The following is a 136,071-nucleotide window of genomic DNA, read 5'->3' on the forward strand; positions in this document are numbered from 1 at the left end:
TTGAACACGAACATAGCAATATTTTTAGAATATAAGTATAGTAGTAAGAGCTCATTTAACTTAAATTACATTCGGGTGGCGAATTGACTACATGTACTCTTGTCACGAATGTAGGGATTCTAAGAGCTGTTTTCAAGGTATAAATGTGTAATAATAAATGTTCATCACTGTAAATTACATTCGGTTGGCGAATTGACTATATGTACTCTTGCTACGAATGTAGGAATATTTAACACCCATTTTTGGTACACAAGTGTTCACCACAACAGAATGCTCATTAACGTAAATTACATTCGGGTGGCGATATGACTTTATGTACATTTGCTACGGATGTAGGAATCTTGAGAGCACATGGTAGTAGTCACAATTATAAAAGAGTGTAAGGTATACGAAATTCTACAAACTATATAAACCAAGATACATATATTGTCATCGTGATATCGACTGTCGAACACGACCCCGAAGAATTGCTAACTACTCGGGATAACCACCTGCAGCAATCTACGCGCAAGGTAAGTGCTTGAATATTTGTATAATAAGCGTAGATAATTTAAATATCACTAGGCAGATAGGTATAACACAGTAGTAGGACGATCTTATGTGGAGACTCTTAAACAATATAATTTTACACGACTCCCAGACACGTGCATATACACACACATATTATACACGTCGGTCTGTCACACCGTATTTAATATAATAATATACACGTCTCACCTAATATATCCACCTTTCCACTTTTCGATTTTATTTATTTTTTCCTACTACAAATTGATTCCAAGAGAAAAAAAATGCAGGAAAATAATCGTCTTTGTTTCCAAGATCACAAAATTATTTTACAATGTTTACAATAGATCATATTAATATAATTAAAAAAGTATTTAATTATAAATATAAAATACGTAACTATTAAAAAAATATTTTAGATACTTTATTGTCTTTGAAAGCTCCGCAGAATGGAATTTGTACTGCTAATTTTATTTAGCTGAAACCAAGACACCAAGTCTACTTATAATAATCCTTATAATCAATACACAAATAGTATACTTGAGCTTAATTTGTTTTTCTTATTATAAAATCACAAAATTACCTAGTAGGTTTAAAAAATACTTTTATCTAAACTTGTTTCAAATTTATTTGAAATAGTTGCAAAAAGGAAAAAATTTAGTATCATTTGACCATTATCTACTATAAATAATAAAATGACTTCATAATATAACGAATGTTTATTTTATTTTTAAAAACACTGAGAAGTAAAATTTCTTATAATCTTAAAATGTACTTATATTTTAGTATAACACACAATAGCGTTAAATAATGTTTATATTTAAGTGTGAAAGTACGGTAGGTAATAAATTCGTTTCGATAAAACAAAGTTTTATCAAGTAAGTTAAATTGTAGTTGCACCTTTGACTTTATCCATTTTTCCTACTCACTAAATAGGATAAATTCTCTCCAAATAAAATACAACCACATAAATTCAAATATGATGCGAAAACCTAAAACGTGACTATTTACGTTACAATAAAGTACAATTGTTCGAAGGGTACCACGTAAGTATATTTATGTCAAGAAAAAAAAATATTTTTAAATTACGTAGTCTCACTTTGCACTTTGACGTTTCCGGATGCTTTGTTAATCTTTTCGAGCTAAAATAATGGTATACAACTTTGAACCAATAATTAAAAAAAAGTTTTTCTGCAGTTTCAAAAAATTTGCATATTAAAAAAAAAAAAAAATACGTAGTACTTCAGTAATAACTTAATTAGTTAAAAGACTTAATACTAATTATTTATGCACAGTTTTCGTGAATTATTCATCGATGGGATCAGTAAATTTTAATGTTTTTATTTTTTATTTTTATAATGAAAATTTATGATTTAAAAAGCAAACGAGAACGGCTGGGTAAAATGATGATTTTAATTATTATTTGAAATGCAAATTTTTAGATTTTGCAATGTTTTGTTTTTACAAAGCCCTCTCCAATTAGTTCTTTAAACTTTTTACCCCCGGTATTTTGTTACTGAAAAAAAAAACATAATTAGCAATACTCACATCCATGCCACTGCGGTAAACAAAGTCAATGTATGTGTACATAAATGTTAACGTTATTAATATTATTATTCGAGTGCGTTCAAGAGAAAACATACATCATAATATTATTATACAAACCTATACTTACATTTGTACTTGTTGGTGAACATGACTACCTAATTATGCGATGGAATTACTTTGATAGTTTGAGCAGTGTACCTATGTACCTACATACATAATATGATTGAAAGACAAATACAATGCGAATACCTAGGTATATCAAATTAAAACAATAATATAATCATTACCATACCAAGTATTGTTAATACAAAAAGGACTTTTTAAAAAAAAAAAATATTTAATAAACTGGTAACTGAAAAGGTGTTTGCGTATAATAAAAACGTTTATCTTGCAGTGCTATTTCCGTCAGAAAAAACAGGTTAGTTTTTAATATTACTTCATATTATCCTCTTTTGTATTCATAGATACCTTTGTCCGACAAAATAGTTGAAAATAATAGCATTTCAAGACAACAATACACAATGATTATGTTTAAGTATAGGAGGGGAAAGAATTATTTGTAGGTACGCATCAAATACTATGCTGAAAATCTCAAATTTATAATGAACTCCCTGAGCACCTAATGATTATCGACTTAATTAGAAAATGTTTTACATTGGACAAAGTAACTGTTGTAAAAATCAATAATTGTATTAACATAATAATAATAATAATAATAATAATAATAATAATAACATGATAAATTATTACAATTATTAGTATAGCAGATTTTTCAAAAAGCACGCCGAATTTTAAAAGGCCACTATTTTTGGCAATCTTGCGACTTAACACGTTGTGATTTTTTTATGGGGATACTATACGGAACTATATATCCTATTTAAGAATAAGAGCGGTACCGGGCAGCGACCGGTTTTCGCCGGGAGGCAGTCAGATGCTTTTCTAACCAAGTTAACGACCAGGTTGGACATTCGGAACGAAGCCACGCCGATGCACACAAGCTGCATGCACAAATAAATTATAATAATAAGAGTTATTGGTTTGTATTTCTAGAAGTAAAATAAAGATAGTTATTTTGGTACCTACCTAATAATAATTTATAATACTCTTTTTTTGTTAAAATCGTTAAATTGTCACTTTACTATAAATTGTTATGTTCATTTTTACGTTTGAATCTTTCTTCAGTACCTATTGAAGGTTGTTGAACATTATTTTCAATAGGTATTAAAATTGTCATATTTCAAATCTATAAAACCTTTGAGTTATATTTTAATTAGTTCTGTTTAAATCACAATTTCAATTCGAAAGATTTATTGAGTTCCATATTTTCCCATATTTTCCCATTATTTAAATATATTACTCAAAAATATATATTAACACCATAATTTAATTAGTTACCAATTATATTTATCCATGGAAAATAAACATGTATTTTTTTCTTGAATGAATATATTCAATGCAGATGAACTTAATATTTTATTGAATTTACATGGTTTATTCATTCAGGTATCAGGTAGTTTTGACCAGAATATGAATAATCTAAACAAATAAAACATTATCATGCGATTTTTATAATGATTTTACGATTGTATTATGGTAGTCTTATGTTTTTATTTTTAAGATTAACATAGCAGCTATTTTTATGGATGTACTAACATTTCACTTACATTTTTTGTAAAATTTCTTAAATACCATTCTTAAAAAGCAATGTTTTGATAACGTACATATATGTTGGTAGGTACCTATCCAGAATTGAATGCGTTTATAAATGTAGGTACGTCAATAGTTTATATTAGTACAATAATAGTACTAGATTTAATGAATTTTAAGAATTTTAAGAATTTATCTGCATACTTAAGTAGTTAAGTGTTATATTTATTTTGGTGGAAAATAGGTGAAAAGCATGTACAGTTTTTGAAAATCGCAAGTGATCACCAATCTAGGATGTGCTACAGAATGACGCATGTTTTAAAACCTCAAAATAAACTCAACAGTTTGTACGCAATAATATTGCTTATCCACCTTGTAATTAGAAAAAATACTTTAATTATATGGAAACAAAACATCAAAACTTAATTTAAAATATCTTAAAACTTATTATATTTTGTGAAACTTACTGGACCATGTACTTATTTAAGTACCCATCGATTTATGTTCTTGCGTATTCAGCTGGATTATATCCAGAGTGTAAACGGTTTAATAAATTTTCACTAACAAACGTTAGGTAATTAATGATTTATTTTAATATACAAAGAGAAGAGGGTTATCTTCAAAGAGCTTGGGTATATAATATAATATAATTATATTTGGTATATATTTTATTAAAGATTGTCGAAATATGTCAAAGGTCGCGTGGTCATGTAGTGTCGACCTAAAGTGATACTAAATATTATCAATTATACTTACCTTCATTATGCAGACTTAACGTGAGTTACGAGTTTCTAAACAGTATATTATAGGTACATAAGGCATACTTATATATTACATTTTACTGCATTGGAGCATATAATATTATCAGCAAGAAACCTAATAAGGTGTCAGTAGATCGCATCTTCAAATTTTCTATTTACAAATAGTTATTTTGATTTAAATTAACACTAAAACAATATCTTTTACGGGAAAATGATACAACAGACGTGATTTTCACTCGCTGTCAGCTACTGCAGATGTTTGATCGGTTGACGTAATGATACCCACAGTTTAAAATCCATACCATATGGTGGAGAATACGATGAGTTTATAAACATTAATTTGTTTTTATAATCAGCAGTAATTCTATTTTGTACTTTTGTAGTGGTTGTTTAATTTTATACAAAACAAACACTGATTTTTAAAATAAATATGTATATTCACACAAGTAATGCACATAGGTATGTATATTATGTAATACCTAATGAATTTATTTAGTAAATATTTCAATATAATTAGGAACATCAGGTATAGTATACAACAGATGTCTTAGTGTAATTTATGTAAAATAAGTGAATTTATAATCGGAACACGTTCAATGTGTGATAGTGTGAGACATGTCATTTGTAAATATTGTTGAGCCACGGAATGTACGCTTTTGGTTTGCATCTTGTAACCAGCCGTGGTCTTGGGAGCTTAAAATTATTTGTACAACTCGCGTTGTAACAAAACTCGATCACCAATTTATTATTGGTAAGCTATTATATAAGTCATAGGTAATATTTAAACGGAAGATAAATCAATTCAAAATTCAACTGACACGAGAATATCGCAGTTATATAATATAATATATGTTTACTAATTTGCTATACCACATAAACAAATACAATTAGGTTGGTACATTATTAAAAAAATACATTTATTTTAATATTCACCACACTAAATCTAACATAATGCGTTTGTCCCACCCATTCAGACACTCTGTTGAAAATCTTTTTTATCATTTTACATAATATGAAAACACAAAATGTAAATACGTGTATATTACTATGTTTTGTATTTATTCAATATATTTTATATTAATTACTAGACAGTAATTATCTTTTTGACAAATTTAGTCATAGTAAAATTAGTGGTTTTTTGTCAGTTGAAAAAATGAACTTGCCACAAGTTCCAACTATTAGTTCATTTTCAGACATTTGCCTTATAAAAGTATAAATTATAAATAATAGCAAATATAGATATATACAATTCGTCTATACGTATGTACTTATTAGAACTCCTCCTAAACGATTAGATTAAATTTAGTTGATGACACATTTATGTGTCAATAAATAAATAAACAACTTAACTTAAGTTAATAAGTTGATTGCAAGTTTCCATATAACTTTTAACTTAACCAAGTTAAACAAAAATTAGGATAACTATTAACTACAAACTTTTTTAAATATTTTCCACCACCTTAACTTAAATCAATTAAAAATCATCATTTACTTGCCCTGGCTTGCGTCTAACAGTTCAAACTTAAAAGTGAATGATACAACAATGATATACTTAAATGTAAAAACATTATAATATGCGTTTACTCGTTGGCTCTTTACAATATTTTAAGTGAATTACGAGCGTTTTTAAATTAATATTTTACAATATACTAGTCTTTGTTAGTTGTTAAAAAGTAAAAACGATATAAAATTAAATGATTTGCATACTAATAATATTATAATGTAATGTATTATTAATTTTTTTGTTGTCACTTGTCAAATATATTTAGTGCATCATAGTATCATACTATGATGGTATTTAGTTGAAACAAACCCTCAGCCGTTTTAATGGCACATTATATGGCATATTAGTTTATTAAAGTGACCGCTTTTACTGGCATATATAATATTTTAATACATTTAGAGTAGGGAAACAAACTGACCAAGGCTGTTGAGTAACTGAACGGCTGTTTTAATAATATTAAAAAGGTTATTTTTCTAAAAATGTTTATGCCGGAATGAGTCTGATACGAGATTAAAAATCGACTGGTATCAGAGAAACAATTCTACTATACAAATATGTTAGATGTATATTTTCATAAGTGCCTGTTAAGGTAATGCTCTTAACTTTTCGAGGGTCTACTACATACACCAGGTTACTGCAGTTGTATAATTTCAACCATACCAATTATATCATAATATTATATTACGAGATCGGGTGGTGATATAGTGTTGATCATCCGATTGTGATATAATTACCCAGTGGTGATATAGTGAGGATCACCCTATGTTGATATAATAACCCGATGGTCATATGATTACACGTAGGTAATATGGTGATGATCACACGATGGTGATATAATTACCCGATAGTGTTATGTGGTGGGTCCATATACCCGGTGATATATGATTAATTCACCTATATTTTGCTAATTTTTAATCATGCCTACGTACAAATATTTTGCTAAATTTTAATTATTTTTTTTCGATATTTGTTGATTAAGTTAATGCTTTGATTAAACATTGACCAAAAACTCAAAAGTTAATACAAGGTTCCTAATAACTTGATCTTACTAAAATAAATCAAGTAAAGTAGAAAGGTGGAGAATAAATCTACAATCATTTTTTCTGAGTACTTGAAGTTAGAATTTTAACAAAAATCATCAAAATTGTTAACAATTGATTTTTTTTAATTTTAATATGTAGGCTTGAAAATATGTAGAAATATCTTCCATAATTTCTCATAAGTATTCCTAAGGTACTAAAATTAAAAAAAGTTAGCATAAAGATTTATCGATTTTTTGAGAGCGTTGGAAATTCAAAGTTCAAATTATGACGACGTTGGATATTCAAACGTAAAATAACGATTTGTTTTCAAACAAATTTTTCAAAGGTAATTATTACCAAGGTATTTATTCATAAAATACTTATCTTAGAAATTTAAAACAGTTAACTATTACTTGAATTATTATTTTATACGCATAATGAAGTTTTCAAATTTTTTAAACTTTTTAATGGTATTTATAAAGCCAATACCAATTGTGGAATAACATAAGTCGCACCTATAATGAAGATGATTTTAGTGGTCGGAGTCGGTTTGGTAAGAATATAATGGTAATGCTATTACTGGCTCTGATAAGTTGTTACGGAAAATTTATTACACGTACATAATTAAAACGGTCCTTCCAGGACCAACAAATAACATGGACAAATAACGACCAATCACAGGCCGTTATTAAGAAAACACTAAAAAACAATAACCAAAATACAACTTACAATGATGGGGGTGATATCAAGGGATAAGGAAGGAAAATACCTATCCAGAGGTATTACCAAATTCACCGAAAAAGGAAAACACTGCCTCCAACATAAGACAGAAGATCTTCCAGAAAACCAGATCGTCACGTCCGAAATCGTAAGCTAAGCCACCATGGCGAAGAAACGAAAGGCAAACCAAAATACTACCCGTGTTATAAAACCCAAAATCTCGAAGAAAGCCTCACCCGATACCATCTCCGGAACTGTTGACCATGATACTGTCGTTTCCGACACCCGTTCTCGTTCAAATTCCGAAGACCAAACTGATTCTTTCGACTCAAACTCGCTAACTACGTCCTCCGAAAGCTTATTAAACTCCAAGCTTTCATCTCGAAACCCGAGCACAGAACGCAAAATAAATATTCGACCCATTATTCTAAACTCCAATGGCTGGTGAAAGTCTGCAAAATCCATTCTCGAAGAAACCGAAATTAACATCAACGATTTCACTGCAAAAATTGATTCTAAAGGCTCTGTTCGACTCCAACTACAATCATCTACGAATTTCAGGAAAATACAATCTGCTTTGAGGAACTATAAAATTGCTTTCACTTCCTTTACTCTCCCTGAGGACCACACCCTAAAGGTGGTTATCAGAGGAATACCCACCAACATAACTGAAGAAGAAGTAACCACAGAACTTGAACTTCGAGGGTTCAATGTGAAAACAGTCAAACGCTTGTCAAATTCATGTCCACTGCCTATGTGTCTTGTCATACTGTCGAAAACACCGCAAGCCACGACCATCTTCAAAATTACAGCTATGTTTTACATTTCAGTAAGAGTAGAAACTTTTAAAAAGTCAGGTTCATCGCAATGCTATCTCTGCCAACGATTCGGCCACGGCTCTAAAAACTGCGGTCACCCACCACGCTGTCTTAAATGCAGGGGTGAACACTTAGCTAAAGATTGCATCAAACCGAAAGAAGAAGCACCGTTATGTTGCAACTGCCGGGGTAACCACACAGCAAACTTCCGCGGCTGCCCATACTATTCACACATAGTAGAATCATCGAAACCTATTAAACAAACCTCCTCCACCCACGCACCAAAACCCACTTTCTCAACACGCAAACACAAGTATTAAATATGCAGACACTGTCAAATCGAAGACAAAATCAAACAGCCCAAATAAAATCAACGTCTCAGAAATCATTATTCTCCTCACTGAATTACTCACTGCCTTTACTTCGGACGGCGATCCGAAGTCTATTATGCTTACGACGATCAAATCATTCCTTGCCCTACTTTCAAATCGAAATGAATAATGATCTAAAAATTATTCATTGGAACTGTAATGGAATATCAAATAAAATTCTAGAACTACAATATCTTATAAACAAAATCAGGGCCGATATTATACTACTCGTAGAAACCAAACTCAACTCAAATAACACTATTAAATTAAAAAATCTTCATATCTACAGATCAGACAACCAAACTTCCAAATTTATCAATATCATCTACATCTTTAAATGAACTTTCTTCCGACCACAATCCTGTACTCCTGCAAATAAATAATTCTCCAATAACGTCATCGCCGCCCACCCCTCCTAAGAGAATAAACTGGAACAAATACACAAATACTCTAGACACGCTATCAAAGGGAAAACTACCACCAATCAACACCCGCGACGACATCAACCATGCAATAGCCTCCCTCACGTCTAAAGCAAAAGAAGCCTTAGAAAGCAGCAAATACGAAGTAAACAACAAACTGTTCTACCGCGATCGGTTGCCACCTGAGATAATAAATGAAATCAAAGTTAAAAACCGTAAACGACGCGAGTGGCAAAGATACAGAGACCCGGCTACTAAAAAGCTACTCAACCTCAAAACAGCTTTCATAAAATCAATGCTTACCACCCATAAACAAGACGAATGGGACAAATTTCTTTTCTCGATAGATACAACTGACGGTTCAATTTATAAGCTAAACAAAAAACTACTCAAAAAATCACCAGAAACTCACCCACTCATGGGGCCGAACGGCTTAACACTGTTCGCGAACACTTATCAGCAACAATTCACGCCGAATAAAGGCCCATTTCTCGTTGAAGTAACTAACAGCATAAACACTATTAAAAATTCACTCGTCAGATCCAACGAACTCACCACTCCAGGCTGCATTGAAAATATTATTAACCACCTACCAAAACGGAAAGCCCCTGGACCAGATACAATAACAAACAACGCACTAAAATTCACCAAAAAACTTTATTCTAAAGCTGACTCACATTTTTAATGGTTGCCTTCGCTTATGTTACTTCCCGGATGTATGGAAAAGAGGTCAAATCATCACCATACCAAAGCCGGGAAAAAATCACGCTGACCCCGTTAGCTACCGTCCTATTATCCTGCTATCCTCTATTGCCAAAGTTTTCGAGATAATCATTCTTGCTAAACTAAAATCCAAAACTGAACACCTGATCCGTGAAGAACAATTCGCTTTCCGCAAGCAACATTCTACCACTTTGCAATTATTAAAACTTACAGATGAACTGTGCAAAAACAGAAACGACAAGAAGATAACTCCAGCGATTTTCCTCGATGTAGAAAAAGCCTTCGACAAGGTCTGGCACGAAGGTCTTCTCAACAAGCTACTCAAAATAGGTACTCCTATTCACCTCGTAAAACTAATTGAATCGTTCTTATCCAGCAGATGTTTCAACTTCAGAGTCGAAAACTCCGTCTCAACTAACCATCCAATCAGCGCCGGCGTCCCTCAAGGCTCTTGGCTTTCACCGTACCTCTACCTCGTTTATACCAATGATATTCCAGTAAACGACAACTGTCGTCTTGCCTTGTTTGCCGACGATACTATGTTTTATACCACAAATCGTAACCCTAGGTACGCTATCTTGGCCCTACAGAAACAAGTCGACATAGCTTTATCCTAGTTCATAAACTGGAGACTTGGCATAAACACAAACAAAACGGTTTTACTACTATACCTTTATTACTATACCTAGAGGGCGTTACGCGCTTGCTGTTTATAGTATTAGATTAGACACTTTTTAAAATGTCGGTAACAACCAAATATTGCATTAATATTGATAACTTAACATATTTATAGGTATTCCATTTATTTTTAACAATTAAGTGACTAAAGTCGATAGTAATATCATCATATTTCAATGATTTAATGATCAATATAGGGTTACTTACCTTAACTAGCTGTTGTTAACTATAATAAACCACTGCAGTGGTACCGTAGAATGACGGGAAATAGGTTTGTGAATCGTGGACTATAAATACCTTAAAATAATCTAAATATTTTTAAATTTGCATTGTGTATCAAAACAACACCTAATATTATATAATACGTAATAAAAAATATTTTATTTTCCCTTCGATTACTGATTTTTAATCACAACGGCAATTGCTAAGGGTAAAAAACCTCGTCTGTTTTCGTTTAAATATATGACATAGGTATCATGTTTCATCGTAATTTGAACTTATCATACATCTATGAAAAAAAAAATTTTATACATGTATTTTCGGTACCTATTGTTAAATTTTTGTTCAAAAAACTTACGAAGAACCACGTATTGCACTTTCAGCATTTTTAAGTTTTTAACAGAGAACAAATTGTATCGACTTTTAAAAAAAGAAAATAAATCAAATATTTAATATTATCTATAACTACTGCTCAATAGAAATGAAAATATGTTATCATACCTATTTATATTATCATGTTTAAAAAATTCTTATAAAAATATTTTGTCAACATTTTAATACGGTTGTTTATTTTTGTATTACAATACTATTACGAAATAAGATCTTGTCGAACCCGGTATTGAGTAAGTAATCTCGTACATTTAAAAAAATTCTCCTGACTTTGTACCTCAATAATTAGTAATAATTAAATTACATTTTCTGACAGAAGCTACCCTAAAAATTAAAAATTGAAAAATGTTTACTGCACTAAATAATTGATGACAGACACACATAAATAAAACAATATTATTAAACAAAAACACATAATTGTAAAAGAAATACATTCATCACTCCGTTTAGAGTTTAAAATGTTAAAACGATACGATAAGTACACCCTGGTAGTTAAAACTGTAACTACTCAAGTCAGCTAAAACCAGAACAATATTATTTTCTATTGAAAACATACAATAATAATATAATTGCAATATAATCTAACTCAAATTGATATCGCTGCTCTTTTTTTCATCTTCAAAGTGAAAATTGAATTATTTATAACATACGCTAAACAAAAATAATAAATATTTTGTTTTGTTGTTAATGTAGTGCAAAATGTTCTATATAGCATCGAGTGTTTTTGAAAAATGTGGAAGTGTAATAGTTTGGTTCCAATATAACAGGTGGAACGCAATATTATATAATTATATTATAAGACTCAAACATCAATTTATCTACAAATTATAAACAAGGAATAAATTGTACACAGAGTATGTTGATTTTGAGCATCCATTAAAAATAGAATGACAAAATTACGAATAATAATTTATTACATATTATAGTAAAATGTACAAAAAAACCGGCAAAAATGACACGAATCAGGAACAGGCGAACATACGGTTTTGTCAGTAAAGTATCTCACAGAGCAATTGTCAGTGGGTACACTGGAAAAGTATATCTATTGTATACTCTTCCTGTTATAATTTATAACTATTATGAGCGTAGCAACAGAATTATTTTTTCATCGTCTCACATTTACATTTTTTTATTATGGTACAATCATGGAGATTATAAATTGCAAAAAAAGTTTTTTTACTGTACAAAAAGTATCTGTGTTTGACGCACACGTGCAATTGCTTTGAAATATACTTTTAACGCAAAACCATATTTATTTATAACATACATATTACACAAACTTAGAGTAAAAAAAAAAAGAACATTATTATTATTATTAAAATATAATAACCTACGTAATTTATATCGTCATTCCTTGTACTAAAACACAGCCTTTTTAGTTAATTTGCTATAGAGTATTGTCTTGGCTCGAGCTGTTATTTTTGTATTCATTTGTATTATATAACTTGTCTTTAAACCGATCGACTAAAGCTCGTCAAACTGAATATTATGTTGGCTTAAGACACCAATATGTTATAAATATGATCTACTTACTTACAAATGTTTAGGCTATATAGAATACTTTCCCACGCTATTTAATGGGAAAATAAAGTAAAAAAAAATTTAATTTAAAAGACAATAATATTCTTATAATATATTATTATTAATTTAATATTATAAAAACATAAGTTAAGACTCGGCGTTTTTGTTCATCGATATTTAAAAGATTAAAATGATGTAGGTAATGAATTTTCATAAAAATGCGTCATAACAGGATAATATAATATATATTATACATAATATTTTAATTATTTACGCATGTGTGGTTGGGAACAACTATTATTCAATAGTAATCATAACAATAATATAAGTTACATCGTTAAGAGTTACATCTTACAGGATATTATCACGTGTCACGTTATCATTGGTTACTATATATTTTGTTCGAGATGGCTATGTCTCAGAATCTTACTTGGTATGACTATAAAACTTATGTACGAAATTATCTAAAGTCTACTAAACGTAAAAAATATAGTGACATTTTAACTATGTGGGGACGTTGGTTTAGAATCCGGTGGCGTAGTCCTTTCACTAGCAGTAGTCGTTGGCGAATTTTCTGGCCTCAGCGAATCATCCATTCTGTTTTCGTCATCTTCGTCCTCGGTATCTGCTCTGTAAACGCTGGTCTCAGCTGCTGAAGGAATAGTGGCCAAAAATCGAACACTTAATCTGTTAGGAGAACCACCCACCACCAGCTCGGGGTCGTCTAAAACGGCTGGTTGGCGCGTCAGCCGAGGCTTTGGTTTATGGTCGCTGCAACCTACACTGGACCTGGAAGCCCTCGTGCTTATACTAGTGCTGGCTGTGTTGGCGGAACCCGAACTGTCGTTTCTCGAGCTCGACAGATTTGAGTCTTGCGAAGTCTTCCTCGTCACAATCCATGAACTGGCACGCCTCTGTTTTGGGTCCAGAAGTCTCAAGGGTACGCCACAATGGTGGTGATGATGGTGATGGTGATGCTGTCTCCACGAATCTGATCTTGATGAACTATAATTTTCACTAGACGACATCGATGACGCGCGCTTATGCTGTTTTTGCTGTATTTCGGCGATTTGGTAAGCGTACCGGTCACTCCTCATATACTGTCTGCCCGAATCAGACTCTCGCTGTAAACACGACATTATTCTTCTAAATTTAATGTTCAGCCAATCGTAGAATGTCTCCTCTGTTTTCACGGACTTATCGTCCAACAGTTTAACATTGCAGCTGCACGGAGGATGTGGATAGTTGTCTCGCGATGACCTATCCACCAGACTGTTGGTGTTAGCCGGAGTCTGCCTGTTGCTGAAGTTAGAGCTGTGTCTACACCTGCCGATGCCTCTGGTCACTCTGGACTCTTCTATGGCTTTGCATATCATCACGCAGTCTTTCTTAAACTGTTTTGTCAGTATGGCATAGAGAAATGGATTGCAACATGAGTTCAACGGCAACACGAACACCGTGAACACTTTGGCCTGTTCTAGCGAGACGAGGTGAAACCCACAGATGGCCGTCAAAGAGACGAATGCTATGGGGGCCCAGCACAGCAGATCGGTGAACACGAGCAGTGCCATGCGTTTGGCGATTCGCGAGTCGTTAGAATTCCAGGCCTGAGAGCCTCTGATGGCGCAATACATTTTCAAGTAGCATCCCATGAGTATGAAAAATGCAACACCGTTTATGAACATCAGGAAAACTACATAAACCAAACTCCACGTGCCAGTGGTGGTTTCGAACGGCAAGCACGTGGCGTACTTACGGTAGTCAGATACGCCAAACAGTGGCAACGCGGCCATGCCACCGGCAAAAATCCAACCACAAAGCATTATGTACGACGCGTGTTTAAGTGATAGACGCTTGTTTAGATGCATGGCGTGCGTGATCGCGTAATTCCGTTCCAGTGTTATAACGGCCAATGTGTAAACTGAAAGTTCGGAGCTGAGCACTGCCAATACGCCAGCCAGCTGACAACCAGCAGACATTTGCCAAGGTATCGCGTACACTTTGAACTCTCCCAGCGTGCCAGCGTCAACGACAGCCAATATACCTGTAAAACCATCAAAGTATGAATATCTTGGCTAAAACTGATACAGCGGACAGCAGTACTACACTAGTACTGTAATGTTTTGGTATGTTTATTGTAAGACGATACCTAAATAGAGGCCCATGAAGAAATCGGCTGCGGCCAAATTGCACACAAGAAACCTTGGCACGTCTATTTTACTTCTGGCAAATATCAGCACGAATACCACGGTTCCATTGCCCAACATTGCCAGTAAGAATACCACCCATACTCCACATCTCAATGTCCACCAATCGAAGAGATCTTGGCACGGCAGGAACGGACCTATATAAAAAATGTTAGTTGGACTCTCTTGTCGACGACTTATTATATTACACATGGATTAAAGAAAATACTTACCGGGAAGTGGCAAGCATTTGATTTTTGACGACATTACATCCTGTGATTTTCCTTCCAACTGTTGTTCTTCAAAATATTCTTCCATGTATGATGGCAAATTTCCTGGGTACGTGAAGTCTGAACCAAATGAATCCCACAAATCATTGACTTGCGTTCCAAATTTTTTACTTAAATTTTCTGTGAAAGAAAGACAGTTTTAAACTAAAAAATTTATATTTATTTTAAAATAAATACATGAATAGTTTCACATAGCTGATATGTCATTCGTGGTCCACTGGATATTAACAAAAATAACAACGAACGAATAGAACAATTATTTAAAAAGGGGTGGATAACTTTTTTACCATAACGCAAAATGTCATCTGCAGATGGTGTGCGTTTGTTAAACAATAAGTACCTACACAAAAATTATAAATATAAAAGATGAAATCACTTGAAAAGTTTTATTTTACAATACTTTAAAAAAACCCAAGTAGATGATATTGTATTATTTTAATTATGTATTTGTTTAATGTTTGATTTGCTTATTTATTATTGCAAAAATTAAAATACTTCAGAGGACTACATATGAAAGTTTGATCACTCACAGTGCATACTATTAGTACTTACAAAAATTATGACTATGTTAATACTTAAAAAAAATATTGAATACGTTGGGGAAATTATGACGCTTAATTTATATCAAAGAAGGTGTTACAAGAACATATTTTGTAAGGTACCTAACTTTAAACTACCCAAAAAAAAAAAACGTAGAAAAAATATGGAAAATTAAATAATAAGACTTATTATATTACAAGACAATATATTTAAACAATACTATTTTACTAAGTGGACTATAGCTCCTTTGAAGATTGATCAGGTAATTTGTTCAAAATTTCAGGTTATCGATAACCAACTTACATTACATAGAACCTTTTTGTTAAATAAATCAACCAGTGGTTTTTTTTTATTTTAAAATTAATTTTTCCATTATAATGAACTATGACGAGCCTACAATGAATCAAAAAATAAGGAATGTTATCTTATCTAAAACAATATATTATTATTGATCATCGACAACTTGATTTCAAATCTGCTATACAATTGAATTCATGAGGAACTAAGTGCATAGACAATATTCTTAATCAATAAGCTTCTATACAAAAATATTACATATATTTATATGCTTAGCACAGAGAAATTATTTTTTTTGTTATAGATACCTACCTAAAATATGCAATATTTTCTAAAGATAATTTCAGCAAAGCTTTTAACCCAAATTCAATGTCTTAATGACTAAATTTAGAACAAAATCACGTAGTTACAAGTTACCATCCACATCATGGTAACATTAAAAAAAAGTTCTCACTATATTTGCATATTTATAAACCAACAAAATAATTATATGACCTAAAAAAATGTTGTGTGGTCCAACTGAACTCTATTCAAACATAAGTCATTATTCAACAGATGATTTCCAATTTTTATGAATTGTATATTTTAATACAGAAAATATTTATAGTTAGTAAATTTTTAGTGACAATCATAAAAATTATAATACCTACATAGTGTTATATAACCTACATTTTATGATTATGATGTGATCTGCGAACAGGTTTTATGGAAAACTCTAAAACATAAATAATATAATAAAAACTACCTATTATTTTTTTTCAAACTTTTAATGTACGTGTTTGTATATTAATATATATTGAAAGTAGATACGCACAATACAAAATTACTATATGAAACAAAACGTATAAACTGTGTCATAATATTCCCTGCATTTTTAGTATCAATATTAATAAGTTATTTTGACGTTCTGAAATATGATAACGACAATGGTATTCCGGTTGTACTTTAACCATGTATTAGATTTCATATGAATGTCAGTTATAGTTTGTAACCCAATACATCTCGATGAAATATATTATTTTTATTTGTATTATAAGAATATGAGCAAATAGATATCATAAAAAAAATTGTAACCACACTGTGGTTCCTCACTCGTTGTAGTACGTACATATCGGCCACCTAAAAATATTTGTCTCTATACTCGCCTCCTACTAATTAATATTCTACAATATAAAAATAATAAATTATTATAGTTTATTTATTGTAATAAAAAATATAAGCTACTGACTGAAATATGACTAAACAAAAATAATTTTTACTGTCACTGTTGATTGATTACTAAAACATCTTTTTATGGTGATATTGAATAACTCTAATGTTAAAGTTTTCATTATATTAAGGAATAATAATAATAATACATAGTAAGTTTCAAGTGTTAATATACAAATTACTTTACATTACGTAGATATTTACTGTTCAGTCGCATTAAAATAATACTACAAACTATCTATTCATAAAATAGATATATTCAAAAAAGAAAAACACTAATGTGTACATACCGAATATACTTGTGTTTTTCAAATTATCTCCGGTTATTTTGACTATGTGTACGATCATAAAACTAATACACGCCGACGAGTGTAACAATTATAACAGTTAATCTTTTAAGAAAAACATATACTTTAATTTATGGAAAGTTTTTTTGATAAATGATAATATGATGCGCACAGCCGACGAGCAATAAAAGTCTAAAAATACGAAAAGGACGCTGGGCAAAAGATTTCGAAATCGATCAACGACCATTTTTTTTTTCAATTCAACCGGTTCGGTATTAACTGTACGACAAAACATATTTTGGAATTATCTACATCGTTCTTATGATCAGTGGTGTGCTGAACAGCTATTTTTTGAGGCAATTGCCTTAGGAAAAATACGGGTCGGTGGGTGGGTGGGTTACTAGGTGTGCAACTGGACACTAGTTTGATCATAACTTTTAAATGTCATATAAATGTATACAATTTGTTGAAATATCAATTGAGTACGAAAAACCTGATGGTGTTAGAGTGGAAGGTCAAATTGTATAGCTTGCCTCAAAAATATTTTGTCATACAAAATCCGATTCCGTAGTAATCTAGATAAGAGTATCCGGGGAAAAAATATGCACAGTAATAAAAATCCCAGGGGAACAATATTCAGGAGAAAAAATGGCCATAGCGTGGCATAGTGCCATAGTAGGTATAATAATGTCTGTATAATGTATTGACCGTTCAGCCAGCAAAAAAAAAAAAAACAGTGTGAAACCTAATAAATTTGTATCTTTATAATATTATTTCCGAACAGATAATAATGACAGGTAAGCGAGAGTGAGTATATTGCGTTGAAATACTTCTGCAATGGATACTCAATAATATTATGTGCTGATTAATTTTAACAACTACCTATAGTTATTTAAAAAACATTCATTTCTTTGTATTTTATGTATACGGAATTATAGACACGTTCCTATTATTATAATATATTATTTAATTTTTAATAATATTTAATGTAAAAAAAGTCTTATTTTTTGTGCGTTGTGTATGATAAAATATTGAATGTTAAAAATTATATTTCAGCTGTGAATATTGCATGGTTATTTTATTTTTCAATCACATTTTCCCTCGGATTCTATAATTCTGTGGATATTTTTTTCGCCGGGTACTTCGAATGAATAATGGTATGTCTATACTAACGCAATTGAGGCCATATGTCGGACATGCTGGAATTCCAGAGAGTCATGTCGAAATCGTTTTCGTTGGCTGGAAATATGACGGACTCGTGGAGACTCGTCTGTGAAGATGGCGGCGAATCGTCTTCAGACTGGAGGGGCAAAAACGAACAGCAGTGGTATGCATACGATAACACCAAAGACTGAATCCTGGGAAAGTGTTCGGGTGTCGGGAATTGCCTCAGGTTCGGGTTGTTAAACGTCTTTAGGTGCAGCAATCTCTCCAGGCCTTTGGTGGGTAGTTGTTCGAATACGTTTTTGCCCACGTTTCTGTAAATGGATTATAATAATTCTCAATTTTCGACACTTCAAACATCATAACCGTATTTGATAACAATACAATTTTAATACACAATTATTATTATAATATTATTATATCAACGGGTACGTACAAATCTTCCAGTTGGGTAAATGACAAAAACGTTTCGTCGTCAATGCGGTCTATTTTGTTCGATTCTAAATCCCTGTAAAAACGAAAACATAATATTATTTTTATTATTACTATTTTTAGGTATTGTTATTATTATTATTATTATTATAGCGCCATCTGTGAATGGCATTATATCCGTGGCTGAGATGCCTGGCAACGATAATAATATTGTTTCTGTTGAGATAGCGGTATCTAGTGATGGTAATGTAATCGTCGCACTTACAATACTTTGAGCTGAACCAATCCATGAAAGGCGTCTCTAGGTACCGAAGTTATGTAATTGTGACCGAGTAACAAGTCGTGGAGATGAGATAGGTTCCGGAACAACGATCCATCCAATGACGCGATATGGTTATTAGCCAAATCTCTGCAAAATCAAATGCGAATAAATCTCATGCCGTTATGATTTGTGTGCAATGATATGCAATCTATTATAATATGAAATTAATAATCAAATTAAATCAAACAATGTATATGATTTCACATTAAAATACGTTTCGATAACATACAATTATGCACTGTTTTTTTATCATAATTAATTTTTATATTCGTAAATAATAGGAAAATATTATGATGTTACTGTTATTTATTTAAAAAAATAATTAACATGTGTTTGTATTTTCAAACCACGTTGTCGGAATGGATGAGATAATATTATATAAATCAAACATAATAATATTATTATTGCATACAAATTACAAATATTTTGTATGAAAATATTGAATTAAAAATATTATCACGTGATAAATACGTGAAAACATAAATCTATACTCACAACACTCTAAGTTCTTTACACTTATTGAGATTTGGTATCCTGGATAATCTGTTCGACTTGATGTCACTATAGAGTAACACACAAAAACACGATTGATTATAACGTAACATTCGTGTGCAAAGTAGGTATATATTATAGTATAACATACAGGCTTTTTAATTTAGGACACGTCGTACACAACGTATCGGGTATCGAATAAATGCTCGCCCTGTCGATTCGGAGCACTTCGAGTGCCGACGTCCCGTTAAGATTCGGAAACTCGGTGAGTTCTCTGGCTTCCGACAATACCCTGGAACAACAACGATGATAGTAATTATTATTATTGTTACTGTTGCCGACACGAGAACGTGTCTAGACGATTATAATAACAATGTGGTAACCGACTGCAACGTAAAAATCTGACAGATCTATACTATGATCAGTCGCACTCACAGTTTTCTTAATTTCGGTAGGGAAGCGAACGCATACGGGTGTACGCCAATCAACGGGTTGCCTTTGAGCTCGAGCAGTGCTAGACCTTGTGATCGCTGCAACACGCCTTCGGGCACGAACTTAATATTATTGCCAGACAACGACCTGAAACACACCCCAAAAAAAATTGTATTTTTTTTATTATTATTATTATTACTATTAACTAACCCGTTGCAACATATAAGCCTTTGGGTGAAGGCTATTTTTAAGTTGATTTTTTTTTACTGGGGGAGGTACGGTTAGTATGAATGTGTGTGGCGAGGATGCGCCACTAAAACCCATGCGGTCTCCCATCAGGGAACTAGTGTCACCGGCCAGCGCTGGCGCTCAGAACACGTTTTGAAACTGAGGACAACCACCGCACAAAGTGTTGTTTTAATAATACCTCGTATAATATTATACAATAACACTCCTATTATACCTAATGCGTGTAATATACATAGGTATACGTCGTGTAACCCATGGTACTCTACGGTTGACGTACCTAAGTAACAACAAAGTACGCTTTATTACAAAACCTCTAAATAACATGTCGTGTGCTGAAAAGATTTTTATGATACGAATTTCGGCCTGTATACTAACAATGTCGTATTATTTTAGTCATAAATTACCAGAGGATCTGAAATAATGTTTTGATAAGTCTTCCGAGGGACGACCGCAACCGCGGGGATGGGACCTTTTTGTTTCGAGTTGATAATATTACACGTCTTTTTTGTTTTATACGCAACACTTCTATCCAATATCATAACTTAACCTACGCCGTATATCATCTATTATACGTTATACATTATTATGAAGTAAAGCATTTATTTTAAGATAACTGCACGGTACACTAAAACCGTGTCATTCATTCATGTCTCGACTTTATGTTACCCATAACATACCTATAACAAATCCTAACACTATTCTGTTTCAAATTTTCATAAAACCGTGTTATTTATATACGTCATAATATAACTTACTATACGAGGACCTTATTTTCTGCAGCGTTTTTTTCTTTTCTCATTTTTTTTTTTTTTTTTTACTCACCATAATCGTATTCTACATATCATAATATCTCTTTACGACTCTAGTGCACTACCCCACTTTACTTTTAATACACATTACTTTTCGTTCCAATGTATGTATAATAATATCTATATAATATTATATAGTATATTATATTATTATGTATAATGATATGTGCATTGTGCATAATATATAATGGTATACTATATGTATATGTGTAATGTTTATGATATTATAAAATAGTCTATTATTTATATGTGAATATAATGTACAGTACATATTATACGTATCCGATACATATCTAATATTCGTATTTATACCTTTTGTATTTATTTGTTCCCAAATGCATATTTACATTTAATGTAAACTTACCCTAGGAAAATTGGACATTGACATATCAAACTATGTTATGTGAACCTATAGAAGTAATTCATAACAACTGTATTCGAGTATAGAGTTATAAAAGATGCACGTGTTAAATATTTAAATGCAATTATTTAATTCAAATAGCGTTTTCCTAAATAAAAAACACAAATTATGAATATCGGTAAGTAGTATACCAATATATATACTCTATTCACACATCCATTTGATCCATGTTATATTTTCTTAATTTTAATTTTGATACATAATCGTATAATTAAAATCTAAATTAATTAAAACCAGTACCTACAGTACCTATACATTGCTGGCTAAATTATTTCATTTTATTCAAAAGACGTAACGCATATTGTTATACCTATAGTTTTTATTTAAAACAAATTATTATACTTACCATTATTGTTATTATTTAATAATGCCGGGTCATTAAAAATATTCACGCTGTACACATTATAGTTTTATTGTACCAAGCTTATAAAGCACATCGTAAGCCATTTCATATTAGTTTATTTATTATTTTTTGGAACGTATTCAAAGTTTATCCCAAAGATTAACAATAATTATTTGTTAATGTTGGCCATAACCAAAACTATTGGATGTATTCCAAATAGCGAATTTATAAACATTCATAGATGTGTTATTAATTTTGGTACAATATTTTGGTACATATTAACAATCAAATTAAAAAAAAATGTCTACCTAAATATGACGTTAAATCTGCTTAGGTACGCAGTATCATTAATATTGTAGATACCTACTCAAATTTATTTTCAAGATAACGACTGAAGTTGAGAAGCAAATAATTTGTTTTGGTGTTAATATTTTGGCAACATAAAAGACATTAAAAAAATATATCATCTTTTACATTAAATGGTGTTTTTAATATATCACGTTATATAATAAATAAGAAAAATAATACTTCGGACCTTGAAGGTGTTGAAAAAGATAAAGAAATGGTGTTCCAAACGGTTTTGCTCTCTTTTTTAAAGTAAAAAAACCGAGAAAAATTTATAATTCCATCGTTTGAAATAGCAAGAAAATCGTTAAAACTCTGTACGAAAGCTATTAAAAACTAAAAAAAATGTAGTAAGTATTAAATTATATTCGTTTATTTCTTTTTTTACGTCTCTAAATAAATTTATAACTTCCAAGCATACCTATATACATTTAAATTTAATTTATCGTACATACAACTTATGGCTATCAAAACGAAAATTAAATTCTTAGGTTAATATTATTACATTTTAATTTATACGCATTACAATATTTAAATTATTTCGAGAAACAATGATAACGATTTCACAGCTAAATAATCCACAGCGACAGAAAAAACTTTTTCTTGTTCATTTCATTTTTTTTTTTTTGCTTTTATTATTATTTCCATAGACCTCATAATATCTAGGATAATTTTTTTTAATGTGGCGTAATTCTCTAACTATGCATAAATAGTTACAAGATAACAATTTCCATTATAAAAATAATAAATTTCATCCGTATAACGATTCTGTTGGTTTTTAATTAAATCGAAATTTCTATTCAAATTGCGTTATTTATTCATTTTTACCCGAAATATATACGAATAATATGTACAAACATTTGAAATATGTTTTCCAGTACACGGCGTGAATGCGAATCGCACGACACAACGCAACTACTTTTATTTTTATAAAATATGTTTTCCTGCGAATGAAAAAGTTTCCGAATAATATTATGTCGTTGAAACTGAAAAAATTACAGACGATCCTGAATTAAAAACACATTACTAGGGTGTGTTGTGGGAATGTTGGTGGTGGAGGGGGGAATTGAGAGAGAGGAGTTCGTATAAACGAGATGCGAGAACCGAAACCCAAGTGGACGAGTACCATATTATAATTGTGACTTATCTGCCAAAAACCGTCCAACAGACTTCAATGAGTTAAAGGCGCGAGTACGGTGCACGTCTGTACACGGCGTATAATATTATATGAATGTGGTACATGCATATTATTATTATTTATTAAAAAAATATTCGCAATAATAATAATAATAATAATAATAATAATGTTAATAATAATAATAATAATCTTACAGCTCCTGTAGAGACGTCAACTTGGCAAGAGCGACCGGGATCGTATCCAACTGATTGTCGTCGAGTTCCCTGGAAAACACACACGAGATTTAATACGCGTCACATACGCACCGCATTTTATAATACTTAATAATAATATGTATTATTATATTATTATTATACAAACGGACACAGAAAAATGAGAAAAATGGCGGAAATAACGTATAGTAATATACGTAATAATCCCTCGTCTCGTAAAATCCGATTTTATTGTTATAATATTACGACGACCGAGATAAAATATCTCGCAACAATCATAAACGCCCTCCGATTTATTATGTGCAGCTTGAGACGTCGGCGGAGGTGGCGTTGGTGGTGACGTTTTCCCTGAGAGGTCTTTGACCCACAGCGAAAATAAATAATAATAAAATGAATGAAAAAAAAAAGGATACCGAAAGACAGACGACCGACGACGATTGCAACCCATTGACCCGGTCGGTTCGGTTAAATACACTGTGAAATAAGCTCGCCGGCGAAACTATATATAATATAATATTATTATATGTTGTGCGTATTTTATAGGATGGATAAGAGACGCGTGTGATTTTACACGGATTTAACGGCAGCTGATAAAAAGTTTTTTTTTCGCCTGGTGAGTATGATCCGCCGACATCGATGAAGTACCGTTATTATGATTATACGCTGCTGTACGATAAATTATTGCTTTCCATTTCACCGTCGTATATGCATGTGAGTAATTTATTTGGCTTACAGTATCCCCGACATTTTAGATTCTGAGCGGTATTGATTTTACAATGAAGTGAGTTTTTTTTTTCTTGTCACTTTAATCACGGTTTGGAGCAGTAAAAATGCTGAGATTTTCAACTTCAACAAATATCTTTTCTGCAGAAACCATAGTAGGAAAGTGAATCTAGTTGGTACTTTCTGAGTGATTTAAAATAGGAAAAAGGTGGGCAAGTGTGTGTCGCTCTGATGTACAGTAGGTTACAAGTGGGTCACCGCAATGGATTGTGTTAAATTTGAATTCGATGTAATACCATTGTATAAGAAAAACGATCCCGAGCGAAAACGGTCAGTCAGCCTATGATATTTTTAAGTATATTTAACGATATTATTGTGAATAAAGTAGTTTATATATAACCTATTTACGTGGAACCTTTATTTAAATTTTTAATCCTTAGCTATAAAAGTTGAGCATTTTATATATTTTTAACTAAAAATAATTATTAAATTTTAAATTTAAGCAAAATCAAAGCATTTTTACTGTCCTAAAAAGTGATGACAGACATAAAAAAAAACACACATCATTGTAAAATCAATACATTCATTGTTCCACTCAGAATTTAAAATTTCCCAGTACTTTTCTTAATAATATTATTGAGAAAAACAAACAAGTGATTTTTGGAAAACCGGGTGTTGTTACGCAACACCTGTTTTTAACTAGGTAATCCGATTTCCTGATATAAAAAATATTAGGTTTAAACTATTATAGTAATTAAATATAATGAATGCATTTTATTCGTGAAAAATGATTTAAACCTAACGCATTACTAATAGTAAAATAAATTACAACAATTACAATATAAATAAATAATTAAATATAGATAGGTACATGGTAATAAACGGTGGTCTTTGTTCAAAATCAAATTGAAAAATTCAAATCAAATACATTATACTATGACTTACTCTATGACGGGGTACACTCGTCACTCGACACTTATTGTACAACTAAGAGGTTACCCCTCCCCACCATTTTTTTTCCGGTTAAGGTATTGAAGTTATCAAGCGTTATGGTATTTTAATTAAATTTACTTCTACAAATAATGAGTATTATAATATTATACTAACATATTTTATAAGTATATAAAACTTCTATTATGTGATCAAAGTTCCGTTGTATAATAAAATAATCCATTCTAATCACCAGACTTCAAAATAATGTACCTATTAATTATATTTTAATTTAAACAATTATTTACGAGTGTTAATTTTTAATAAATTGGAATATTATTGTAATCTAATATTATGTGTTTAAAAAAAACTGCCACTACGGTTCAAATTCGTTGTTGATTTTCTGAATTTCTTATATTATTTATATTTTTATTACCATACGACTAACTGAAATAAAGACGGCGCGTGAGGCGTGTGAGTCTTAGGTTTTCATTGAAATTGCGACTCTAACAATGGTTGCAATGTTTTAAATCTCTCGTGCCTCGCGCCTACAAATAATAATAATACATAACGCAGGTCCATTGTAAGTGTTGTGTGTTTGTTTTATTTTTTATGTCTCACTATCCACCGTGTGAAAACGAATGAAATAAAAGGTGGAGTGCTCGGTTTTATTATCACTCCAGTCGACGATTTGAAACGATTAATCCCCTGAGGGTGGTATCTAGCAATTTTTTTTTTTGTTCTACTTCCGAGAACTCCAGCGTTGTGCGTTATTTGGCTTTCCGGGAAAATGAACCGGAAAGCAGTCAGCGGAAAATCAAAATTATTTTGGCCCACTTAACAACGACTACACAAAAAGTAATACCCAGCCAACTGACCACCACCACCACCGCCTCCACCTTCGCCGCCAACACCATCGCCACTGACAACGACGCCACCGCGCCGCCGCCGTCGCCAGACTCGCTGCTCGATATCGCTATCAAACAGCACAATAAAAACAATAATAATTCCAAAGTGCCACTGGCTTTTTGTTATAGATAAGTTAAAAATAAAATAAACAATTTGTACAAAACGATCTTGATAAAAACAAATCGATTATAATTTATAGCATAATATAGTAGGTACCTATGGAACATATTTTATGATACCCTCTATACATTAAATGATTAATTGTTGTATATTATATTATTATTTACCATCATAATTTAATTGCATGAATTTAGTTCATTGGATTTTCAGTGGAATATAGGTACGGCACAATAGGAACGTTGGCATAAATTAAAATCAAAATATTATCAGCATTTCATAATATGTTATAGTGAACAAAAACCAAAAATAAGTGCAATTTTATGTTTGCGAAATTAAAGGTCAGAATAATTATTAAATTTAAATCCACAAGTAATTAAAACTTATTACCTCTATAAAGAAATTACTATAAAAATTGTATAAAGGTTTTAATATATTATTTTTTTTTTTTGTAATAATAATATGTCTTTGCTTTTTGTCAAACATTAAATATAAAACCAGTTTATAATAAAAATCTGAGAGCGACCTTTAAATTACGCGAAAAATAAATAAATTGTAATAATTAGTCTTAACGACAATTCCTTTGGGAAGGAACAGCTGCAACCGGTGCTTCATATAAAATATGTCTAGTCTTTACCATTAAAGATTTCAAAAGTCACTTAAAAGATATCTCAAAACTACGCCAGCTGTTATTCAGCACAATTAAAGATTTTCCAAACTATAAATTGGTGTAAACTATAAGCTATAAGTGTAAATGGGTAATTATCTCACTAGAAATATTTCATGTGTGTTTTTAGACATCATATTTATGAAAAGTTTGTACTGTATTTAAAATAATATGAAGTTAAATAATTATAAGTTTTACAAAACAAAAATAATTTATGTAAAAACTTAATCAAAACAATTTGTAACTGCAATACGATGCTAAAATGTGAAAAATGTATTTATCAAAATATAATCTTATTTTACCAAGAATAAATTATATTTTCTTATTGATTAAGTTATTAACTTATTCAAACGATAATTTATACCTAACTACTATTTTATGTTATAATTGAGTAGTTACTTATATTATTTTAAACGTATGTACGATACGTAGTATAGTAAGTACCTACAGGTCCTTATTTATGATGTGATTTGTCTTAATTTTTAAATTGTTTTTATGCATCGGACACATCACGCAATAAAACCATTCTCAAAATTAAGAGTTTAAACAATTTTTAAATTAAAAAAAAATGGTGAGAAAAAATAAACAGATGACTGGAGTTTATAAGTAGGTACATAATTTAAAGAATTTATATTTTATATTGCATAATTGTTTTGAAACTGTAAATGTAATACAAATTCATTGGTATAATAGTATGCTACTTACATAATCCAATTCATTATACAATCATTATTAATTTAACAAAACATGTACGTAAAACGTTTTGTGGTTTCGTAGTCATGTTTTTTAATTTAAATACAGTTTAAACTATTTTTCAGACGAAACATTTAAAATTTGTATGTGTCATCTGAATTATAATTAGGACTTTATAGTATGTCAGGTACCAAAGTAATAGGTAGTGTGTCACCCATTACGGTAGTTTTATTCAATGTAAGGAAAAATAAATTACAGAATAGCAAGACACATTGATATAAGTATTTTAAAGAACCGTAAAAATATTTTAATTTTAATATTGTACACCTTCTATCTACATGGTATATTTATTGGTGTGTATACTTAGGTATTTGTTATATAGATCACCTGATCCAAATAATTATTTAATTACCTATTACTTAAAAAAAAAAAAATAATAATCAAACGTTTTTATAAACCCTCTGAAGTAATATTAAGATAGTTTGCTTTCAAAGAGTTAGTTAGCATTCTAAAGTTATAAAAATAGTATATCAAAAACAAACCATTTCTAACGGCATTGTTATAAGCTATATTTAACAGAATTCGCAATATTATGATTAAAAACAATAAAAACCATAATACATTTCAAGGATCAAAAAAAGCTTAGAATTTTTGGTTTTATTGTTAATGCATTTAAATACTAGGTAGTTACGAATATTTATTTTAACGTTGTTTTACTTACAAAATGAATCAAAATTAACTACCACTATAAGTAAAATAAATATTATAGATACGTGACCCCATATCAATAAAAATGAAATATTGATAGTAGATACAAAGCCATAGTAAATTAACTAAAATAATTGCAATAATATTAATCTGGACATCTTTTACAACACTATAAAATTAAAAATATTGATAGTTAATACTCACAATATTTTCAAAGAAGTAAGGCTCTCAAACGCAGTTTCATCCACGAATCCGATTTGATTTCTCTTAAGTAGCCTATAAACATAACATTTAATAAGAACTTATGAAAACTGTCAACAAAATGTATTTATAAGCTAGCGCGTTTTATTTTTCACACATAAAAGGATTAAGCAAGTTAAAATAAATAACTAATAATAAATTTAAAGTATTTATTTGATTAAAAATTAAAAATTAAAAATCGTATATTATTATTTATTTAAAATATTTTTAAAAAACTTGCCAACATGTTATAAGTAATTGGCGTATTTATAATAAAATAAATATTTATTTTTATTACATTTTCTAAGAACAATATATTTCATAGAATTTTATAACCTTTTAATCAAACAAAACGTGTTTATAATAGAAAAATTATAATAAATTATTTTTATAATACATAAAAGTAGATGCTATTAAATATTAATACATTATTTGAAAAACATATAACGTGTAGGTATCATAACTTATCGCCCTGAATCATGATATAGGCAAACTTATAATAGTATGTGTTAAAAATGGTCAAAAATATACTTCAAAATAATATACCGTAAAAATTGTTATTTATAGCTTTTAAAAGTATGTCACAAACAAAAGGCACTTTTAAGTAGGGTTATAAAACTAAATATGTGTATTTTATGTGTTTAAATTAATAATCCAACACGAGCAAAACAAACAATAAAGAAAAAACCATTTATAAATCAATACAAACAAAAATTGTTTCGATTAATTAAACATTGATACTAAGAATATAATTGCAAGTGTTTTATTTATTTATTATAAAACGTACAATGTTTATGACAATTTTAACATTAAAACTAAATAATAAAAAACAATGTATATGTTTTGATAATATTTGTATAAAGTACTTAGATATATCGATAGATAATTTTAAAAATAAAAAAAAATGGTAAATAATAAATTTATTTTATGTAACAAACTTTTTAACAATATTTACTAAATAAAAATCAGTATTTTAAACGAAAAAAAGCTAATCGAAACTTCTTAGGATATTATATTTGTATTTAGTTCCTTATATAAGTTTTATATTACTGCTGCCACATTTAATATAGAACTATAGTTGATTTCCGTCATTACGTCACTTTTTTTTCATCGAAAACAGATATACGAGCTAATATTTAATAAATATAATAAGTATAAGTATCATTTTATGTATCAAGATTTATTGCTTGAATGAAATATTTTATAATTAGTTGGATAAATTTGATGCACTAATATTAAAATGAATATGCAAACAATTGTAAGCCTATAAATAAAAATTAAAATACATAAAATGTATGTATACTTACAATATGACCAGATTGGGTAACGAGGAAAACGAGTCATTTGAAATATCTACAATTGAATTACTTCCCAAGTTTCTGTAATTAAATATTAAGATTAATTCATAATCATATATAAAATATAATACGATCAATTAAATACACAAATACAAACCATGCAATTAGCTTATCAAAACTGTTATTATAATAATATTATAAAACCACCTGACGAAGGGGGTTGTATAGGGATCCTATAGATACGGCCATGCGTAGAGGAATAACAAAATATAAATTAACCTATTTATTTTTTAAACGTATTCAATTATTCAATTAGGATAATCATTAAAGTAACAACACATAAAAAACAATTAAAAACGTTTATTTATCCAGAAAAGAGTTTAGTATGGTCTGTTTTTGTTGCTATTTTTTTTTTAATGAAAAGTCATAATATAACGTTAACAAAACTGTACTCGTACATTTATTTTCAATTTAAAGCACACTTTAAACATAATTTATAAGTAAGTATTTATTTATTTTAATAGTTATTTATTTTTTTATACTGTCCAAACATAATTAATCGAAAAACGTTATACCTACACCATAAAATGATTTGAGTGAAATATAATTGATTAGGTAATGACGTAACGAATAAGATAATAATATGTATAGGACCTACATTATACTTAAAACCTAACTGTTAAAAGTAAATTTAAAAAAAGTTAAATTTAAAGACCATTTAACAAAAAAAAGTCAGTCGATCAAAGTAGATATATCTATATTGAGGCCAAGTATACTCTTTCTTTGGTCCATCACCTCACTTTGCTTATTTTTTAGTTGGTATAGGAAGTTTTTTATTATTATTACACACGTTTAAAACTCTCCTAAAGCGGCACTAGTTTTAAGAAAATTTAAATTTTCAGATTTTGTATTTTACTTTTACTAGGTACCTATATGACAAACCTTTGTGCCAAATTGCACCTTTCTACCTATACGGAATGTACCTTATAATTTTGATGACGAGTCAGTGAATCAGTGAGTCAGTAAGTCAGTGAGTTAGTGATGCAGTGAGTCAGTTACAAAAATGTAAGCTTTGAGAGTCTTAATAAGCAGCTTAATATTATAGGCCCATTTACATTGTTCTAAGGCATTTTTAGGCTCAATAAATGTTTCAAATGTCTAAAGCCATAGAATCCATGAAGCAGAAGTATGAGAGAGAGAACAAATGGGTGAATAGTTCATACACACAGCCATATTCTTGAACTTGGCTTGGTGCACTACCGTGCACTCGGATGTGTGGTCTTACTGTCTATTATCTATGGTACAAACCATACAATTATTACATGCAAGTTTAATACAATTGCTAAACTAGAGAGTGTCAGACCACAATCTGGTAACAATACCGAGGATAAAAAAAAAAGTTATTTGATTGATACCGGCGGAATAATAGAAATTCTTAACATAGGTAATGTCAGTTATAGGTATATTTGATTAACCACAGTAAACTGGATTGGGCTTCTCAAATACGACTATAATAAGAGGTTGTATTGATAACTAACCCAACATCATTGTTATAGAGGACTTTCAATACAATTCCTTTCGTACTAAATTGCCGATGTCTATTGGTAAGAAAATAATAGAGACCATGTTAAACTCACTATAGTTTCTTGACAACTGAAATCAGATACGTCAGAAAGCTGAAGTTATTTTACTGAATATTAAAGATAATAATGTGAATTTTTATTAACGTTTACGATTCGAGAAACCGCATTTTATTTGAAATTTAACTCCGACCATGTCAATCGAAGTAATTACTTATTTGTATTGTATAATAAAATCTCTGTGAACAGTAAGAACTTAATACATAAGACATTGTGTGGTGAGGAATTTATAAAATCGTATAAAATCGAATACCTTTTCTTAAAATAAAAATAAACAATAAATACATTATTTTATTGTTTTTATCATAAAATCATGTGTACAAATATGAATGAAATGGTTTAAACTTTTATAAATCACCCGTTTAGCGGATTTCGAGTTAATAACCTATGTATTAAAGCTATAAATTAATGTAAAACTGTATATTTCGCTTAGCTGAAAAGTAAAATTATAGAATAAAAATTATTAAATTAATCAAACATATTTATATATTATACATAACAAGCAGTGAATAAATAGATAACATCCTTTCACATTTATGACTGTTTACGAACGATGTATCAATAAATTTAAATTACTGTTTTCGATATTTTTTTTCTAATATTTTTTACGTATACAGTTTCAATAGGATATCGTATACAATAAAAATCATTAACTGAATTTAATTTATTGAATTATAGTATTGAAGCTTTGAGTTAATTACAACAGAAATTCTATTTCACGTACTTTTTTTTATCATCACTGTATCGGCCTTTATAGAAAAAAATAAAAAGATAGAAATAGAAATGCAACTGAATAAAATAATAACAAAAAATCCTAAATAATAAAGTTTTCTCGTCACGCAACGCAGCCACTTGGCCCCTAAGGGGATTTTTATCGAGTCGCAAAACTGGCGACATGTGTACTAACAATAAAACCTGATCTTGTTCCTTTTTTAGCATCTTCGAATCATATGCATGTCTGAAGAGACACGAGATGTCGAATTCATATAAACCTAATTTCCAACATGCAATTTTATTTTTACATAATATTTAAAAATACAAAGACCTCGCACGATAAATCAATAAGTTACCTAGAATTTTTTTACATAAGTATTATTAATATGTTTCGACGGATGTCCATATTGTTAAAGATAATATTTTCGTTTATTGATTTAACACTTTAACAGTATTGTCAAAACGGAACATTTATTGTAACTATGTATGAATCACAATAATGAGAAAAAAACGTAATACTGTTAAATTTTAAATAAACCCAAAAACCATTTAAAAATATAACTATAATGAGTATTAATAAAATTATAATGCTGTTAATCTATTCATAGTATTCACGATGTAATTAGAACCTTGATGAAACATTAAAAACAATTCATAACTAAAATAGCATTTGTTGGCTCAAGTTTTAAAAAGTGAATGTACCTATCTCGTAAATTAATAATTTATAAGGATTAACTGCATATTTTACAACCTAACATTAAGTATGGAACTAAATATTATGTCGTTGCGCGTACAAAAAATTTAACGAAACGTTTATTTTTTCTGTTAAGGTGTAACCTAAGATTTTCAACTATTTATTCTTGTCGATTGTATTTCATATCACTACGTTTACTATATGATATTTTATTATATTATATTACAACAGTATAATAGTTATCTCTATTGATTTATAATACCTACGCATGAATGCATCATTATTGCATAAACATAACGCCTTACTGTTCCAATTTTAAATTTAACAAAATATATTTCGGCATCACTTGTATTCTGTGACGTATTTCAAGGTACTAATATGCAACGTATGTATAGGGATATAGATGATGGATCCCCTTGACCTTTGTATTTTTTTTTTAGATTCTAAGAAATTATGACATATTTATGGATTGGTGTTTTTATAAAAACAAAAAAAACCGAGCCTGTAGTAGTCGGCGATTCTTTTACGACGAATGTTAAGTGACGATAATATAATAACTAATGCTCAACTACTAATCATTGTTGGTTTTGAGAAAATAAACATGGAATATTCTAAATGTACACACACTAAATACACTATATTGTTATTATAAGCTAAATATACAATATTTTGGAACTGATTTTCTCTAATTTTTTAAGGGCTTCGGTTGGTGGTTAGGTACTAATGGGTTATTAACCAGTACTTTAGTACCTATTAACTACGACAGGTCGGTAGTTAAAAATATGACGGTTAATGCCTTTGCCCTGACTTTTATTATCAGCAAAAAAAACAATTCAAGATTTATTTAAATATTTTATGAGTCCACTTCCAAAGTTAATTACAATCCAGTTTTATTTTATTGTATTAACAACTCATAAATTAATCATCAATAGGTACTTGTTAATAACCAATAATAAATATGAATAGATACTCACAATGCTTCTAAGGTAGGGACTAGGCTTAACGCTTGTTTAGGAACTTTGGTGAGTTTGTTATTTTCCAGTCGGAGATTCCTCAATTGAGATAGTTGGTCGAAGCACTGATCGTCGATCTCAGTCAAATGGTTTTGATCTAGCTGTCTAAAAACGAAAATAAAATAGTTTTTAAAAACAAACTAAATAAATAAAAAATAAAACTGGTATTGTTTATCTTGCAACGGTAATAATATATATATAATAATATTTACTCTGTTACCTAGACGTGTGAATTGTATGTATAAAAAAAATACTACCATAAAGGATAGTCCTTGTTTTTCATAGTCCTAAACATCGTTAGGTTTTTACTCTTTCTTTACTTTCTCCACAACCATAGGCTGTAGAAACCAACCACCGTTTAGGATAAACACCGCAGAAATGGTGCACCAAAAAGCTTTAATACGACAACGATAAGGTTTATGCTAATGCTTTTAGGATAAAGAACATGGCAAACGGAAAAACTATGTGAATTTTATTCTTACAAGGACGACAGTTGTCTGAAACTCTGGAATGTTTCACATGGCGCCCGGACAAGCTGACATTTCTGGAACGACCTATAAGAAAAAAAAATAGTGGTAATACGTTACTTTCTATACTTATGTAAACTTTTTTTTTATACACCGTCTAAGTCCATCTTTGCGTAATGGATTTCAATTCATATTATATATATTTTTTTAACCAAGCATTTCGATTTTTTTATGAATTCTATTATTTCCAGAGAAAAGGAAATCGTCACAACCGTAAATTCCCGTTTCAATGGCTCTGGGAAAAAAGTAAAGTTTTGGACTGCATCCAGTCTTTTGATAATAATTGCCTTTGAATTTCTGCGGAGAGGTGTTTGTTAATCGAATGAGAGAATAAAAGGCATAGATAAATTTATTATGGAAGCAAAACGAGTTGACAAAAATAAAAAAATTACCAATGAACGATTTAGAAGTTTAATGGACTGTATTTTAAGAATTTATTATAGATTTGGGACAAAATTTGTCATGCTTAGAATGAATGTTTGGCATCCCTCCACGATTTGAATATGCTTAGGGAGTATGAAAATAATAATAATATTATATTTTTATCATAATATTTCTTTAAAATTACAATTATTGATCTAGATAATATTTTATATGTGTGAATTATCTGTATCATATTAATATTAATCACTATAAAACTACTTACAGTCGTTTTAATCGTATATTGTTTAGAAATGCTCCGGGGTGTATCTCTTTAATAGGATTATCAGCTAATACCCTGAAACAATGAAAATAAATATCAGCCCTAAAGTAACATTTTAACAAAATTTTATAAATTTTCTATGTGATAAAAATATTGATCAAACAATATATTATACAATATACAGTATACACACTATACTCTATACAGTATACAAATATTATTTGTACTCGTAAAAAAAATATTCTCATATTATTTATGTCAACATTTTAACAAAATCCAATATGGAAGTTGAAAACCTATCATATGAGTAGGTATACCCACAGTTGGAATAAAATGATAAAATATAAGGTTATTGAAGTCATAAATCATTCCAAACGGTCACCTCTTTTTTAAAGATTCTATATTTTGTAAAAATCTCTAAATTATTATTTATCTATTGAAAATTTTTTTTTAATAATATGGATCTTAAACATTTATAGTCAATATGTATTATTACAGTTAACCAATATAAAATATATTTATAAATATTAAATAATGATTGTAAATTTTATTATTTATCAAATAATTCTAAATGGAGATTAAAACATAATTTAAAAATAGCTTAATTAATTGTATGAAAAAAAACGTGTTTTAGTTTTACATAATATATCATAAAAACGAAAACAAAATTGAGTGTTTTGAAGTTTTAATAAATGTTTCTTTATTTTTACGGTTTTAACAGTTTTATAACAGCTCACAATAATTCTAAATTACACTATTATATGCTTTTATTGCTATATTTTAGGTTGATTTTATATGGTCAAATAATCCAGTACGATATAAACATTTTAGTACGACAAATATCATAAATACATAAATGCATAAATTGTGAGTAAAAATATGAAATATATATTTTAAGATAGCAAGTTTGTGATACATTTTTAATATTATTTTTTTTTTGTATAATTTTATCCTATACACTTATTATAAATGATAAATGTTCAAATAATTATTTAGTTAAAATTAAATATTTAATACTATACATTATAGATATATGCAATTTAATGTCTACCTAATATATAGGTATATTTTACACGAATATGATTTTTTTTCATATAGTGTTGTGATTTATACAAAACACAAAATTATAATATTACTATGTGATTCTTGTCAACAATTCATTGGACATTTCAAGATACCTATTACGATTTGCAGTTGAATTAAAATATAATGAAGACATAAGTTTTTTTTTTTAAATGTAATAAACAATTTCCAGAATTAATGATTTATGATTTATAACTACAAATATAACTATATTATTATACCTCTTATTTTATAGACAAGTTATAATATTGATACTGTAATATACTTAAATAATTATAAATCACAATTTATCAAACAGAACTAAGTATAATTTGTTTTATTTTTCTGATAAATTATATTATTATATTAAATTAATGGAAATAAAATATAATATTCAATAATTTAAATAAACATAAACATAAATTAATGTTTTTTTACTATAATTGCATATCGTTAAGGTACAAATTTAATTATTATAATATTATCATTATATACTAGATAAATATTACTTCAATAGTTTTTAAGTATATTATATTTATTGTCAATTTGACATTTTTAATTAAAAATATTTTATGAGATTTATTACTTATTAGCATAACTTTGGAAAACCCAAAAAATTAATGTTTATTTTTAATGATATTCACGAAGGTTTCAAATATTTGTTTAAATGTATATTATACATTATATTTTTGTTTGTGATGGCATAAATTAGGTATGAAAAAAAATAGGAAAAATAACCTAATAAAGGTCATAATATGATAAAAGTTACAGTGAAATAGGGTTTTGATGTTTAAAAGTTAAAATATATATATCATATATATCCGAGCAAACGATGAAATTTCGGCAAATACTTTAGTGGCAGTGTTACATAGTATATACAACTAAATTATAAGATAGAAGAAAACTTCTCAAATAAAAAAAATATCTATAGGTACATTAGAAGGTTTAAAATTATGATTTCGAGGACATTAATAAACTGTGTAACTATATACAATTCGATGATCGTATCATACATTTTCGGTGTAATACAATATCGTAGGTATAATACACAAAATTGTTTGAAACTTTGAAAAAAAAACTATTATTTATTAAAACATCGAAACTTTTTTTCCCGTCTCTACACATTTGATGCATTACAATATTGAATATAATATTATACGTATGATGTATGATGCGAATATATTATTGTGTACATGCAGTGGAAGTTTGGTAACACTATAAATTTGCATTGTTTTTCCCTTTGTTGTGATTTTTTTCTAATGTGGAAAATTTAGCAGATTATGAATGCGTTATAATATGTGCTATGGACAACACATCACTAAAAATATACATATTGACTTATTAATAACTATCACAATATTATGATTTATAAATATCTTCACGATAAGATCAAAATGTATTAATTCCTTTGAAATAATTACAAAAACACATTTTTATTTTGCTGATACTTTTAAAATAAAAACCAATCATTATTATATATTGATCAATGTACTTTGTTACTCAAATAATGACAAAAAAAGGTTGTAGCATAGTTCAAATTGTTTGAAGTAGACATACTTGCGACAGTACATATTTTATAAGAAAAAAATATTTAAAAATTTATAGGCATAATGTTTATTTTTCCGGTTTTTCATTTTTTTTTTTTTTTTTTTATAAAGATAGGCCATATTATTAATTTAATTATATGAAACACAATGCTTTTCATTAAACTTTGATGTATAAGCAAGCAGTATTGAGAGTATAAAAGTAAATAGTTTTTATTAGTCAGTTTTTAAATACTCCTTTCCCCTCTCTGTCAATATAAAGTTTAAATCGTTATTTTCAAATATTTAAATTTCTTACTCTTAAAATATGTGACGTTATACATATTTTAAATTATGTGCAAACATTTAAAAAAAAAAACATACAAGTCGTTCAAAGAAATGAGTGTTTATGTCAAAAAATCACTGTGTGGAAATGTAATTATTTTTTTTTTTTTTCAATAAAACTTTAGTTGACACTTCTGAGGAGTTTTATAAATGTAATAGAAGCTTAGTGCTTCTACGTTGTATTGCTAGATGCGAATGATGAATGATCGAACATTTAGCATTTTTATTAATATTAGAGTGAAGGAAAAATATAACTTATTGTTAGACTATAGCACTATATAACAAACTTATAACAGTGTTATGATACCTAAATGTTATGTAATACGAACAAAAGAATGTAACACCCGTACTACAATCTTTTATTTGAAGTTTTATAGTAATAATAATAATATAATGTACCAACATAAGGTACCGACCAATTTTATTAAAAGCTGTATTATTTGATTTTACATAATGAAATTAATATTTTTAACTCTATCGTCATAATAGTTTTTAATTCATCGCCAAATAAAAGTGTTCAGTATTTTTCTACAATTAAAAAATAAAAAAAAAATGTAAGGATTCGTAATATATTATATTATAATAAATTGTTCTCTTTCCCAATCTAAATATTCAGTATTTAGAAACAATAAATTCAAGACAAATTGTATTTCTAACTTAAACTTAACTAAACTTAAATTTATTTATATTTTCAGCCATGTTTATCTGGGTAATACCTAGTATACATTTCATGGGAAAAACATCGACCAACCTATTGATTTAAATAATAAGTATTATTTATTTTTTAACTAATCTTTATTTTGCTTCAACGACTTGGCCATTAGCTCTACATACCTACATTTAAATTAAAATATGTTTTATCTATTGTTTTATCATACCATTCAGTATCACTTTTACAACTTGAAATTCTTAATGAATGTAAACATCAATAAATGTACATGCACAAATAATGGATGATTATCAATTATCATATGTATTATATTATTATTCTGGTATTTTATTCGTAATAATATTTATGTCATTAACTACCTACTGAATATTGTTGACTTTACTATTATGTAGATATATATATTTTTTTATTAGGTATGTCGTAGATATTTAAAAACGATTCTAACATAATAATATTATGATTGTGTTTTAAATTATTATTTAGTACTATAGAATATTTTAAATGTATTATAATTATTTTATTGCTTAAAGATTATATATGACTGGAATGACGGCCATCAAAACGTTAATAATTACCTGATCCTTTTCAATTTCTAGTCTTATTTTTTTTATACAATTAAAATCAATTAAAAACACGTACAGTTATAATATTACAGCAGAAACATAACATAAATCACCTACTTATAAATTTTGAATTTTAGTAATAGGTAATAAAATTTTAAATTTCACTAAAAAATACGTAAGTCCATGTACTGATATTATATCCACGAACAACAGAATTATTTTATGATTTTTTAGTAAGTTAACAAATAATTCTAATTACATTTTAAATTATCTAGGTATAATATGAAATAACGAAGTCATTAGTTTTAACATAAAACCATTGTATGGTTTTACATACCCACCAAGTTAGTTATCATAACTAAAAATCACAATATAATTTATATTTATCTATTTGTTTTAGTTAAATACTTAAATAATACATTGCAAATTCATCCATATTTGACAGTAAACAACGGTTACTTATCAATTATTGCCGAGAAACGTTTAAAAACCACTTATAGTTTGTTACGTATAGATATTATGACGTGTATATTAAAGTGTAATTTATAATAATTATGTATACAAATTGTTGAGCAATATAATAATATTACATTGTAATAAAACTGAATGACGTGATGAATTATGAAAAGTGTTTGACGATTTTGCTCAAAACGTCTCCGAGTTCAATCAATCAACTTTGTTCTGAATACAATTTGATAACTTAATGTTCTTCATAATATTATCGTAATATATTATTTCGTAAAATAAAACTTTTCCGTTTACCACGACGGTCCTTCAAGTATCACTAACACTGGTTCTTGTACGTTTTATTGTACTTAGTATAAATGTATTTCTGTACGAGACTCTAGAGCCACATATATACACAAAAAGGATTAGGGTATGTATTTGGATTGGGGGTGGAGACGTTTGGTCGTTTTGATTAGGTTATGGGCGTGCATTTCTATAATATATATACGTGTGTGTGTTATATATACGATTGCCACTCTCGTCTATGTTTTCGTTCACTGTTCGGTCATTTTCTCGTGGGACATATTATAAAACGTTTTAAAATGCTGCAGCGTGTATAATGTACAATATAATGTTAATGAACATTTATATGAATAAGTTGAATGTGAAATGTTAAATGGACTCCCTAGACGGTCTTGGTGGTTTTTAAAACTCATAAGTATATCTCGTTAAAATTTAATGCAAATGTTATTACCTATATAATAACGATATGTGAGTTGCTATTCATCATGTCGTCCAGTTTTATTCACAACGCTATATCGTGAAATAATAATTTTTTTGTATGAACTGCTCAACATGATATATGCTTTTTTATTGACTGGACAAAACTTAGTAATTTTATTAGGAATATAATAATTTCACAAAGGGTTACTGTTTAAAGAAACATGTTAAGTGAATGAAAATTAATTGAATTCGATATTCCTATAAATTATAACTGTTTATTAAAATTATTTTTAAATTATATAATAATGTTAAAATGTCTAAAATTATAATTTAATATACATTTCATAATATATTAAATTACTTTGCATCACAATGTTGATATCAAGCACATGATTAATGACTCATAGTAAAGAGCAGTAGTGTAGAACCATTAAAATGGTGAGTAAGGTAAAATGTTCTAAAAAGGACCCACCTGAACTTGACAAAAATATAGGTACTTAGAGAAGATAACATAGGTATGACAACAGGTTTGCTAATCTATCGTGTTAAATAACTTGAAATTCCCACTTGAAATTTATAAATCATCTATGTTTTAAATACTAAAATACCCGGCTTCATTAAAAGTAAAAATAATATTATACTATTCATATGATATAGAATAAACACATTTTTTTTAGAATGGTATGTTTAAAATCACACTTGTGTTAAATTCATATTTTTTCTAACGTCATTGTTTTTTTTTTCATACATTCACCATTTGCCTTTTGAGTAAACTAAAAAATTACATTTTAAAAATATCTCTAAGAAAGGATTTTAAATCAATATATTAAAATTCATCTTGACATTTTTAGAGCACTATTCCTGACCGAAAAAATGTTTACAAAAAAATATCGAAACTGAATTTTAAAATATCCTTGAAAACAAACAAATTCCAAGCTCAGTCAGTATCTGAAAGACACTCTATAAGCACATAACATACAATTTTTTCGAAACATAAAATTATTTATATTTTACCATTGTCTTACAGAAAAACAAAAATATTTACCAAATCCTTGATCTTATGTAAATTTTAAAAATTTGATTATGGAATATTATATAATATTATTTTCCACATACATTCAAAGTATAATATGGAAAACATAGACACTAAATATACTATTGTATATTATATAATAATTTTCTTTAACAATATCAGATATCTACGTATATTTCAATAAATGTTAAAAAATAATTTAATTTTACAGTTTAATGTCCATAATATGCATAGTCAATTTATTTGTCGCATAAGGCATAGTTAAGAATGTCTTATGCGACACGTACTTGACTATGCATAAACATCTAATGAAAAAAAAATCAATGTTATTAATACAACTAATAATGATGTAAAAATATTTGATAAAAGCGTTATTTTAAAGAAATGCAATGGAAAATATAAATATATAATATAGAAAAAAAAATGTAATAAGTGTCCCAAATACACAAAAATTAATTATTTCACATTTCCGTGTTTATAAAATGCAATAAGATTACTTTATTGGAATTTTTTTGAGCAAATTACACTTAAAATCTGCGTAGTAAAAAGGAAATTATAGGAAAATTAACAATAAAATATAAAATATCTCTCTAGTAAAATATACTACAAAAATATAATGGACATTTTTTGTAAGTATGTAATACACTAATATATATTCCACCCAATTTAAATTAACCAATCAATCAATCAGTTTTTTGATTCTTAAGATTTTTTTTTTTTAATACACACAAAGTCTATAATGAATATCACATAATTATTTTGGATTAAGATCACTGTTGCAGAAACAGCTAATTAGGCTTGACACTTGATTTGTGATATAATGTTTGAAAAAGTAAACCATCACATTTTAAAAACAAATCTTGGTGCGAAGTTCTGTTAAAATTACAGTTGCTTAAATTTCTTAATTTCTTCAAAACTTCTATGTAATTTTCTCTATTTGTAAAGAAACTAAGTAACGACTGAGAAATTGAAAAATCAAAGTATCAATTAGACTTTATTTTCAATCGATAGTTAGGACTACTTGTAAGTTTTGGTGGCCCACTGCTTCTAACCAACAAAGTGTTCACGAACATTTTTTTTTTATATATATATTATATATATAACATAGTAAAACCAATACTTTTTTTTTGTTCAAACTAAAGTATGAAATTTATTTTATACAAATTTGTAATTAAAACAAAAGTTTTGAGACATGTATTGTTATAGTTTTTTCCATTAGTATACTTATGATATTAATTTTTGTTTAAGAACTAATTTTAACACAATCATTTATTTCCTCAGAAAAATCTATGTTAAAAGTTATCAACAATTGGTTTTAATCATTATCAACAAATTCTTCCTGTGTAATTTGAAACCATCCTTTGGAATGAACCATTTTATGGACGGTTAGCGATTCTTCAACCATTCAAAAGGCTTCGTACAAAACCGAATTCCCTAAATAGTCATTTAATCAACTTATACCTTTTATCAACTGTATTAGAGCAAATTCCTTTTAAGGTGAACCAAGAAGATAAAACGTCCAACCTGATAAATTTCACGGACACGATGTGACCAAAAAAACGTCAGCATGTTCATGAAAGTGACTAATATTCTATCTATTATTATAGAACATTTGTATCAGATACGACCACTTCAAAATTAATTATATATAAATATATATAATCTAATATAGGTATTATATTTTAATAATGGACATTTTTGTGAAATTCCTTAAAAGAATATTTTCCTTTAAAATGTAAATGAGTAAATACACGAAATTTGAAACAAATTATTTATGTATACATATTTAATATATGTAATTAGTTAAAATATAATTTTTATTATTGACATTATTGTTGTTTTTTTTTGTACCTATTCAGTTAAAAAAGCTTCAAAAACTGTGGTTATTATAGCTTGGCAATTTTACATTATTATTATTACTAACATTTTTTTTAACGTAGTTTCTGCATTACACTATAATATTATAGTTCAACAATGATGTTCAAATATCTGATTATAATATAAATTCCCCACACAGGCCACAGCTAGACAGGAAAAATAACATATTATAGCAAGTGTGCAAGGCGCTTAATCAAACTTTAAATTCCTATTAAAAATTATTAAAATATTGGCATAGAGAATTTGAGATTCTGTAAATTATTATGGTAAAAATAATAAATCGTAATTCTTCGTGGAAAATTCATTTTAAGAATTTATAAAAAAAAAATTTGAACTTTTGAAATTCATTTTATTCCTAGTCAGAGAGAATACTTGTCTATAATTTTCAGGTTATCGAAAAAAAAATTGCAGATTATATAGTATTTGAATTAAAATAAAATAAAATAATAGAATGGTTTCAAAAAGGTTATTACTTATTAGTCTAGAGCTCGGATTTATATTATGCATTTGCATATTTATACTAAGTGTATGCACGTCTAGCACGTCTAACCTAACCTAAATACTAAATTTTATATTGCATATTTTGCATATATTTTAGAGGATTATTGCACATTGGTTCATAAATTCATATACCTAACATGCATATTTAATGGGTTTTTAATAAATTACCGATTTTATTTAAGATACATATATTTTAGTAATTTTAAAAGAGAAAAAAAATCATTGACAGGGTCTCTTATAAGAATATTCTTAAAATATTGTCATTTTTGCAACATTTCATGAGATCGGAGCACGTATAGATAATATTATATTAATAACAATAATTCTCATACACCCGCATTTCGGTATACTATGTTGTTTCTTCGAAGTGCGCCACGAATAAAGCAGTAACTCAATTTTACAATTTTTTTTTTATAACGAATAATATTTATAGATGATTTTATTTTTTGTTTATTTTGATAATTTTTTTAAGTTTTCTGAAAGTTTTGGACATTGTATTTTAAACAATCTAAAATATAAAATAATGAAGATTATAAAATATTGCATTTTAGTTTTTAAAGTATTAATTGTTTAACTATTTAAATATTCTTTTGTTTCTGATAGAATATCTAGTAGGTACTATACTTTCCTTGGTATAAAAAAACAATCACATTTTATAATGTATAATTTGCATATAATTGCATATTAAGCCACTTTTTCCATGCATATTTGCATCATATTTGACATTTTTTAAATACATATAAATCCGTGCTCTACTTATTACTTTTTAAGCACACATTAAGTAATTATCACAGTAATACTTAAATACATAGTTAGTGTAGTATAAGGTCTTTATTAGTTTTTAAATACGTCGATACAACTAAAATAGTTTTTGTTAACAATAACGAGTTTGTCATACATGTTGGTAGTTCTTTATATGCTTATAATTTATTGTTTAAGGAAACTAATGACTACCTATAATAATAATGATATTTCCAAAAATGACCTGTTTAAAGTATTGACTAAATAAACATTTTCAACTGAAGTTGTATGAATCTTTTGGAGTACTCCTACAACTTTCGCTATACTTAAAATATAATGAAAACAGACAAAACTAACTATAAGAAAACACATATTATATTGGTGTGTACATTATACACACTTCACACGTAACTTAATGTAATAATGAGCGTACATTCGTATCATGTGTTAAATATTTATCTCATGTTCGAAAACTCAAGCTGGTTCAAGTTTTTTAAATGTACTATCAAATTATAAAAATAATAAATTTAATAATAAAAACTAAAAAGGTATATTTTATTAAATCACTTACAGATCTTCCAATAGGGTCAGTCGGTTAAATACATGTTCATCTATCTCCGTAATGTTGTTACTGGCCACATCTCTAAAAACAAAATAATTCATATTTAAATAAGCTTCAAAATGTTCAATATAAGTAGAACAAACTAAAGTTTTGTTCCCTTAAATAATTATTAACTATTTAATTGAATTTATTGATTCGGAATGGAAATTCAATTAATATCCTTAGTCAGTCCCCCAAAACTTAATGTTGAAACAAAATGCATTTTAAAATAACATTTACAGAATGAACGATAATATCATCGAACTTTTTCGCATTTAAAGGCATTAATCTTCGGGTGCACGCTCACCCATTGAGCTTTCCAATTATTAACGGAATTTAATGAGTAATTTTGGGTCAATAATACAAAACTCACCCATAACAGAAAAATATAAATAATAATATATTTATGTTTTTACGAAAAAGTAGTATTTCGCTATGTTGTTCCAATTAAATTTCTAAACGCATGGATTTTCTTATAAATTCTGTTAGAATGTGGAAATTTTGTATTTATTATCACTCAAATATCATTATTTTTTATCGTCCAAAGCGATTACGTATAATATAATGATTGCTTTTTAAATGTTTAAGTTTTACTATTGTTATGCAATGTAAACCAAATGATACGATATTAAGTATTGTTTATATGCATTGAGAAACAAAAATACCATTACGTAGACGTTTAAAAACACTAAAGTGGATTTTCTTACGAGAATATTTGATTTTATTTGTGTCGGCTTTGTCCATGTGAATTGTAGTATTGTGTTATAATATGTGTGTGCTCTAGATGTACAAAACAATCCAAGAATAATAGAGTTCAAATAAATTCGTCATCGGGTGTGTTTTAACGCGCCCGAAAAAACTTATTGAAAAGTTACCAAACACACACACACACACACACACACACACAAACATAATATAGTCTGTCAAAGCATTTCCCCCGGGTATATGTCACGCCGAGGGGCTGGTCGGAAAGCAACGATGGGGTCGGTTTGCTGAATAAAATTTGTTGCTAGTGACACAATCCAAATATCTGGTCGAAAAAATTGAATACATTTTTCAACACATAGTTCAATAACCCTCAAAGAGACTCGACGTCAAAACTAAGTCGCCGCAGAGATGAATTATTGTGAGCTTACATTATAAAAAAATATAAAAAGAAACGCGGCTATTAATCATCGGCGGATAATCCTCGAGCTCCAGTACTATAAAAACAACGCGTTATTATTTTCTTTCTTTCCCTTCAAAACAATAAACGATAATCGACCAATTTTTATATATACGCCTGGAGCACCCGAATTCGATGATAAATTCGAATCCACTAAAACCAGTCTGCCGCTGCACTGATGGCCAAGAGAAAAGGGTGCAAAATATAAAAGAAAAAATAATAATACCAAGAAATAAATAAATTATTGTTTGACGGTTGGGTGGTGTGAGTGGAGAGAATTGCAATTTTTCAGCTAAGTACAAAACCTGGTTTGGGGTGAGAGTTTTGGCTTACACAAGGTTTAATGTCTCTGTTTCATTCGGTCTATGTCATTAACAACAAAAACAACAGGGCCAGCCCATTATTTGTAGCTATCAGTGTGTGAATGATTAACTGTTTCATTGTAGTGACCTACCGTCTGAAGACAATATAATATAAACTGTTATTTAAATATTAGGCTGAAACTAGTGAAACACTCGGAAACTGTAATGACATTATATAAGCATTCATAAAATATTTTTTACTCTTATTTTTATGCTTCCTATGCACATTTGACATGTACAATATTAGTCATTTTTCTAATAGAAAAATATTCCCAATATACTTTCTTCGGTGAAACCAAAATTATTTTGTTAAATAACTCGTGTGTTAGATAACTAGACTACCTATTCAAACAAAAATGTACACACGAAATTAATTTAATTGAAATGTAAAATATACCTAATATCTTTGAACTACCTTCCTTCCGATATAATCATATCAAAATAATACGGAAGAGTAGACGCATCTCTTAGTCCATTTTGTTTACATGTATAAATTTACTTTAGGTTTATATCTCTTCTAATATGCGGAAGGACGATAAAAACTTTCGAAATATGGATCACGGCATAATACTAAACATTAAGTTCCCAAAACCCACCGTGTGCTACTTTAATCTTTTTTCGTTTGAAGAGGGAGGCATTTCTACACTTGTTTATCGGCAGTTGAACATCAATCGTGCTGACGAATCGTTTTAGGCTTAAGGGTCAAACAAGTGATTAGACCAATATATATCCGGAAAGTCATCACTCGTCAGGATTTCTTATGTAATAGCTATTTGTTCATCCTCAGATATTTTTTAGTCCTTACGGCTGACTTCAGTCCTTGTGACCACTCAACGCTGAATGATGATACGGTTACACAAAATAATTACGTCACCACAATAGCAAATATTTCTTGTAATCTATAATATAGTATTTTAGTGTTTATATTTATGTGTTTATTAATTTAATCTTCCTTTTTATAAATTTGTTATTAGGTATAGCATGTTATTAATAATACCTATTATAGTATGTAAGTAATCATATTTATACTAGCTATACCTATATTATAAGACATAAATCTATATTGATACTATTACATTGAGTACCAACGTCTTAAATTATTATTTAATTTTTAACTATCATACAATATACATTGACTGATTTTAAAAATCTACATAATTTTTCATAATACCGATACATATTTTTTTTAGCTTTTAGTTCAATATTGTATTTTAATATGTATAATAAGTATGATCGTCAAAATAATATTAATGTATCGACCAGTCATAAAAATAATTCAACGTATGTTGATGTCCCACCAACAAATAATTTTTAAATAATTATTCTTAATTATATTGAGTAACATTATACATTTAAGTATAATATTTCAAATAATTTGATCCAGATATTTATTTTAATTTTAATTTTGGCTCTTTAACAATGAACCTGACTGATGAAAATGTTGATAAAGTATACGCCCATTTAATTGTTGAATGTCATTTAAATAATCTGAGTCATTTGTATGGCTATAATATGGTTTTAGGGCCAACTTACTGCTTAAATCTAAACATTTCTTTGGAGGGGGGGGGGAGGCGTGGATAGAATAACATTCTAAGTTTTTACACCATAGATAATAATTGTAAGTACGAACTACGAAAGCAACTGTATAAGGGAAAACGAGATTTGGCCTAGAACTGTGTTTGAAAAAAATCTGTTTTTTTCGTTTGACCTCATTGCAATATTCAAATATTCTCTTATTCATAAAATGAATAATTAAAATAGATTCATGAAAAGGTAAAATGTGATTCTACATTTGACTATTTAATTTCTATTATTTATTTAAGATGAGTGAATATATAATATGAATGTTTTGCCAAGTATAGATGGCAAAGATCATAATATTATATTTTAATAACATAAAATATTCCATAGTACCTATTATCAAAGTACATATTTATATAATATACATTACACATAAATGTTTACAAATCGTGTGTATTTTATAGTTATAACATAAAAAAACAAAATTATCACTTTAAAACGTAGTGTATTTAACTGTTATTTTCAATGCGTCTATATATAAATAAAAAAAACCTAAAAAATGTTTGACAATAAAATAGATAGATAAAGAATGAGTTCTTCTTTAAGAATACCTATGTATGATCCAACAAATCGATCGGACACATTTATCGTTCATTTTTAGCAGATGATTAATAAGAAAAAAGCATAAAAGATCACCATAATCTATGCAGAAAACCGGCCACAACAAACCGTACAACGAAATATTTTTTTTTATTTTACGCTATTAGGCGTAACCCGTTATCAGACGCCTCGTGAAATGGGTTGTTTTTATTTTACACAATAGCTACTTTTAGGAGCATAATCAGAGGTATACCCATGGTAAAAATAAAAATATAGAAAAAATTGATTTATACATTTGATAAAAATAAATAACAAAATCGGTGACACGAAATACGGATTGGATTCGGTATATATTAGGCTTTTCGACCACGTACGATAATGTAGTCGGCTAATTTCCGGGGCGAATTTCCCTTTCGGAATGTTCTCGTAAAGTCTGGCGGTGGCGTCGGATGCAGCAGGTATTTAGGGCCCGTGGTTGTAGTGGTACCGGAAGCGTTCCGGCGCGGAGGAGGTGCAGGTGGTTGGCGTGTCCGGAGTGGCCGCGAGGGAAACACTCGGCGGAAACCGATGACGACGACGACGACGGCGACCTGCAAGTCGGACGCAGACAGTGTCGAGAGTGGTAGGAAAATGAATTACGACCGCAGATAACGGCGGACTCGGGTAATAATTATTTCGTAATGAGGACCGGCGGCGGAGACCATAATATTGCACACGAACGAACGAGTCGACTTACCGCGTTCTAATTGATATTTACGACGATCGGACGCGTGTATTGGCGTAGTAAATCGTTTCGCGTTTTCGGGAGAGACCGCTAATCACCGCGCGGTTACTGTCGTCAACATGACTGTCGTAGGTGGGCGGGGGTGGGGGGTGTGGAGAATATGTGCAGTGGCCGCAGAAATCTTTAACCAAAAGTTAGTTTAACTGATAGGTAAACGGGGTGGATGTGGGGTGAGGCGGACGGGGGTGGAGGTGGTAGCTTGTGGTGTTTGTGTGTTTGTGTGCAGGAGGGGTAGGGGTCGTCCGACCACCCACACCCGGTCCGTAAGCCTTTGGAGGACAACACGACCATAAATCTGTCTCACGCAAAAGCGTTAAATCCAATTAAGGGCGTTTTCCATTAAGATTATTCGAAGAGCCAACGACCTCGCCGCAAAACCGCTGCACAAAAATATACGTATACATAGACTTTATGTAACGATAAGTGTCCGCAAACGGAGAGAAACGGTCGTCGTCGTCATCGTCGTCGTCATCGTCGTCGTGGAATACGCGGAGAAAAGAAGAAAACCAAAAAAATAAAACAAATAAATAAATAAACAAAAAAAAAATAACCGAAAAGAATTGTATTTGTTTAATTCTACATTGTGACGCAAACGGCAGAGGCAACGTATCTCTCCAATATCTTTCTCCTTTTTCTTTTCCGTCCCTTTTTCCGTCGCTATCTCTTTCGCTCCACGCGTCAACTCCCTTTAGTTTTCGTAGTAAATCATCCGGGCGAGTTACACTATTTTTAATTTCCGGCCAGAGGGACGACATGACACGGACACACACACACTCAACTATGCGCATGTGCGTACGATCACTGCACAATAATATATTAATATTATAGACATGATAAAATGGAGATAACTTCAGAGTGGTTAAATGGGCCGGAACGGTAGGGCAGTGCGGTATTGTGCCGGAGTTCGTGTAACACGATATTATGCAATTATTATTATTATTTCATTGACAATACATCAATCAATGAATCAACCCACAATTACCTACCTAGGTACTAAAGGAATTCAAACGCGCGGGAAACGAGTAATTTTTATTTTTTATTATTTTTATTTTTTTTATTATAATATAATATTATTATACACAAACTATGTTTACATAGTAGGTGCGTGCGCGCGCACGTGCGCTCGTGTGTGTTTAGGTCGTCTGTGCTTAGGGCAGACAAAAAAGAGAAAAAAAAGAGAAACTTCATACTATTGTCTTTTTGGTGAATTTCCGGCCCGTTGAAATATTTAAAAGGTTTATTTTTTCGTATTACCCCCACGACCCATAAACCAGCCGCTTTGGTTAAATTGCCCGGGATGTAATCTTATTCTGAGCTGGTGGGCCAGACATTTTTTCTTTTACTTTTTTTCTCTACTTTCCGCATATATTCTACCACTAAAGCATATTTATTTTTTTCTACGTTAAACAAACAAATTTTTTTTATTATGCTTGGCAACCACCAAAATTGTACGTGCATCCTGAACAATATCGTTATTCGGTACCTCTACCTATCGTTTTTTTGTTACAGTTTTTGACACGCCCAGACCTCCACCCTTTTGCACAGTAAAAAAAAAAGTTAAATATTATTATATCATAGCTTATAATATTTTTAATATATTTTTTTAATTAAAAACTTACCAATCTATTGCATTAAAACTAAATACACTAATTACAATTTTAAATAACAGATGAACTACCCACAGCAAGTAGTTACAATAATCTGTTTGAAATATATAGTCGTCTTGCAAATAATAATATTATTGTTATATAGAATATTAAGCTATGACGGATTTCCGCGCTCCGTCAATATTTCTCGGTAGCATAATAAATTATTTCTCCAGACGACAGCATGATTTTAAACAGTTTTAAATTTATTTGAAATAGCGACTTGTCATTTTAAAATAATACTGCAATTTATAAATCTATAGTTGTTGTATACTATGTTACATATCAAATATTTTAAGTTTCTGAAAACATCTGTAACAACAATAAATTTCACAGCAGACGGAGTATTATATACATTCAAACTTCTTAATACCGAAGTAAACAGAGTGGAATTCGAAAAACCATTGGTAGTCATATAACATGGCATTTGATTGTATTGTATAGAATTTGTACGAAATATTTCACTTTTAAACATTCTTTGAATTAACATGATTTTATTGACCCGCAAAAGTATCGATTTTACGCTGTTGTGCGATAAATGTAATCAAAATATAATCTCTTATGTAGAAATTAAATATAATAATAATAGTTGCATACTGCTAGCATTATACAACCGATTAAATAAACACATATGTTAAATATAATATTTTAGTATGAAAAAAACCTTTTATGGGATCATTTTATGAATACCACTGAAAATGAAAATCCATTAAGTATTAAAATACAATTAACCTAAATCAACTGTAATTTATTTTAAGTTATAGTGAATCGATAAACACCAAACACTCTAAAGCACACAACATTTCTATTTCCATACATTATCGCAATTACGTCCGTACATCAAAAGAAACTATTTATTATCACCAAATAGTATATCATCTATATAATAAAAAAATACAAGCGACCCATCGACTTATTCAATACAATTTTGTGTTTTTTTTTACGAGCGATTCTGTAAATAACTCCATAAGAGAAATAAGCACATAAGTCCCACATGATTATATTCTATAATCTGCTCGGCAATCAGATGGATTATCATATTATGTACACATTTTTCCACATATTATAATACAATACACACGGAACTTGATATTTTGGAACAACTTTGTTATAAATTACGTTTTTAGGTCAACGGAGTTATATTGTTGAGATTGAACGGTAGTTATACAACAATAGTTTTTTGTTGGTTGTCTAGAAAAAATAAAATAAATACGAGAGAGTGAATAAAAATAATACATACACACTCAATTCGTTTTGTACGATCTGTGACGTTACGTTTTACAATCGTTGATATATTGTGTGGACTTAAATTTGCCACCATTTATGAGTATAATATCATTCGTGTAGGAATTACATATTTTTGTTCTTATAATAAGTCTGGTTAGTCAAATAAGGCACGGGATAATATGCGTTTTTATGAATCCAAAATAATATTATATTATTATATATTAATCGTAGCCTATTTTACGGTGAAGAAGATATTGTTATAGGTCAGGTAACGTAACTTAAGTAGATTATAATAATATTTTATTCCGTTTGTACTGTTAATATATATTGTTAAATACATTTAGTATTGTCTATACTAATATCGACGAATAAATGAACAATACACAAGCAATTACAGGTGATACGTATTTTAAATATAAATTTGTATTTATTTTTCATCTAATTTAACGTAATGTATTATAATATATATTATGGATTTCATATTGTTATTTTATTGTACCGAATAATTTAATATATAATACCGAATTAATAGGACGTATCGTTGTAGAGGTAGAACGAAAGTGCTGTATACAAAAAACTATACATTTATTTAAAACGTAATTTAATGTAGGTATAAACTCATTGAAAACACCTTTAATGCACAATTTTTATTCGAAATGTGAGCAAATATTTTTTTTTTTAGTTTTCATTATTACCGGAAAGTTAATCACACGGTTTTAATCGATACGAGAAATTAATTATTTTAAAAACCAATGCAGTTAAATTAGTAAGGGTACACGTGTATTATAATTACCTGCTCTACAAAAGCCAGTTTTTAATAATTGCAATGCATTTCCTGTCCAGAAAAAAAGATTAAAATATATTATAGATAATTTTGTATGTTTAAATAAAATAATATGGATTATCCCGATTAGACGTCTCATACACTAATTGATAATAATATATAATTATCTGTTAGATTATTATTATTTAAATTAGTGGGTAATTGACAAACCAGATAGAAAATATTTTTTTTTTATCAATGGTATTATTTTTGCAAACTTAACTGTGAATTAAACTTTCTCACTTACTATGGCTGTACGCTTGTAAGTCTTCATACTTTAATAAATCTTACACAATTTCCGCATACTTAGATTTTATAATAATAATATATTTTATAGATATTGTAGGTATAGGATGCTGTCTTATGAAACTTCAACTAATACGAGTTATAATATAAAAATCCATAATATCATCACATTTTTTTTTATCGTTTTTCGTAACCATCTTGCGCACACTTTAAATGTGCACCTATTATAATGTAATATACAATATAATATAAAATTTATTATACATTTACGTATACTACCTATACGTATCGCCTTGAAACCCCAGTAAGTATCTAATTTAATGTGGTTGAATTATGTAAGTTTATTAGTTTATATCCACGTCTTATGCAATTGCAATGCATTTTTAACTAACCAATTATAATATTAATAACAGTGATATAAAATATGCATTTACATGTCATGAATTAACTTAATTTATTCGCATCGATGATAAAATAAATTAAAGGCAATTGGAGTATTATTGTTTAACAAATGGGTAAATTACAATCATGATGATTACAGTAATACAATTATACGCCTATCACTATTATGATACAATAAATGTCAAACTTTACTGACAACTGTGTACCTATTTAAAGTATTTATAAAATAATTATCCACTTATACTATTATATTAATATACTTCCACCTATATTTATAATTTAATCGCATAACAGTTGTAGTTTTAAAGTTGTACAATATCAGTTTAGTTAATTTGTATACAATATTATTATGATGCAAACTATTTTTTTAATTTTTTATTTTGAATAATGCATCGTTTAGAGCTCTACACGATCTGGTCTTTTTCGGTCTTTGTGTATTGTAATTTAATGTAGTTCGGTCCGGTTCGGTCCCTTTGTCCACAAAAAAAAAATGGTCCGGTCCGGTCCGTTTTCAAATTCATATTAGGTCATATGGTCCGGTCTAAAGATCTGCATTTTGAACGTCGATAATATAATTTTCATTTAATTTATATTACGTAGTAAAATAAATAACATCATATTATGTCATATTTACATAGATTATAATGTTTTGGGACACAAAAATAGCTCTCACGTTCTATATGGTCTTGTTGTAATAGAGTGTAGACTAGACATAATATTCACCCATTATCGATCAATTATCAGAATTCGAGGTAGGTAATGAAATTACAAGAATTGTATTTTCTGTATTATTTCCAAATTTATACATTTTAGTTAGGTAATTTAAAAAATATGGTTTTCTATATTCTATAAGGCTCTGGGCTCATCAGGCTAACTGGCTAAGATATATGGCTACATCATTTTTTATTTATTATGTGGAAGATATGAGTATCCAAATTTTGTTTATATAATAGATAGATAATTAATACTTTAGGTATCTAAATATTACAATATGATTTGGTTTGTTTTGATTTCAATTTTAAATCTTGGTACAGCCCTATCATTCGTAATATTATTACTATATTTATTGTTTTATTATATGTCATATAATTGAAATATTCAAATATGTAACAGTTTGTGCTTTCAGATTTGTGGGCATCATTATTTGGTCTGGTATAGTTTTACCCAATAAATCGTAATTCTTATACTTATTTAAAATAGTCTGATCTAGTTTATAGTAGTACTTTGGTCTGATAAATAAAATCAAAATATATTATATTCAAGTAAGGTTAGTGATTATTTTTATATTTGGTCTGGTTTTGATCTTATTCCTATGCCTACATTTTTAAAAGTCTGTTCGGTCTCGGTCTTTTCTAATTCGTTGTAAATAAAACGGTCCGTTCGTTCTGGCTTCATTTTTATTTTATCGGTCTGGTCCGGTCCGGTCTTGGTCTTTGTTTAAATGTACCAGTCCGGTCCGGTCCGGTCCGGTCCGGTCTTGTCTTAGTTAAAATGTATCAGTCCGGTCCGGTCCGGTCCTGGTCTTTGTTAAAATGTATCAGTCCGGTCCGGTCTAGCTTCATTTTTATTTTATCGGTCCGGTCCAGTCCTGGTCTTTGTTAAAATGTATCAGCCCGGTCCGATCTATAAAAAAAACGGACCGCGCAGAGCTCTAGTGGCCCATCGTTGTACGAAATACAAAATAAATTGAAAAATGTTTAAAGAATAATACATATCATTCTACATCACTATATATTTTTAAAACAAATATAATTATAAGAAAACTTTTTATAACAGTAACGCGTTAATTACCTTGTCGCCCTCGCCCACTATACGCTTGTTTAATGCATACCACAACTATGATGTAAAATTAAAATTAAGGTGAATTTCACTTGGCAACTGTAACATGAAATGCTTATTTAACCAAAAACAAATGTTCCAGTCTTAAAATAATATCATCAGTTGTAAATAATTGTAATATCTAACTGAAAATTGTTTTTAAATAGTTCATAATATTATATTATTTAATTTAAACATCTCGATATTTTTATTGCTCGATATATTCTTAAATATTACTGTACTATTTTATTTATAAAACACTAATGTATAGTAATGTTAGCTACGTTTTTCATTGGCAAGTGTTACAAAATGAATAAAAGTTATAATAATTTTTAAAATTTTAAATATAATTTAGTAATTAGTAATAGTCGTTTTTGTTCAGCCTCTGCCGTAACATGAGTTATATATTATACAAAAACACATAACTGGTGACATCATGCGAAATTTTGCTATGATAAAAAAGTTTTTAACAATACACTACCGAGCTATACTGCACAGCATCACTAATCTCTTTTTGCATACAATTGTTTTAATTAAACACATTGCCATAACTTAAAATCGGGCAACCAATTTTCTTGGCACTAAAATTATCATCAGAGAGGTGGTTCCGGACAAATAGGTTTGGACGAATAATTATTTAACGAAAAATAAATATTACGAAGTCAATAAAATGAAAAAAACATAGAGCAATGCGCATCGTAGTCGGTGTTGGAAATTATATTCACGTTTGGACTTGTATTTTAAATAATTCACGCACTGGGTATTATATATTGCCCTGTATTATTTTACAACATTCGAGTAAAATGGTATAAAAAAAAAAAAAATCAAAACGACTAACAATTTAACGATGGTTTGTTCGCTTCTGCCGCGGCAGTTGTAGGTACATACAACGCGTGCACGACAAAAATCGAATAATACGGAACCACGTTAATCATTATTATTCGGTTCGGTGGTATAGACAGGTCGATCGATCACACACACGAAATATGTGTGCATATAAAATAATATACATAATGCATGAGCGCATGCGCAAACATATTAAAATGGTATGCGCGTACATATTATAAACTGTATAAGTACAAAACATAGTAATAATAACAATATTATATTATTATAATATACGCGCGGGCGGTCGGCAGCGTCCCGAATAACGTACTGGGCGAGAATCGTAAACTGACTATTTATGCGAGTAAAACACACATGGTGTACACACAATAACAATAATGCATGTAAGATAAACAACAAAAAAAACTCATAGAGTCTGCGACTCGGGCGGTCCAGTCGGCAAAATAAATTTGACTGCCAAATTGTTTTGCGCCTATCTATGTGTATACCTTGGTATGCTTTCGCTGCGCTCACCGCAATGACTTCATTATAGGTACCTATCGACACGGCACGTCTAAACCTCCGTTCACACTACACCGTGTCGTGTGAACCTCCCTTAATAGTGGTACAGTATTAAATAGTGGCGTGACTACGATTTTATGGGGCTCGTGGCATAAAATCACCTGGGGCCAATAACATTTTTAAAATAAACAAAAGATAACTACGATATCATATTGGTCATTGCGGTTCGTAATTCGTGGAATTTATTTCAAGTACCAAATAATAATATTGTTGTCATATTTGTTATTTTATTGTGAAATTTGTAATCTAATATGCAACATAGAGTATTGTTGTTAAGGTTATGGCACTCGTCAGTTGTGGGCCCGTGGCGTTTGCCCACACTGTATTTACTCCACTGAATTATTAATGTAAGTTAAATTATCTATAGCTGGTGCATAAATATTTAATATATTATTATAATAACGATACGTCCACATATTATCACATATTATTATAATATTATGTAATAAGGAGCGTCAGATCTTATAGAAACCAGTGCTTGAAGAGACGGAGTCCACTTTTTTTAAAAATAAATCTCTATGACGTGCCCTTATAATTATTATATCCTTATCAATAATAGACGTTTAAATATTCAGGTACGCGAATAATTTTTTACTCTTTTGCTTTCCCCTTCAGATAATAATTGCATAGTTGCATAATTATTTCAGGATGTTGTACACCATAGCAAGAGTAGGTACACGGTAAACAAATCATTTTGTATTGAAATACATTGAATTGAAATACAAAATTGCATTTTGTATGTTTGGAGGATTTTAAGTAGATTCCATTGTTCGCAATACCTAAATTAAACCATTGTTTTTATTATGTATGCAACAACTACAGCTGAAAAGTTATATAGAAGGATAAAATGTATTTTATTCATTTATTTATTAACCATCGAATATTTTACGGGAGTTGAGACCACTTTTCAAAAACATAGGTAGTATTAAGTCTCCTAAAGCCCCCCAGCCTCCTTAATTTTTACCCAGTTAGTCTTTAGATGATATTTTACGGATTCATAGCATCACAACCGTAAATAGGTACCTACCGCGTTAAGGCGTCATAATCGTGTGTTTTGTTTTCACCCAATCAAGGCGGCAACAATATATAATAATAATAATATACGCATGACTGCTAATGTTATATATATATATATATATTAAGGAGAGTTGGTTGAGGAAAAAAGTTATTTTTTTATAGTTTGCAGTTTACTTTTTTCGTCGAGGGGGAGCTGATTTCTACCGTCACACATGCGATGTGAACTAAACGTCACCTTTTCGGGGGGTGAGAATTGAAGAGGGAGAGAACGTGGCATAGCGTGGCCAAGTCAAACGACCTATTCGCATTTAGGAGACAGCATATAGGGGTGGGCAAAAGGCAAAAGCGACAAAACGGTCTTCAGCATACCGTAGTGACGACGGGATGCAACCAAAACACATTCGGGTTATTGCAGATCGATACAGACCCGCAGCGGTGGTGGTAGCCATTGTGGCACATCTGTGACGACGGCGGCGGTGATAGTAGTAGTAGTAGCATTTGTATTGGTAGTAGTAGAAGTAGTAGTAGTCATAGTAGTAGTAGTAGTAGTAGTAGTGGTAGTGGTGGTGGTGGTGGTGGTAATAGTAGTAGTATAGTAGTAGTAGTATAGCACGTTATGCCGGAAGACCCTTTAAACGAGAGATAGATACATGGGTTGAGGTAGAGAGACCCGGTCGCGAGAAAGGGATGAAGGGGATGAAGCGAGTGAGTGTGTGTGAGACAGGAGAAGAGCGTGCGCGAAATTCGATACACACACACACTATCGGCCCAAGTCTGCACTAGCTGCAGCAGTTACTCTATATGGAATTCCAAATCGATTTCGATTTGTTTCTCCTTGTTGTTGTTATTATTATTATTATTTTTATTATTAGAGTCTAGTTTGCGCGATTTTCGTCTTTATTATATCAACGGTATATTTTTTTTCCTATCCAGAACACACCCTGCGCACACACCGAGTTTATTATTATGACGATATCCTATGCGGTCCCTTCGAACAGCCACGTTGGAGGTGGTGTAGTACAGGTCGGATACGATAAGTCGTCGCAGCAGCAGCAGCAGCAGCAGTCGTACAAATCAGTTCCGATACATTTGGCCCGGTCGGGAAACGGAGCAAATTTACTGCTAATGCTCCTTTCAACGTACCTACCCCGTTCGTGAACACAGTGGATGATATGTATGTTCTGTACGTGTACATTTCGTTTGGTTTTACCCCTTTGGCGATTTTATGATCCCTCCGCCGCCGCTGCAGCTCTGCCACCGGCAACCACTGCCGCCGCCGCCGCCGCCGAATCCGAAATTCTCCCCGAAAGGTTATTGCACCCGAACACGCTCGCGCGTGCGCGCACGCACTCTGACTGCCTGATCGGAATAGACCAGAAGGGTCCCGCCAGTACGGTAATAACTTCAACCGTATAAATTATACCAGTCGATCTGAACGCACGTAGTTAATTTGATCGCAGTGTGTAGGGATTTCGCGGACTTTGGGGATCTCTCCAAATCGGCTGTATCATACGCAGGATAAAAAAAAAAATAAGTAAAAAAGTGTACTGCGTTTTTTCACAGGTCTCGCCGTTTCCATACACTATCAATACTATTCAATTTCAGACGCTGCCCACCGATATTGGTGAACCGTCGTCGTTGATAATAATTATTATTTTTTAACACTTTATTATAATATAGCCATAAAGGTGTATATGTACACCATACATATATTATATTATACACACATAAAATTACAATAATATCCGATGACTACGTTTTATTTACGTATAAAATGTCACGGTACAAGAAACTTAAATGCGAATGAACGCGTTCAAACATCTAAATAATATCCAAACGTATTCACTTGTGTTATTATTATATTATTATCTATGTGTATATCAAACACGCGTCTTTATTTCATTTATTATTGCTCATCGATTATTCAATAAACGACCATCATATCAACCACTTAAAATCGGAAAAATGGTTGATTTATAAAATAATTTCATCATCATATTATTATAACACACCAATATTGAAAAACATTTTGGTATCGTAGTTGAATGCCTAAGACTCGAAACACATTTTTTAATTTTCTAGGATACAAAATAATTATAATTATAGACTCATGATTTTTTAAGTAATGCAAATTCAATTTAAAAATGAAGTTGTGACTAATAAAATATATATCATCGATAATATTGTTCATGTTTAATGTTTAAATACTAACTAGTAGTAATATTACGTGTTTTATTTCTTTCGTAATAAATATGGTAAATTATCAATAAATTACACGTATGATATTGTTATTAATTTTCATAAGCTTTAACGTACTAAACAAAAAACATCACAATAATTACATCAGAATTCAACCAAAGCTTGAAAATCAAATGGGAACATCAATATTTTTGCGAGCCACACAAGAATTACACTAACAATAAATGTATAACCATAATGATACACATAAAGTTCACATTAAAACTCGAATAATTGCACTTCATAAAATACTCAATCGTAAGACATATATATCCTAATCGTTGTTAAATAAACGAAAAGTGCATTAACTTAATTATACATGCATAATACACATTATTATAATACAAATTTTGTTCTTGTAGAATATAATTGAGACATAAATATATTTTTATCGATTCGCATAAAAGAACATTATTTTTATTGTTTCATGTAAATATATTATTATTTATTTGTGCAATATGCACTCAAATACTCAAAACTTGGGGGATATTATTCCCAAAGTCCCTATAGTAATAACATATACAACGTATATACAGGGTGAACCAATATAAGTTTGACTTTCTTTTTGCTTAAACGTTTTTATGGAAATAAATAACACCATGTAACCAACCCTATACTGGAGAAATTATTAACAACGTTTCTATAAAACCATAGAGTACTTTATAAAATAGCAGTACTTATAGTTATGGCGTAATCTCCACGAAAATGTATTAAAAGTCATTGTAAACAGAATACGCTGGCGATATTAAATTTTCATTGTGTCAAATTTTTAATCTAAATATTTAAATAAACATAGTTTTAGTAATTATTAATCAATTCTATTTAAATGCAGGTACTTAACCTAAATAAGTAAATCGGTAATTTTATAATAATATTGAAGTATTAGAATAATTTACAATGATGGTATTGTTTATAAGTTATACAAAACACAAATATGAACAAAAAAATGTCTGGAACTAGAATATAATATATTATAAATTATACATAAGTACCAAACTATACAAATTTAACTTAAATATAATTTATTTCTTATAACTCTTCCCCCGGAAAATAACATGAGTTATAATACAAGTATATTTCGTAAAATTATGAAAAATATCTGTAAACATCTATCCATTTAAAACTTTCATTTCTCTATACTTATTTGCTTTATTACTTCCTTGGTGAAAACTTTTATAACTTTATATTTCAACGAACAAATTTTTAAAGTGAAACTGTTATTATTATTTAAATATACATTTTTTCGTGAACATCAAATTTTCTTTATGCTTATTTACTGTAATATAAATGCAATTGTGAGTATGTTATGTGTAGTAGTATCAGCTAAATGTGCGGAAACGTAAAATTTTAGGTGTAGCCGGAGACAAGTGTTATAAATGTGTTTGCATTTTTGTAGTGAAAGTGAATAATATTATTAAACAAAGTTTTTTTTGGCACTGAAAATTGGATAAAATGGTGAAACTTCCTGCAAAGTGTTTACCCTTTACATCAGGTAAATCACGAACTACATTGAAACTAATGGGTTGTTTATTTCTCATAGGCAGGTAGATAATATGTTTAAATGTTTAATAAATATCGTCCCGCAAAAAACATTTCAACTATTTAATAGGTAAGTGATGTGTAGTTAAAATGTATCTATTTATTTAACAGTTTGTATTTATTATATTTTAGGTATAGATTTAAGTCATTAGTGAATACTAATACATGTATTAAGTTTAAAAAGAACCTATAATCGAAATACATTTAAAAATTGGGTAAGTATATTTAGTAGTAGGTATATAAAATATACCGTATACGAACATAGCCCTTTTCTATCAAATAACCGGTTCCCATATTTACGAAAAATATAAAAATTGATGGGTGTGAACGTCAGTAAAAAAAAGTGTTGTATTCATTATATGATTGAAATTTTCAATAATAGTAGATCATAATTAACAAAAATATATTTAATCGATAAATAATAATTTAATTTAAAAAAAATATATACTACCTATAGTTGTATTATATTACCTACTCACATCGCCATTATTGGTGGTTATTGCTGTACATTATCTTACAGGCCAGAACTTCGCGATTATTTACAAATTACAATATACATAATAGGTACCTAAATTTCCTAAAAACAAAAGTCATATTCAAACTTATTTTTTTGGTGGAAACGGAAATCAAACCTTTTTAATTTTTGGCTAAAATGGTCAATATTATTTTGGTTGGTATAGATATCACCCTTCACACTATATCTCTTACAGTCATATAGATAATTTTAAAAACAATAAAAGTATTCTTTATAGATGAACTCAATTCAATACATATACGATTTAAATTTTTTTTTCTGGTTAAAGGCCTTTCAAGACCATCCCATCTCACACCCGTTCCTCCATTCTTCTTTATCCATTGATCTTTCTTTACAATTCGTTCCTCCTCCTACCGATTGCATATTCTTTTTAACTAAGTCTTCCCATCTTGTTTTGGGTCTTCCCAGCGGTCTTTTTCCTCGCGGGTTTTGTTCAAACACTGCTCTAATTAACTCATTTTGGTTCCTCCAAGTGTGGCCTGCACAGGAGTCTTCGCTTTTTTATCACTTCTGCTATGGTTGCGTTTTGTAATAATATTTCTAGCTCGTATTCTTTCTCCTTCTCCATTCACCGCTGATGTTTTCCTTAACTGGTCCATAGATTTTCCTCAATATCTTTTTTTCCATTATTAAAAATTTATTTTTGTTAGATTTTCTTAGCGGCCACGTTTGCGCTCTATATAGGATTACTGGACGGATTTTTTTATAAAATATTTTACTAAATTATACTTAGTTTATTTTAAACTACCATAAATCTATTAAACTAATTAAAAAAATGTATTGAATAATAATAGAATTATTAGAATATTCTTGTTACATCACAATAATATTATAACATATTGTTATTACCTAAGTTTTTTTTATCAGAGTAAATGAAAAATGTAAAGTTACTTTATATTATAATATTAGTATATTATTATTAATGATAACAACAAAGTTGTCGAAGAAGACTTTTTACGTGAGAAAATAAATTGTGCACCGACGTTGTTTGGTTATATCTAAGTATTTTACTCAAATCACGATAAAACAATTTCTTAAAGTTTCAAACATCAAACATGTACGATGACGGAAAAAAGATTATTGACATGATTGTGTGTACGAGTCTTTTTTCATTTAAAATTCCATTGGAGACTCGAATGTTTTTGACAACGCGTATCTTGACGTGGAAATAATACGATGATGAAAAATATCTCGAGTACATTATGTATGTTATTCAATCTAAGTTTCTTGGCTAAGACACTATCACGCTATACGTTTAAAACAAATTTATTGTTGGTAAATTTTACGATATAAATTCTGTACGCATGTATATATAATACGTATATTCTCGTACAACCAACCATTAATGAATACGTTTATATTTTATTGAACTTGAGAAAAATAATTTAATGAAAGAATATAATATCATACACTATATTATACATACTGCTAACTTACAGTGCAGTTTTTATGGCCAAAATAGAAAATCGAAAAATAAGAAGACTCAAGAAGACTCAAAATTGATGTTGAAAAAATCTCGCAGATCTTTGGACGACAATAATATTATACCAATCAATAAAAATTTCAGATCAATTTTTGTTTCTACACCACTCGTGAAAACCATTAACTGTTTAGAAAAGACATATATAGGTACGCGTCTGGGACGACCAATTAAGCCTTTAGCTAGTGTACCGAACCATTTATTTCCACCATGATATAATGTACCGAGTCATAACTTGGAACCATGACACTGCTAAATGCTACATGCTATACAATATCGTATTATGTATTATACACGTAGATGGAGAACAATTTTCCTTGTCCGGTCCATTAGTCTTGAAACTACGTAACCAGACGCATAGTAATAATATAGAAATAGCTACGCGAGACCAGCTGATCTAAAATGCACAAAGTTTTAAAACCTGGTGACATTTATACGGCCCGGTGGTTGGTCTGTCGTTTATCGGTCGTTCCGCGTGAAATACTTTCAGTGTACCCACCAGTGGACCTTTCTTGCTACTGCCACTACCACAGGTCATCTACTAATACTATTACTCTTATTACTATACATAGCTACTTCTATTACTGCTACCATCATTACTATACTCGGCAGCGTAGTTGTGCGAGGGCAGCTGGTGGGGTACGGAAGAACTTTTTTCCTTCACCCGAGTAAACAAATATTGCGAACGAGTAGAAAAGGTCACGTCAACAATTAAATAAAAAATAATAAAAAGAAGAAAAAATAGCGTACACCTAATGAAAAAGGGAAAAGAAATAGCCGTAAAGGTCCGTATATCGGTTTGTAATTTTGTCGAGGAAACTAATTCACGACAATACACTGTGAGTTATCTTGCAGTAACAAGGATAAATAAATTCACAGAATTGTGCTTTTGTTTGCCCGATAAAAGCACTAAAAGCTCGAAGACAGAGGAGACACGGTATGAATGAAAAACAGCTCGTGTTCGTGAATAATTCAAATATGAATCGTTAATCGAAAGAAAATAACATAAAAAAAAATAGAAGATAGGTACGCAGTAATAATTACTATGATGTAAATGTTTTGCCTTGTTGGTGATTCAATTTCCACTCGACTTTCAATGTTTCAATATTATAACATAATGTTATACGGGGTATCACCCCAATTTTTAATTTTGAATGAATTTATTAAAATTCTGGTTTTGTGATTTTAAAGTATACCTACCTACTTAAGGACTAAATTTAAAATTCGTAGATTTTTTTGCATAATTTATGGAAGGTCCTGTGGCGATACAAACTTATCTTTTATTAAATCAACAATTTTTACTTTAAAATAAAAAGCTGTTGATTATTTTTTTTTTTTAAATGTTACTGTGTCTATTATTCAAAGAGGTGTTCCTGAGTTATTAAAAGGATTATACTAAAGATTATAGCCCTTAAAAATGGTTTTAAAAACTATGAAATAGGTACATTATACATAGGTACGTGTAATATTTAATCCAGTGCCTACTTATTATACTTCGAAAATTTTTACAAAATATAAAAGATTAATATTATAATTAGGTACTGTAATTTTCAAATCATCCCCCACGCCTTCCAAACATATTATTTCTAAGGACCTATTAGTACAAAAAATTAAAAAAACTCAATAAATTTAGTTACCTATATCAAAATTTTAAAAAAAATTCACTTATAATTTACAGGATAAAAAGTGACTCTTATTTGAAAAAAATAAAGTTTGATATCAACTACAGTCTACAGGACATTCTTTAAATGGTGTACAAAATCTAAGTAAGTACATATCAATAAAGTCTTTAAGGAATACTTGACTTACACAAATTCGTGAATATAATTAAAATATTAATAGGGATCTAAGAAATCAATGTGAAAGTTTAGATGTGAGAGAAAATGTTAAATAATATTTATAATAAGTAACTCAGTAATCAGTAATAAATTATACGGAATAATAATGCATTAAGAGCAAATTATAGATGTATTCACAACTGTAGTTCTTAAAACTTGATTTGATTATTAAATATTTTATTACAAAATATTTTATACAATAACCAAGCTAAAACGTATACAGGATGATCGATTTAACGTAAGACACTCTTTCTATTTTAGAAAACACTAACATTGAAAATAATTGTTTTACTTAATTTTAAGTCATTATTTACAAAACAACATTTTTGGAAAAACTATATTCTTTAATATCCTTATAAATTTCTAAGTTTTTTTATACTTTTGAACGACACCATATATTTTTTATTTAATATTACTCGGAATATTTTTATCAATGAAATCAAATTTCGTATAAGTAATTATTTATTTATAAGTATTTAAAGTTTAAACGAGTGGAGTAGTGTACCAACATTTTGAGGGAAACTCCTATACCAAATCAATCCACTCATCTAAACTTTAAATACTTATAAGTTCTAACTTATAAACTACTCGTCCAAAATACTATTTTTTTTATATCAAAGTACTCCAAAAAATATTCTAATTTAGAATATAATAAATGTATGACGATTAAAATAGTATAAATATATTTTATTTTACTGTTGGTTTAGCAACTTAAAATTATGTAAAAAAAAATTGTAATAGTTTTTTAAATAATGGCGGTCTTACGTTAAATAAGTCACATATTATATAACTTATTAGGTCGTAATTTTTTTAGTATACTTAAATGAAAATAAAACTAAGACTTATACATAAGTTAATGTAAGGTGTATCATATTATATTTTACTGTTACAATTTAATATATTTCAGATTTCTTTATTATTATAAAATATTATTGAGATTGAATTAAATGTATGCTTGATTTCACTAATATACATAGTAATATTATGAATACTTTGTAAAACTGAAATGAAGTATAATATATTTTATGAATTTTAAATGCATATTTTAAATCAATTATGGATAATATTATAAGAAATGCATCCATTATTTTATGACTGGAATAATTAGTACTAACTTACATTATAATGAATACGAAAGCGTGTGCTAATAAAACGATGTCACAATGATAATTAAATCAAAAGTACTTGTATTTAATTTACATTTTACATTATATTATTTACTATTGTACATTTGATCATATTATTCTGTTGGGACTGATAGACCAATAAATAATTCGATAGTTAAAAATCTATACTCTGTGTACATCTAAATCGTACATAAATAATCTTGACTATAGTAACACCTCGGATAAACAACGTTAAAAGCTATTAACGAGATTAAAATAATCCTTTTAGTTCTTTAAATGTAGTTACATTTTATGTTGGTCAGAATAGTTTGTGCCAAAAACATTTCATTAAACTCGGAGTCATTATTCACCTATACAAGACCGATTCTGCTGTATTGCCGGAGTACGTTTTCGCGTAAAAGTCATAAAGTTATTTTAGAGACTCAATTTAATAGAGTTTCAAATAAGATATCTAAAAACAGGAAATCGCTTTCGGTATATTATCTTGACATAGACGATTTCGTAGGCATTCGTATTTTGTCTTGTTTATATATATTATTTATTTATTGCAATACGGCTTAGTACCTACTTGTTATCGACTTTTTGTTCAAATGCTTAGAACATGTACCCTATATTATATAGTGCTTAACGTTGATGAATTTTAGAAAGCCTAATTCAATTAGGTATTTATACAGGGATAAATAATGAAATACTAAAACAAAACGTTCACGTTGGAATAAATTAATTGTTGAAAACTTTCAAATGGTATTTTATATCCCTGCCAAATTTCAAGGCAATAACAAAGGTTATAAATGTATTTTTTTATCAGACTTTATTGTACGCACCATAATATCGCGCAAACATACAAATATCGATTTTCTAGTGTTTTTGTTTATCATACTAATACAGTCATAATTTTTTGCACTCGAATTACTAAAATCAATACAATATTAACGTATATTATTATTTTATTAATATTAAACATTTAGCTAACACTGATAGAAAGCTTTCATAGGACAGTATCGTACTATTGACTTAAATATTACTATTGACATTGAACCCTATCAAGCTCAATTTTACAAACAAATTTTCTGGACATAGTTGACCAATGTGGTGACAGTTATTAAGATACGTATATTATGTTACATTTAAAGGCGAATAAATAGGTAAAGAACGAGCTCAATTTTTGTTTTTAATTTATTAGGACCAATTATTTTTTTTAGACTCATTAATAAAATTCCATGATGCTTATCTTATAGATATTTTAATATTAATATAGGTACCTACCAGAAATTGTTTGGAAAAAATACAAGAAGGTAATTCAATTAATTGAACACAATATTTTTGTCTGCGATAGTATTAATAAATATAATTATTACGGTTAACTCATCAGACATTTGAATAACTCTCAACAACCGGAAACTCTGTTTTTCAAATTAACATTTTAGCAAGGCGGGAAAAAAAGGTCAAATAATGAATTGCTTTTTTGCGTGTCCATTTTTTAAAACTAAGGGATTTTCTGGATATGTACGTCCATTATATATGTTTTATAATTTCAAACTAATTTTTCATTCGTATACAGACAAACGGCCGTCCTGGGGTCAAAAAACTGAAATTTCATGGAACTTAGTAGTTGAAATATTTGAAAATACTAATACAAAGTATGAATTATTTTAGCAACAAATGTACGTTGTATTTACGTTATAATAATAAAACATTTTTTTTTTTTTTTATATTTTAATATTATTTTAGGAGATAAATTAATATTTCTCACCATAAAATAGAACCATTTTTCCAAGTCCCTTATGTCAAGTTTCCTTTTCAATAATTTTAATCAATTCATATCTGAATTATAATATATATTAACTTTAGTATAATATACGTAGGTATTCGTTTTGAATAAAACAAAATTACAAACTATGGATTTAGACTTTTGAGTGACTTTACCTCTGAGAAAAAAATGACATGACGTCTTACACTGCGTATAACATAATATCTTTTTCTTCTTTCAAATAATGTATTTAAATATAATGTTTTATCGATAATCATTCGATTAACCAATAATAATAATGAGGACGTGCGACAGTAAGACGTTAAATATTATGAGGACCATGTTATAATATTATCTGCAGTGTGTACAATATGTGAGTTTTAATTTTTCAAAAAATGATTACCCCGTTTGATGACGCGTATATTACAGAAGTATGCGCGTTGGTCGCGTAAGTCGTTATTAATAATAATAATATAACAACCGTCGACATTTTAGAAGATTTGCTCGACACGTACATGACGGAGGCGCGAGGATTTAATATTACACACGTTTGGCAATGGAGCTTTTGATATAATATTATCATATTTTCAAGCAACGGCGGTGGTGGCCAATGCCTAATAAAATATTTTGTTGAACGAAAACGCCACATAGCTACCACGGGTCGCCTGCGGTGCGCGTGCATATCGCTTGTATATTAAACACATTAGCGGCGGATCCCTACGCTATACTATAAAACACACGTCATACGCGCATAATATAATTATATTTATATTATTTTTATCGTACACCGTTTGCGTTCCAGTTTTATTTCTAACCATCAACGCCGCCGCCACCGCAGCAGCTATACACACGGCCGCGTATGCTTCGTCCTCCCATATTATAATATAGTCCTACTACGACTAACCCGCAATCGTGACGTCATTAGAACCGACACGATTGATGATCGCTCTCTGCCCCTTCTTTCACTATCAATCGCGACCGTTCTCTCTCGACGACCGTCCACATTATAATATTTGCATGCCTCCCCCCTTGTACGCGACGTGTGACTGTTGTATATGTAATGCATTTCGACGAACCGACGATGGCTAAGCGGAAGTGCTCTCGTATATATATATTATCTATTTATTTATTTATTTATTATTATTATTATTATTTTTTTGAGTGAAAGGAAAACGCTAGCCGTGATGAGTGTGTACGACTATACACATCACTATGTTGCGCGGTGTTCACTTGAAATTCCTTAAGGTTATAAAAAAAAAGAGAGAAAAAAGAAAAACGTGAGGCTTTAGAAGACACATATTTAAAGTATAGTTAGTGTTGTCTTTCGAAATGGAGATTTTAATTCCAATTATTTGACGGGTTGTGTAAGAATTTACCTCTTTCGGCCTATAGCAGGTTTGGTAACCTCTGCTAAGTAGTTCTCTTCTCATAAAATACTTTTAAAAAACAAGAAATTACCAACGGTATCGAAACATTTTTAAATCCTAATTCAAATAATTTATGATCTAAACATTTTATTTGATTTATGAATGTTAAAGTAACATACAGTACACGACATTTTACGTGAAACAAAAAGAATAAGGTATTACTCATGAGTAATGATGAACAAAAGAACATGATTAACACGAGGAAGTAACTTTTTAAAAATTGTATCTCCGAAAGAAGAATATTTTTAAATTTGAATAAGAAAAAACCAAACTGAAAACAAACGAAATTCATATTAAATATTACTCGTCAATGTAACATATTAATATATATTATTTATACATTGCAATATAACTCTGTCCCCCTACAGAGTTGTCTCTGCACAATTATCTCCTTCATAAATAGTCTAGCTTCTTTATTTAATAACAAATCAGTTTACTTTTGTGCAAACTATATGATTATATTCATACGTGCTCGGAATCATATTTTATTTTAATTGTCTGGACATAATTAAAAAAAATAATAAAGGCAATGAAATAAAATAATGTGTGAAACTAGTTTGAAAAATATATATTGAAGCATAACACACTTAGTTAGTTTATTACTAACTTAGCATTTTATAATTAAGAAATTAATACTAATATGTTATGAAAATCTTAAAAAAAATTTTAAGAACAGAATGTTCAACCTTAAGTATCTACACAAATTAATTAAAAATAATGTTACATGTTATTATAATGTGTAATAAAAAAAAAAATAATGAACTATTGAGTGGTTACAGATATAAAAAACAGACACTATCATTACCTATACACATAAAAAAATGATTATTATTATTGTTTAACAATAAAAAACAAAGTATTATGGAGGTATTTGAAAATATAAAACATAACACATGAGTCTTAACATACTCTACATGCACATCATACCTATAATATTATGATACGGAAAATATTTTTATGCATTTATTTATATTCTTTTAAACCGTGTTTTCGATATTCTAATGCCAACCCAATAAGTATAAATTTGACCATTTATCGTTTCTGTTCGCCTCCGTAAACCGTACCCACCCCATAACTTACCATTGCCACATATTATTATAACGTTATGGGTCACAAAATGAGGTTCCTAAAGTATTTTTCCCGAACGACCATTATCGTAAATATTGTATACAACGCAAAGAATTTCTTTTTGCGGAAAACCAGAGTAACTCCAAAAATGGAAATCACAAGACTATACAGTAGAAAAAATAAACACAATGGCAAATTGATATCCCATTGGGGAACGATGGACAACTTTAACGGTACCATGGCCGTTGTCTACGACTGAAACGGTTGAAAAGATGTGCGCGAAGAAAATAAAATAAAACTGACAACAAACGCAAAGTTTAAACGGCTGTAGAAATCGTTCACTGCAGGCAATGTTAACCTTTGTCTGTAAAGAGTATCATTATTTTATTGCTCCAGAGAGATGGATAAACTCCTCCCCTACTAATACGATATTTCACAGTTTTTGTATTTACACTATGAGAAAGTTCGTTATTTGCTTGACCTCATAAACATTACACGGTATAATTTCAAGTAGGTATACCTATAGGTACCTATAGGTACAAATAATATTACATTAACCTCACGTGTAAACTCAACCCGTCCAATGCAAATAACATTTTGAAAACATTTGACATGCGGGTCATACAAATAAAACCGTTGAATAAGATATTATTCTGAAACTATAAGTACCGCAGATAATGAACATTTTCAGAAATTTAAAATACATTTAAAAAAAACTAACAAAAACATATAATTTAATTATTACGCCTTACAAATTTTTTTTAAATTATTAAATCTTATTATTTAAGTTTTAATAATTTAAAACATTTTTTTGAAGAATAAAATAAAACGTACCTACATCAAAAAGTGTTTGTGAAATGGTTTAATTTAGTTGTGGGTAGTACCTATAGTAATAAAACAGTTACAGTTTTGTAAACTCAGACATAGCCACCTAAGGTAACAGAAGATTAATTTTTGTAGTTTTTCGAGCATTTGTTCCTTTACAATATTATTCAACACAATCAGTGGGAGATATTTAACTAAAATACAATTTTATAATGTTTAGTTCATTAAGTGGTGTATTGTTGTTCTATGGAATATAATTTGTTACTGTATTTACTGACACAGTGATTAATTTTTTTTTTTCACTTCCAACAACTTAATTCAAAATGATATTAAACATAATGCAATTATGTTTAGTATAGTATAATTTAATAAAATATAATATTTATTAAATATCACTATAATAATAAACAAATAGTTCATGATAATCGGCCGAAACTCAATATTTTTATAGTTAATATATTTTATTCATCGGTAATACTACCATATTAACATTATACCATATTTTAATATTACTGTGTTTTGTAAGAATATTCATAATAAACATTAAAAAAAAAAAAACTCATAACAACTAAAGTAGGAAGTTTTTGCAGCAACGGGATTATTAATGTATCCTTTTCATAACTTCTGAAGGAGACTTTTGTTGATATTATCTGTTTTGTATCTTTAATTATTAAAAACACTGAAAAAATGTTTCCATATACATACTAACATATTCACGCCTCTTACCTAATATACCTAATATACATATACCTACTATTTTTACCTACGGAAAACAAAAATTTTGAGTACCTACATTTTAATTTTGCGAAAACGGATCGAGATTAAAGGATGAAACTAATAGTAATGTGTTCACGACTAACTTGATCGGTTTTACTTACTTACTTGTCGAAACTTACGTGTGTTCAATCCAATATATAAGTATATAACAACAACAACAATAATAATAATAATAATATATAATAATGTATGTAGGTACCGCCAAAAGATGCACGTGGTCAGAATTTTAAGATAATATTAGATTAAAATCTAGATTTGTTCCTGTGGGATTTCAACATAACAATATACTTTTATCACACTCGCGCTGCACATTCTGCACCGGAAACGTTCATTACGTTCACCAGAGTTTCAGTCTGCTGATGAAATGTAATTTTAAAAACTTTGTGAAGCTCGAGCAAAAAAATATAGTATAATAGAATTCGAGAGCAACGTTAAATATGTTATCGAAAGTCAAAAGAATTTTATAAAAGTGTATGATTAAACAAAGGATTTGTAAGTCATAACGTCTAATTATATTTTTTTCTATCAGTGTTCATATTATTATCATACCTCGCCTGCACCTGCTAATGACGTGCAAAGTAAAGTGTCGGGCAAGAATTCTGATGGTAAACACATTATAACTTATGGTGTCTCGACTTTTGGCGTCTGGCACAACTCAATTGTTTGAGTTTGACTAACAGTCACACCGATGACTAACACACAGCAAAGATGTATACACAAAACAATATGATATGCCAAACTTTTTTAAAATATCAAACCTAATTACGTATTATTACACTGGTGGACAAATTATATTTTAATATGATAAAGGAACATGTCTGAAAATAGGCATCGTCAAATATATTTTGTTGTCTGGCATGCGTCCAAAATAAATTATTTATAGTCTTAGGTGTCACTAATTTAATGATGACGGTTCAATATACGAGAGAAAAAATCATGCAATAATTGGAAAAAGCTGAATAACTGACGCGCTCGACTTATTTTAATGGTGAACTCCGTAAACGCATGCGAGAAAGGAATGAAAAAAAAATTTCTTGTTTCAAAATTAGACTGTATCTTTATTTTGGGAATATGGACAATATGGTACTATAATAATAATTAGTGTATTTATTTATTTGATCAACATTTTGTTGTAGAAACAATATACGATAGTGTTGATGTGCATTTTGTCAAAATGACGATGAATAAGAAGTAGGTAGTTGGTAACTCGGAGGATCGAAATTTTATTTTAAATATTTTATCAGGACGTGGTTTAAAAATAATTGCCGAAAAAGTTTTGCTCCATAACACGTGTGTTTACGTTAGTCGCAACGCATACAATTTTACAATAGTTATATATTTACGAGCAAAACGATATTTTTTTTTATATAGTAAGTTTTCTAGTTGCTGGATCTCACAACAGTAAAAAAAATAATTTGTATATATAATGTACCTAATCAAAATTTACACATTTGGATACGCTAAATCGGCTCATTTGATTAATTGTAGTAAGCACGCACGAGTGAATGGTGTTAATAAAAAATAAGGGACTTTCGGGTCATTATTTTGTATTCAGGTGTTGAATCCCCCTCTACCAAAAAAAAAAGTCTCAAAAAGACAGAACAGATAGAAATCAAATATTCATAAAATAAATAGAGAAAAATATGTACTAACCACGATCAAGTTTTTAATTTTGTTCTGGTTGTAACAAATAGTCCAAGATATTATATTATATATTATACCTAGTGTATTTCCAAATATAATTATATTTTATAAATGTTATAGAAAATGTTTAATTACAGTTATTGACTGTATTGTTACAGTATTATTGTTTTACTCATTTGGATGTCGATGAGTTTATTTCAATATTTTTCGAAGGCTAAATTGAATTAACCATGAGAAGATGGAGTTAATTTTGAAGGTTGGCTTTCAATGTGTTCACCATAATATTATACATTAATACATACATCGAAATACTCAACCTAAGTTCTTTTCTCTTAAACATTTCACTCACAATATGTTATAATAATACCTTTTACAATTTTCTGTGCCTCACAAAATCACATTCTGAATGCTTCTTTTAGATGAACTGTTGGTTTATTGTTCTTATTGTTGTAGACTAAGGTCAAAGCTTGTTTAACTTTCTAATCATGCTGTAGGTATACACCTTTTTAGCTGCCATTAAACACATTAAAAATATATTTACTTTACTCTTGTTACTAACTATAGAATAAACAATTCGTAATCTATTACAAAAATGTTAATTTAGTTGAAAATATATATGACAATTTGAATTTATTAACATTTTGTATTTTAATTAATTTTCACTCTCCAAATATGTTTTTGATTTTTGTATTTAATTTCTTACTCTTAATGTTTCTACCAATCGAACAGTTTTTGTTTTTAATTTAAGCTATTTCATAGTTTGAAATTGTAATAATAACTATTTTGAATCACTTAGGTACTATGATAATATTTTCTGCAATACCTATATTATTTTTTGTGGTTACACTCGTGTATTATAATAATTTAGTTTAATATAGGCAACAATAAAAATATAATTATATTAAAATAATAATACAACAATATGAATAAAATTATTTTTTGATATTTGTATCTTTGAATTTTATAACATTATTTTCCCAATTTTATTTTAATGTACATCGTATTTTACTATTGTTCTTATTCTAGACATGCATTTTCATTTCCATAGTATTTTAAGCTCTTTTATGATTAATGGATGAAGAAAATTCATTACATTATTTTATATAATATAATGAAAGGTAATTAACACAATTTAAACAAAACTCTGTGGATTTATAACCATATTATTCAACACGCTTAGCTTTTTGGCTCTAAACAATTTATCAAGATAAATTTATAATACCTCAAGAAAAAGAATTTTAGTTGTCTTCAAAAATAAATAGTTAACATTTTTAATTTTAAAATAACCGTGCATTATTTCATAGTAAGTTATACCGCTTATCCTAGTCTAATATTTTAAAAAAATGAATTAAAATATTAAAAACAAAAGTTTACCTACATTTACGCGATGATGCAGTGCTATTAGTGCTAGTCAAATTCAAAATGTGAAAATAGTTACTAAATCAGCAAAAATAGTTAATTCAGTTAAAAAACGATAAGGTATATATTTGTTTTGTCACGTATATGTTTCATTGGGTAGAACCTAATATTTATGAAGATTAACACTATTTAATTTTAATTATTAATGAATTTTATGCACTTATAATTTACAGAAAATAAATTATATATTATTTAGTATTAGGTATATGATTGAATTCAGATAATATGTCAAAAAAACTTATATTTTGGGAAATATATTATTATTGAATGTTTTTACTGAAATCAGTTATTGGGTGAATAACGTTTTCAAATAATGAAATAAGAATTACTAAATAATCTAAAACTTTTTCTGTAAGCTATTTCCAAAATAACCATATAAAGTTTAACGGTATAATATTATGCTATAAAGTATAGGCATTTTTACAATCGTTTCAATCTTCTTCCATCCAAATGTAAAATAAATTTGGTTTGATTATAGTATTATACCAATAATTTTATGAAAACTACGAAAGAAGATAAAACTGCGCCCATCAGATTTTATGGAATATCTCATGTAATGCTATAGGTCATAATAATATGATATATAGTATAGAAGATTATACATATAATATTATACATATAAATAGAAAAAAATATCTTTTATTTATTTAACACTAATTTATAAATCAATATGATTATTTTATAATAATTAATGAAAAATAATATAAATAAAATTATTGCTAGAGATGAAAAAATTATTTAGTAATGAATACATCAAAAGTGTATTTGATACATTATTAATAAAATATACAAGATTATTCGATTATAATTATGAAAATATCCACTACCTATATTAAATTAATACCAAACTTATTTAAATTAAAGAAATATCAAAATACAAAAAAAAAATTAGAAGTTCAATCTAAATGGAATTTTCTATCTATATATATGGGTGCTATATTGTAACTTTTTTTTCTATCTAAAATATGATTATTTAAAAAATTAAAATCTAAATAAAACATTATACCACCAGTACATTCATTGTTTTAAATAATTAATATCTAGTTATATTATCTTTAGACCTAAACAATTACGTTCAAAATGTAATTATTGCTTTATATGTTAAATAAATACATTATTAATTATCAATTTATGATGTGCCACAGAAGGGCGTCTATTAAAATTATGTACATCAAATAATATCACATTATAAATGCACATAATATGCTTATTGTCAGTTCTAAATTTACAGATTGAGTATAATATATAAAAAAAATCGTTATAATATATAACTTTAAACCTCGGTTAGGTATTATGTTTTTGATCTTAAAATACGAATAAGGTCCTAAATTAAATTGATAATATTTTCATTATTATTATAATAAACTTTTAAATCACAGACTAAAAATATTCCAAAAAAGACCTTGTTTGAAAAAGTACCATTTCAGTTTGCATATCACAAACTAAACATTACAGAAAACCGGAAATTATCCTAACAACTTTTGAGAACACTGTACTATTATAACTAGTATAAAGTAATGTAATGTACGAGGACTGAGGAGTAAAATCTAGTTTGACATTTCGAGTTACCACAGATTATTTCTGTAAAGTTTACAGAAAATAGTGAGTTTAAATTAAAGTTGTGTAATTATATACGTTTCCCAGCCGTCGGTTTATGTAATCGTGGTTTGTAAAATCCAAATGAACAAATGTCGGGATATGTATTAGAAAAGTATGTTACTATAGTGTCCAATATTTATATAAATTATAATAATTAATTACAATAGGTTCTATCATAAAATAAAATAATATGTAAAATGCAAACGGTACCCAAAAATCATCATGTTATTTTAAAGCTTTAAGAAACGCTTAAAACAAAATAATTATGAAATCTCTCAGCGAATGTATATCGTTGTTTGCTAACAAATGATAAATTTCAAAATCGCCGGTGCGTTAGTTGAACCATTATAGGTTTTCTAGTATCGTGAAGCCGGAAAGGCAATAAAAACCGATGACCCCTCCACCACCACCAGAAATGTCATGAACGCATAAAAGCTAAAACTATCCTCCGACCTTTTATTTTGGTGACAACTTTAACGTCTCAGCAAGGAGCCAAATTTATGTGAAATATCCTCTTTTTTTCTTTTTTTTTTATTAGACACGAAGGAAAACCATGGCTGTAATAGAACGTCATTGATCAAAATATAAGGATACAGAGCTTATATACAGATATTGGAGACAGTTTTTTATTTCAACAGATTGAAGTTTTAATTATACAGCTTTAAGTGCGAATCATTAATAGAATATAATGAACCAACTATTGAACATGGCGCAATATCATCAGTCGTGAGGAGGTATAGGGAGATTCTTAAGGAGTCAGTACCCTTTAATAGAGAACGAGACGATCAACTATGGAGTCCTTATAAGGCGAAACAGATGTAAACTGGTATAGTTGCGACCAATAACTTGAATTCTTTTCACACCCGATAACTGTGAATCTGGTCTTCAAAACCAAATAAATATCTTAGCGCATTATGCTAAATATAATAACATATATTATAATGGATGTGCGTGTATTACGTTCATTGTGTTAATTGAATAGCATAATTCGACATAGGTAAAGGGTTTTTTTTCAATTAAAAATTTATCAATTAAAATTATTTTTACTCTTCATATTTTTAAATTATAATTAGCACTATTGCTATTGAATACTATTTTTATCTTACGTATTAAGAAGTATATCTCTCCAAATCGTAACAAATATTAAAACACGCGGATCTTCGCATAATATTATGTTATCTACCCTATTTTTAATTAAAATAAATACAGACCGTATTTACGTAGAACTGGTCAGAAAAGAATCGACTATTATTGTATCTATATATTCAACTAAACCATCGCTGGTTCATCCAGTGTATTTTAGTACCAAGTTTTAAAATCCATAAACTTGTTTGACATCAATTTCGATCTTTAATTAAACGGCAACGTGTGGTTAGTAAATCCTCGGTAGCGCCTATAATGTATCAAAACCTGTCATACCGTTGTTCTAACTAAGCGACTCGTGTAACGAAATGCGACGTCATATGATATCAGCGTACCTAACGTCATAAAATAACGCATTTTTACAGAATAAAAATTTTAAATTTATATCATGCAAGACAACAAAATACGAGTTGTATTTTTTACATCTGTATTCAAAACAACATTCATTGAGTCAAGGTTTATATTCAAAATGTTTATAATGTTTATTTAATTTTAACGATGGTAAAAAATATTATATTACTTGACTTATATACCATTATGACGTACATTGTGTTGATTATGTTTGCTTTATAATATTTAACACCAGGTCATGATATTATGGAATCATTTTTTGTGTGATACAAAAAAAAATATTCTTAAGACTTTCTAATTCGGTATTCGTGTAATTGAATAAAGAAATTGGTATCTTTCTATTTATTTGAAATTTTAAAACGAACTAGGTATATTATCTTAAAATATAATAGTTATTGTTTCATTCTTATGTCCTTACTCCCATCTCATTAAAAATAATATTAGATGTTTTTTATAATGTACAATGTTTTTTACATATTTATCTCTTCTAAATCTTATGATTTTTTTAAGAAACTAATTACAAAAACAAACGCCATAGGTAAATTTCAAATATAAATATTATCAAATAATTTAATTATTATTTATGTTGGATTCCGTTTGTTTTAGTTAATCTCTAAATCTAAAAATATAATATAATCATTAGTAGTTTTGAAGTTAAATTTAAAATGTTTCAATAACTTTTCGACAAGTAGGTACTTGTTTTAACCTATGTAATTAAAAATATTTCGTTTATTTTAATTAAAAATTAAACAATCAACGCATCTTTACTTATTTTTCATTTAAATATTTATATGATATTCTTTACTCAGCTGTTCCTGTTATATTTCTCATATATTATGATTATTATGGCATAGCTGCTGATGCTACGCACATTTGAGTACTTAAAACAAAATATCTAGGTACGATGGGTAAATGCCTATAACCAATAACGAAATCATAATATATAGGTAATAACGACGGAGTGTACTACAAAAGCACCGCGTAGTACACAATAATAATAATATTATTATTTTATACACAAAAACAATTTGACGACGACGATTTACGGGGAGGGTCGTACTACTACTACTACACTGCCACTTTACACGATATTCGGTATTATACAATATAACAGTGGTTTTTGGGCATGTCAGTCGCGTTGTGCGGTCGCCGTCGTCGCAGTGGGGTCGCTCTCGTCTAAATGCGCGCAAATGCAATTAAAACGACTTAACTGGAGCATAGAAGATGGCTAAATGTTTTCCGACTCGGTGGTTTCGTCCACGCCCGCGATCACTCCACTCCGCCTGGGCACGACGTAAAATGCAATTTCGCAATTTTAATTTCATCGCGCGATCCACACACGACGCGACCGTTCCCGAAAATCGCCATAATACTACACGATATTATTATTATTATTATTATAGTCGTGAAACAAACGCAATAATATCCCACGCCACGACAAAGTACGTCGTGTTTAAGAATGATAAAATTATTATTATAATATACACCAAAAACATATAATAATATACACGAGTGTCGCGACGGCGACGACGTGCGCCTGCAGAGGACCGTCTCGGCGATACGATAATCTGTATACGCATACGATAATAATAATATTATGCAATATGCATATCTGAGTTAAAGTCACTGGTGGGTGATATATTATATTCGGCGTCGTCTCGTATCCGTGTCATAGGCGCGGTGGCTTGCGCGAGCTGCTTGATAATATTGTTATATTATTTTTAAAGCAATAACTTCGTTGAAGATCTCTGCACTCGTGGGGGAAGGCGATGGCGTCACATAAACACGATAGGTACCTATATAATAAGCACACGTGACGAGCGAGCGCGCTTCACACGTCTCTCGCACAGAGATATTATAATAATATGACTTATATTATTATTATTATTATTATTATATTATGTGTATTGTGTATGTATTATACGTTATAAACAGTGCCTAGGTATATATGTATATTATTATAATATATACGGTCGTGTCGTTGGAACGAAGAGGGCAACACTATGTATATACATATATACCGCGCTGTGCATGGCACGGCGATTGGCGACAACGCGAGCGGCAAACAAGTATTTAATATTCCAGACCACGAGCCAACCGGAATTACTCGCAGCCGTTTTTGATCCCATTATAAAATCCTTCTCCTCCAACAACCCCTGCCCCCCACCCCCGACCCCGTACCCTCTATACACGGACAGACGATACTGTTGAGTGTACGTACGTGAATCTGCGGGGGGGTGAGTGCACCCACTGCCAGAGGGTGCGCTCCGTGAATTCGAGACTCGTACACACGTAAAGTGCACGACAATATATACGCGTGTACTGTTTTGGTATTAGCGGCGTTCCTCCACCACCTAACCCTGCCGAGCACTCGCTCGCTTGCCCGCTCATCGGTGTGACGATAGCTCTCTAATTGTTCCAGCGTTTAACCTCCCTCTGTATAATATACACCCTACCCTCTGACTTTCCGCCGTCCACCATCCACCCCGGCATTCGAACATATTGCAGCACTTATAAAAGCCGAAAACGTGCTAGCGCCACAGCCGTTGACTGCTTTCACGTGCGTTCGAAAAACGTACGTCGCACGGTACGACTATGATGGCTACAGTTCAATTTTCAGCGAATGTGCGACGACGAGAAGGGTGACAGTAGGGTAGTAAATGAGTTCATTTTTAAATTATTTCGGTGCCTAATAGGAATGCAAATGGTGTATTATGTTTTATGTGCTACAGAAAAAGGAATAATAATGCCACGGACATTAAAATGTATATATATATTTTTTTTTTTTTAATTTTTATCAATCGTGAATTTTTTTGGTAAATCAAAAAAAAAAACGGAATACAAAAAAATTCCACGGACGCCGTTTTCAGAAAAAAAATATCACCCTTTATTCGCGCAGTGTTCTCTACACAAGAAACTATTTTAATTTAAACATACCGGTCAAAAGGTCTTTCACTCGTGACTCTGCGTGGTATTAATCCTAATTAAAATATTATGCTACAATAATATTATAATAACAGCAATAAATTATCCCTAAATGTAATTCCTTATTTATTAACACTATAAGTTTGTTATAATATATGATGATCCTATTCATTTAACATCGTTCTATAATTATATCACGATCACCTTATGATATATATATTGACCTTATATTTTACATTTATTACACGACACGTATATTATTTTACTTATATATTCATATTTATACACATACGATATTGTATGTTATCGTGAAATAATTTGTACAATTTGGGAACGTGAACAAACGTTGGTTATCGCCGATTATCAGAAAAAAAATTATATTTTCAAATCACGCTTTTTTTCAAGTTAAATGTTTGAAGTTACGCGTCTTTGGCACACATTAATTAATTAATTATATTATACTATATTAACTAAACGTACTTTGTTGCAGTATAACATAGTTAATTCTAAGACAATTATTATGAATATAATTATTTACCAATGAGCTGCAATAACTTATAATACCTATCCTTTTTTTTGTGTCAAATCATTTCTATAAAATAACTAAAACTTTATTATAAAATGATTATAAAACATATTTTATGGATATATTATACTGACCTGCAATAATGTTCGTTACATTTAGTTTTAAATTTCCATACAATATTTAAGAATACATTTTTACATACATAATTGTTCCAATTACACAATTTAATATTATACTTTTTAAAGAAAAATTACTTGTACTATTTTAGGGCTTGATTAAAATTATATCATGTTTACAAATTTATTATAAACATGCTCATTTATCATATTAATTGTACAATAGCGTTTTAATAGCTCTATTATATGTTAATATTTTTTAATCGAATATTACAATTAAGAAATTATAAAAATTAAGTACTAAAGTTAATTATCAAATCCAAAACGATACACATTTTTTTTCTATTAATTTATTAAAGAATATCGTTGAATAAATAATATTATTATAACTCATTGCTTTCAAATAATAATATATTGTGGTATTTAAGTTATTTATAATAGGTACCTATATTTGCGTGTTTTATGTTCATTAAAATTTAACTACGATATATAATGACAAAAAACTCTGTAAGTATTAAGGTACTAACTACTAACAGTTTTAACTCCAAACTTCTTAGGTTAGAGCTACACAATAATATAAGTACTATTTTACTCAATTACTCCTTGAACAATATTATATAGGTAGGTACCTACCTTGTTAATAATTTAAACTTATTTTAACTATAAGCAGTTTTATTTTCTAAAAATTCTCTAGTAAAAATAAAATAATACTATCATTATTCAACAAGGTACTTACTGTTAAAAAAATATAATTTAATATTTAAATTTTTATTTTATGTATGAAATTAACTCAAATTGTTCAACACATGAGTTGTACCTATAATTCAGTATTACTACTTGGCTAACAGTTTTATCAATACCAAAACCTTTGTTATATTATTTTCAATACTTTAAACCATCGTTGCGATGTAAGACATTTTGTTCGATTCTTTGGTTATGGCTAGGAGTCTCAATGACTTACCATAATTTGATTGTAATTGGATAAACTTTGTTCATCTAACAAATATCCGTTATTTATATAAATAAATAAAATAAAACTATGAGTATAACTATTAACAACTAAGAGTTGTATAATTTTTTTCTTGGAAAATAACACTTGTGTCATAAATAGGAAAACTTTTGATTTGTAAATAATAATTATAATAATAAATATAACTTCTAAAACAAGGACAATATTACATCAGTATATGCCTAATACACATAATACAATTATATAGTCTAAACATTTAGCCATTTATGTATTGACGTATTTAATACACATTTTCAACTTGTTTTTTTTTAGATTTAATAATAAATTACCATATAACGGTTTCCGAAATATTATTTTATTCCTGTCAAAATAAACGAAAAAAATTATTTCATAGTATCTTTTTTGCCCATAGAAAAGAATTCGCAAACATTTAAATATATGCGCGAATTCAAATACGGCAAGAAAGAAATCTTAAAAGTCATAATAGGATGACTTACGATTATTGAGATAAATCCTACACGTATAACATTTCCTTCAATAAAATTATATTACCAAATGCCCATTTCAGTACGTCTCGGGTCAATGGTTTTTAGGGTTTCCGTTGTTTATGATAACGAGTCCCCTTCTCTTCGTAACACCAACGTCAGGATAATATACAAGGGAACGACCACAGTGGCGACCGAGAGAGTAATAATTAAAAATGCCGCAACATCCTCTGGTGCCGAAATTTAATCTGCAAGCGGATTTTGCTGAGAGTAAAAACTTTTCTCGTCCCGATTAATTTATTGTCATTATTACGTTATACGAAAAACCCCTTCTCATAGTTGCATTATATGGAGCTGAACAAAAAAAAAAAAAAATTCTGAGTCATTAAACATTAATTAGGGAATAAATCGAATTTATTTTACGCCACACTTCTTGGAAGAAAAATAGTGGTAGACTGGAACATTTTTAAAAACTTTTTTTTGATTCCACTACAACGGATAATTTTTTAAACCAATAAAATAATATGCCTATTCTTAAAACTTTTAAGTTATTTTGATTCTATGAAAATGTATTTTGAAAAAAAAGGAGTTGTAAATTATAATATTATGTAATATAAAGTTGAAACCTAAAAAAATGTTGTGTCTATTACCTTATTTAAAAACTATTACACAGTTTTCTTTAATAAAATGATTATAATATTAAACTGTTCTAAAAGTTACAAGTTCAGCTTATAAAAACATTGGAGGCATTAATCAATAATTATCATCCTTGATCATGAACAATATTAAAGTTACTAAACGTTCAAGCATCGTACACACATTACACATTTTATTCCAAATATAGTTAAACAGTATATAATATTATCAAGACACGCATCTATAGATAAAAAATATGTTTTTCTAGAGTAATTTAACTACTTATACTACTGTACACCTTCAAATGAAATCGTTCTTTAATCAAAGTAAAAAATATTTTACGTTTCTTGAAAAAAGTTATTTTTTTAATTTATCCGTAAAGTAGTTGAAAAAGTAACTTTTCCTTATAAAATGTAGGTAATTTCTTCCGTTTCTCGTAAAAAGACATAATATAATAATATTATATCCTTTGAAAAAGTAAAATAAATATAATTGTAAATTTATACATAATTTATTTACATTTGTATAATGACATTTTACAATTGATAACTTTATAAAATGTTATTAAATATTTTTAAAAAATAATTTCCTACCATATACGGCTATTTAAACAAGAAAATAACATAATACGTATTAAAATCAACGGAGCATGCAAATAATAGCACATATTATCACAGGGTACACTGCAGATAATCTAACAATATTTAATTTAAATGCAGCTATTACACAATATGGCTTAAGGGGAATCATAAAAAATTAATATTAATTTAATATGAAAAAAAAAGAAAATATGTATGTATATGTATAATCGTTGCGTAGAAGAATGATTACACTAAAAAAGAAACGATTTGTAAGGAAAAACTTAAACAAAATTAAAGAGTTTACGTTTTTTTTACACATAGGACATAATAATATAAAAAAAGGAAAACAATTAAAGCTAAACATAAAACTGGTTGTATCGTTAAATTAAATTTATTCTAAACAAGTGATAATTTGTTATCACTAACTATAGCAGTGAGCACTATAAGCTACAGAGAAAAACCAATTTATTATTTAATACAAAGTATATACTGCTATCATAAAACACTTAATTTTAAATTCTTAACCGAGAAAATATAAAGTTGTTGGTTTTGCAATGATTTATTTTAAAGGGTGTGGTTAAAAAAAATTGTTCAACAATGTGATCAAGGCATCAAGCTCACCCATTTGTAACAAACAATAATACTCAATTTCATTCTTTAGATCAATGATTTATAGAGTATTGGGAAAAATCCAAAACTAGAAGTTTTCAATCGTTCAAATTGCACATATTTAAAATATAGGTACCCACGCACTTGGGTAATCGACAATTTGAATAATTCGGATATTATTAATAACGCCTTGATATATTGTATACATTTCCGAATAATTTTAGGCAATGCATATACACATACAATACATTGAATAGCACATACGTACCATTTCTTCATTTCATCATACATTGTATACTTGTATCAAAATATAAGTAATCACTATAAATGTAATCACTGATCAGTGATGTGAAAAACTAAACATTTTGTAGAACGTCTAAATATATTTCGGTAATTAATCATCATAATTCATAATAACATAGAGAGTAATGTTTATGTTTATATTATTATACTATATTATTTATATAAATAATGACTTTATGTACTTTGAAGTAACTAGGTATATTGAAATTTATTTTTGTTGAATAGCGAAATAGAAATCTCACGTGCCTTTATGATTTTTATTTGCGTATTTAAAATTCACTCAGGTCGTACCTACTATTGTATCAAATTTGAATATTTGTTATCAGTGACTGGTTAGTAGCGCTGTATTTTTTCTATTTGTTCATCGCTTAATGTATTTAAGACGTAGAAAATCACCTATTTAATCATACCTAGTACAATTTTGATTAAATACATCAACACTAATTTAGTACCTAAGCGTTTATATTATAATTTCCGTTAACATGGCTTGAAATCCACGAATACTCGCTTTATTCCTAATAAATTGAGTAATTTGACTTACACCAGTAAAAATACAAATATCTATGGATCTACAACTGTCATATTATTAACCATGTCATATTAATATTATAAACTTACCACCTACTTAATGGCTAATAATTGTATTATCATTGCTGCATATTATACAGACCAGACGTAAATAAATATAAAGGTAAATAAAATGCTAATAAAGGTGGCAATGCCATTTTAACACATTATAAAATTAATAAACAGTGTATGCAGATGATTTAGTTTTTGACGATAACAATAAATATTTATCATTACCAAAATATTTTAAAGTTGCTCTAAACAACGATATATAGTTTTATTGACTCCTTGAAATTGTATATTGTGTTTGTTTATAGCTGTTGATTTTTTTATATTATTAGGCACTTAGCTAGACTATTCGTCATGGATAAAGCATAATATTTTTATACTGACGAAATCGTAATTTTTACTTAAGCGTAGTTTCATTTTAGAAAATATATCGAGTCGGATAGTAGTAGTACCTATGACTGTAATAATATAGGTTGACATTATGTGTGTCGGACCGAACAATTTTGGTAGAGAAAACCTTGGCTTTGTAATAATTAATGGCCCGCATTGTGTGAGCTCCGTGGTTTCAACCTCGATTTTCACCTTGCTTGAAAAATATGTAATACAACGTATTATAGACATAAGTGTTAAACATTATCAATGTTATACGTAGCGTACCTTCTCAATAGATGAAAAATACTACCTACTCTGGCACCGTATGGTATTGGAATGACAACATTTTTAACCAATAAGAGGAGGGTCATATTTTTTCAAAATATCGTATTTCTGATGCCGGACGTCTGTCATAAGCAACGGTGCAGAAAAAAATAGTAAACAGCCCGAAAGTACATAACGGAAAAGGAATCTCTGAGAGCAAGATAAATAGTAGCCAAAAACAGAGCTCACACAAGTTTTTCGTGAAATGATTTATTATTGCTCGTTATTCCCCATAACAGTTTTTTTCTTTATCATCGCTCCTGTATGGTATCATTTCGATTTATATTATTCTGAGAGAATTTACGCTCTTTGACAGTCTTTATAGTTCAGACCTATACTTCAAAACATAATTTATTGTTCGTTTCATTTATTTATTATTATTATTATTTTTATTTTTTTATCAAAAAGATAAGCTGAGTTATTTTTCAAAGTTTACGAAATACGTGATTCGCATGATAACAATCGAATGAATTTAAAATTCAACGCACTAAAATAATCTAAGTATATTTATAAATTATTCAAAAAAGTAAACAATAACGAGAAAATTATTTAATAATTAAAATGAAATTAACGATTTTCAAAACAATTCAACATAATTTATATTGTTATAGACGTTCTTAAGTTATTATTTTATTTTTTTCATTTTAAAAAATTAACAGGCAAAATTATCCCTCGGGTGCTGCATATTTAAATATGGAACTTTCTTGGTTAATCAAATAAATAACCGAACTTAAATTATTAATTGTAAAAAAAAAAAATGTTTTTAGAAACAATGTAAATACCTATATTATTATGTTTTAAAAACATTAATATATAGCTTCTGGTCAAAAAAATAAACTAATATATTCAATCCAAATAATAATATTATACCTATATACATAGTTTAATATATTATATGTATCAAGGTATACAAATTAAAAACTTTGATTATACTCCCATAATGAATTATAAAAATTAAATAAGTACATATTAAATACAAATTAAATTGTACCTATAATAATATAAGTTACCTACCTATAATATTATATATAAGTAAATTTCTGAATCATTACGTTTCAATTAGCTACTTATAATTATTCAAAACATGAAATAGTTGAGTCACATCTCTAACTGAACGCTGAAAGGTAGACAGTGTTGTGTTCAACAAAACTAATTGGATCAACGTTATTACATACCATAAAACTATCTAACCTTCCTTAATTTTCAGCCGTTTCCTTTATAAAGTCTTAAATTGTAAAAACATAATTAAATAAATAATAATTACGCAAATTTTTAATAAATATTCGAAAACTAACTGGTAGAACCATAAAAGCACAATATATTGTAGCGATAACAGCCTAGTTGCCAGAGCTGCTTTATGATCAATAACAAAAAATATGAACATGTCTACTTACTGGTTATTATACCTACTTATTTAAAGAAAAATTATTGTACATTTTGAAGTATTCGTAGCCTTCGTGCGGTTTAAATAAATATTATCCGAATCTTTAAAACGAGTGCTGACGAACTACTACATCATAAATAACATGGGACAATTATTTTACTTTTTGCTTTATGGTTAGTAACTGTATACATTTAACGGCGTCGTTAAAAAGGTCCACCCAAATCCGATTTCGATGTACACCACTCTCAAGTCGATGACTGTCGTTTACGATCACGATTAAACACTGAAATATAGGTGGTTAGGGAAAACCCAAAGGATATTGTTATTTACGATCGAAGTGAAAACTTTTCCCGAAGGAAATATGAATTTTGCTTTCATCATCAAGTGCCTTTCACGCAATTCTTCATATGAGTGCCAAAAAAAAAAAAAAAAAAACAAGGAAATTTATAGTCAAGCCAAAAGTTTGTGCTGATAAAAAATATATATATTATATACATTTGAATGCGTTGTTTTCTTATCTGAAGTACATATTTAAAGAATAAACTCATTTAATGTTGATTCTACAGTGAAATGTCGCAAAATATTCTCTTTACATAAAAAATTCAATTTTTTCATTTCGATTCTTAGAGTCTCGTCTGAGCTCCTTGAGGCGTTACAATTGCATTTTAGTGCCAAATAAAACACAACGATAGGTTTTTTATGATTTTCTTGGCACAAATTTTATGTTGTTCGTTCATGAAAAACTAATACATCCGGTGATCCTGTCGTCCAAATACCTAAATGGAGTTTTCTCAAAACACATTGAAGGAACTCATGCCGAACTCATCGAAAATTCGAAAAGTTTCCAACCCATTGTATATACTTATTTTTACTGGATTCGATTTCCTTATATCACGTACGAAGTGTTACAATGCATCAACTTCAGAATACATTATAAAGAAATCAAAAAAAAAACAAATCTGCAGAATAGGAATGACTTAAAATTTACTCGGTTTTTATTTTTTTATAATATTTATTGTGTTTATTGAATACCTTCAAGTTATTTAGATTGTAAGAAAAAAATGTAGCTTGGCATTAAGATAAAAAATATTTGTATAATTATATGTATAAAATACAGAACAGTAAACTGCATAATATCGTAGCAGATTTTCTGATATCTCGTTTATTCTCTGGTTTATTCAAAAGTACCTACTCTTCCGGTTCCCAAGGATTGTTCCACATTATTATTATTATTTTATAAATATTAAGTACATTCTCAGTTAACTTTATATCTAATATCAGCTGACATTATATAATTAATACCTTAAAATTATAATTACCCACAACATATTATAATCAATTATGGAAAGTTAATCCCTTATATTAATCCCTATAAAGTATACTACGCGTTTAATTAATTCAATTAGGGCTAATCATCTTTTATGATATAGAATCAAATTTGAAACTCAATACCTACTACATATTCTATAGAACCTATTTTAGATATTGATTTTATAACTACGAGATACCAAAATACTGTAGGTACTATGGCCTTGAAGATTTAATTCATTAAATGAATAAATAACGCAGTCGATTTAATACGAAACAAAAAGTATTAAAAAGGTATACGTATCCATAAATCAAAATTTAAACAATTACTAAACACGCACAAATATGCGAAGATATTATAAAATTTAAAAAATATAATATATTACAATGCTCTTCTAATTAAGTATAGTTTTAATTTTTTTCAATTAGATTCCATTTAATTATATAAAAATCAACAAGTATCAATATTCAACTTATCACTTATGTTAATAGTTTAATAATTATATTTTAATATCACTGCTTTCTTTTTATAATTATAAACGTCTCTGAAAAACATTTTTGTACCTAAATCATAATTATTAAGGTATGGAACTTCAAGTATACTTATTATGAAAAAGAGCTATACCTATCATTGTTTATGACGAAAAAATATATTATGTATACTTAAAGTTATAATTTGTATAAGCATCATAAAAACCAAAACTGCAGATTACAAACAGAACATAAAATATTTTAAAACTAAATGCATTTTAAAAACTAACAAACATCAAATAGGTAGTTTTATCGTTAAAAACTTTTCATTAATATCAATACATCACACAATTATTGATAGGTTTTTGTGAATCTCTTAATAATTTTTAATATTTTTCAATGAAACAAAATAATTATGATTCTCAAACGGTACAATAGTATTTTATAACTTAAATGTATAAAAAAAATTCTATGTTAGAAGCTCTTTAATGATAGAACTAACATAGATAAAATAAATAGATTTATTTAAAAACTAAATAAGTACTAACCCGTAATATATTAAATTTGCATAAAAATAAATACCTACCTATACAGTTTAAATTGTAATTAAATTTAAAAAAAAAATAAAGTATTTTATAACATTTTACTCTAATAATAAACTCTATTGTTTTAAAAAAGAAAAATCAAAATATTATTTTAATTAAAATGTCCAAATATTTAAATAAATAAATTAAAGCCATATTAATCAATCTGATTAACAAATTAAAGTTAGCTCTAAATAACCTAAATTCAAAGTTATGTAACGACTAGTCCCTGTCGTCCCATTTCGACATTATAATAACTAAATCTATTTAAATACCTATTCAACAATTTATTAGTATGAAACCGCGAATTCGAGACAAACCAGAAATAATTCACTAAAGGAAATAAAGTTCTACATGTCGCCTTGAGATCATGAAATTATTCTCCACAGACGCCAGCAAACAGGACAGAAAAAAATTAAACGGTCAAGAACAAAATTCCTATGATTCATGCGCCAATTCAGTCACGGTAAACATATAATCAGTGATAGCATCATAAGTTATGATATATATACATAATCATATATATATATATATGATTCATAACTCACTATTCAAAAACGAAATCCATCAAAGACAATTTTCCACAACCTATATGAAATCTACTAGCCCATTTTAGTAGCTTATGCAAACTAATTTAATTTTAGCCTTATTATTATATAAATTTAATAACACATAAATATTACTATTTGTACACAGTCTAAAAAACCTATCATATTGTCAGCCAATAACCCTGCCATTGACGAGTGTTATTCATAAATACGAACTATTTCATATTATTTTGTCTTAATTTTAACAGTTAATGTACCTAGCCTGATTTTTTTTTTTTATTAAACACACCTTTATAATAATTCAAAAAAAATCATATAAACACCATGGTTACATACTTTTTATTACATTCCATGAACTAATAAAGGATGATTTATAGTAGGAAACGGGTTGGTAGGTAGGTACCTATACACAGTATACAGTTTATTAATATAATTACTGAATTTAAAAATACAAAACTAGACGTGTTTCAAAAAGTAATTAGATATCTATATTTATTTATTGTTAGTAAATGAAATGACACACCGTTATTACTAACCATGGGCACAAATTATTATTAGGTAGGTACCTACATTTTCCATTCATATTTTAGATTAAACGTAAAAACAGAAAGTGTGGGAATTATGGTTAAATTTTATTTAACACTTTTGCTAGGATATGACGTCTTCCAAAAGCTTCAAGTAGCCTTTAATCGGATTAGTCGTTAAACCTAATTTGTTCTTTAATGTCATTCTTCGTTTTTTTTTAGTCGTATCTTAATAAGTAAAGAAAACAAAGGAAGATATCAAAGACATTTGTTTTAAAGTATAAGCTCCACTCAGAATTGTTTTTTTTTTAAATTAAACGATGTAGTATTGGTTTAAGACTTAATATCACAAAACGAATGTAATACACGCCACACTAGCTATAATTTAACCCGAATGGATTCTAAATAAAATGATCAAATATTAAGTATGCAACTTTTATAGTGTTAAAATATATTATGTAACGCGTTCAAAGCAATGGTTGTTTGGATAGTTAATTTTGTTTTCCGAGTACATAAATATGATTATAAATGTATAATATTATATTGATATAGGTGTTATGTTTACCTATTTTCAAACATCCAATTCTAAGATTAATGTAGATTTTGAGTTATGAGCGAAATGGAAAATGTTTTAGTTCGTATCATAATATTATTATATGTATTTAAAATATTTTTTTTTATCATCTATCTTACCGTCATATCTATTGAGGTTCCAAAGAGTATACCTTCTATACACTTTTATATGACTCTAATATAGTTATAATTAAAAATGTTAACTAGTTATCCCTCTAGAGGGGTAATTTTTCGATTTTCTCAATAGTTTTAAACACTTTAAACTAATAAACTGTAAGGAAAACCTCACCAGCGATAACTCCGGAAGTATGTTAAAGAAACTTCAGCAAGTGATGTTAATATAATAATATATGTAACCAAGCCATGCTTTGAATAATTTTTCAAATATTAATATAATTTCTAATTTGCTAACAAACTATAGTAACGATCACATCACACCAGCGACCAGCAGCGTTCTTCGCATAAGACTTGAGCGGTGCTATGCGAGTGCCAAAACATCAATAGTTACCTAGCAAATACCATGTCTGGTTTTCAGATGACTACCTATCGAGCGGAGAAAATAATAATCTCCGACCACTGACCACAGACTCCTGTATCGGCTCGTTATACAGTTTATTATCTGAAGTATTTCATAATGATTTATAGGTTTACTATTGAAAAATGTAATACTGATAATGACAAATAATAATAATGATGAATTTAAGCCAAGTTTGCGGAATTTATTCGAAGAGTTACGGTTAAATGTACAAGTCTGTGGCAATGGTGTGGTATATAATGGTCATAATATGCTGACAACTGCTACTGCGTTGGTCCTTTCCACAACATTCCAAAACCCTTGAACGTGTGATATTTATTGTTTCGGGGGTTCCAGAATAATTTTAAGGGTTCCCTACAGGCAGACGCGTTTATTGCTAATTAAATCGAAAGGTCGCTCGATCGATTTTTTTTCTGCCCAAAAACCTCTATGCACGTAATAAACGCGAGCACACGATAACAACAGTTTACTAACTATATAGGTCTATTGTGGGAGGGGCATGCGCTCTTAAATTGCATTATTAACAAAGTCGAAACAAAAACAAGTGTAGGATACAATAATAATAGTGCACCGCAAGTGAAAAAATAAAAACTCAACCAAACACAATGTAGGTACTGATAAATGGTGTACAAATATTTGGCTATTCTCTAGTACGCAAAATATATTTACTCCTTATAATATTATTGTCATCGGAGACTCCAACTCGCCCCCTCACCCCCCAACCCACGTAAGCGGTCTCGATACGAATTGTATAAATACATTTAATCAACGGACATAGGTATTGTTATTATTGTTGTTTTAAACTAATTCGATTTTAATCTTAAAAACATATTGAAGTGATTTCGATTCTTTTTTTAAATGTTCAATAAAAAATCATTAAATCTGATTAAACTAAAATCAACATTTGGTTTTGTGATAGTATTTTTATACTTAATATTTTTTTCAAACATGCTTATAAATATTTGAACATTTATGACCCTATACAAACAATGTAAGCGGTCTGCAGTATGACCTAAACTACTATTAAAATTACATTATATTTTTACTTTTTATTCAAATTCTATTATACACCTACTATTTTCAATAAAATATTAAAAATAAGAAATAATATGGAAATATTTCAATTACTATACATAACCTCTCATTCATATTGACATGTAATTATAAAAGCTATGAATAGTAAATGACTAGGTAGTAGGTACACAAATAAATGTTTGAGACTCTCAATAGTGATTTTATATTCTTGTAAAATGTAGGATAACAATCACTATTATATGCTAATTTTTTAGCGGTAAAAAATAGAATGTTTCGCCCTGCTAACGGTCCATTGTATAAATTAAATCAATGTTCTATCACGTTATTAAAAAATATTAGACATTATGCAATAAATCAATCATATTTTCTCAGCTCGTACAGGGATTGTAAGCATTAAACATATTAAATATTTAATTATTAATAATTCATCCATTATAAATTTGCTTTTACATTATAAGCTATTATATTATAAACTTAGAATATTGTATTATTATTATTATTATTATTATTATTACAGACTTAATTTTACAATCAGTTTTTAGATGGTCTTTGATAATATGATAGTATCTACTGCCTCTGATATATTTTCATTGAAAATAAACTACTAAGAACCGTTCGTGATCCTCTGGACGCTTTAAATGATGAACAACATTGTAAATACAGTTTACCGATGTTGCATTATTACTTGACATGATTTTGATAAACGAGCGACTAAGAGTTGAAAAAATAAACGATCTGAAAAAACTGATTGAGGGTGAATAGACGTGATGTGAGCGCCGTCGTTTTGTTACTAAAGAAATTGTGAATTTTAATATACTATACTGCGACAGTATTTCAGTTAAATTTGCACTAGTTGCACATAAAAATCGTAAAATATTATGTTTAAAATAAACAAAATAACAATATTTATAAATTTTAATTAATGAGTTAGGTACTGTTATTTTTTTATTAGAAAAAACCTATCAAAACATATTTATGAGCAATACAAATAATTTTATCCTATAAACGTGTAAATATAATTAACAAACTAAACTACTTAAAAAAGGATTTTTTTTTTCTAATACATTTTAATACCTATAGTAAGTTAACTAAATTCTCTCTACTTGTATAATACAAAAATTATTTTGCCAAAAATGTTCACTTTCTAGTCTCCATTCAGTTTTAACTTGTATTTATGCCAAAACCACTACTCTTTGACACACACGTTATTATTAAGCCTATGGTTTGTGTTATTGTTTCTACCGTTAATCAATTATGATCGCGTAAATAGTCATATAATGATATTTGATATGTTTGGACATTCAATAAAAATAAATCATGAAAGCGTAGCATGGAAGATGAATCATTGACTTTTGAAGCATAATATGTATATATTATGATATACCTTCAGTCAAAAAATATTAAAATATTTCAATTTACTAAAAATAATATTTTAATAGTAAATACGGATCAAAATGGAAATTTAAAATTTAAAAATTAGAAAATGTTTACATTTCATGTTCTGGTTATCACGATCTAAATAAAGAGATGTTTGTAAATATTATTTTAAGTCTCAATATATTGAAGACAAAATTAAAATAACGTTAACTTTTTATAACTATTATTTTAAAACACTATTTTGTAGTGTAACATATAGACGAAAATTGGGGGGGGGGGGGGGGGCTTGAGGAGTTAATCCCCCTAACTTAGCCGTATCCCCTCCAAAAAAAAACCTAGGACATACAATTTTAAAATGCTATATTGCAATGGTTTGACTTGCCTTTAATATATTCAGCCCCCCCAAGTCAAAAGTTAAAATTGCGCCTATGGTGTAACATTATACCAACATACTATCTCACACTTGTGTAGGATGACTAAACAGTTTTAATTAGGTGAAATTTTTAAATATACCTACATTGATTTTAATTATAGCTAGATTAGATCCGAGGTACAAGTCAGCATACATTTTACTTGTATATATTTTAAGAGACAATGTAAATTTACGAATGGATTATAATAAAATTTATAATATTAGAAGTAATCCATTATTATACAATAATTAATAAATCAACATAATCTAAATATATATCGGTCTGGATAAAATTTGCAGTTAATTCATATAAAAAACATAAATGGTGCATTGTTTTACAAATAAATATAATTTTGAAATGACGCCCTCAATATTACTTCACATTTCAATATTTCATTATAAAATAACAAATTAGTTATTTACAAGAAATTGCATTCGGAAAGTTTTTATAGGTCATCATTTCTGTGGACGAAGGTCGTCACTGACCATTTCCTAGTTTTATCTCTGAATCACGTATCGTTACGCGCATACATAACCTTATAATTAAAGTAATGAAAAATGTACGTGAAAATAAACAAATGTTTGTAATATATTACTATATGGTATTTATTTGATTTCTAATTGTATCACACTATCATGTAATAATCATTGCTGTTATATTATTAAAATAATACATCATATGTTAAAATGTTATCTATGTGTTTTGTTTGCTCAACACGTGTTCGTTCCGATTCGTCTTAAGAAATAACAGTAATACTAATTATCGATTAGATTTATATTTTACTTACAGCTTAGTGATATTGACGGGTATGTCGTCGGGTATTCTGGTGAATCCCAAATTTCTACAGGACACTTCTGTCGCTTCGTGGCCATCGCATCGACACTGCGCAGGAGACTCGCAAGATTGCATAAAGTTTACGTCCGCTGATGCAAGCGACAATATCATTAAAGACAAAGCCGTTAGCAGCGCGGATATCATTGTTTAATAGATTATAAACAGTATATTAATCTGAGTAAATAAATCTCAGGTCAACGTCGATGATGCCACTTCAGCTAACTTCTTCAATCTTAGTCGACACTTCCAAATCTCTGAATATGGATTCATTTTTATGAAACTTGTCATTTTGTTAACACATAAATCGAATCTGAAAAATTAATAACCGTTACAAATAATCAGAATAATAACGCAAGTTTTGTAAGTTTATAAATATTGTATTATTTTGTTGTATATTATGACGTATAGTTTGTTCATCATATTAATACATTCTAATAATCAATGTAATTTTAAATATATTAAAATAGTTTTAAACTCGTCAACTTTAGCAAAGAATAAGTTTATTTGAGTTATACGTTTTTTCACTTCAAGTTTTAATAAAAAAAAATACTTCAAGTAAAGTGTTTAAATTAAAAGTACACAGATAGATTAATTAAACAAATTCCATACAATTTTTACTTGATCAATTTTCGTTCCGGTTCATACATACATTTATGGTTGTAAAGTAGACCAAACGTATATACCGTCTCTGCATACATACAATTTTAACCTCAATAATGTAAAAGTAGTTTTGAAAGGAAGAGTGAATATACTTAAGTGTCCGAACAAAATAGTATGGACATTTTTATTTAAATTTTACTCTCTAACAATACATTGCAATTTAATATTAAATTTACAGGGTCAATATTTTAGAGCAGACGCAACAACGTATATCAAATACGTGCGTTTATCGTCTATGTTACGTCATTATCGCCATTGAAAAAAAAACGATATAGGTGAAAGTTGATTTGCAAACAACAGCAGTGAGCTCCTGCAATCGTTATAGCTCAGTCTAGGATCATAATTTGATTCGACTATCAATATAATAATATGTATTCGTTTATATTGGTATGTACACTGCAGTGCACGTACGTTATTGAAAAGTAATTCGACAAGTAAAGTGGGTATTGTATATTTTTTATGAATCCTTAATAAATGTTAAAAATCACATTTTTTTTTTTGCCCAACATGTCGACATAGAATTTATTGATTTATGATTTAGAATATTAAGAATTAATTTTACAATATTGATCATCACTCGTTCCCCGGACAAAATGAGTAACAATACCATATACGTTCGAAAAATGGTGGGCGGATATTTGATTATAATCACCATCAGTGGGTCAATACAGCAATCTGACTATTGTTTGGCACTCTGGCCTTCGAAAATATAATATTAAAGAAATTAACCATTTAATTAATATCACGTTTTTGAGGTTATTGTTTAAAATTATTAGGTGTTTTCATAAATAAGTTACGTAAAAACATATAATAAATAATTGTATGTCCTTCAATCAAATTCAAAATGTTTATCATACCCACACTGATCATCCTAACAATGAACTATATAATACCTAATATAATTAAATTACATATTTTTATTAATTACAATATTTTTTTTAGATAAAGTTTATGTTTAATTACTAAATTCAAGAGCATCTACTTATCTACTTGTTTATTTAAACATAAGGATTAGACTTTTAAGTTTTAACTATAATCCATCACATAATAACACTCGAGTCAAAAATTAAAAAAATAAACAATACTAATTAATTACACCTAATTGTAGTATTCAATTACTAATGTGTCGATATTTACTATACACGTCTATGACCCGTGTTTGTATACAATAATTTATTAGTAAATTGCACAAATATAATATATATATATAAGTATATAGGTAAAAATAAAAAATAAATATTTTTGATTCAATCTTTGGATTGAAAATGATTGTTATGTGCTTTCAACTGCAGATCAATGAACAATGTAATACTTTTTTCACATTTCAATTTAATACAAAATATGTCACAAAGCTTAACACACGAATTAATAACTTCATAACAATCATAACTTACTGAGTCAATGAAAACGTTTATATTGCGATCTATTGTACGACCTTTATGATATGACCAAAAATAATGAATTATTATTATAACTAAAAGATTATAAGCTCAATTCATAATTCCCACGGTGCTCACAATATCTCGATCATTCTGTATACATGCGTATAATAATATATGCATGTATATACCTAATTTATATTATCTATTTATCTATAATTCATAGTATTTTTATGCATCCATTCAAAACAACTTATGTGTTCAATAATTGTAATAAACCTCGGTATAAAATCTGATGAAATTAGGTGATTGATAGATAAGCAAATTTAAGTAATTTAAACATTTTACTTTTTTAATTTTACTCGGTAGTAATATATATTTATATATCGTTTGTCAATAGTTCTTCAGTAAGTATACCCAGTTATTATTTTAAATTCATATGAATTAGTAAATATTATATAAACATAACTAAACTCGTATTTTAAATCACTTTATTTAAAAAGGAAAATAACATAGTAGTTCATTTAAAACCAATTTAGAATGTATCAAACTATAATTAAATGATTGTAATTATTATTATTAAAAAAAGTAACTATCGCCTAATACATTAATTGTACCTATTTATTTTTTTAATTATTTTTACTTGAAAACCACTACAATTTGAGTGATCAACGTTTTGAAACTCCATAAATGTTTTATACTTTAATTTAAAAATAATATAACTCAAAAATCGATTTACATGTTTCATCGCAGTAGGAGGAAATTAAGGGATTAAAACTGTATATTATCTAAAACTTTTCTTTCAAAATAAGATACTTTATTTTATTGAGTATAATGGATCGCAAGTCCTTGTACTCATATACGTTTCACAAGTTTTCACAAGTCTGGATATTGTTGTAGGAGTAACTCAAACACGAGATAAATAATATCTATTAATGATCTCAGTTTATCATAGATATGTCGAGATATTTATAAAAGAAATCTACAGTTGGAAATATTAAGCGCAAAAAGACAAATAATATCTAACCATTAGTTATGCGAATCATTGAATAACACATAATATAACTCGAAAACTTGAACCAACTATAATAATACTTTCTTTACTTCAATCAATTTAAATTTTATTTGTTCGGTCGTTAAAGCTGCACAATATTATAGGAATTGTTTTGAAATCATTCAACCTAATATGAACAATATATTACATAATATTACAGATCGTATTTATTTATTTTAAATATTGTACAACGTTTTATGTAGATTAAATAATAATATTTTTGTTTATAATAATGTCGATCAGTCTACTATATTACAGGTTTATTCAAATAATGAAAAGGTTAACATTGAACAGTAGTTATTTATGGACCCTCCGGGAATATTCAATTTATTAGTCTTAAAACTTAAATTATTCAATAATAAACATACATGGTTATATACATTTCGCACATGTAATATTATAATACATGGTGACTTGACATTTTAAGTCTTAAACGTAATTCACATCAGGTAAATTCCAAGATTAATATTTTTAGCTAAAAAACTTTTATTTTCTGAATATATTTTTCGTACGATAGAATATATTATAGAAACTATAAAGTTAGTTATACGTTATATTATATTTAATACGTTCGCGTATAATACACAATATTAATAGTACAAATATGTAAACTAAAGAATGTAAGTGTAGTTATAACTTATAACTTACTAATATAGATTATAGTTATACTGAGGAGTGAGTGCATTTGTCTAGCATAATATTTTAAATCAAATAAAATAATATCATTGTAATCGACTCACTATTATTCCAAAGTGTAATTCTGGCTACTCCACGCAATAAATATGTATTCACAATAAAAATATACACCGTTATAAATCACTTCAAAAATGTCAATTAAAACAACACTAAAAAAAACTATTTCCAATACTTTTTTTTTAAATTACGTCAAGAATAAAATAATCTAAAATGCGTTTTTTAAATTTAAATCACAATATTAAAACATTAAACAAACACAATAAAAAATATGAAACAAAAAAATCAGATCCTATCAAAAATTGAGTTTCGAAAAACTTTCACCGCGATATGGACACCAGGCTCAGAAAGACCATAGCGAAGGGCATGCGGCGTACCATTCACTGAGGAACGGATTTTACGGTTATCCCGTTACTGAAGCCAATTGCCGCCGGAAACGGTCGTGAATGGTCGGCTATGGTCGGCGACAACTTTCAAGGAACCCGCCAACGGTGATTTTTTCGTTTTTTTTTTATTTTTCTTTTTGCGACCAACCAATAGCGGACTTTACGATACACAACAATAACTTTCTAGTCTTTCTAATCAAAGTTCAAATAAAAACTGATATGGGGGTATTTGATGAAACCGTTCACAAATGTTATTCCAGTCGTTTTTTTATGGCTGGAGATTGCATATTATACAAATTCGTGCGACGTTGACATTTTATACATGCACATTGCATTTATAGGTACTTGAATATAAATATGATCTTATCAATTGTGGAAACGAACATAAAACAAAATATAATCCGAGTCAATGCATAATAATATGAAAACAAAATAGACAAAGCCAATTCATCCTCCGAAGGTTATTTATACAATAATATTATAATCATTATTAAATTAGCAGCTACAACCAAAGAAAATACACATTGTAGGCATTGGTATAACTTCAAATCATAGTAAATAATATTATACAAAAAATTGTGAATCTCTTCGTAAGGTACGAAAATTACATTTTTTTTTTCTTTGTATAGTATGATTGTAATATAAAAATTCTTTCAAGATATTATGTACTACATAATATATGTATACCTATATATGTATATTATAATGAAAATAGTTTCATACAAATAATAAACATCTTAACTCACACAATATGTATGACTACATAGAAATAGAAATTGCATAGTAAATTATAAATCTTATTATAGGCATCATAATAATTTGAACGTTTAAAATAACATAAAATACTAAACAAAAATTATACCTAAGCTGTTAAAAAGAACTTATAAAAAAACATTATAACATTATAGTTATATTTTTTATAAACGTATATATATACAACATACAGTGAATAGTATTTTGGATTCTAATCAGAGTGATAATGTGTGTGTGTGCGCGCTCGCCCTTTAGAGCGGTAAAAACTATAAATGCTTCGTTGTTCAACTTTGAATGTGAATAGGTGATTTTTCGGCAAATAGGATTTTCATATGGGCGGGAAGGGACTATAATATTATGCTGTTCTTATACCAATTAAATAGTATAGAAAATATAATATTATAGTTACAGTTGTTTTTTTTATAGGTAAATTGCGTTTTCAGTTTAAATGTTGACAAAAGTGGATATTTATTTGTAGTTTTTCATAGTTGAAATATATATAACCTAACCTACATTCGATATCGTCATAGCTAAAAATTCCAATATGGGGTTCTGAGTTCATTTTTACAGCGAGATCCCCTTGCAGTACATTCGATCTCCCCATACATTTCTAGAAAAAAATTTATACGTCTAACTAAAACGTTTTTTGTTAACATTTTCTGAAATGAATAAAAATATTTTTTTCTTATTACCATTTTGTTTATTTATTTTTTAATCAGTTAATAGTATTTTACATCAAATATTAATTATAGATAAGCAATTTTGATTTATTATTTACACTAGTTTTCTTACTTCTCTAGTAAAAGGTACAATATATTCAACAATCCGACCATGAATTAATAAACAATAAGCAGTTACAGCTGAAAGCGTATCTGATGATTCAATTTCCAACTGAACATCTACTGCTGAGGCTGTGGCTGAATCGTTCTGTTTTGATGTATCAATAATAATAATTTGATATACCTATAATAAATTATATGTTTTTAATCTTGACCAAAATGTGTTATGATCTTAATGTGCTGGATACGAATTATTTCTTACTAAATAAACCAATGAGGGAAAATCGTTAGGAAACGTCTGTAAATTCGTGGTTTTTAATATAAATTAAAATAATTGGTTAAAAAAATCGAATCAATTAGATAATTGACTGATAATTGATCGAAAGTACTGCAAGGGAGACATTCCTGCTTTAACTTTTTTCATCTCCCTGTAAAAATGAACTCAGAACCCCCAAATTCATACTGCTCTCGACACTTATATAATTATGCACCGGAGTGGCATCCCCTTTTTAATAATATGAAAAATTACCTATAATTTAGTTGATAGTTATTATAAATATGGAAATTAATGTATGTATATTATTTAACCAACACAAATATGGATCTATCGTTCTGTTATTTTAGTGGGTTCTAAGCATTACAGTATATTTGTATATACCTAGAAGAAATAAGTAAACAAATATTTCCAATGTCGAAGAAAAAACAATTCAAATATATTATTATTACGAAATTCTCAGAAACCTTTACCCTAGTGGCTATAATAGTAGTTTTAGAATCCAGATAAGATTGTAAATTCCACCTCGAATACGACGGTCAAAATAGTCAATTCCACACAAGTTTTTATTTTATTTCCCTTAAAAGTGTATACAATCACAGGGGATTTCGTACGTCCCGAGGAAGTGGAAAGGCGGTAATTTAAGTCTCGATATAAAATAGTATAAAAGTCTAATGATCCAGACAATCCAGTATTATTATTGATAATATATTTTCATATACGCGTATCGAGCATCACAATAATGTTTGTAGTTATAAATATTATATTTTCGCCACTCGTTTGTTGTTCGAAATGACATGTAATAAAATACGAATTAATTATATAAAACCATAATAGCTTTCATAAATAAAAATATAATAACGTCACAAAAACATGTACTCAAATCACAACCCTCTAAATTATTTATTGTTTAAAACTATATACATAGTAGCTAATACATAAATACCTATATAATATAAGTATATATATCATAAGCTTAAATGACGCAGTTTAAATTATTTTTAAATTAAAAATTATCATATACCTGTATAAGCAGTTACAATGGATATGTACCTATATGGGTAATAATGTTTGAATATTATAAAATACTATACTTTTAGAATAACAATATACAACTTGCAAATTGTATTATTTTTTTTTTTTTCAACAAATAAATATGATTTACCATTAGTGTTGTAATATCATGTTAATTAATTAAATATAACAGTTTTTTTAAACGGAAAATTGAAAATTACATTTGCATTATTAAAATATAAGTTTAACGGTTTGATTTTAAAAACGAGATATGCAAACATAATAATAGAATATATACATTTTAGTTTTCGTATTACAAATACATAATTTTATCAAATAACTGTGTTATAAAAATGCACACAATGAAATGTATACAATATCTGTGTTTTGTATATGGTATGCATAATTCATAATAAAAACCATTTCCTATAAAATAATGGTCTAATTTTATATCACGTATTATGTAGAGAAGTATAATACAACAGTGCGTGTTAGAATTTATATTTGTTTTTTTTTACCACATTATATCATTTATATTATCATTGCTGTATCTTGTAAACCAAAGTTGTGTTCTCCATAAAGATATGAAATATAATTGTTATGCACAGTGATTGTATTTATAATCGGACACATGTTTTTTTAACGAAAATATATAAAGATAAACCTTATTTTTTTGTAATAAATGCCTGAAAAATCCATATTATATTCCCTTGTATGTATTTACGTTTTATTTTTGCATACACTTTACGCCTGATTATATTGAAATGTTGACAAATCGTTTCATGGGTAACCAGAGCGTTGTGACGTGATAAAAAATGTTTGATGGATTACCGAACGTTATATTAACAAAATATTTTTATTTTTTTCCCGATCACTAACAGTTTGGTTTGGTAATTTGCGTCGAACCTACAAGGGATTATTTATGTTAACGAGATACACGCCGTACATGCACATTAGCTATTGATTGGCTTTTTTAATGAAATCCGTCACTAAAAAAAATATTTAATTATATAAAATTGTAATAATATTATGTGGTAGGTATTAGAAACAGTTTTTACCTACTTTTAAAATGAAACTTTTTTTTAAATAAAACTTTTCATTCATTTAAACTTTCTAGAGTAACTTGTATTATTATTCACTGAATGATGTATAATGTTTAAAAAATAAGTTCAAAATATTTTTTAAGCTTAAATTAAGTTTTACCAGAAATAATTTTGAACCAAATAAAATAACTACAGAACGAACCAATACTATTTTTATCAATTTCCGTAATGATTTAAATGAACACACTATCATTGAAAGCCGGAATAGATTTTCTATTATGCATAAGCATCATTTAGGGGGACTTTGAGGGGTTTTTCCCCTTCAATATTAAAACTGTTCTCACCAAGAATTTGTATTTTAATTGAAGTATAAATCCTTTATTTTAGTTATCTAATCTATATAATTCAGTAAACGTTGTTTTAAGAAATTATTTTCTAAAGTTTAAACAATGATTCATTATTTGTGTGTTTTCCATGGTAGATATTGGATCCACCCACAGAACATAATCTATGTTTAATAATAGTATTACAAATTAGTCGTAATAATACATTACTTATAACATTTAGAATATAGTTGATACTCAAAAGTAGTGGTTTTTTGATAAATTTTCAATTTTGAAACGATGGTTACAATATTACATTATATACATAAGCACCTACCTAAATTATGTAATTTGTTTTAATAAAAATGTTTTTCATTTTAGTAAAAGGTAGTAGGTATATGTATTATAATATATTATAAGTAGGAAAGTGGGCGAGAAAAAAATATATATTGTTATATTATATTACATAAAGTAACATAATATTTTAAACGTATTTGATCAGGGCAGATCACAACCCCATTTGTTTATTTAACTCAAATACATAAAGCGCCCCACGAGTCAAAAACTGAAATCGCGCCTATGATATCGTGGTTCATTAATAAAGAAGAAAAGTAATGAAAAATTAGCCAGATGGTTAATACCATTACAAAGCATCCTTATTTTTACGTAGCATAATTAAATTATCTAAATGTAAAATGTAAAAAAAATTATATAAATTAATAATATGTTTGACGAATTTTCTTTAATGCAATTAAAATTAAGGCAAACAACGCTCAAATTGACCACTAAAGATTTTTTCAAACGTATTTCTCGTGGGAGGTACAAGCTATAATATGCTTAATACAAATAGATTAAGTTTAAAGAAATATAATACTCAAAGAAATATAAAAAAATTAGTTTTCCATTTTTTAAAACCTTTTTACTGGAATAATATAAGTTATCAAACAATATAATTTAATTTTAGCAAATAAATGTTTATTTTGTGTCTTAACGGATAATACCCACTCATTTTTTGTTATTATTCTAGTGGTAAATGTGTTTAATAATTCACAGTATCTAATATAATTTGAATCCATTATGTATTCAATCTCAAATGTACCTATAACAAAAAGGTAAAATATTTTTTTAGATATAATAGGATTGAATGGGGGACGAGGTGGCCGAGCGATCTTAGGCGTCGGTTGCGGCGCTGCCGTCGCTGGTTCGATTCTCAGCCATAGGGCGGCATTTTTCTTCGGGCAAGTCACGGTGTCCGGAGAACAAGTGCCACCATCCCCCACCCGGGCATGACAGATACCTACGGGTGCCCAAATTGAATTCATATTTTGATTCTTACACAGTTGCACGGTAAAACGAACAAAATATTTAATTATTTATATATTATAATGTATATTACGTATGATGCAGCGAATAGGTTTTAAATTTTAAAATTAATAATTTTGTTTTAATTTATCTTCTCTTCGTATTTTTAAGTGACCCGAGCAGCCTAGCTATTGATTAAAAATGCACATTGGTACCTACTTTTAAATTGTCTATATCATCATAAGCTTAACTAAACGCGAACAATTTTTACAAACCACTGTCAAAATATTTTAAAAGAAATATCAGTAGGCGTGGTTTAAGTGAGTTCCACTCGGAACCGTTTTTCGAACACGATGATTTATTATTTCTCTCTTGTTTATAAAATATAATGATTATAATGGGAACGTAATATTCAGATTCAAACAATTTTCTGTTTATAAATAAATAATGGATGGGATTGCATTTTTTAAACTTAAGTAATAATTAATTATATCTTAAAACGATTATCATTACAGTTTTATAGTTTAAAAAAAAAATCGTTGATGATAATATATGTACAAATATTTTTTTTTTTATATTATTTAATAGTGAATTGATATTACTATGTAGTGCAATAAATAATAATTATACTACTTATATAATATATTATTACAAATTATAGTTAATTTATTAAACATTTTTTTTAATTATAATAATTCTCGGCATCTGGATTATTGACTGACAATTGTTTACATAGGTACATCTTATTATTACCTATATAATAATATACTTTTGTAATAAATTATATCTGATAATCTACGAATGCATATCTACATAATACCAATTTTAAAAAGGCTGTATCGAATTATAGATATTGTTTCCCATCACTAGAGTCTACTAACAATTTTACATTTTGAATATTTAGCTTATGCTTAAATTAATTTTCAAGATGATCTGTGAAAAATAAAACGATTGTTATTTCACAGCTATTTTTTGGGAAGAAAAAATTCAATCAGTTGCTTCATCTTGGTATTTATTTTACGATGGAAAATAATGTCTATTTAAAATTAGACGTTACACAGCCACACCACACAGTAATCTATAAAACTATCTTGAAAATGTTTAAAGCTCTAAAATATTATAATAATATAATGCTTTAATTGTTATATGTTACGAGATGTTAGTGGCAGATTACATATACAAAATATTTATTATTAGAAATAAAAGATCTTTATCAAGTTTCTTTGTTTGAACAACATAACTAACTCCAACATAAATAACTAACAAATTATTTGAAACGTTTGATGATTTACCCAAAAATCTACCTTTATTATCTGTAGTTTAAATACATTTAAAGGTATGCCTCGGAAAGTTCATAGAAAATAATTTCTGAATAATAACTATTCTCGACAGCTATACATTACTTTGACACTATAGTATGGCATTTATGTAAAGATTTGGGAAGCCAATATTTGCAGTAAATTTAAACATTAAACAGTAATTAAACATTAATTAAACAGTAAATAATAAAGCATATTTTATCCTGAAAATAATTTTATATAAAGGACTAAAGGAGGTAGGATTTAAACGAAACTGTCTTAAGTAAGACTGACATATAAAATGATATAGCAAAAATAGTTGGGAGTTTATTCAATAACTTATATTAAAACGTGCCTAACTATGTATATAGTTAAGTAAAGGTAACATAAATACTATAACTATACTATATTACTACATTATGTTTATGAATTTAAATTCAATAGGTTTATATACTATTAAATGTCTTAACAAAACATGTATATCTATCAGATTAATGAATGACAAAATCTATATATAGGTGGTTTTATTTAAGACTTGACTGTATGTCATACCTATTATAAATAGATTTATATTTTAAATGATGTCACAATTGTACTAGTAATTTAAAATACAATAGACACAGTTGTCGAAGATAATTTAAATAAATAATTTTTAAATTTCATAAAATTGTTTACAATTAAAAAGCAAGTAATAAGTTTATTTTTAAATGTCTTACAATAATCAGCAGAATTTCCTGATTGCTATTATTAAAATATGTTTAAAAATATTTCATGTGTGTGTCTGTTGTGTTTTTAGCTTTAATTTAACGGAAAATACTATTTTTTATTGCAATTTACCGTAAAGAATTCTGGCGTTCGTTAGAAAAAATAAAAGTATACATTTAATGTCCTGTAAAAATCAACAAACTTCAATCGTTTTAAAGATCCGTAAATAGACGAAATCACTTAGTACTTGTCATACCACGTTTTGAAGGAAAATTAATAGTTTGTGGATTTTTATTTATTGATCTAATGATAACGATAAATACACTTTTTTTTATCAAAATATAAAAAATATGTACAGTTACTTAGCATATTATTATTATTATGTAATCACTATGCAATATAAATAAGCTGGATTGAGGAAGTCACTCATTAGTACATCACCGAACTGTAATCTGTAATTCACTTTGATTTACGATGATTAATGACGATTCCAGTTACGTTTAAGCCTATAGGCTTGTCGTCAGGCTTAAAATTTGAAGCTTTGTTTTTAATGAAGGAATTTCTATTTGAAGTATTATTAGTTATCGCTGATATAATATTATATTTGAGGACCCTACAATTTCGAAAATATATCCGAACGATTGTAAGATATAATTCGTAATTAATGATAAATCAAAAATTTTGAGCAGAGCTCATCAAAAACCCTGCGTTTTTTCAAAACCATGTTTGTTTTCAGTTCTTCAAGAAAGACGATTATTACAATCAACTCCATTAATTTAACTTACAACGTTGTTCAGATATTTTTCAATATTATAATATTATTTTTTTTTCATTTGTTCAATAAACCGGGAATATACATTACATATTATAAGAATCCAACAAAGAAGGCTATATATAGACACTATATCTCCCTTTAATATTATATTTTTGGTTTTATATTATGATTGCAGACTTCGTGTTATGTATCATATTTCATTTTAGAAACAAAACTCAATTAAATAATACAATATAAATTTAAAATACGATTGAAGTCTACTTATACTATTATATCAACAAACAAAGAAACTGTATCCATACATAACCGTTCAGTTTCAATAATGATAAAATGTACACCGTAAATGTTGAAAAAAAATTCACATTAACAACAAATCATTGAATCGAGTTAAAGGTGGTAACAACTCACAATACGTTCAAACGAATGATGATAGATGTTCGAGATACCCAGAAAAACACCATTGATATACTATTATAAGTTATAACACTTCATAATAACAACCATCAGTATTCCATTCACACACCAACTAGAGCTTATTTTCTAACCAGTATTTCAAGCACGGACACAACAAAATGGAAAATACAAAAAGGGTTTCCTTACCCTCGATCCGAAAACAAATTGTATGTTCACAAACATTTCCACCAATTCTAAGTTTATATGGAGGTTAGTCATGACGATTTGAAGTTTTTAGTGGTTTTTTATTTGAACCTCATAATAAAATATAAGGCTGCATTAACTTAAAAAAAATAACTGTATTAAAATTCATCAAGTACACATAAAATACATTTCTGACTTTATTAAACCAGCTATATTATATATTTTGAGTATGCAGGGAGAAAAAAATGTGTACGTTAGGTTCAGTTAGGTATTTTATTATAAAGGTGATTTGTACCCATACGGCCATACATTTATTTACCAATAGTGTAAATACCACTGTACACTAGTTCCACAATATATAATAAATACATTAAAAGTGCCTATACATAGTTCGTCAAAAATAGCAACAATATTGTGATATTTTCATACTAAAATATTAAATAAATTATACAAATATTCTACAGTTTCTGTCCCCGATTGACCCCCCCCCCCTCAAAAAAAAAAAAAAATGTCTATGTGGCCTGGTAATGATCTGAATGGCCTGCAAACATTTTGGCACCAACAAAAAAAAGTTGAAACGACGCCCATGGGTATTATCTGATTTCAGTAGACTTTTTTAATAAGAAGTCGGTTTCACCCACATTTGTTGTATTTCTCACACAATAATATAACAAACGAACTATTATAAAACTATTTTTTTAATTTTTGTGTGTATCATAATTTTGATACTTCCCTTTTGAGGTGCTTCAATGTTTAAATTTTTAACATTGAGGGTAGTTTCTAGTTGCAAATTGGGTACTTTGAGCTTGTCGATTAAAAAAATTATACTTAACCGATAAGTTATCATGAAAAATAGAATACAATTTTACTGTCAACATTTTATATAATTATGTATGCAGAGGAAACATACGGACATATTAAGTCAAATAACGCAAGAAACGGCTATATAAAATATTGTATTATTTATTATTTTAATATTCTGTCGAAATTGTATGTAAAGAACCTATACCTGTTAACTAGGTAGTTTTGTGATATGTGATTTTGTGATTTTGTGATCTTAAAAATCGTGATAATTTTACCTCTGATTTTACGTATATTTCAACACAATGAATTAAGACATACAACGTTGACAATCATAAGATATTAAGTTTTCTAAAGAAAAATATTGAGTATTTTTTGTTTTGTGACTAATAATTTAAAAGCCTTTGGATGTAATTTTGAGGCAATATAACAAGAAAAAAATCACTTAGGTACAATAGAAAAAATAAAAGTGTAATTAATATGTAAAATAAAACTATGAAAATTATTTTATTATTATGTTTTCATCAATTAATTATTGTGAGTGAATACAAAATGTAAGTGAATTTATATATTATTTTAACAAATGGTAGGTATTCAAAAAACCGTAGATAATTTGAGCTTAGAATATTCTATAAAGTGACCTTTCAACGTTTACCGAAGTTATCGGTTTGATAATGACACGTGTGGTATTTTATATACCCACTTTCTGAGTAAGTATATTATTTTTTACATAACAGCATCAAGCATCGACTTAAATCGATTAAAATTTCATACAATTTATAAAACACAAGCGGGTGAAAGTTTGAATTTTTTTCACTAGCATTTTAAGAAAGAAATATCATTAATAAGTCACACACATTTTTTGTGAGCGTTTGTAATTCAAATTTTGATGACATTGGATATTTAAACGTATAAATTGGTATAATGACCATTTTTGTTATTTTTTTTTGCCATTTAAAAATATAAATCATAATTTTCCATACATATTAATTATTATCATATTATTACCTGTACAATGACATTTTCAAAATATTAAACATTTTAAAAAAATTTTAAATTATTCATACCATGACACTATTCACACAGTTGTTGAGCAGTACCGACTCTAAATTAGTTATTACAAGAATAACATAATAATATTATATAATATTATTGTAATAATTAATAATATAATATAATATGACATGTTTTTGGCCAAAAGTTGTATAAAGTTATATTTCAATAGGTTAAATAGTTTTTAATATGAAATGCGGTTTCTCGTTAAATTTAAATTTAACACATCCATTACGTAATACCTACTAAAGTTTAGTAAATACTAATTTTTAGTAATTAAGCGATGAGGTACTCTCAAAACGTAGGTACTATTATACAGAAGAGCAATTTCGACGGTTTTTTAAGCTTTTATTGTGGTTGAAGTTCAAGTGTTGATACCTATATATTATTATGATAGTAATTCTGTCAAAAACCGTAAGGCTTGCAAATATTGCATATTATAGGAATGTATCTTAAATGTTTCAAAATCATTTTTTTCTAATTTATATTTTTCATGAATAGACAAATACATATTGTAGTATTAGTTAAATTATTATTTTAAAAACATTGTTTATACAATATAGGGATTATAAGTAGGTAGTAGGTACATACCCGCCGCTATAAAGTGTCAACTCGTCCAAGCTTACCACAACTAAATTTAATCAATTTCGGAATAAAATACCACGAAACCACAATAAATACCTAATAGTATACTATTGAAATCATAAACTACATTCTAAAAAAAATTATGAAATTTAAACGGTGATGTATTCGTTCTTTTTTGTTTAACACTATCATTATATTTATACAAAATGTACAACGGTCTACGGTAAAGTAAAATAAACAAATTTTACATTAAGAACAATATTATATAGTATACTTACGTATTAGTTATTATTCCACTATATGTGTTTAAACATATTATATAGGTATACTAAATGTAATGGATGTACTAAATGTAATAGGTATACTAAATGTAATAGGTATACTTTAAAACTAAAACTAAAAAATGCATTGCTTTTTGCTTATATTATTGTTACAACAGCTGTCACTCCTCGTTAAAATCTAATCGAACAACTTATTTATAAACATACAAAAAAAAATGGTATGTTAGTTAGGTGAACTTAACTATGCACAATATACATTATATATTATATGAAAAACATCGATTTTTTAAATGCTGTCAAATGACGTACCAACTATTTGCTAGTAAACTGTCAACTGCTTCAATTTCGTGTTTTATAATATTTCATTTATTTATATATCATAAATCATAATAGAAATCACTTTGAAGTTAGTTATTGTTTGTACGTAAATAATTACAACCACTTAGGTACTTTTTCACCTGACAAAAATAAAATAGACTAAAATATTTTCCTTTAAAATTAATAGGTAACGGAAATCCGCTAGCATATAAAGTAATTACTTTAACTGACTAGGTACCTACGTCATATACAAAAACATTGCCAACAATAAAGTCATTAATTTTAGCATAATAATTTTAAAAGACGTTTTAATAGAACTAGTAACTACATTGATTGTTGTCGTGATCTCTTATTTGGACGATTAATAAAGCTGAATTATTTGTAAAATATAATCCCCCAAATAGATCAATTATTTGGCTGAAATGTCTATCATTGTTAATACATATTACTTACTTTAATCACCATTGAATTTTACATATTGTCTATGTGTACGATAAGATCTCAAGTGTCTATTATATAAGTGTGACGATATTAATTATAAATAGAGTTAGTGAGATGACCAGAGGGCTAGAGGGGGTTCATTGTTTCTTTTTATGCATGCCTTTTATGGTAGCCGATTAGGAATGAAAAATTGAAAAAAAAATTGTAAGGTAATTTTGGAGCAATGTCGTAGATTTAGGTCTCACTTTGATTACCATATTTTTAGCGATGATGATAAATACGTTCTGAATAATTGTATTATATAATAAATATACGTTGGTTTACATTGTTTATATGGTTAAACCCTATAAAATAAAATAAAAACATAATCGGTAAGAACGTATACCTATTAATATATACGTCACTGCTCTTTTAGGCACACATTTTGAAAACGTTTATATATACGTCAATGCTCGTTAAAGGGGTTAATATGTTACCCACTAATTTTTCCTTCTGATTTAACTTCTTCAAATAGTAGATAACTTTCCGTGACTACAGCGACCAGTAATAGGTCTTTTTAAATAATATTATTATCAATGGCCAATGGGTGTATAATTTTAGTGTCTAATGAATTCTCTAAAGACTCTATTAGGACTATTAGGACTTTAGGTACTAATAAAATACATAAAATTTAAATATTATATAGGTAGGTACATATTTGTATTTTTTACCTATTTAAGTATACAATAAAAACCACTTTGTATTCAATTTTATAATAAAACTATAAGACCGCTCGTTGGATTTAATTAAATAATTTTATCATGACAAACAATATCACGTACCAATTATGTTGTTAGTTTCAGAGTTATTTATTCTTATGTAAGGAACCATCATTGATGGTACTTCTCTATTCTAAATTTGTTTGAATCCACTTCCCACGACTAATTCCTGGATACACAACTGTATAGTGTATGCTGCCATTATTATTTATTATGTAGAATTTTAACATGACACTGTGTAACCAATATTTGAAATTATTATGTGGACATAGGAAATAGTACGGGTAAAGTTTACTCAAATAATGTTGGACACGCTTGTAACTACACGTCCAACTTCAGAAAGAATTGAATCGTGACTTAGCTAGGAATGGAGAGGCGAAGTATGTTTCTTAAAACTACTTTGTACTCGGTAGCATATTGTGTCACTTTAAAATTAATTGTATGTATTCTCGTTAAGCAAAAATATTTTCTTGTATTTTATTCAAATTAAAACTTTGTCGTACAAAAAACTTTGAATAAATAAATAAAAATAAAATGATATGTAGTAGGTATTTAAGTGCATACGACCATATATTATAATAATATTGCATGAAAATAAATTATTAACCACTATCTAAAAAAAAAAAACAAGTTAGGAAATAGCTTCCTCTCCGAACGTGCAAAAATTTCCGATTTCTAAACATATTTTAATACTATGCAATAAACTATAATTTAAAATACAATTTAAACAGAATTTGGTAATTCTAATATATTGGTAGTATATTTTGGCTTATATGAATATATATTAAATACTTAGGCATACAATAAGTCATTATCCTAATATCAACAATCATAATTTATTAAATATCTTAATACAAACAATCGTAACTATGTACAGTAACTACGGACAATAAATAAATATCTTAATATAAAGATAACTTTGTGTACCTACTTACTAATGGACTTACGGACACAACGGAGATAACTATGTAACTATTTTTTTTTTTTTTTTTTATTGATGCAACTTTACCTATTTTTGTTTTATTTGTAGGTTTTTTGTTGGTAGGAGGAGGAATACGTGTGTGTTTGTTTTTGATAGAATTTTTGATATGGCCTACCCGTAGGTATCTACCATGCCCGGGTGTGGGATGGCGGCACTTGTTCTCCGGACACCGTGACTTGCCCGAAAAAAAATGCCACCCATGGCAGAGGTATCGAACCAGCGTCGGTTAGTCGCAAACGCAACCAACGCCTTAGTCCACTCGGCCACTCCGTCCCCTATGTAACTATTATAGGTGTTTCAAACTTACGTTTAGAAACCTTAAAGTACCTACTATAGAAAAATTATGTTCATATATTATATTTTTAATATAAACTATTTAAGGTATCTACATATTATGCTTTTGAGCTATTTTTAGTATAATAGTGTGGGTAAATAAAAACTTAAATAATACTTATGAATGTTTCAATGTTTGATAATATTATATTTTGTTTTATACCTAGTTGCCTACTTACCTGGAAATAGTATCAATATTGGTAATTACTAACTATACACTATACGCAACGTATTCTTTAATAATTATATTTTAAGAATATATTCTAAGTATCATTTTACAGATCCATCTCGATTGCTTGCAATTATTATACATTTTAGTTTCATAAAATATTTTTCGAAATATTTCACAAAATATATTCTGACATTTTAAATATATTATAAAAATATATTGATAACCGTTGTATAAGATTGAAAGTTATGGTTCACTTTAATGTGTTCTTTAACGTGTACTGGTGTACTGTAGTAAATACCTAAACCTTTTTGCTGTTTTCACTTTACGGAAAACTTAAATATCAATAAAGTGCTGTTTGTAATTTATATGTGTTAGTTATCAACAACAGTCGTTAATAGTTATTGTACTGTACATAATTTCATTTTTTCAACTTTATAATAATACTTGTTCATTTTGAAAAGTTTTAATATGGTTTTAAAAAAAAAAAATCCATAATGACGATAAATTCAATTTTTTCACATTTTATCCGAGTATACATTAATAGCGGATGCCACACGCGTTTTATCAAACACTGTATTTCCCTCGAAAAATAACCACGCTCAAACTATATACCTAGTATATTGTATATATACCTAGTCCTAAGAAACCATATTTTTAACATTAAAAGAAGATAACTTTTTCTGAACAATAACGTTTCTTAATTTTTCGTTAGAGTGATATCGAAACAAAGAAAAACGATATTGCATAAAAAGAGCCTGTTATTTTTATGGTGAAAATTTAGTTTTTAACTATCGATGTAGCCTACGTGGTTGTTTTTTACATATCATTATCCCATAAGTACGCAATAACCAACAATGTTACTGACATGGGCCCAACTGTAACATACTTTGAATTAGTAAATTTAAGATTTAAAATTTCAATTTTTCTCAAAATGTCATTAACATTACGTTCTATAACAAACCACTTAAACAACAGGTGTGCGGCGTCCACTCGTTCGGTACAGGTATACTAGCTAGTATATCACAACATATTAAGTGTTATATATTACTCATATTATTACTGAGTGCTATAACGTGCTTTTGGTCCGTAGAATTGGATTTTGTACTTCACACAATGCCGACGAAACAACTAATAATAAAATAAATAAACCGATGCTCATTGTTAAAACGATTGAAAATTTCGGGGCCGCAGCAGTGTGTCTAGTATGAAAAATAAAAGTTTGTCTAAAAAACGTTTTATTAAAAGAAGAAAAATCAACATTCAGTAAGCTTGAAGTATATTGTTCAAATGCATTGTAGTCGTATTAATGCACTTCAGAGAAATCTTCTGTGTGGAAATGTAAGCCAACGTCCTATAGATGTCATAATACATAATAGCCGAGATCAACGCATGATGATGATAAACCATATAAAAATTATATTTGGGTCATAATAATATAACAATGATAAAGTACCTACCTATATATAATGTATCAGTGCCGTACACATAGGTTGGCGGGGGTTCAGCCCTCTGCTCATAATTTGGCTTTTTTGACAGTATAAAAATGTAAAAATGTGCAGTATACATAAATATTTATTTATTTTTAAACACACCCCCTCCCCTCACCGCCAACACATTGGAATTTTCTGTGTACGCTACTATAATGTTTAATGTACAAAAAAAAAAACAATTAATTAATTATTGATCAATACATAGGTGAAAGGTATAATATAATACCTATATAGATTTCGGACAGTTCTTACTAAAATTAGGTACCTACTTTTTTTTATTAAATATATAGACTATAGAGTCGTATTTGAACATAATTTTATATAGTAAAAATTAAATTCAAATAATACATCTTAAATTCAATTGTTCTAACTTACTGTACCTATTTATAATTTATAATATTTAATAGTATAATTAATTACTTTAATAATAATAATATCATAAAATATGCTTAGTAATACCTTAAGCGGACAGACCATCATTGCTCAGAATCGTTTTTTTATACAATTGTTTTATATCATTGAATTCAAATTTAACACATTCGTTACAGGAAACCCTCTAGACCAGCGTTTATCAGCCTGTGCCCTGTGGTACGCGTACCACTAGTGGTATGTGTAAGGCTCATAGGAGGTACGCTAAGAAAATCTTCCTTCATAAAATAATGGAATGAATAATTTACAATAAATATTATTTGGTTTATTTGGTTTATTTGATATTAATAATAATATAAAGAACAATTGTATATATTTTATTTTATTTATATGTATATATTCTTTATTGCATATTATATTCTTTTTATGCTTATATTATCATAATTTTGTAGTTCCTAACAAAATAAATGTTAATACATTTTAAATAACGCATTCATTATTGATAAGGAAAAAAACGTTACTTGGTCAAGTAGTACATGAAAATTTTCAAACTGTGTAGGTAGTACGCGGATATAAAAAGGTTGAGAAACGGGGCTCTATAGACACCTACTGTGAAGAAGAGCTTACAGTGCCCACCTTTTTTTAAAAAAATATTTTTAAAAGTTAAATTAAACTTCTTTTTGTGTTGGATGAATAAACTGAGTTTTAAAAGAAATAAAATGTTTTTCTCAAACAAATTACATTAAACTAAACAGTTATAATAGAATATATTGGGTTACTATTTTTCGAATAAAAAGATATTTCACAATATTTATTTAAAAGATTAAAACTTAAAAAAATACCATAAATAGATTTGATAGACGATACAGATAAGTAACTACCTACTTTGAAATCACTTTTTATTGCAAGTGCCTTCAATTTTAATAAAATATATTGCAAAATACAAATAAACAGAACTTCGTGCTTTCGATGAGTGGGGTAGTAGGTAGGTATATTCTAATTCTATAGTAGGTGCCTATATATTTTAGTAATATTGCTTATGACTCACACTATTGATTTATCTACACTAATAAGCAATAGCTACTATATATTTCATATTATTATTGACCATAATACGCGACTATAGACTGTTAACTGCACGTACGAAATAAACACATTATAGAAGCATCAAAAAATACGTCATAAGATCAATTTGCATTCATATTATTATAACCATATTGTTGTACCGATGCACAATGTCCTTGTTATTATGACCTGTTATCATTATTATATAATATTGTGTAATATATTTGTAACAAAATTAATAATCTCAATTGACGCATTCAATTAAACTTATTAAAATGTCGGCGATAAAATAAAAAGTACCTATCTAATAGATATATTTATACTTAATCTAGGTTCCAGGTAAAACATTTTTTAATTCAGGGTTCAGAGTGTAGGCCAACTCGAGGTCCTCGAAGCCTTTGTTATTCGATCCTCCCTCCCCCCCCCCCCTTAGAAAACTTATATTAAAAAAAACAACTTGTTTAGAAAAAATGTAATATTAATACAAAACGTAGGTATACGTGCAATGAGTAACGTACAAAGCCATGATTTAATTCAGCTCACTACGTACACATGTAGGTATCGTGTTTGTATGTGCGTATATGATAGCAGCCACCGCAAATCCAAATTCTTGTGGTGGGAGATTTTTTCCTTTGGCGGCCCCTATACAGTTTTTACGAAAGTGTAAATTAGCCCGCCAATCTAATTAAAGAGGTCCTTAGCGAAGATGAATAGATGATGTCGGCCACGTAGGTACTCCAAATGGATTGGCCACATTCCTATTTACTTTTTGGTTCTTTAGATTTCAATTTAATTTAGAATCAATTTATATTATTTGATCACAATAATTTTCATACCGCTGTTTCATGAATTTCGAATAAAACGCGTAGGTACCTATATATGAATAGCTGCAGGTGTCTCTGAACGGTTTTAAGTAGTTTTACCAACATATTTTAAGCAATTAATAAAATATTTTCGGGGATATCAGACACGTACTTTACGTCTTGGTCGCTTTTGGACCGAGATTCACAGAGGCCAATGTTATAATATTACATTATATTATACTGCAGCGCGTAATTTATACACGTATAAGCAAGTGTTTGCTATAGTAATGCACGACTCTAATGTTCTAAAAAGTTTCTAATGTGAGAAGTATAATATAATTTCACCGAATTCGCCTTTTTAATGGTACCTATATGATATTGTGTTATTTAGACGCACTGACACCCGCTGACTGCGAGACTAGGTATTTTATCATATTGTGTTACATGGCCCGCGTCTGCAGCGAAATATCCCTTTACAAAAGCATTCCTGTATCGATGCATATAACACTCTCTGCCACTGATAATAATAATAACGTGTCATATAAAATAACCATTTAAAAAAAATATCTCGTACATAAAAAACCACATTTCGAATTTGTAACGACGGGGGATTTTCCGGAGGCCTTAATATTATATTGCCTCCGTCGCCGATTTCCGCTCACCACACGTCCTCTTTGCAGATTGTGAATAAAGAAATGTCTATTATAATATAATAGGTACACAGTTCACGTACGTACAATATTTTTATTGCCATTACCTACCTGTATACAATGCACAAATAATTATTAGCCATTATAGGAGGTACCTACCTAGACGTTACGTAGTGTTATTGTTAAAAAATTATTATACAAAGAATTCTATGTTGACTTTTACGTATAAAATTAACAATAAGCAAAAATACATAAATATAAGTTAATCCGTTTGTTGTTGAAATAATGATTTTTACCATCATATGTAACCCCGAGTGCCCTATTTGTACAAAACGTTCGTTATATAGGTATTATACTCCCATATAGGCCATAGGTGTGGTGGGATAATGTATTTAATAATAATATGTATGTATAAGGATAAGGTATAAGGACATAATTATTCATAAAGGATTCCAGAGCATTGGGTTCAACCGCAGACTAATAATTGTGTCATTTATAATAATTTTAGTTTTAAAGTGTGAGCAGAACTTTTTTTAACGTGAACTAAACTTCCTCGACATTTCAGCTTCAAACTATATGACGGTGTTAATATTGTGCAGATTTTTTATATTTACAATAGGTACTTCGCTCTATACCTACGGTTGTAGGACGTAGGTACATAAATATAATTTAGTATTTAGCATTATTTAGAAAATAAAAAGAAATATAAATCGAATAGTTTTCAAACTCAAGAACACATATATCTATGCCTACCAAACCATAGGTGCAAATAGGCTCTACTTTTTTTTTATGTCGCTAGGTAGGTAGGTATACATAATTTTAAATCATGTACTATATTATTAGTTGTTTATGGGGGGAGGAGGGATAAATGGTTTTAGGGGAAATTGCTCCATTTTTGTCGACGTGTATAACTGTAGCGCTACAGTATAATATACGAAATGTAAAATGATAAGTTTAGATGTATTATGATTTATGTCTCAATGCCGTGATATTTAAAATTAAATTATGCTGATTGTAAAATAATTAAACTCGGTGGCTTTGAGTTATTAAAGTATATGTAAATTTAACAAAGTTTCGTAAACCGTTCAGTGTTGGCGTTGATCAAAGTCTTTGTCATCGAAATAAAGTTAGTTCGCACACGTGGTTCAAAACTTATCGTTGTTATACCTACTGCTTTTTTAAACGTATTGAAGACAAAATTTATGGACACCGTTTAGATTAAATTTAGTATAGTAGTGTATAGAAAATGTGTGAAGCCACTGATAGTGTTTTATCGCTCGGTTAGAACTTATATACTACCTATACAGTATTATAATATATGATGTATATATTTTATATTTATATTTTATATCTTACATAACAATGTCGGTGTCTAGAGGCGGAAAATAAAACAACATTGCGTTTGGATTTGTGTATACAAATAAATACATCGAACGTAAGACATAAATTACAAGTAGGTTGTAGGTAGGTAGATAGAATATTATAAGAAAACTAAATAAATACATTTTCGTTGTCGACTTTTAGTGTCGTATTATGTTAGTAATGTGGTTTGCTACTGGTACTTGGTATAGGTTACTTTCAACGTTATCGAACGATACCTACTCAGACACTGCAGCATAATAATATAGGTATACGTTAGCAGTTTTTTTTATACATTTCTATAGTTAACTAAGTATTTGTTTTTATATTTTCCAAGAGATATTTCAATAAATACCTTATAAATAAACGTAACAAAAAAAAATGAAATAACTAACGTGCATTTTTATTCTTAGTTCTTAGCGTTTGTTATACACGCTCATTAAACTGAGGCAGAAAAAAATGTAATTTTTTTAAGCAATTTACTAAAATGAATGCTATATTTCTAAAATTGACTGTGCGATCACACGTTTTTGGATAAGATACTAAGATAGGTACTTAGGTACTTACTTTTCGCAATGAGCTCCGAAATTCTAAACCGGGAAAGAACTCATCAATCTTACTAATGACCGCAATTTGTGTAGTTAGTGAACCACCACGTCCACAAAATTATATGAGGTATATTCTGTCTCGCTATAATATAAGGCCCGGAAGTACTAAATATGATACATAAGCATAAATCCATGTCTAAAAACACTTTCTTAAATCATGTCTAGGTGACAACGGTGTATAATGGTCATGGGTATTGATAAATCCCCACATGATTTAATGTTCGCTATATCTATCAGTTTTTTTTTATCGTATACTTTTCAATAAAGTTAGTTGTAATATATTATAATTTAAAAATGTATCGCCTTGTACATTATTATACTACCATTATTCGATTCTCTGCTTTAAGCAACAAACAAACATGTTTTGTTTTTCATTTCATAACAAAGAAATATCTCTAAATAATGTAAAAATCCAGTCTCATTTATAATTGTAATTAAATATTTCCTATAAATCAATAGATACAACATACTAACATATTCTACGCATAAAATTATTTCTTATATATTAAATTTTAGATTGTAGAGCAAACTTATGACTCTATCTCTATGCCTACTTTGGTTTTGTTTTTTATCAAAACTAAAACGTACCTAACTAACTAATTTGAATGTAATAATAAATTATTAGAAGGTAGGTAACAACGTATTAACATAATAATATGTTTTAATATTATATTATAGGTACCTACCTACCTAAATTATTTTATACACCTACCACTATAGTATGACTATATATGATACCGGTACCTAGGTACGTCCAACTTTATACTTATAACAAATAATTGTTATTTAAAAATAAATAATAGCAGTATGTACATCAATTGCATGTTATTATAAATTATAAGTTTAATATTATTTATAAATGTTTATTTTTTAGTGGTATTTTTAATTTTAGTGAAAGGTAGGTGGTGTAGGTCTATAAATGTATTCTTTGTTAATCGTATACAAAAACACTATAACAACAATAAAAATGTATAAAAATAGTATAATTAAATTGACGAACTACTATAATTAGAAAATTAGATACACCGGTAAAAATAACAAAAACCATATGGGTCATACTTCATTGTATATAATATTTTGCTTAAGTCTTAAAATAATGAAATTAAAATAAATTTATGCTTATACAGTTACAGTTACATTATTGTATGGTTGGTTTGTTATTTGTTTAAACACATTTCATCGTATTTTGAAAATATTATGCAAAAATAAAACCTGACTAAATATTAATTAATATAGAAAATATTCTATAAAATAATTATAATATATTAATTAATATAAAAAATATTGTATAAAATAATTATAATATATTAATTAATATAAAAAAAATTCTATAATTTAAATTATAATACAAGAATTTCATGCAAAATATACATTATCTTTGAAAGTTGAAGAGTACTTCAACCTATTGTTTCGTACTTTTGTGACTCATAAATTAGCATAGTTTGATATTTTTTCAATCAATATTTTACAATGTAATATTATATGAAGAATTTAAAAAAAAAATTACTACATCAATAAATAAAACACAATTGTATCAAACAGAAGTATATAAATAAAACTTTTTCATAGATAGAAAAAAAATGTTAAACAAAATATACATTCATCCGACATTCGGCTATAAACAATAGTAAATATAATAAAATATATCACAAACTCTTGTTTGTGCCTTTGACAATATTTATTAAGCTCTTGTATTTCGAAAATTGTATTTAAATTATATTATAGTACCTATTCTATTATATTTTCATTAACTATTTTTTTACATCTAATGATGAAATGTTAGTTATTTAAATAAATATAAATTCGGGGAAGTCACTCAGCTGTATAGATGGAGACATCGACTGTATCTCGTCAATCTTCATTGATTAGGTTACCTACTGAAATGAATGTGTTAAATTTGAATTGAATGATAAATCAATGCACACGAAAAACGATTCTGAGCGGAGACGGTTAGTCAGATTATAATATTTCTAAGGATATTGCATTATATTATATTACCTATATTGCTGTTAATAATTTATTTTTATTTTAGTAATACGGTAGGTAGTCGAACTTATTTTCGCCCACAACAAATTGCATATTATTATAAAACTATTTCATATAATAATATGTATAATATAATAATTGATATTATAATTTTATATAGCCCATATAGGTACTTATTATAGCTGTTACCTATTAACATAATATTATTATTATTATACAGACATACCGTAGAACGATGTAATAGTATGAACTATGAATAGATTCACGGTATAAATAGCTTAAAATTAATCTATATATTTTGAAAATTGCATTGTGTAGATATAGTAGATAATAATAGGTATACTACGTATAGGTACCTAGTGTCGAAAAGTTTAAACTCTCTGCGAATAATAAGTAGGTAATTATATCTAAAATTGTTATTAATTTTCGTTTGATAATATTTAATTTTATCGAACATTGAACTTAAAATGTCCATTTCCATTAAGAAAAACTGTGTCTATGCATTTTTAATATTTTTAAATTACTGTAAGAACATTTTATATGCCATATGGGATTAATAATGATCTTCGATCGATATATAGATTTGATCAACATTTATAGGAATAAGAAACTAACAACAATTTAAAATAATTTCAAATTACTGTATTAAAAGCTTAATATTAGTCTAAATATTTAAAAAAAAAATCATTGTTTACAGAAAATTATAATTTTAGTAGAACTATAGTAAAATGTTTCAAGTTTCAACGATTATTATTTTTTGAATTATAGCAAAATAACAAATGTATAAATCGTTATTATAGCCTATATAGGCAGGAGCGTATTAATATGTTTCCCGCGTGTAGACTATTGTAGGCCTGTAGAAAATTGCCGCCGTAAATAACTAAAATAATAATATAATATACTACACTAACTGAATTCTCATTTAATTAGCTACTATAAAATATATATTAATTATGTAAGTATACAAAACAAATTGTATTTAAATACTAAATACTAAAAAATTGCCGCCCCTCAAAATTTGACGCTGTAAGGCCATAGAGTATTCATATATGCTGTAGACACGTGCCTATAGTACCTGCATATAAATACGCCACTGCCTATAGGTACGTTTGAATATTAGCAGGGACGGATCCAGGGGGGCCTAGAGGCCCAGCCCCCCCCCCAGACATATTTTTTATAAATATAAATATTATATATTAAATAACAAATAAACAAAATCTTTTTCAACTTATTTTCACATTGTCGCTTTATATATAAAATAATCAATAATTTATTTATCACATTGATTAGGTACTATTTATATGTACCTACTATTATGACAACATTTTTAGTAAAGTATAATATTTTGTTATAATTTATTGAATTTGTGTAGTAAAAAAATTTTTGGGCCCCTCCCCAGATCTTTACTCTGGATCTGTACTTGATATCAGATATCGTTTATGTTATTATGTTTATAGGCTTATATTTTAAAGGTATATATACTTTATTGGCTTATAAAAATGTACTTATATATTTGGATTTATGCTAAACTATGAGCTAGAATACACCCATGGCAACCCATGTACTTATCGTAAAAGGCTACCTGTTTAAATGGACCTAGGAGAGGCAGCAACGCTCCTGTCAAGCTTCTTCTACATATCAACATCATTCGGCCCTAAGAATAGTCTTTTGGACTGCGGTGTGATAACCTAGTTTTTTCCGTAGTGTTAAAAAATTATTGAAAAAATCGAAAAATAATCTCTTTAAAGTAGGCCATCTTGATCCAATTTGCTAAAAGATAAGATAGACACTGTTGAAATCGAATCACTCCTTCTAGTATACATTTTGTTTACAGGATAAAAAAAATAAACATCATTGTAAAACCACTGTTTGCTTTCTCGCTCCGCTCAGAATCTAGACAATTGTCTATATTGTATAGTGTAGGTTAGGTCCCCATTTTACCCACCTCTCCTCTAAATACACCAAGGAAATATAAAATGTATAGTTAATATTAGTGTTATGATTCATGAGGTGCTCTAAAATGTCTAAAACTATAAACTAGGTAGGTATACCTATTAGTTCTTAACTTCTTACAAATGAGGTATGTTATGTAATATAATATAGGTAATGGTGATATATTTACACGTTGAAAAATTGAATTTGGGTAAATACAAGGGTAAATCGATAAAAGGTACTGAAAATATTTCACTTATTAAATAAGTAGGTAGGTACCTCTTATATTATAATATTACATTATTTTATTAGTACGAACAACTGACACTGTACGTAGTAGTGCTATTAGGTACTTCTGAATTTCTGAAAATTTAGAGTCACCTAATCACACCATGATTATAGACACGATGTAGATAATATGGTGTAGTTACTTGACGTCGAAAAGTGAGTCGTAATTTTACGGCATTTAATGCGAGCATTATCCACCAGAAGTGGTGTTTAGGGGGGGCATAGTGATAGTGTAATGCACCCCTAGACATCATAAATTACATATAAATAAAACTTTAGGAATGAATCTCGGAATGAATGTAGTTTACAAGTTTACTTCCCGAGTTATTTTTTTTTAAATGTTATAAAATGTTAGTATTTTTATGCTCAACGTGTTGGTGGAATTAGAATTTAGTGCAATTTACCTATTTACTCACATAAAAGTAAAGATAAATAAGTAAGATAAGTAAATTCCGATATCACCAACACGTTGAGCATAAAAATTCTAATAATTAAAAAAAATCCAAAAAAGATAAATTTAATTCTTAGTACCTATTTTAAAATCAAAAACAAAAAGTGGGTAAGTGGATGTCGCTCTGCTGTACAGTAGGTTATAAGTGGGTCACTGTATAATGAATGGTATTAAATTTGAATTCAATGATATAATACCATTGTATAAGAAAAACGATTCTGAGCGGAGACGGTACGTCAGTCTATGTATAAGACATATTTTATACTTAGGAATCTATGATATTAAAAAAAAAATTGACCTATAATAAATTCCAAATTAATCATATCAAAATATTCATTAGGTATTTATAACGCGTTACACATCAACAACAAACCGTGATAATATCATAGATATATAATAGTATACTTTAGAAGTTTCAAGTACCCACGAATAATATTATATAATCACAACAAAATAACTAAAATAGTTATTCTAGGTTTTTTAATTTTGTCCAAATTTGAACTTAAAATTACTAAAAAAATAAACCATGCTTATGTATTTTTTTAGATTTTTTGGTAACAGAATTAACTACTTACGTGGAATCTTGTTTTAAATTTTCAATTCTTAGATATAAAAGTTGAACATTTTATAACATTTTTAACTACAAAATAATTATTCAATTTTAAATTTGATAAATTTTGTCAAAATTTCAACATCAAATGCTTATAAAAGATAATTGTGCCTATGTATTTTTAATATTTTTCAATTGCTATTGTAACAATGTATCAGGAGCCTTGTATTAATATTTTATAATTTTTGCCCAACAGATAAAACTTTATAGATATTTATAGAAAAAAAAAAATAGATTAAATCTATTCTGTGATAAAACTCTGCATTGTGATAATAGATAATAGATTATCTTTAATCGTGATTTGTTATCAAAGTAAATTATAAAAATAAACAACTTTATCAGTATAAATTGTTGATTGTTGAAAACTTGAAAATTCAAAATACTAAAATTGTAAAATAGTATACACACGTCCTATTTGAATGAACTGTGAAAAATAATTGCCAATTGAATTGTTTACCGCGAATACTGTTAGCAAATAACATTATTGCTCGAGAAACGTACGACATTTAACGTAAACGTTAAATGTTAACAAAACAATGATCAGTGGTAGGTAAATGATAAATGTTATACCTATTGTTATACTTATTAGCTTGAAGCTACACAGACCACTGTTCACATGGTAGACATTGCCACATTGGACGACGTCAGATTGATGGCGATTGTTAATCAGTCGCAGGTATTTGCTGAAAACATTGAACATGACAGGATTATTCATGTTTAGATCAATACCATTCAGTAAGTTATTGCAAAAAGCCAGCCAAGCTGTTCAATAGTGTGCCAGAAAATCACAACCACTTTCATTTGTTGACCGAGTCCATAGCCTATTGCATGGTAACCAAAAGTCTGGGATTGCTGACATACGAATTTCACGAGATGGTTTTGACCATTGAACGTTGCGTACAAAATGATTCAATGCTGTTGAACTACAAATCAACAGAATATGTATTTGTCGACAAAGCCACATTCACTGGTAAACTTTGTGTACTAAATACCATTTCTGTTGTACTGCTGTAGACAGTATACTATAGTACAGGGGTGGCCACTAGTCTTAATTTTGGGAGCCGCAAATTTATGAAGCGAATTAGAAGCGGGCCATATTGTTAAGAGATTTTTATAAAATGAAGACACATTTATCATTTTATAACAAATGAGGAACATTTATTTGACATTTATTTAACATTTATTTATATATTTATAGTAATAACGACAAAACTGACTCAAGAGCCAAAAGCTACATGCAACTTGCGAGCTTCGTTTTGGCCACCCCTGCTATTGGAGATTCCATTTATCATCAGATGATCTTTGTTGTGTAAATGTTGTTCAACTTTTATTTTTATGATCATCAATTAAGATTCGGACAAAAAATCCGAGTCTGTGAACTTTTAAAAGACATTTATACACTATTTTAAAATGACTGTCAGTTCATAAAACAAAACACCTTTGTATTATGTCGTATATAGGTACCATGCATGTACATTATGGGTTGTATACTTCATTAATACACAATCGAAGTAAGGTATACTTTATAGTAGGTATACCTTCTGCTTTTTATGACTACAATAGTGCCTAATACCTTTACTAAATATTAGTTAACTATGTTTTTAGCATTTCATTTATAAAGATAAATTTAATTTTCTATTGATGGCATAAACTCAAACTAAAAACCTCATTTTCTTTAATTATCTATCCCACAAATATACAAGAAATAAGAAAAGTGCATGATGTACTAGTGATGAATTGAATCATCAAAGTATAATTTTAGATTCTGAGCGGAGCGAGGAAGCTATTGTTTTTACAATGGTGTTTATTTTTTTTTTTTTTTATTCTTTTTATATCCTGCATACAAAATTTCTTCCAGAAGGAGTGTTTCGATTTCAACATATAGTACCTTACCTTTTAGAAAATTGGATCAAGATGGTACTTTAAAGAGGTCATTTTTTGATAGTTATTTAATGCCACGGGAAAATTACGAAAAAAAACGCTAAAAATGGGATTTTAATTTCTAACGTTTATCACCATAGAAACGAATAAAAAATTATAATATTTTAATTCAGCTTACATGATAAAATAAATAATAACAAAATATAAAATATCCAGACTGACAAACCGTCTCCGCTCAGAATCGTTTTTCTTATACAATGATATTATATCATTGGATTCAAGTCTAATACAACCATTATACAATGACCCACTTGTAATCTACTTTACAGCAGAGCGACATCCACTTACCTGCTTTTTTTAAATTTATTTGTGATGGCCAATAGAATTTTTCTTAATTGATTTAGTAATTAGAATACAATTCAATATTAATTACCTACCTGTTTTTATTTTTCTATTATTGTTGTAATTTTTTATGATTTTAATTATTTCTTACACCTATATTTTTATGTTTTTTATAAGCAATTTTCAATAAGTTTTTAAGCAATTAAATTAAATTCAATATTAGCTTTTACAATAGATAAAATTAGTAGTTTCAATATTGAACATTGAAGTATACAAATGTTATTGTGTGTAAAATAATATACCCCTATAATAGACCTATTATACTTGCATGTGTTTTTAAATATTCATTAATTTTAATTTTGAAATGTAATTTTGGTTTTTTATTAATTGTTATTAATCTCTTATAATTATTTGTATAGAACTCAATGAGTACCAAATCATTGATTGCGACAGTATAATACAATAAACAAATACTCTTGTATTTTTTTTACAAAAATGGAATGATTTCAAACATAAAAAGGCTTGGAAACTTTTGAAAATAACCAACAAATACAAAAATCCTAAATTATCCTGGGTAGCCACTTCATGATTGACCACAACAACAGAACTAAAAAGTAAGTATAAATTCGTAAAATAAATATTTATTTTGCTTCTATTTTTTTTTTTTTGTATTTTAGATTCAGATTACTAACATTTTGTGCAGATGAGTTAAGCACATACTTTGGTCAGTTTGGCTCAATCAACTAATGCTAATCCTAAATTCTTCTTACCATCTAGAAATTTAAGCTTGACAAAAGATGTATAAAAAATAATAATAATCATCATCAATGGCAGACTAAACTAACTTCAATTTTATATAACACATTTTCATAATTAAGTACTTGCTACTGCTACTGCCCCATTATAACTAGTATCAAAGTTATGTTGTAAATAAAATGTGGTTGAAAGAGTAAAGAGGTCGGGCCCTAGCATGTAATTCTGTGCCTCAGTCATGTGGTGGCACCACCTCCTTTGAAAAGTTTAATTGGTTACATTCCCTTCAGCCTGCCACTGATCATCATTGTATTGTTTTATTTTCTATAATAATAATTAATTAATTTTGATTAAGGAAATATACGAAATCAGTGATTTGTTAATTAAATTTAATGACCAACAATTTTTATCTTACTTTATGGATGGAATATGCATTTTAGTAAGCAAAATGATGTATTTTACATTTAATATTTTGCTTTTTATTTATTTTTAGTTCTATTTTAATTTTTAATACTTAATACTTATTTATTTTTATTAGGATAAACAGCATGACTATTATCACCTGGAAGATGTACCATCAGATTTTGGAAGTATGCAAATAGACAATGATAATAATATATTACAGTTAAGCATAAATGATTTACGTCACCATTGTAATGATGAAAGAAAATGTTATACTGGTAAATACTTTAAATCAAGCCTATTTATTTTAAAACTAAAACTGATACAATTATGTTATACACAGCTATGGTAAAATTGGAAGATCTGCAAATTTTTAATGCTATATACCTGTATTTAAAACATGATGAACAAGTAGCCGAGGAAATCGGAAAATTGTTGTCAGTTGCTTCTTTAAACCTCCTATTCAAAACATTTTTGCAACCGGTATAGCCCAACGAATATTGTTTCAATAGATATTTATCATAGATGTACAAAGTAAATATGATATTTTATTCAGTAAAAAAAATTGAAAAACTACTCAATATTTATTATTTAGTAAATTGTTTATTATTTGTTTTATTAATGGATAATATTCATATACATGATTTTAACTTTTATATAATATGATTTAGGATAGATTAATATTTTTTTTTGAAAGGAAGAATCACAAAAATTTTACAATTCAGTCAAGAACCAACCTAAGATTATTATATATGGATGATAAAGATCAAATTAACGGACATTTTATGTTTGGAAAGCAAATAGTATTATTAAATCCGAAAAATTGTTGAAATCAAGATGCTAAATTTGATGTTATTCTTGTACAATGCCTATTAGGTGGTGTTAGCTTTTCATGGCGTGAAAAAGATCTACATATTAATGAACCTCTTGGCCTTTTTGGTGAATATATTATAAATTATAATATATGATCACGAATTATTTCTAGACTTCAAATATTGTTGTTAATAATATTGTTATTCTTTAGGTGTCTTATCTAGTTTTAGGTCCCTTAAGTATTTGTTTATATCAGGGGCTAAAATAATGTGTCCCCTGAATGACAAAGGTGTGTCCCAAGTTTTATAACGTGTTTTTAGTTTTGTAGAAATAACGAACATTAATCATTTAATATTTTAATTTACTAGTTACCTATTCTGTTAACTTAAATTAATTACCTACTTATTTTATTTCTATAATATGGACAAGTTTGTTATAAAAAAAATAATAATTGATAATGGGTCAATTCAAAGTAATTAGGTACCTGCCTTAGTATAAAATATTTAAATTATTCTATGCTGTGTCTATTGAAATACAATATTGCTTACTGTAATACCTACTGAAAAGTTAACTGGAAAGTGCATCGTAATTTATTGAATTTTATTATAATATTTTATAATCAGGTATATGTTCTATAGCATATTATAAATATTTATGATTGTTTATTTTAAGTCTAAAATATGTTAAAATATTTAAAAAAATTAACTTATTAAACTGATTATTGTAATCATAAATCATATTTTAAAGTATTGGATAGTTATTTTGTCGTATTTAATAAATATAACTAAAAGGATCTACATACATATTAATATAAATATATTATTATATTTATAACAGTTTATTTAACAAACCCAATATAATTTTCTAAACATAATCAAAATTGTTTTTAAAAACCTTGAATATTCTTATAAACTATTTTGCTACATAGAATTATTATATATAAATTATTCTAATTGATGATGATAACGTACCAAAATATTTAAATATATTTCAATTTACTACACACATGGTCTTTTACTGCTTTTAGTGATTTAAAATAATTATAAAAATTACCTCACTAACTCACTTACAGTGTAAGTGATATATAAAGGTGGTAAGGGGGGATTTTGTGTGTTACAACCACAACAGTTTTTTTTTGTTATAGAAAACTATCAAAGCCCAAAAGTAACAGTTAAATTAATAAGTGTGTGGTGTCCCCTGAAATCAGATGTATTTTAGGTCCTGGTTTATATGTATGTACTTTTTAATAGGTTACCTCCATATTCTCGATTAGTGTGACTCAAGCCTGTTTTATATATAAAAAAAAAATAGTAACAATGATCAAAATATACATTTACATAGTTTGAAGTATAAATTATATTTTATTAATTCAGTTTATTTTTTACCATCTACTCAATGATTATTTTTGTGAATATATATTATATTATAATAATATAATAATGTAATAATATTTATTTATTTTTACCTGAAGTTAAAATTATACTATTTTAATAATAGATATGAATAATAAAACTAAATCTCATAAAGGCTCTGTCAAACAGAACCCGTTACAACGCCGGTTAAAGCGGTAAATGGCTAGTCGGCATGGTGCTTTCACGCGTGTGAATCACGCTACATTGTATCAAATTACAAAATTGCGCAACGTGAAAATAACGCTTTCTGTTTGACAGAGCCGTAACTTATCAAATACTCCTACACTAAAAAGACCAGTTGGTGAAGATATGCAAAACTATTTTTATAGTTACAAAAAAGTCAAAGCTAGAGAATGGGATTTGATTGCAAGTAATTTTGAGTTTGATTTGAATGGCATACCACATAAAGAAATGTTTGAGGAAATGGGCCTTGCTCATTAAAAGGTAATATTTTGTTTTTACAATGTTATTAAACTGTATAATATATAATTTTTTCTCAAAAGGAATAATTCTACTGTACGACAAACTGCTCTCAATCTTATAGCCAATGTTTGTTGTCTGATACACGAGGTGGTACAAAATTTTTTTTTTTATTAAAATGGTTGTCATCTTGTGCTTAAAGCAAAGAAAATATGATTTACAATTTTTCCATCATGACTATTTAAAAATTGTGTCTTTTCTTAGTCTTTGAACAGGGCACACAAACAAATTAATGCATCAATAACTGTCAAACTAGCTTTTAGTATAGAAAACCGACCAATAATTGTTTTGGCTCATATGGATGGACATTTAGTAAAAAATATGTTGGTTGCAGGTAAATTGTCTACTTGTAAGAAAATATAAATTTTGATATTTTAGATTATTTTGAAAAATACTGTGAATTTTTTTTTCATTCGAACGACCAAAAAACTAATTAGTTCCGATAACTTAACCTGATATATTCCTGACAACTCCATCCTATATTCATAATCTTGATTGAGTAGATCATAAATAATTGTAGCCATTTTGTATACAGATATTATGTGACTTTTCTCCCGCTAAAAAGCTTTCAAAATTGTTTTGTTGATCTTGAATATACTATAAATATTAAATAATGACACCACCATAAAATGGAAAACCAATAAAGTTTAAGGCTACCTCTTTGAAGTTTTATTTAAATATTTCTTCATTAGGCATCTAAACAATTAAAAGAAAAAAAATTCTAACGGTTTTATTTTACTGTTAATTTATTGATATTTGAAATTCAATTAACACCAAACAAAAAAGTCAAATATTTTTAAATTGGCCACATTAGGGGTTAAATCATATTGATGATTTTGTCGACTATCACAATATAATAAATAAACTATTATTGACTTAATAAAATAAATAATAATTTCTCGTCAAATGACAAATAACTGTTTATAGGAATCGACGATTTCGTTTTAATATTTAGTAGGTATTTAAAAAAAGTTTTCTTAAAATGACGAATGCTTATAAAATTACACTAAGGAATATTTTATACTTGTGTGAATGTATTGGTACCTATCATTAACATTTCTCACATATTAGAATCGGATGGATTATTAATACAAAGTATAGATATATTATATAAATATTTTGAATTCACATAATTGATTATGTTAATAATATATTAATATACATGAGGTACTCTCTATACACAAATATTTTTTTTTTACCTATATATACATAATATATTTAGGTACCTACTCTAGTTATGCTCTGTTATTGTTGCATCAAGATAATATCAGAAACATGGGTGATACAGTAAGATACATAACGCCATTCATATATTCACCAATAAATTAACAAAATTGAAAAATAAAAAATAAGGTGGGTAAGTGGATGTCGCTCTGCTGTACAGTAGGTTACAAGTGGGTCACTGTATAATGGATGGTATTAAATTTGAATTCAATTATATAATTGAATTTTTTTTTTTTTTTTTTTTTTAAATGATAACAGTTTTTTGGTGATATGCTCATTTTTATTTTTATTAGCCTAGGCTTTACATATTGTTGTTTTTTGCATAGTTGTGTTAAAATAATTTATTAGTTATTGGTGTTTGTCTGTGAGTCAATTCAGTGCTCTTTTCTACTGTTTTCTGCGGTTTTTTCCGTTCTTTGACTTTGTCCACTGTTGATGGATTTCTCTCACGGTACGTCATTATCACTGTTATAAATTTTCTGAATTTATTGTGCATGATAAACATTTTCGATCAGCTGTTTTTCGGAAACTTCAACGGTGGGCTACAACATCTCTGTTGGTAATCCACATTGCTGTTTCTGGTTGGTGACTTTAACGGTGGTTCTCTTCTCTGCTTTGTCTATCATTAATTATCATCATGAAGAAACAAGATACACCACTTAAACCTACTGTTGTTTCGAAATCTACGTCCTCTCGTGGTCCGGATAAGTCTACTACTCTTGTTTCTAATGAAGACATTATGTCAGCTCTCCAAGAATTTAAAAAAGAATTTGTTTCTTCTAACAAATCTATCAAAGATGAGCTAAAATTGATCAGAAATCAAATGAACGAGCTCAAGACTGAAAACTCTCGTCTTCGTTGCGAAGTCGATGATCTTAAAGGAAAAATATCCCAACTTGAATCAAACCATAACCCAGTTGACATTCATGCTGCTGTCTCACAAGTTTTACAAGAAACTTTTGAACGTGAAAATGTTCCACCAATC

At 28.3% G+C, this 136,071-nt stretch overlaps 2 protein-coding genes across 9 annotated transcripts; one reads left to right on the forward strand and one right to left on the reverse strand.

Annotated features, from left to right (window-relative positions):
- Positions 1-12,185: 12,185 nt before the first annotated feature.
- LOC100158787 (leucine-rich repeat-containing G-protein coupled receptor 5) lies at positions 12,186-101,379 on the reverse strand. The gene is made up of 18 exons (XM_001948741.5): positions 101,243-101,379; positions 97,363-97,719; positions 45,593-45,664; positions 35,539-35,610; positions 34,848-34,919; positions 34,327-34,470; positions 30,314-30,385; positions 28,971-29,042; positions 24,002-24,070; positions 20,506-20,649; positions 20,222-20,362; positions 20,074-20,139; positions 19,522-19,665; positions 19,261-19,332; positions 18,834-19,138; positions 15,271-15,447; positions 15,001-15,195; positions 12,186-14,895 (listed from the first exon to the last, which is right to left on the reverse strand). Exons 2-18 carry the CDS (start codon positions 97,551-97,553, stop codon positions 13,352-13,354), a joined length of 3,552 nt encoding a protein of 1,183 aa, XP_001948776.2. The 5' UTR covers positions 97,554-97,719; positions 101,243-101,379; the 3' UTR covers positions 12,186-13,351.
- Positions 101,380-128,137: 26,758 nt separating this feature from the next.
- Positions 128,138-131,425, forward strand: LOC103311056. Of its 8 annotated transcripts, none has more exons than XR_003839037.1 (6): positions 128,138-128,325; positions 128,384-128,749; positions 128,978-129,088; positions 130,422-130,616; positions 130,680-131,194; positions 131,294-131,334. XR_003839037.1 is itself a non-coding variant. In XM_029487301.1 (5 exons), exons 1-3 carry the CDS (start codon positions 128,316-128,318, stop codon positions 129,076-129,078), a joined length of 360 nt encoding a protein of 119 aa, XP_029343161.1. In that variant the 5' UTR covers positions 128,138-128,315; the 3' UTR covers positions 129,079-129,088; positions 130,422-130,616; positions 131,294-131,425. The 8 variants fall into 8 exon arrangements, 3 of the variants coding, with proteins under 3 accessions (XP_029343161.1, XP_016664457.1, XP_003248360.2); XR_003839038.1 differs by having other exon boundaries at positions 128,403-128,749; XR_003839040.1 differs by having other exon boundaries at positions 128,450-128,749.
- Positions 131,426-136,071: the final 4,646 nt, after the last annotated feature.

This window comes from Acyrthosiphon pisum, chromosome A1 (assembly GCF_005508785.2).
Source record: "Acyrthosiphon pisum isolate AL4f chromosome A1, pea_aphid_22Mar2018_4r6ur, whole genome shotgun sequence".
NCBI lineage: Eukaryota > Metazoa > Arthropoda > Insecta > Hemiptera > Aphididae > Acyrthosiphon > Acyrthosiphon pisum.

What these genes read in the sequence shown, in the direction of transcription:
- LOC100158787 (XM_001948741.5), bottom strand. Translation starts at nt 97,553, where the DNA reads ATGATATCCGCGCTGCTAACGGCTTTGTCTTTAATGATATTGTCGCTT. An exon ending in CTGACCCTATTGGAAGATCT is followed by an intron (nt 35,611 to 45,592) that starts GTAAGTGATTTA and finishes TCATTGTTTCAG; the next exon opens with GGTATTAGCTGATAATCCTA. An exon ending in GTCCCTACCTTAGAAGCATT is followed by an intron (nt 30,386 to 34,326) that starts GTGAGTATCTAT and finishes ATTTAATTACAG; the next exon opens with AAACTTGGGAAGTAATTCAA.
- LOC103311056 (XM_029487301.1), top strand. An exon ending in CGACAAAGCCACATTCACTG is followed by an intron (nt 128,750 to 128,977) that starts GTAAACTTTGTG and finishes ATATATTTATAG; the next exon opens with TAATAACGACAAAACTGACT.